Source organism: Sphaeramia orbicularis, chromosome 19 (assembly GCF_902148855.1).
Source record: "Sphaeramia orbicularis chromosome 19, fSphaOr1.1, whole genome shotgun sequence".
NCBI classification, from domain to species: domain Eukaryota; kingdom Metazoa; phylum Chordata; class Actinopteri; order Kurtiformes; family Apogonidae; genus Sphaeramia; species Sphaeramia orbicularis.
In genome coordinates, this window is record NC_043975.1 from 44,084,868 (window position 1) to 44,201,953 (window position 117,086).

The window sequence follows — 117,086 nt, forward strand, 5'->3', positions numbered from 1 at the left end:
TGATTAACCTTGCTGGAGATCTGCGCTCTCCGAGTGCTTTTCTGCTTGATTTATGTTTTGTTTTTGTTCATTTTATTGGCTAATCTGGCTGTTTTTTTTCTCATTTTGTTGCTTAATTTATTCCTTTTTAACATCATCTTAGTTACATGTTTTGCTTATTTTTACCACATTATTTATTATTACCTCCGCCAAGGAGGTTATGTTTTTGCCAGCGTTGGTTTGTCTGTCTGTCTGTGTCCAAGATAACTCAAAAAGTTCTGGATGAATTTGGATGAAAATTTCAGGAAATGTTGATACTGGCATGGGGGGGTGCACTGATCTACCTAGTCTTGTTTTTTTTTCCACATATATATATTTACTTCTAGGATATTTACTTTTTTGCCACTTATGGGCAAGGAACCAAATATGGTAACTTCACTGACCTTGATTTTCTACATGACAAATAAAAACTTTTGAAAACTTTCCCAAAGGTAATAAAATCTGATTATGTCCTCCAATAACACACTGAGGCTGAATTATTTAATTTCAGAGTGTTTCTATGAGTGAACTATAAAGGGTTAAAGATGTTGAACCAAATGCAAATAAAGAATACAGAGACAAAGTGAAAATGCCGTGTTTGTTTTATTCCATCTTATACTGAGAACCGCAGCACATGTCTGAGTTTCCTCAGTAAAATGAGTGGACGTGTAAACCTCTGAACTCAGACATGTCCCAGCTCTGCCTCTGTTCCGTCAGCAGGGGGCACTATCCCCCACCTTTAACCACATCTGACACTCTTCTCCCAGCACTAAAACCATGTGATGTTTCTGACCCCTCCCCCAAATAAGACTGAAGCTTTATTTCTTCATCTATGACTTCACAGTAAATCCAGCACTGGTTTAGATCAGGACTCTCAAACTCATGTTCTTTCAGGTTCCACATTCAGCCCAATTTGATCTACAGTGGGTCAGACCAGTAAAATAATAACAGAATAACCTAGAAATAATGACAACTCCAAATTTTTGTCTGTTTTAGTGCAAAAAAAAAAAAAAAAACCCGATTAAATTCTGAAAAAAACTTACTTTTATAAACTACCAAAAAAAAGTGAATAACCTGAAAAAACTGAAATTTAAATTAAAAAACTTAAGAAAATTTAGTGCAATTTTAACAATATTTTGCCTCAATTTATCATTTCTACATGTGCATTATGGATCAGATCTACAAAGACACTAAACACTGAGGAACAGGCAGAAAATAGTTCAAATTGTGCTGAATTTTCTTCAGACATTTCAGGTTGTTCATATTTGTTCAGGTTATTCACATTTTATTGTTAAAGGATAGTTTGTAAATGTAAATATTTTCATAATTTTGTTATTTTTTTGCACTAAAACAAAGACAAAAACTTGAAGTTTGTATTATTTATAGGCATAGTGTAATATCACATCAAAGCAAGAAGAAAATATGGAGTCATTTTCTGTAGGTTATGTTATTATTTTACTGTAGATCAGGGCTCCCAGACTCATTTTCTTTCAGGTTCCACATTCAGCCCAATTTGATCTCCAGTGGGCCGGACGAGTAAAATAATAGAATAACCTACAAATAATGACAACTGCAAATTCTTCGTCTTTGTTTTAGTGCAAAAAAGACCCATTAAATTATGAAAATAATTACTTTTATAAACTATCCAAATAAAAAAAAAGATGTGAATAACCTGAAAAAACTGAAATTTCTTAAGAAAAATAAGTGCAATTTTAACAATATTTTGCCTCAACTTATCATTTCTACATGTGCATTATGGATCAGATCTACAAAGACACTAAACACTGAGGAACAGGCAGAAAATAGTTCAAATTGTGTTGAATTTTCTTTAGACATTCAGGTCTGTAGAAGCCAATAATGTAATAACAACTGATAACGTAATAAATTTGCCATTTTTAAAATGTAATAGGCCAATAATGTAAAAAAAATCCTAACTGATAACGTAATAGCTTTTGGCCAATGACGTTATAACTTATTACGTTATTGGCTCAGTTATCACATTTGTGAAGAATCTGTTTTTACCAGGACAATAACATAATAACCAGCCAGTAAGTTATAATGTTATGGGTTCAGGACTTTTATTACGTTGTTGGCCAGATATTATGTTATTGGCCTATTACATTTTAAAAATGGCAAATTTTTTACGTTATCAGCTGTTATTACATTATTGGCTTCTACAAGGTTGTTCATATTTGTTCAGTTTATTCACATTTTATTGTTACAGGATAGTTTGTAAATGTAAATATTTTCATAATTTAATGTTAGTTTTTGCACTAAAACAGAGACAAAAATTTGAAGTTTGTATTATTTACAGGCATAATGTAATATTATTTTTCTCACATCAAACCCAGAAGAAAATCTGGAGTCATTCTTTTTTGTCGGTTCTTCTGCTGTTATTATTTGACTGTAGATCATATTGGTCTGTATGTGGAACCTGAACTAAAATGAGTTCCACAGCCTTGACTGTGGAATTTTCGCACTTTGTAAATTCATCCCAGGGGCCGGATTGGAACCTTTGGGGGAACGCATTTGGCCCCCGGGACACATGTTTGAGACCCCTGATTTAGAAAAAGGAAAACAAAAGCCCAGCAGCATCGACACCCCTGCAACTACGAAGAAGGCACAGATTTAAAGAAGAATGAAAGGAGGAAAAAAAAACGCCCACTAATATAAGATGATGAAAAACAGGCCCAGACATACGACGAGTAAACAACCAAAGTAATGCTCTGTTCCTGAGATGAGCTCATTTGGTTTGTCAACAGGAGCACCCAGTGCCTCTGGGATGTGTCATGTGTAGAGGGAAAAAAAAACAAAAAAAAAAACACGTTTTGGTCACCAGAGCTACAGACACATGATTAAACCATATAAAATAAGAGTAAAAGGATCGTCCAAGCCCTCGGACAGCTCTCATTAATCACCACGACGTAGGAACCCAGTGTTTCATTAGCTCTGCTGCAGAACCAGGCTGTTAAAAACACTCCTGTGTCGGCTCCTCAGAGGCCTTTGTTAAAGTACACATATTGGACGCTGTCTCCGCACTGGGACACGATGGAGTCTCTAAGCTCAGGCTCCAGTTTGGACACAGCGATGGAGCTGGAGAAGAAAAAAAAACAAAAAACAGAGAGGATTAAGAAGAGGAGGAGATGTGTGGACAACACCAGAGAGAATAACAGCAGTGAGTTCATTCATTCATTCAAGCTTTATTAACCCTTTCATGCATAGTGGTCACTCCTGTGGACAGCTATTCAAAGTTGTTCTCTTGTATATTCATGGGTTTTGTTGTTTTACTCGCATATCAACCAACACAGTGGACGCTTATGCATCATCCCATACAATGTAATTCATACCATTACTGTTCTTGATCAACCTGATCTGCAGTAACACATCTGAGTGTAAATCAATTGCTAATGGTTATTAGCCTGTAATTAACAGGGTTTTTTTTAACAACCTTTTTTTTGGCATATCTGAGTAATTAGAGACCCAGGAAAAGAAAAAAAATTGGCTTTTTTACATTTAATAATTGTCTTGACTGGAAACTGCATGATGTAACAGTTTTTTCAGATAAATTTTTTTTGTTAAAAATTATGGAATGTCATCTGCAGTGGGCAGCATTTTTTTTTAATAAAGCTGTAAAACTCTTGTCCCCTACAGAGGACAAAAATGCATTGCTGGGTCTTAGAGGTTATAGAATGTTAAAATGTGAGAACAGATTAACAGCATTAAAAAAATGTATTTCATAGTTTTCACACAGTATGTCAGTAAATGCATGTCCAGCATTTTGTAACCCCATGAAAAATAGGTTCATAAAAAAAACAAAAAAAAAATTCCATCACATTGCTTTTTTTATACCTAAAAAGGAATAAAAACACTCAGGAAAAAAATCTTGATTAATGTTCTCATAATTCATGCATGAAAGCGTTAAGGACAGAAACTAGGTCCACTGGATAAAAAAACAAAACAAAAACATACATAATAAAAAAGAAAAGAAATAGCACAAATCCATACGTTACTTACACATAAAGGCTCGTTCACCAGTGAGACCACATTTTAGACGTAACCCTTACAGAACTAATCTTGGGACAGACCAGGGCTTGTACAATTCAGTTTGGTGATTTTGTAACGGCACATGAATGAATAAATAAAATGGTATAGCTGCCACACAGCATCAAACACCACAATCCACAAACATCTGACTGGCACTAGAATGTCTTTTTGAACCCTCAGCAATCTCCTCATCGAGTCATTATAAGTGACAACCAGTTTATGCGTGGATCTGCTTTTGGAACTCCACCACAGGTGCGCAGTATACAGAGCAGAAGCTTCTGAACAGTGCAGTTTTTACACAAGCACAGTGTTTTTACACCTTGGGGTCGGGACTCCATGTGGGGTCGCCTGGAACTATATGGTGAGTTGAGAGAGACAATCACAATACATAAAAGACATGACAAACTCTGAAGCTGAAACTAGTCTCTTCTCCATTGGACATCTGTGCAAAACTTTACCGATATTTACTAAATGTCGAAAAAACAGAAGTGTGTAATGTTGGTTTTTCCATTAAATCACAAATGCAATTATTTGTTTATTTATTATCATGAGATGACACGAGAAGTCATTCCATAAACATGAACGTAAATATGATGTTGATTTATTCAGATATATTCATTATTATTCTATATTACCCCTCTATCTCCTACTGAATTAAAAAATGATTGGGTTTCCTGGTGTGTCCACACAACTTCTATTGTTGTAACGTACGTCAACATCCGTTTTTTTAATTCACCTGACTCTTTTTCAACCTTGGGGTCGGGTCGCCTGGAATTCAAATGGGATTGCCTGAAATTTCTATTAATTGTTAAAAAAAAACAAAAAACACTTACTGATAAACTAGAAAAGCACTCAGAGCGCAGACCTCCGCCAAGGCAGATCAGTGGCCCTCCCACCCCCGATCACCACCAAAATTTCATCATTTGTTCCATGTGCCAGTATCCACATTTTCATCCAATTTTCATCCAAATCCGGGGCACAGATCTGCCTTGGCAGAGGTCTGTGCTCTCCAAGTGCTTGTAGTTTATTTATTTTTTTGGCTTACTTTTATTTTTTTTCTCTCACTTTTTGTCTCTAACAGTGATATTCCTCTGTCCTACATCGTTCATTATAATTACATGAACATTTACAATTATACAAATTAGCTGATGACATCAGTTATCAACTTCTAGGACAGATAACAGATACTTTCACTACTGAGGAGTTGAAAACACTGATCCTGTTTTTACCATTTCAGTGATGAACGTACATTTGGTGAGACCAGCGTATCTAAACTCACGTACCTGGTCTACATTGGGTCTGGTTAGTTTTGGGTTCATATCCATCTGAGTTTTGCAAGAATTACTTGCTTGTATAAAACATGCTACACTTCAGTGTTCGGTACAAGAGTTTGTAAGTAATACAGAGAGTTTCGCAAAAATATACCTTACTATATCTTCAAATGCGATGCCTAAATAAACAGAAACACCTTTTTAATACATTATATTTCCCATTTTTCTCATTAGTTTTCCTAATATAAGGTGAGAGTAAAAACATGTATGTTACCATCTCTGAGGGAACAGTGAGCAGGCAGCAGGCACCATGAACACCAAGCTTAAAAAAAAAAAGAGGAAAAAACAAAAACAGATCAGTTAGTTCAGTCCACTGGGAGCATATCCAAATACCTGGGACCATACGTGTGTGTGTGTGTGTGTGTATACACACACATACACACATACATATACACACACATATATATAAAATTTAATTTAATCTAGTTCTAGTAGTATCTAGGCCTATGTACGTGTGTGTCTCTATCTATCTATCTATCTATCTATCTATCTATCTATCTATCTATCTATCTATCTATCTATCTATCTATCTATCTATCTATCTATCTATCCACACACCTCCCTTCTTTTTTCCTTCTCTCTGTGATATTTTGTACCTATGTTTAAGTGTAAGTTTGTGTCTCATAAACTCTCTTATGTTTGTCCAGGATGATCGATGTCTTGCTCTGTGATGTTTTTTTTTTTTTTTTTTCATGTTTTTGTTTTGTTGTATATGTTTTGTTCTGTATAAAAACAACATTTCCTATCTTTTTGCACTATTGCTGTACAAATTCCATAAAAACGACTGTGGAAAAAAAACTCCTTCCCGTGTTCCCTCTCAGATCAGAAGTCCTACTTACAACATTCCCACCATCATCACTTGGATCGGTGCATGAAGAAACGTGATCCTCTGCAAGAAGACAGAAGAGGCTGGTTGACATGCATCCATTCATGTTCAAACTTTAGTACAGAGGTGCTGGAGAGCGTCTGACCTGCATGAACTTGTATCTTTCCAGCCTCTGCATGATGATGGGCAGAATAACTGAGCAGAGAAAAAGGAGGACAGTTGGATGAGGAGCTCTGGGGCAGTAAAACGGCAGAACATACAGTCATATAGAAGGTTTTTCATACTCATTCCTGGTGCGGCCATGGTGATCCGAGACACGACCACCTGGGTGATGCCCTTCACAGCTGCTTTCTGAGGAGACGAGAACAAAAAACTACACTTACAGCAGCTTTGTACTAAGTGTTCTAAACAAAGGGGATTCCACACCTTTAATCTAATGCTACTGAAGGTCCAGATCCAGCAGTTCTACATGGACCCATGTCATGTTCAATAGTGTCTGTGTTTAAACTCAATAACTGATCTGCGTGTTTAACCCTTTAACCCCTGACGTGTCTGTGGTGACACCTTCTGAATGTATGATTCATTTTAAATATTCATATAAATTCAACCATTTGCTCAATAGTTAAATTTCCAATCGTGCTGATAGAATAGACCTTGTTCTTTCCATAGGCATCTGAGCATGCTCAGTTCAAGCCCTGCCCCCTGTGGAATGGGGGGAGGGGGGTCAAACACAGAGCTGTGGGTGAGACCGACTTTTTTTTTTTATACCATTTTCCTTGTGTTTTTTGTTTTTCCTGTTGTTTCAAGTGTTGTGGTGATTTTCCTTTATTTATTTTTTCGTCTGTGGAGCTGATGTATGAAGTTAAACAGGTGTCAAAAAGCAGCTGCACTGATTTAGAAAAAAAGAACCAAAACTAAAACTACTGGGACCAAATTCAAATACTAGTTGCATATTTTATTCTCTTTTTTTTATACTTAACTCTTTCGGTGCCAGACAGTTAAGGGGCTAATAAGCCTTAAAAGTGCCACAGAATTTGGCCGATTTTCAGTATTTCGCGTCGTTTTTATAATCGAAGTCTGAATCGTCATCAGAACTCATTTTCTAGCAGATGGGACTGTTTTGACAGATCGCTGTGTTTACGATATTACTACAAAATGGCCATCTAATTTGCATATGATTTCATTCATAAATTCATTCATAAAATTTCCCAAGCAGAAAACGAAACGCGAGCTCTTCCTTGGTCAAAAACCGCTTGGTAACATCCGACCGATTGCTACTTAGATTCAAAACGCACCGGACGCAGCCGATTCATTATTGATCGTAATTTGCAAGAAGATTTGAAAGAACGTCATTGAAATGTGAGAAAGAAATGGGGGTGGATGGTTTGTTTGTACACAAATATGGCGTGTTCTCCAAAGCCGATCTGATTGGCCCGTGGCACTTTAAAGGTTGTATTCGTAAAGCCGATTTAATTGGCCCATGGCATTGAAAGAGTTAATCTTAGTCAATTTTTTGCATTTTTTTCATGATATTTATTACAGACAGAGAAACAGGTGGGAACTGGGACACGGGGACAGGTGGGAATTGATGTCAGCTGACTTCAGTCCCAACCAAGCACCTCCCACTTTTGACGATGCACTTCTAAACGCTTTTTGTCTGTGACTATAATGTAATTTTTTCTGTTACAAATTGTTGATATATTTTATTGTTAATGTCTGACCAACACAGATCTTCCCTACTCTGACTGGATTTATGTGTTTGTTTGGAGTTCTACAGGAGGTGGAGGCACCAGCTTAGTTCTGATGGAACCCCATTTATGGACACCAAGCACAAACCACTCAAACCTGGGTTTCTATCACAGACAGGTGTCAGGTGGGGGTGGTTTAGAGCCATTACTCACCGTCGAGTGGCCTAATTTGTTGCCGTTTTCATCTGTGACTGCAATGCCGTTCAGGATTTCCCTAAAAAAAAAAAAAAAGAGGAAAAAAATGAACAGATCCAAACGTACAGCATTTCACCTTTTCAGGGTCAAATTCAAACACTTTTAACGGTCATTTTCAAATTTTTCCAACACAGCCCATTATCACTGGGGTCAAATCCACATCTACAGGAATACAGAGAATCAGGATTATTGTTTTCACTTTATATGTATTGTATCATCACTGTATTATGCTCTAAACACCTAAAATTAGGTGTCATAATAGCAAAATGTTGATCCAAAAAAAGGGGAGTCACTTGTTGTTCTTCAGACACACTGGCACCAAAGAGACAAAGACTCAGATCAAACTGGACCTGGAGTCGACCTGAGAACACCTTGTAGAAGCCAATAATGTAATAACAGCTGATAACGTAATAAGAGCCGATTACGTAATAATGGCCGACAACATAACAACGGCTGATAACGTAATAACAGCCGACAATGTAATAAATTTGCCATTTTAAAATGTAATAAGTCAATAACGTAATATCTGGCCAATAACGTAATAAAAATCCTGAACCGATAACGTAATAGCTTTTGGCCAATAACGTTATAACTTATTGGTTAGTTATTATGTTATTGGCCTGGTAAAAAAAAAAAATTCTTCACAAATGTAATGACTGAGCCAATAACGTAATAAGTTATAACGTTATTGGCCAAAAGCTATTACGTTATCGCTTCAGGACTATTATAATGTTATTGGCCTATTACATTTTAAAAATGGCAAATTTATTACGCCATCGGCTGTTATTATATTATCGGTTGCTATTACATTATTGGCTTCTACAGGGTGGGGAAGCAAAATTTACAATGAACATTTAGTTGTTTTTTCTCAGCAGGCACTACGTCAATTGTTTTGAAACCAAACATATATTGATGTCATAATCATACCTAACACTATTATCCATACCTTTTCAGAAACTTTTGCCCATATGAGTAATCAGGAAAGCAAACGTCAAAGAGTGTGTGATTTGCTGAATGCACTCGTCACACCAAAGGAGATTTCAAAAATAGTTGGAGTGTCCATAAAGACTGTTTATAATGGAAAGAAGAGAATGACTATGAGCAAAACTATTACGAGAAAGTCTGGAAGATACTATTAAAGAAGAATGGGAGAAGTTGTCACCCCAATATTGAGGAACACTTGCGCAAGTTTCAGGAAGCGTGTGAAGGCAGTTATTGAGAAAGAAGGAGGACACATAGAATAAAAACATTTTCTATTACGTAAATTTTCTTGTGGCAAATAAATTCTCATGACTTTCAATAAACTAATTGGTCATACACTGTCTTTCAATCCCTGCCTCAAAATATTGTAAATTTTGCTTCCCCACCCTGTACACACCTGGAATTGACTTTATGACATAAAGGTTTATTTCTCTACATGCATCACCTCTGTGTACGTAGCTTTGGTTATAAATGGAAACACTTTCAAACACTTCAACTCAAATCCAAGCATGTTCAAGGATTTCAAGCACCCGCACCAACCCTGATTCTTATCACAGGTCTGTATGGAAGTCACTGAGTGTAACATAAAAATCACATCCCATAACACAATCAACTAGAGCAGGTGTGTCAAACTCATTTTAGTTTAGGGGCCACATTCAGCCCTATTCAATCTCAAGCGGGCCAAATCATTAAAATAATAGCATAATAACCTATAAATAATGATAACTCCAAGTTTTTCTCTTTGTTTTAGTACAATAAAAACATTAAATTATGAAAATATTTACATTTACAAACTATTCCAACAAAAAACGTGAATAACCAGCAAAAATACCACAAAAATCAGAAAAATAAGTTTTTTTTTTATATTATGCCTCAACTTATCACTTGTACATGTGCATTACACACAATATTACACAAACATTTGGTAACAGTCATATTATTGTTGAAATTTGGAAGTTTGGAATTTAGAACTAAAATAAGAATAACTTCTACAATATTATATGTCATCTTATTATTAACTCAACTTACAGATTGGATCTACAAATGCACAAAACATTTAGGAACAGCCAGAATGATGTTGATATTTTATTGTTAAAGGGTTTTATACCATAATTTTACTTGTCTGTATGTGACCCCTGAACTAAAACGAGTTCAACACTCTTAGCTGTTAAAACCTTCAGTGTAATTTTTGCACTGTGTCATACTGCGGGCCGGACTGGAACCTTTGGAGGGCCAGTTTTGGCCCACGGGCCACATGTTTGACACCTGTGAACTAGAGCTTCAGTTACCCATTATTTTTGTAATCGATTAATCTATCAACTATTTTCTTCAATTTGATTAAACCGTTTATTTAATGGGAAGGAAAAAAATAGTAAAAATGTCAAAAAGACGTGTCTGAAAATAACAAACAACTAGTCCTTTATTCCAGAACCAACAACCACAAAAAGTATAAAAGTAAAAGGATATAGAACAGTATAAAAGTATATATAAAAATATCTGTAGATATAAACACCAAATCAGTCCAATAACATCTACAAACACATCTGTCAGTTCAGTCTACAACACATTTGGATCCAACTGATACCAACTGAACATGGAATTAACAAACAACTGTGTGTGGATCCTGGCGTCATGTGCATCACAATAAGCGTCCGTGTGAAACAACAGTGGAACCAATGTTTAACAGCAGAGAAATTAAGGAGACGAAGCTTCGATTTCAGAAAAATTGTAATTGAATATTTTTTTTCAATCAATTCAAGTTGTTTAATCGTTTCAGCTCTAAAATTAACTTGTCTAAAAAAGTCTGACCAGTGTTTGACGTGTGAATAAAAAGATGAATGTCCTGCTGTCATTGAGTGAATAATAGATTTAAGGTAAACAACCTGTACTATGGAAAGAACCAGGGCTTGACGTTAATGCCAACAAGTGCTCATAGGTTTAACACAGTGGTCTGTAACAGTCAGTTCCAGGTCACGGAGAAACACCAGGGATTATTCTGTTGAATGTGTTAAACCTGAGTCCAACAAGTGAGCGCTGACATGAACAGTATTTCAAAGGCACATGAAGTTCATCCATTACAGTTTTCACTCAGCCTGTACTTATATGTTTTTGTGTCTTTGACTGCATATTTTCATAAAATACAACTTTATCAGAGCTAAATATCTAAGGCAGTGTTTTTCAACCTTGGGGTTGGGACCCCACGTAGAGTCGCTTGGAATTTCCAGTAATTGATAAACACCAAAAAAACTTCCTAATAACAAATCTGTGTTGAATTGACAGAGCCAATCCCAATCCATATCAGACAAACTGTGGTTGTGAAACTGCAGCACTGTGGTTCTGTTTATCTGTCAAATGTTCATTGTGGTCGGTTTCAGATGCTGCAGCTCTTTCATAATTCATAGTTTGAGTTCTTGTTTGTTCAGTATTAATTGTCAGCCTTGTAAATCCAAGCTGGACTGACTGTACATATCCTGACCAAGGAAAATAAAATTCTCCCTTTGTGCAGAAATCTCCACCTGGATTTACTGCCTTCATCCACAATGATATACATTCTATAGACTAAATGTCCTCTAACATTAACCTGGATTTGAAACAGAGTATAGAAAACTATTACAGGATCAAAAAAATTAATTTGAGCAAAAAAAAAAAAAAAAAGTCTCTGTTTTGAATGTCTGGGCTCACCAGAAATGTATGATGTTAAAACGGGGTCAGGAGTAAAAAAGGTTGGAACCACTGATATAAGGGTTATTCAAAATGGCTGGAAATCAAATAAATCTTGGTATTTAAAAGATAATGTCATTTTGGGCGAACGTCCACTAAAACTATTTCAGCCCTTTAAATGCAGGTGTAACAGTTCTGAGTTCTGAACGTCTCCATGTGTGTGTCCTGCAGAGGGCGCTGGAGGTACTTACTGCTGTCTCATCATGGGGATGTTCACACAGTTGGCAGCTGCCACCGCTGCAAAGGGAACCCAGCGAGCCACAAGAGGAGGGGCTTTCTGAGCGAGAAAAAACAGTGAAGAGTTTAATACAATAATCATTTCTAGGTTATTATTCTATTATTTTACTATAGATCCCAGTTGGTCTGAATGTGGAACCTGAACTAAAACAACTATGACACCTTTGACTCTTAAAGGTGCGGGAGACTTTCGTGACCAATTTTTCATCAAATCTGTCCAACCTCAGTCATATCCTCAGTATCATGAATCTGTTAGTCTGTCTGTCATTACTCACCTGAATCTCTTCCTTATGGTGAACAGTTTCTTAGTGCCATCCACCAGAAACAAAACCATGTGTTTACAAACAGAGCTGGGATGGAACTCACACAGTTGGCAGCATCTGATGAATTTTGTCACAACGTGCATTGTGGGAAAGGGAGGTTTGCTCAGCCACCTGACAGCGGCAGCGCGACCATATGATATTATATGGATGAAACAAACACGACGCGAAAACGTCTGAAACGTGGAAACAGCTGGAGGAATATGCATAGAGGGAAGGGAGCTCCTGCTGTTTCCACGTCATGTCTGTAGCAGCTGCTGCTGTCAGGCGGCTGTGCGAACCTCCGCTTCCCACAATGCACGTCATGACAAAATTCCGAAGATGCCCGAGTTCCCTCCCGGCTCTGTTTGTAAACACATGGTTTGTTTCTGGTGGATGACACGAAGAAACTGTTCACCATGAGGATGAGATTCAGGTGAGTAATGACAGACAGACTTACAGATTCATGATACTGAGGATATGACGGAGGTTGGACAGATTTGATGAAAAATTGGTGACGAAAGTCTCCTGCACCTTTAATAACTTTAGTATCATTTTTGCACTTTCCATTTTTATGCTGTGGGTCAAATTAGAACCTTTGGTGGGCCGGTTTTGGTCCATGGCCCGTATGTTCACCACTGCTGTAGCTGGTCAATGGACAGGTCTGTCCAGGTATTATATGGGGGTGTGTTCTGTGCCGTATGTTATCAATGCTCACATCAGCGGGTTATTCATGGGTGAGGTTGGGTCGAGTCAAAAGAATGTCAGTTTATTTGTGGGGCGGATTGGGTCAGGTCAAATAATTCCACAAAAGCCCCACAGGTTGAAAAAAACTCAACTCGCACATCACTACCGTATGTTTTACTAACTCTTCTAAGTCTCCTGCTGATGAGCAGCTCATTTTACTTTTCCCTACCTTTGGAAACTTTAATTTGAGGGGGCAGGATGTTTGTTCACCCCATCCCCCATCCCACCCCCCAGAACTAGGCCCCGATTTTGTGACTAAATCCGATCTGATCTTCTAAAAAATGCCAGATCGGCAGCTGATACTGATCTTTAGATTGGATCGGGACATCCCTAGTACTCGTGTTCCTTGTCCTCATTCGTACCTTCGTGTACAGGTTGAGTCCAACCGCTGTTGCCAAGGCCGTGCTAGTTGCCGTGGCGTAGGCTATTCCAATCTGCCTAAGGGACAGAGGGACAGGACTTACAGGATGACCATTTCTTTAAAATCCTCCCTTTCCTATAAACAGCTGTAACAACAGTGAGGGCTTACTTTGGAGTGATGGGGGAGGCAGCGTTTCGGTTTGTGTAGTTGACCAGAGCGTTGAAAGACTGATTGACCCACTGCCAGAACACCACAGCAGGAACTGTCCTACAGAACACACATCAAACATCAAACCTCCAACACTTCATCTCCACCGCAGCAGGAAGTCTGAGCTGGTTCTATTTTCTCTTGCGTACTTGTAAAACTGCAGCATGGCGCCAGTGATGGCCATGCCTCCGGGAACTTGGAAGGACATGCGGCCGATGAGGTTCATGCGGTCTCCGGTGTCCGGGTGGAAGGCCGAGTCGTAGAGCTTCTTGGCGAAGTACAGCTGTTCCTCCGTGGTCCCGGGGGGGATGGATCCAGCCCTGCAGAACCCAGACCACACAGCAGACGCCTTAGACTTTACACAGAGGTACAACTATAGTATCGGCAAAACTAGGGATGTGAGTCCGATTCCATACACATGTGGATACGCTGCCAGTGATGATGATAATAATAATAATAATAATAATAATAATAATAATAATAATAATAATAATAATAAATTTTTATTTACAGGCGCCTTTCAGGACACTCAAGGTCACCCTTCAAAGTTGTTAAAAATAAATAAAACACAATTAAAATGACACATACTGTATACATATATAAAACACATAAGTACATACCATAAGGAATACCATAAAGGATCCAGTGAAGCCCCCTGTTCATACCATCCACCTTGTTCACCATGTGATGCATTAATGATTCGACAACAATTTGACTTTATACAATGGGACTCAGTTTGATGTGATTCAAGATGCCATTCAAAACAATACAAAAAGTTTCCAAGTTCACATCTGGTTTCTAAACATCACATTTATTTTGTCCTCTGCCTGTCCCTGTGAAGGATGGATTTGATACTGGACTGTTTTCTAAAAAACAAACCAATGAAACCAACTTAAACAGAAGATACAGTTCAATGTGGTCCAGACTTATGAAAGTGGTCTGGGTCAGATTTAGGACCACATATGAAAGTGGTCTGAGTCAGATTTAGGACCACATATGAAAGTGGTCCAGGTCAGATTAGTGCTGTTTAAACCGTCTTTAACAGATCAGATACAGGTCACATATGGGTGAAAAATCAGATTTGGGCCACATTTACCTGCAGTGTGAACAGAGCCTCAGTCTAATCTTAGTTTAATATGAAAATCCTCTGCACAGATATCATTGTGCTTGTTCTAAATGTTTCCAATAATGACATATTAAAGTGTTTTCTGTCAGTCCAAGTGTGTCCTGCAGCAGCTCCACTGGCTGTCGTGTCCTCGTCTTACCTGCAGCTCTCCACTAACGCTTTGGCCTCATCCAGGCGGGAGTCTGGCAGCAGCGCCGTTCGACAGTCAGTGACGCTGAAGAAGTATTTGAGTCGGCCCATAAACGTGGACTGATCCCATCGTGGCGCATCGATATCGAATGAGCTCAAAGCCATTGTGGTTGTTAAGAAGCAACTCCCTGATTTACTACATCAAACCGGGATTAGTGTGTGGAAAGTCTGCGTACGCTGGAAGAAGTTTACTGGAGAGACACAGTGGGAATCTGAGAAAAGAAAACAGAAAACATAAAAGAATAATTAATCTGTAAACATGATGGAAAAACAGGAAGATGCATCCCCTGACTTCTAAACTCAATCACCATCAACCGTCTGTTCAATGATGAGTAAGAGCTACATTGTAAAAAAAAAAAAAAAAAAAAAAAAACAGTACAAAAATGGTATTATTCCAGCAATAGGGGTGCTGAAAAAATACTGTAACATAACAGAAAATAACCATCTCATAAAAATATGGTAATTTTCCATAATTAAAATACAGTTTTTTGCCCTAACTTTACATGAGATTTTGCAAAGAATATTTTCATGTATTAAAACAATCAAATTGCCTATAATATATATATATATATATATATATATATATATATATATATATATATATATATATATATATATGTTATGTTTGTTATGTTTACGCATTTGGCAGACGCTTTTTTCCAAAGCGACTTACAGGGGAAAACCAATTAAATCACTCAATCAATCAAATTTTATTTATATAGCGCCAGATCACAAAAAAGTTATCTCTTGACATTTTATATATAGAGTTGGTCAAAACCAGACTCTAAGTCAATTTACAGAAACCCAACAGAATCCTCCAGGAGCAAACACTTGTGACTGGTGACAGTGGCGAGGAAAAACTTCCCTTTAACAGCAGAAACCTCGAGCAGACCCAGACTCCTGGAGGATGGACGTCTGCCTTGACCAGTTGGGGTTAAAGAGAGAGAGTAGAGAAGGGGAAAAAGAGAGAGCGATAGAGATAGAGACTGGGGGAGAGGGGGAGAAGGGGGAGACACATGGAGGCGGTTGAGGATAAGTGAGTGGTGATGATGAGGGCAGGGAAGAGGCCGGACCACCGCAGCAGGTCCAGAGATAATCGTGAAAGAATCTGTGGTTATCCTGGGAAAAACCTTATTAGAATATTTAAAATGGAATGTTTGAAAGTGCTAGGACAGGAGGTGCTCTCAGAAGAGCTGGGTCTTCAGGAGCTTCTTGAAGATAGGCAGGGATGACTCTGTTCTTGTAGCACTTGGTAGAGCGTTCCACCAACGTGGAACGACCCATGAAAAGAGCCTGGATTGTCTTGTACAAGGTCTGGGGACCACCAGACTACGTTCCCCAGACGAGTGGAGTGGTCGTGGGGCGACATAAGCTTTTATTAGTGCACCTAAGTAGACAGGAGCAGACCCACTGAGAATTTTGTAGGCTAGGATTAAAGATTTGAATTTGATGCGGGCAGCTATGGGTAGCCAGTGTAACTCAATGAGTAAGGGGGTGACATGTGCCCTTTTAGGCTGATTGAAGACCAGACGCACTGCTGCATTCTGGACCATTTGTAGTGGTTTGACAGCACAAGCTGGGAGGCCCGTTAGAAGAGCATTGCAGTAGTCAAGACGGGAGATAACCATAGTCTGCACCAGGAGCTGGGTGGCCTGTTCGGTTAGGTATGGCCTGATCTTTCTTAGGCTGAACAGAGTGAAACGGCATGATCGGGTGACAGAGGCAACGTGATCCGTGAAGGTCAACTGATTATCAGTCATGACTCCCAAGTTACGTACTACACTGGTAGGAGCCAGAGGTATGGAGTCAATAGTGATGGAGATGTCCTGCTGTATGGTTGGCTTAGCTGGGAAGACCAGCAGTTCAGTTTTGGACAGGTTCAGCTGAAGGTGATGGGCTTTCATCCATGCAGATATGTCAGAGAGACAATCTGAGATCCGCACTGAGACTGTGGAGTCATCAGGTGGGAATGACAGTTAGAGCTGGGTATCATCAGCATAGCAATGATATGAGAAGCCGTGTGAGTGGATGATCTGACCGAGTGAGGTGGTGTATATGGCAAAAAGGAGGGGGCCCAACACAGAGCCTTGGGGGACCCCCGTGGTGAGGCGGTGAACTGCAGATGTGTGCCCTAGCCAGGACACACTGAAGGACCGACCAGTGAGATAAGATTGAAACCAGGAGTGTGTGTGGCCTGTGATGCCCATGTTCCAGAGTATGGATAACAGGATATCATGATTGACAGTGTCAAATGCTGCTGATAAGTCCAGTAGAATGAGTACTGAAGACTTGGCTGCTGCTCTAGCCTCTTTCAAGGCTTCTGTCACAGACAACAGAGCCGTTTCAGTGGAGTGGCCGATTTTGAAGCCAGATTGGTTGATGTCAAGGAGGTTATTTTGGGAGAGGAATTCTGTGACCTGTTTGAAGACCGCCCTTTCGATGAGCTTAGAAAGGTATGGGAGGAGTGAGACTGGTCGATAATTCTCCACTTGAGTGGGGGTGAGGGAAGGTTTTTTGAGAAGTGGTGTTACCTGCGCTTGTTTAAATACTGTAGGAAATGTTCCTGAAGTCAGTGAAGCATTAATCACATGTGTGATTGGTGCTGTGATAGTAGGGGCAACAGACTGTAAGAGGTTGGATGGAATAGGGTCCAACAGGCATGTTGTAGGACGGCTAGAGGAAAGGAGTTTAGACACCTCGTTCTCTGTGAGGGGAGTAAATGAGGGGAATGACGCAGTTGGGCTTTTATCAGTTGAGTTAGTAGTAGCCATAGTCAGGGGAGAAGAAGCAGTGTGTGATGATGATGTTGAAGAAGGAGGCGTGCAGTCTATGGGTGGATCAGTGAACTGACTGCTGATAGTAGACACTTTATTTATGAAAAATGAAGCAAAATTGTCTGCTGTCAGATTAGTAGTGGGCGGTGGAGGTGGAGGGTTGAGTAGTGTTTTAAAGGTTGAGAATAGTTTCTTGGTGTCGGTGGCAGAATGAATTTTGTTATTATAGTAAGCCTTCTTCGCAGCAGTGACACTGGATGAGAAGGATACCAATAGTGACTGGAATGTGATCAGGTCAGAAGAGCTTTTTGTTTTGTGCCATTTTCTCTCTGCGGCTCTGAGGTTGGTACGCAGCGACCGGAGGTTATCACTGAGCCATGGGTGGGACTGGGAGGATCGAGCGGGTCTAGTAGATAGAGGGCACAGATTATCCAGACAGGAGCTAAGTGTGGAGCACAGAGACTCAGTGGCATCATTAACCTCTAAGGAGGGAAAAGTGCTGGGGGGAGGGAGAGCGGAGGCTACGACAGTGGAGAAGTGGGTGGGGGACAAATTGCGGAGGTTGCGGCGGAAAGAGACCATGGGGGAGGGAGCAGAGTGTTTTTCAGGGAGAGACACACTGAACTGAATGAAATAGTGGTCAGACAGGTGTAAAGGTGTGACTGTGAGAGCATCTGTGATGCAGTTTCGGGTGAAAATGAGATCGAGCTCTTTACCAGCTTTGTGGGTTGGAGGACTGCAAACCCGCTGTAGCTCAAAAGAGAGTATTAGTGACATGAAATCTGAGAAGCTGGGATTGTCTAAGTGGATGTTCATGTCACCGAGGACTAGCATGGGGCAGTCATGCTCTGGGATGGAGGAAAGCAGAGTGTCAAGCTCATCAGGAAAATCACCCAGTTGCCCTGGTGGACGATAAATGACAATTATGTAAAGTTGCTGTCACTAGGATGGCATGGTATTCAAAGGAGTTGTATTTGACTGAAGGTAGGAGTTGATTGTATTTCCATTTGTTGGAAATTAACAGACCCACACCACCTCCTCGTCCAGATGGACGAGAGGTATGAGAGAATGTGTGGCTGATAGAAAGTGCGGCTGGGGTTGCATTGTTTTCAGGCGTAATCCAGGTTTCAGTGAGAGCCAGGATGTCCAGTGTGTGATGGTTGGCATAGGCAGCAATAAAATCTGCTTTGTTCACTGCAGATTGGCAATTCCATAACCCTACAGAGAAGGACGCACCAAGGACTGCGGTGTATATTAATGGGCGGAGATTGGTGATATTACGATGCCTTTTAGCAGTGTGAAACCCCATACGTGAACCGAAAATAACAGGAATAGGATGGTGACCAGTAGAGAGATTGTTCCTCAAAGGTGAGCTGGTGTGAGTGAGGGGTGTAACTGTCATTAGTGAGGGGCTGGGAGAGGAGGAGAGATCAGCTGGGGTGGTATTCAGTCTGACTACAGACTGTACAGGAGACTCTGAACGTGGTGATGTTTGATGTGACCAGCAGGGGGAGCAGGTGACTGCAGCAGAAGACGGGGAGCGTAGTCACATAGGTGTGGGAGTGGTTTTAGTCTGGACAGCGTGTTGAATGTTTTGAGCCAGGACGCTGCTGCCTAGTGTAGAGGGGTGGACGCCATCGGACTTGTAAAAGGAGGAGCGGTTCCAGAACAGATTAAAGTTATCAATAAAACTGAAGCCGTTCAGAGCAGAGGCGGACTGGAGCCAGGTGTTCAGGCTGAGGAGGCGGCTGAAACGGCCCACACCACGGGCAAAGGAGGGGAGGGGCCCGGAAATGAAAACAGCCTTCCCGGATCCTTTCAGTTTATCAAAGAGGTTTTTAAAATGAACCTTTGTCACTTCGGACTGTTGAGGAGAAGTGTCATTGAAGCCCACGTGAACTATGATCCGGGTAACGGTGGACGGCAGTGAGAGCAGCAGCTGAGGGAGTTCATGGAGGATGGAGGTGACGGTGGAACCAGGAAAACACCTGGTTATGGCGTTAAAGAAACGGACGTGACGGATGATGGAGTCCCCGAGGATAGCGGTGGTCGGAGGGAAAAGTGGTCGAGGAGACAGTGTTGAAGGTGAAGGGTTCCTGGTCTCTCTAGGTGGACATTCCACGGGTGGACTGTCAGTGTGACGGCGGACGGCCTCTCGGAGAAGGCGGCGCCGGGCAGAGGAGCGGACCGAGGAGCGGGGACCCTTGTTCGACGGCTTTACAGGAGGACCGGCTTTAGGACCGTCGCCGGTAATCAGCTCGGTGGCAGCCACGGAGTCAGCAGGAGCCGGTTCCGGGACAGAACCAGGTGGGATGGGGGGCACACCAGCCGCGGGGGGAGCCGGAGCGTTCTCCACGGACAGGACGCCGAAGCGGTTTGATGTGCTGATGGTCGGCGGTGGTGAGTCTTTGCTCGTGTTCTTTTTGCGGCCACGAATCACCACTTCAGACCAGGGTGTAGAACACGGGGGGCAAGAACAGGCAGAGGAAGGATCCCATAACACCGTATCATCACAGGAGGCTTTGGGCTTCTCTGCGCTTTTCAGGAACAGACTGGACAGTGTGGGAAGGCGGCTGGAGAAACCACAGAGCTGGGCATTTTTCTCCTCGAGTTCTGCGGAGAGGCGCAGTATTTCCTCTTTGAGATCCGCGATAGTTTGGTAAGCCTTTACCAGGGTTTTGTTGGCTTTGACAAGAGGACTATCTCCGGCTGATGAGGATGACGCCATGGTGGAAACAGCGAGATACCGGGGCAGAGCGCGGGAAGCGGTGGGTGACAGCCAGAGGTAAGGATCCACTGACAATACTAACCTGTCCTGATGAAGGTTTGGATTGATGGCGTCAAGTTAAAAAGGCATGGTTAAGAGGTTAGGTTCAAGTGAGTAAGCGTTGAAAGGCAAGAAATAAGTAGTTAAAAAGCTGTATTTCTAGGAGTAGATCCACCGGCGGTGTGACATATATATATATATATATATATATATATATATATATATATATATATATATAAAATTTTCAATGAGACTAAGTTGTACAATCCACTGATAAAAACTGTATTTGGACAGTTTATCAGTGCTTATACATGTTATACATTTACAAAAATACATTTATTCAACATTTTTGTTGTGAAACCTCCTGTAATTACACAAGATATTTGTCAATTAACAAACAAGTCTTGTTAAACTTACAGAACAAATACTTCTTTTATGGTTAATTGTCAGTAATTTTATCTCGTTTTATTTTACTTTTTTTACAGTATTAAACTTTAAATTAACAGTTTAATCTCATAAATAGAAAATAAATATTTGTAAAATTACGATACATTTGCAAATGTATTTTAACTCTATTTTTCTGTGAAAAAAGCAAAACATTCTTTTAAAAAAAATTAAATTTTATGGTTCTTCACAGTTACAGTTTTTTCATGTTATTTTACATTTGACATGTAAAATCAGTCTATTTTTGTCATTTCATTGATATTTTCCTGTATCTTAAAAATACAGGAAAAATCTGTAAAATAAACAGTGAAAATTCTGTTAAATTACAGATTTTTCTTTTTACAGTGTAGTGTGTTTCCAGTTTACACAGCGGGTCCCAAATGGTCCATGTGAGTTGGACCTGTTGGACCAGCTGGACCTGGTCTGAACTGATGGACCATTAACACGGTCTTATCTCAGTGGGTCACCCAGGTCTGCTCCACTTTACCTTTGAACTCACTTCCCGCCGGTCAAACTGAAGCTGTGTAAGCATGTGTAACGTGCACCTTTAAAGTCCTCATGGGTCCAACACCCCCCAGACTACCTCCTGGTAAATGATTCCACAGGTCATCGTTTTAACTTTATGCAGACGGAGCATTTTGTGCACAGAAAACCCAAAACAAACCTGCTGACGGAGGCTGAGTTTCAACACACATCCCAGTTCAGTTAATTAAAAAAGAGAAACAACAAACAGGTCAGACAAAAGCAGCAGCATATGCTACATCACAGGTGTCAAACATTTGGCCCGTGGGCCAAAACCAGCCCTCCAAATGGTCCAGTCCAAACATGTGAAATGCAAAACTTACACTGAAGACATGAACAATCAGTGATGTTAAAATCATTTAAATTCAGGACGTACAAACCAATAGAGGGTGTGTACATACATCACTTCCCCCCAGGCCACGCCCCTCTAAATCAGACTGAGTGTCAAAAACCAACCTGCTCAACATGACGGAGTATAGCAGTAAACACAGCCAGAGCAGGAAAATGTGAAATATGAAATTAAATGAAGGACAATAGGACTGGACACGGATCTGTACGAGCTACCAAAGAACAAGTGGTCCATGAACACTGACATGTGGACACAAATGGAGGATCCTGACATTCAGGGTGGAGGGGATCAGCGCTATTTTTACCTGAAACAAATATACATGGCTTCATCATCACTGACAACCAGGGTCCAAAACTAGGGCCCAGAACCAGCTGATCCAAAGTGCATTTACAGTAGACCGTGGACTGACCCCAGTGAATATATGCATGATCTACTGGGACTGAGGAGATTTACTGAGTCTAGTTCAGATCAAGTACTTTATACAACACAGATACTACTGCTGTGGACCAGCAGGGCACCACTGGATTCTGGGAAATTAGGAGATTTATACCACCTGTTTTTAAATTAACACATTATTCTGGTAATATTATGGCTTTATTATCAGAATATGATGACTTTAATCTCATAAACAAATGACAATGCTGTTAAATTATATATTTTTTTATAACTATGACTTTATTCTCATAACATTGTTAATCTTTTTGTATTCGACTTTATTCTCATAAAATTATGGGTTTTATATCGATATTTTATGACTTTATTCTCGTAGGGACCAATGTTTTTATTTTCTTATGTGGTCCTAATACTCCGTCGTAGCTTTATTCTCCAGTTCCCTGTATTTGAAAAACTAGGTTAGCCTCAGTTTCAGTTAGTTTATTAATCATGTAGGAGCACAAGGTTCAGAATCACAAAATGAAGACAAAAACCATGAAAGATCTGATCATGAAACCAAGAACTTTACTAAGAAGTAACGTTAGCCCAAACAATACGTCATTTAAGGTCTGATTTGACCCAAAAATACAGCATAAGTTCATGTTAGCTGACACCAAACAGGATCCACAGATCTAGGTTTGGTTTCCTGGATTTGTGGATCCCTCTACTTCTCTTTTCTTTGTCTTTCGGTGTCTGTAAAACAATAGCTCCCACTGCTTTTCAAACCTGTTCATACAATCAGTCTCACAACAGCTCTTCCCCACTTTTATTAAATATTGTTCTTCAGTTTAGACACTATTGGTCCTGCTAGATCTCTCCTCGGCCTTTGACACAGTGGACCATACCATAATGATTGAGAGACTGAGGGACCTGGTAGGGATGTCAGGTCATGTGCTAGACTGGTTCTCCTCTTACCTGACCGGCAGAAGCTTCACTGTGTCAATAAACAACTTCCAATCTGACTCAGCGGATCTACTGTGTGGTGTGCCCCAAGGCTCTGTCCTGGGACCAGTCCTATTCTTACTCTATGTCCTCCCACTTGGCCACATTATCCAACAGTATAGTGATGTCTCCTATCATCTATTCGCGGATGACATCCAGATATACTGCTCCTTTAACTCCTCTGAGCCCCACAAACTGAGTTCCTTAATCAACTGCTTGTCAGAGCTGAAGCAGTGGCTAAATGATAACAGCCTCCAGCTGAACTCCAGCAAAACTGAGACCCTCATCGTTGCCCCGGATAGTGCAATCCCAGGGATCAAACATCACCTTGGAGACCTGAGTTCCTCGGTAAAGACAAAACTGAGGAATCTGGGTGTCATCTTTGACCAGGACATGTCTTTAGAATTCTACTCCAAACACCTAGTCAAAAACTGTTTCTTCCACCTACGCAACATCTCCAAACTCAGATCTATGGTGTCCACAAATGAGCTCAAGATGATCGTTCATGCTTTTGTATCTTCTCGCTTAGACTACTGCAACAGCCTGTTTACATGCTTAAACAAGAAGGAGCTGGCCCGTCTACAGTTTGTCCAGAACTTTGCTGCCAGGCTCCTGACCCGCACAAACAGGAGAACCCACATCACTCCCATCCTTAAATCTCTCCACTGGCTCCCTGTTCTATATCGTCTTCATTTCAAAATTCTTGTGCTAACTTTCCGGGCCCTACATGGCCAGGCCCCTGCATACATTGCTTCCCTGATCCAGCCCTACAGCTCGACTCGTAGCTTGAGGTCTTCAGGACAGCACCTGCTGATGGTTCCATGGACCTGTTTTAGCACACGCGGTGACAGGTCTTTTAAAGCTGTGGCACCACGTCTATGGAATGACCTGCCTCTACACCTACGGTCCATGGACTCTGTAGAGAGCTTTAAGAAACACCTCAAAACCCTCCTGTTCAAAAAGGCTTTTTAGTCTCCCACCTGACCCAGGACCACCACAGACTGATTACACTCTATGTATTCATCATAACGTACTCCATGTGTCATCCCCCCCCCCAGTCTCTCTATATCTCTATCGCTCTCTCTTTTCTCCTCCTTTACTCTCTCTCTCTCTCTTTAACCCCAACTGGTCAAGGCAGACAGCCATCCTTCAGGAGTCTGGGTCTGCTCGAGGTTTCTGCTGTTAAAGGGAAGTTTTTCCTCGCCACTGTCACCAATCACAAGTGTTTGCCCCTGAAGGATTCTGTTGGGTCTCTGTAAACTTAATTTGATTCTGATTTGAATTGATAAAGCACTTTGTGACTCTGTCTGTGAAAAGTGCTCTATAAATAAAATTTACTTTACTTACTTACTATTGAAGCCAACGCTGTCACTCGTCTCCCTCTTTCTGCCACTCAGTGGGCGGAACCACAGTGACTTCCGCTAGCGGTGACGTCACGTGCATACCCTCTATATGATTTCCAGTAAAATACTATTGATTGATTGATTGATTAATGTATTTATTTCAAATATGAATGTCAAAGCAGAAAAAAATACATAAACAAAACACTTAAACATAAGACATATAATACATATTGAAAAGGAGTGAGAAGAAGTACAACTTATAAACTCCACCCCTTCTCCTTATATAATTAATAACAATAATAACCTTCCTAGTCTAAACATATCTATACTATATACTGTAATATGACTGATACTTATTAAATAATTTGGTTTCAGGGTTTATATTATTATGGACAAATATAATATGATTTACATAAACACATAATACAATAACACATATATGTAAATACATATTCATATACACATACATACACATACTATCATAACTCTAAATATTTCTCTTTGTTTCAGTGTAGAAAAAAAGAACGTTTACTCCATGGACTTTTTTAAAAAGCAGCTCAAGACATTATTTAGGAAAGCTTTTGGTTGATGGATTTATGCTTTTTATCTATTTTATGAAATTATTCTTATGTTGTTTTATTATTTATCATTTTATGTGCAGCACTTTCTGATTTTTATCTGTGAAAAACGCTTTATAAATTAACTTTACTTACTTACATTTACAAACTATGTATATGTAAATATGAACATGAAATGTCTTAAGAGAATTGCAGTTTGAACATCCTTTTGTTAATGTTTATTAAGTTTTTGTTCATTTTTGTGCATGTTTTCTTCTAGCTATTGCTTAATTTGATCATATTTGTTGTTTTTTTCCCCCTTACTTTAACACTTAATTGCATTTATTTTTCAAATTTCTCAAAAAACAGTTGTAATGCACATATGTAAATAATTTGATTGGATTTAGTGATTTATTCTGAATATGCAAAGAAATTTAACATACATGCAAACTGGTAAAACATGCAGATTAATACAAATACCAACAATCATAACAATCTTAGACAGAAGAACAGCACAACAGTTCTATTTACATTTACCCGAAAAGGGGGTGGGAAGAAGTGCAACTGATTTAATCCCCTAAAATATTATTTTTTAAAAAAAATTATACATATCTTACTTTTACGTTACTCTTTTATATTTAATAATAAACTGAGACATAATGTTCTAATTGCACTTATTTTTCTTAAGAAATTTCAGGTTGTTTGTAGACGTAAATATTGTCATAATGTAATTTTACTCTTTTCCCTTTGGGGTTATGTTATTATTTTACTGGTCCAGTCCACTTGAGCTCATATTGAATTTGGCTCCTGAACTAAACTGAGTGTCCACGCCCCCACCCCCATCCTCCATGGTTCAGCCTTTGTTAGTACGTGGTACCTGAGGCTGATCCAGCTGGAACTGGATGTTTCTGGACCTGTTTGTTTATACAGTAGGTTAAAGGTCAGCATAAATATAGGAGGAGAAACAGAAGGAAACGTGGCCTTAAATTCTCCCTTTTTAAAAAGCAATAACATCTGATCTGCCCAAAAATGTAACAATAAACATTTTCATGTCAGTCAAATATGAGAATCATCACAATAAATGTCACGTTTTTATTTTTTTCCACTTTAAAGTGTAATTTTTACCCACAGGGAAAGAAACTACGTAGTTGTTAAGTGGATTTAATAAGGGTCTGCAGCTATCGATTAGTTTTGATCGATTAATCTATCAGTCTCTTTTCCATTGGACATCTACGCAAAACTTTATCCATATTTACTAAATGTCGAAAAAACAGAAGTGCGTAGTGTTGGTTTTTCCATTAAATCACAAATGCGATGATTTGTTTATTTATTATCGCGAGATGACACGAGAAGTCATTCCATAAACATGAACATAAATATAGTGTTGATTTACAGATATATTTATTATTATATATTCCCCCTCTATCTCCTATTAAATTCTAAAATGATGTGGTTTCCTGGTGTGTCCACACATACACACACATATTTCTTCTTTGCTTGTTGTAACATCCGTCAACATCCGTTTTTTTTAATTTACCTGACTCTAGTTGTGAAAAAAGGTCTTTCCATTGCAGTTTTGCGTGATATATCATTTGTGCTACGCCCGAAAAACCACCTCTTGCCAGTGCAAAAAATTTTAATCAAAAAATGAGACTTTTGGTGAAATTGTCATTTTTCCATTAAGTATATTTTATGTGCAAGTTATATTTGCACAATTTGAGGGTGAATGGAAAAGAGACTACTTACTTTCTTTGATTTGATTTAATTAAATGATTATTTGAATAACTCAAACTAACACACGACTGAAAAAATAAAGACAAATGTTTCTAATGTTTGTGTGAAAGATTCAAAGTATAAAGGAGTAAGTGATGGTTCCAGTGAATAAAAGTCCACATATAGACATGTTCTGCCTTTTTGTCCTCTTTTCTCTTCTGTTGTTTGTGTTGATTCTGGCATCATGTGCATCACAGTAAGCGTCCGTGTGAAACACAACAGTGGAACCAATGTTTAATGCAGCGAAATTAAGGAAACGAAGCTTCGATTCAGGGAAATTGTAACTGAATATTAATTTTTTTTTACCCGATTTGAGTAAATTAACCAATTGATCATTTCAGCTCTCGCTTAAATTATCTGTGCAAAAGAAAATAATGGAAAAGATGCAACTAGATGACTGTGATGTAAATATGCAACTAGACACAACAAGATGAAAATTATGCAAAAAAAAAAAAAAAAAAAAAAAAAAAAAAAAAAAAAAAAATATATATATATATATATATATATATATATATATATATATATATATATTATTTATGGTCCGAACATGACAAACTCTTGCAGAACAGCACATTTTGACCACAAATAGTTTATTTCAGAACCTGGGGGAAAAAAAGATTTGTCCTTAAAGTAAAGACTGATCTGTTGTGGACGTTCCATATACTCCTGGTTCAAAAGAGACGATGGAGATGAAAAAGAAAAATAACAGCTGTCTAAACCTAGTGTTCTGCTGAGTTTACCCCTTAAAGACCCAGAGCTGCTTTAGTGTCAGTTCCCAAATGAACTTTCATCTATATTTAACCTTCCTTAAGGAATTTATCACCATTTATTGTAAAACTATTTCCTTTATTTTGCACTTTTTCCAGTGAAAATCAGGTATTATGCTACATTTTATTTACTGATTATGTAGATGTTCATAACAGCTCAAATTAAAGTTGTGGGTTATTATATAAGAAACAATGTTGGAGAAGATAACAGTGTTTCCATGGTAACTATGGACACATTTGTTATTTTGCTTATTTTTATTCATTTTACATGTTATTTTATTTGTTTTTATTGCATATTTTATTTTTTGTGGTTTGTTTTCTTCATGTTGCTTATTATTATTATTCATTTTTGTTCATTTTATTGGCTAATCTGGCTGTTTTTGTTCATCTTGTTGCTTGAGAGATTTTTTTTTTAAACTTCATTTTAGTTAACTTTTTGCTTATTTTTTTTCATGTTACTTATTATTTTGTAATTTTTTTTAAAAATTCATTTTTGGTCATTTTACTTATTATTGATCATAAACCCAGTGTGTCCATCCATTGTCATTGATCCAACTCCATGGGTTTGACCAGTGAATCAATGTTGGAGAAGATGACGATGTTTCCACAGTAACTACAGAGCCTCTGAACGTCCAAATATGGTCATATCTGATGACCATGAAAAGAGGGAGACCTGTATTTTACACCAATTATTGGCAAGGACTGATAGGATTAGTGGATCAACAGGAATTAAACAGTTTAGATCAGATGGTTTAGGTTAAAGGTGGACGTTTGGGTCTTTAAGGGTTAAAGGGGGACATTTGGGTAAAGACCCAGCCCTCTTTACGGGTTAAAGGCGGACGTTTGGGTCTTTAAGGGTTAAAGGTGGACGTTTTGGTCTTTAAGGGTTAAAGGAGGACATTTGGGTCATTAAGGGTTAAAGTTGGACGTTTGGGTCTTTAAGGGTTAGAGGTGGACGTTTAGGTCTTTAAGGGTTAAAGATGGACATTTAGGTCTTTAAGGGTTAAAGGTGGACGTTTAGGTCTTTAAGGGTTAAAGGTGGACGTTTAGGTCTTTAAGGGTTAAAGGTGGACGTTTGGATCTTTAAGGGTTAAAGGAGGACGTCTGGGTCTTCATGGGTTAAAGGTGGACGTTCGGGTCTTTAAGGGTTAAAGGAGGACATTTGGGTCTTTAAGGGTTAAAGGTGGACATTTAGGTCTTTAAAGGTTAAAGGTGGACATTTAGGTCTTTAAGGGTTAAAGGTGGACTTTGGATCTTTAAGGGTTAAAGGTGGATGTTTGGGTCTTTAAGGGTTAAAGGTGGATGTTTGGGTCTTTAAGGGTTAAAGGTGGATGTTTGGGTCTTTATGGGTTAAAGGAGGACGTTTGGGTCTGTAAGGGTTAAAGGTGGATGTTTGGGTCTTTATGGGTTAAAGGAGGACGTTTGGGTCTGTAAGGGTTAAAGGTGGATGTTTGGGTCTTTATGGGTTAAAGGAGGACGTTTGGGTCTTTAAGGGTTAAAGGTGGATGTTTGGGTCTTTATGGGTTAAAGGAGGACGTTTGGGTCTGTAAGGGTTAAAGGTGGATGTTTGGGTCTTTATGGGTTAAAGGAGGACGTTTGGGTCTTTAAGGGTTAAAGGTGGATGTTTGGGTCTTTATGGGTTAAAGGAGGACGTTTGGGTCTGTAAGGGTTAAAGGTGGATGTTTGGGTCTTTATGGGTTAAAGGAGGACGTTTGGGTCTGTAAGGGTTAAAGGAGGACGTTTGGGTCTGTAAGGGTTAAAGGTGGATGTTTGGGTCTTTATGGGTTAAAGGAGGACGTTTGGGTCTTTAAGGGTTAAAGGTGGATGTTTGGGTCTTTATGGGTTAAAGGAGGACGTTTGGGTCTGTAAGGGTTAAAGGTGGATGTTTGGGTCTTTATGGGTTAAAGGAGGACGTTTGGGTCTTTAAGGGTTAAAGGTGGATGTTTGGGTCTTTATGGGTTAAAGGAGGACGTTTGGGTCTTTAAGGGTTACGAAAAAAAACACAAGAACCAATAATAAATTTAAGAAACAATGTAAGGATCTCAGACTGTGGAAAAATGTCCAAAAGTGGTTTCAGTAATAAGTGGCCCTATTGGTCTGTTAAATATTATGCACCACCCTCTCACTAATGACTCATCCTTTTGGTTGTTTTAATAAATCCGAACTAATCTGGTGGAAAAGGAGGCGTTCCTCTGTTCAGTTATCACCCATCTGTCCGTTTTAAAAAATGACCATTCAACTGATTCAACAAAGGTACAGGTCCACACAGCCTGTATTAGTTTAGCTTCATAAAGTCTATAGAACCTTGACTAAATCCTCTGGAGGTGAAACTGGGTCACCATCATAGCAAATGATTTACTGGACAAACAGAACAGTAAATCCTTGTCCTTACTTGGCCCGAGCGTCGAAGACAGAGGGAGGGGGGGGTCATGTACCTGTGAAGGCTTAGGAGGTGAATTTGTGATTTTTTTCATCACACTGAGGATATGAACAGTCAAGGGGGTCAAACTCCTATTATTTCAGGTTCTATGTTCAGCCCAATATGATCTGAACATGAATACTATCAGAATTACGCAGAAATAATGTCAACTTCAAACTTTTCTCATGTTTTAGAGCAGGGCTGTCAAACTCATTTTAGTTCAGCGGCCACACACAGACTAATATGATAATAAAGAGGTCCGGACCAGTAAAATAATATAAATCATAAGATAAGAATTGATAAATAATGTCACCACCAAAGTTTTTTTCTTATACTTTTGAGTGACAAAAGTAAAATTCCGTAATGAAAATGTTTTCATCTACAAACTGTACTCGAACATAACACAAACAAATATGAACCTGGAAATTCTTAAGCAAAATAAGTGTAATTTTAACAATATTACGCTGTAGTTTATCATTTACACATGTACATCACAGCTTACAGATCCCAGTGGATCTACAAATACACAAAACATTTAGTAAAAGGCAGAATGTTGGTAAAATTTCGCATACTTCTCTTAAGACATTTCAGCTTGTTCACATTTTTTTTGGAAAAGGCTAGTCTGTAAATGTAAATATTTGTGTAATTTTACTGTTTTTACACTAAAAAAGATAAATTTGTGGTTTTCTTTATTATAGGTTATTATGATTGTGTTTTACTGGTCTGATCCACTTTAGATTGAATTGACCTAAAATGATTTTAACACCACTGATTGTTAATAACTTTGGTGTAAATTTTGCATTTCACAAATTCATCCCATGGGCCGTATTGGACCCTTTGGCTTTGGCCCCTGGGCCGCATGTTTGACACCAGTGTTTTAGAGAATTACATTATGAAAATGTTTACTAGGATTGTAAGAAAATATCGGTTCTGCAATATATTGCGATTTTTCATTTCACAAAACTGTATCGATATTAAAAAGTACTGTATCCATATTTTTAGGTATTTATTCAAATGCAGATATGGTGGAGGTTCATTTATGTTTTTTGTTTATATTTTATTTATTATTACCTCCGCCAAGGAGGTTATGTTTTTGCCAGGGTTTGTTTGTTTGTCTGTTTGTTTGTTTGTTTGTTTGTCTGTCCGTTAGTGTGCAACATAACTCAAAATTATGGACAGATTTGGATGAAATTTTCAGGGTTTGTTGGAAATGGGAAAAAAAAGTGCTTCGCAGACCTCCGCCAAGGCTGATCAGTGGCCCCCCCCGTGGGCCCCCCCACCCCCGATCACCACCAAAATTTAATCATTTCTTCCTTATCCCATTTCCAACAAACCCTGAAAATTTCATCAAAATCTGTCAATAACTTTTTGAGTTATGTTGCACACTAACGGACAGACAAACAAATAGACAAACAGACAAACAAACCCTGGGTGGGGGGGCCCACGGGGGGGCGGGGGGGGCACTGATCAGCCTTGGCAGAAGTCTGCGCTCTCCGAGTGCTTCTAGTTCTTTAATCAATCAATCAAATTTTATTTATATAGCACCAAATCATAACAAAAGTTATCTCATGACACTTTACATATGGAGTTGGTCAAAACCAGACTCTAAGCCTTTGACATTCATTTATTCAATAATGTTGGTTCCTTTGTTGGGATTGAACTAAAATACTGTTCTGATGTTAGTTCTGAACTAATAGAATATGAACATTTGAACAGGATCTTAAACTGTAATGTCTGTAAAACAGAATTTCAGTTTGAACACAGGAACATTTTGTGATATAACATTAGATCCTGTTGGGATCAAATAAAAATGTGTTTAGTATTTGTGCAGATTTCTGGTGTAAGTCAATTCTTCAAGGAAATAATCATTTAAAAAAAGAAACAAACCAAAACTTGCCTTTTTAACAGTATCGTGATATATCGTGATATATCCTATCGTGATCCTAGTATTGGGATTTGTATTGTATCGCCAGATTCATGCTAATACACACCCTTAATGTTTACATATACAAATTATCCTTTAAAAGTGTTAATAAAATGAACAATGATGAATTAACTTTTTCTTAAACATTTCTTAAGAAAAATAAGTGCAATTTTAACTATGTTCTGTCTCAGTTTATCATTCCCATGTGTACATTCTAACATATGGATCACAGTGGATCTACAAATACATGAAGCATTTAGTAAGAGGCAGAATATTGGTACAATTACACTGAATATATTTCAGGTTGTTCATCTTTTTTGTGTAAGGATAGTTTGTCCATGTAAACATTTTCATGTTTTTACACTAAAACCAACAGAACCATTTGAGTTGCAATTTAACCCATACAGACCCAGTACTAGTTTTGTGGCAGTTCATGAATGAAACTTTTCTCTCTATTTGACCTTTCATAAATGATTTGTCATCATTTATTATAACATTATCTTCCGTAGTTTTGCCTTTTTCAGTGAAAAATTAGGTATTTTCTTATGTTTACTTCACTGATTATATAAGATACTCATCAATAAGGCTGGGTAAAAAAACAATCGATTCCATCAATTTTAGATCAATTTCATTTTCATTTTATGTAATTGAGAAATAGTGGATGAGATTGATTTTTCAGAGCAGGACCGCGACTACCTGACGCAGAGGTGGGGCCAGCTGCGTCTCACGGGCCCCTGGGGGAGGCGGGGCATCTCAATTTTGCTCACAACGGTTCTGACGCAGAGGAAGGGTGGGAAGAACCCCTCTGTGGGAGGTCCTCCTGGCCTCAAACTCGAACCTGCAGTGTGAAGGAACTGGAAGCCTTCTGGTTGGCGGAGGCTTTCGGAGGTGGGTCGTGGAGGCAGGTCGTTCTAGGACTATGAACTTGGATCCACACTGAGTCATAGATGATACTATCACCTATGGCTGAGTGTGGAGTTAGAGGAACTGTAAAGCGACAATCAAGGACCGCTACTACCCCCGTGACTTCCTTGTACCAACTGCCCAACATGATGTAATTGGTGTCGGTGCCCCAGGGTGACAGTAATGTTCTTTAACGGTAGAAGCACCAGCCATAAAACAGAATAAAGATGACGCAGAAGTCCGTTCTGAGCCACTGTAGAAACATGGTACTGTTTCTGTTCATTATTTCAGAGCAGATTCATCTATTTACTGATGAAATGTCAGATTTATTTTCTTTCTAATGTCAATATTGATGTGTTGCATGTAGGGATGGGAATCGAGAACCGGTTCTTTTTGAGAACCGGATCCCAGGAGCTTGATTCCTTGGAGTCGTTTGCCTGCCTGCTTAACGATTCTGCTTATCGATTCCGCCTTCGTGATGACGTCATGTGTAAGTTGCATTGTTTTGGTCAGAACATAGCCAACATGGCGTAGAGGCAGAAATGGTCTAAAAAGACGACACCAGGTCCAAACAGATGACATCAGGTCCACTTGTAACACTGGCGAAGGTTCCATTTCTTCAAAAGGGTGGACTCCCTCCAGTCTGCTCAAACATTTGTCCACAGCATGTGATTCATTTACAGGAATGTCATGTATTTGATACACTATTTAGCGGTGCTTGTGAATCTAGCGGCAGAGTGAACACCAGGCCGTCATCCAGGCCCAGTTCCGGTTCTGGTGCAGGCAACAAACGTCGTGCCCCCTTAAATACAAGTTTCCGAAGGTAGGGGAAAAGAAATGAGGTGCACAACAACGGGAGACAGGCCAAGTCGAACTGGTTCCACGCAGTGGAAATGCGGCAATAGAGGAATTAGTAAAGCGTCTATAGTTTCACTTTCACTGCACCCCCCCCCCCCCCAAACTGGGTGTCATCTGTTACTATTATTTGTTCATACTGTATATGTTATATTTTCTGTGTGATGGAAATATAAAGACAGTTAATGCAAACACACCCGTTTGTACTCTTTTATTCCTTCACCCAATGAAAATCGATACGAGAATCTATAAGGAATCGGATCGATAAGCAAAATCGATAATGGAATCGGAATCATTAAATTCTTATCGATTCCCATCCCTAGTTGCATGGCTGCGGTATTCAAATAATCAGATTACAGCTCAAAATTGTACTTTGGTATCACTAAATGAATCTCAATCAATCAGTTAACACTGAATTGAATCAATATTGGATCGAATCAAATCGTGATTATTCGTTTCAGAACCTTATGAATAGAAATCAAATCGATTAAGGAAATTGGCGATGATACCCAGCCCTACTAATGACACTTCAGAGTACATTCAAAGATTATTACATCAGAAAAACAGAAAACTGAAGGAAAGGGAACATGTATTAATAGGATTAGTGGATCAGCAGGTATTGAACAGTTTAGATCAGTAGACTCTTTTGATCACTGGTGGCTGTTTAAGGGTTATTTAAAGGTTAATTTGATAGTTTTTTATTGGTCGGACCTACTTCATATCATATTGGTTTGGATGTTTCCCCTTAAATGACTGTGACTCCCTTAACTGTTTGATGTTTTCAGTGTAATTTTTGAATTTCATAAATTCATTTCACAGCCGGATCGGACCATGTGGCGGGTCAGCTTTGGCCCATGGGCCGTATGTTTGACACCCCTACATAGTTGTAGCCTATGATACACAATGGCGGATTTACCTACTGGCAACCCCCCCCACCCCATTTCAACATGTAAAATGTTGAAAATAGTTTGATCAGTCCTGCCAATATTCACATTTTATTGTTACAGGGTAATTTGTAAGTGTAAATATTTTCATAATTTAATGTTATTTTTTGCACTAAAACAAAGACAACAATTTGAACTTGTCATTATTTATCGGCATGGTGCAATATTTTTTTCACATCAAACCGAGAAGAAAATATGGAGTCAATATTTTTTGTAGGTTATTCTGCTGTTATTATTTTACTGTAGATCATACTGGTCTGTATGTGGAACCTGAACTAAAATGCCTTGACTGTGGAATTTTTGCACTTTGTAAATTCATCCCAGGGGCCGGATTGGAACCTTTGGCGCCCGAGATGCATGTTTGACACCCCTGCTTTGGAGGCTTCTCTCAACAGTATGTGTCCTGACAAACAGGATCTGCAGGGGAACACCGACCCCCTGGATCACACCTGAACACACCTGTGACTGACACCCCCCCAAGTGAAACAGGTCAGACTGAGTAGAAACAGACTGAGTAGAAAACAGACTGAGCAGAAACAGACTGAGTAGAAACAGACTGAGTAGAAAACAGACTGAGCAGAAAACAGACTGAGCAGAAAACAGACTGAGCAGAAAACAGACTGAGTAGAAAACAGACTGAGTAGAAAACAGACTGAGTAGAAACAGACTGAGTAGAAAACAGACTGAGCAGAAAACAGACTGAGTAGAAAACAGACTGAGCAGAAACAGACTGAGTAGAAACAGACTGAGTAGAAAACAGACTGAGCAGAAAACAGATTGAGTAGAAACAGACTGAGTAGAAAACAGACTGAGTAGAAACAGACTGAGCAGAAAACAGATTGAGTAGAAACAGACTGAGTAGAAAACAGACTGAGTAGAAACAGACTGAGCAGAAAACAGACTGAGTAGAAACAGACTGAGTAGAAAACAGACTGAGTAGAAAACAGACTGAGCAGAAAACAGATTGAGTAGAAACAGACTGAGCAGAAAACAGATTGAGTAGAAACAGACTGAGCAGAAAACAGACTGAGTAGAAAACAGACTGAGCAGAAAACAGACTGAGTAGAAAACAGACTGAGCAGAAACAGACTGAGTAGAAACAGACTGAGTAGAAAACAGACTGAGCAGAAAACAGATTGAGTAGAAACAGACTGAGTAGAAAACAGACTGAGTAGAAACAGACTGAGCAGAAAACAGATTGAGTAGAAACAGACTGAGTAGAAAACAGACTGAGTAGAAACAGACTGAGCAGAAAACAGACTGAGTAGAAACAGACTGAGTAGAAAACAGACTGAGTAGAAAACAGACTGAGCAGAAAACAGATTGAGTAGAAACAGACTGAGCAGAAAACAGATTGAGTAGAAACAGACTGAGCAGAAAACAGACTGAGTAGAAACAGACTGAGTAGAAAACAGACTGAGTAGAAAACAGACTGAGTAGAAAACAGACTGAGCAGAAAACAGATTGAGTAGAAACAGACTGAGCAGAAAACAGACTGAGTAGAAACAGACTGAGCAGAAAACAGATTGAGTAGAAAACAGACTGAGTAGAAAACAGACTGTGCATAAACAGACTGAGTAGAAAACATGACCCCATTAACACAGTTAGGTCATGTGATCACATTTTACTCCCAAACAACTGGAACCTGACTTGGGACAGATGCACAGCCTGATGCAACCCACTGCTCAGGTTACTACCGGAGTCTGCAGCACCCCCAGACCCCAGATCCTAGACCCGAACCCCCCCCCCGACCCGAACCCGGACACACTAGCATCAAAGCATGCAAACTGCGATCAGAAAAACCAATGAATAAGTACCTTTAGCCAGCTTCCTCCGCCGCCCTACAGAACACTGACCTGACAGCCTTCAAATGTGCTCCTGTGGAATAGTAAAGAATGTGCACGTGGCATTCCGTGCTCCAATCACAGGCCGGGGCAGCGCCCTACGTCACCGAACCGGCGGAAAACACTCGGCTTTTCCGTAAACTGCCGAGATGAGACGACTACACTACAATCAGCTAATTACAACTTTAATTATTCATTAAAAGTTTATTTTTTGTTTTAGTATTAGACTGGCGTTGTATAAATGTGGGAACAGAAGGATAGTCCCCCTAGTGAGATGCCACCGAATATCTGGACTAAACTAACTACATTTTCAGGGCACGTTAGCTAAACTAGCAGCTAATACTCGGTACTCCTACGATGCGTTCAGGGCACCTCGGAGTTTTAACAATTCCAAGTTTTTCACTTTTAGGATAACGAAGACAATATACAAATGGTACTTCTGCCTTAAATAGGATCTCTTTGTGAGTCCTAAACCTTTTTCCTCCATAACTAATGCTATTCCTGACTCTATTCTTGGATTAATTAGTGGAATCTTATCTGGCTCCCCCCACATCACCCCTTGTCTCCCACATCTCCTAATTGGCAGCTATAAATTCTGTGAAGTTAAAATCCCAATAAAACAATCCGGAAAATCTATAACAATATTTCTTACCCTTACTATCTTACAGAAACTCAATTTCATAAAAAAAAATATCTAAGCATATTATACACTCAGAATGATCCAAATATCTAAAATACCCCATTAATCCAAAACCCAAAGAAATCCACTTTAAAATATTAAATGATGTGTATGCATCTGGGGAATTGTTGTGTCAGCGATTTGGTTTTGAAAATAACCAGTGTGTTTTGTGATGGTACTGAGACTTGTGATCATTTACGTTTTATTGTAAATTTTCTGAAGCTCTATGGTTTGATCTACATGACTGGCTTCATATGAAGCTTCACCTGGAACCCTTCTCTGGTGAAGGGATCATATTCAGACTGATCACGGACGGTAATGAAAAAAACTTTATGATAAACAACATTCTAATTCTTACAAAATTCCATATACACAAATTGCAAATATTTTAGAACAAAACCTGGATTTTACATTTTTCACACTGAGTTTCTTAATTTTGTAAAAGCCCTGAATCTCTTTAAAAAACGCCTGCAAACCTTTTAATATGATTGAAAAATATGACTCACAAAAAAGCCCTAGCCTTTGTTTAACTTTGTTTGTGTTATAAATTTGGGGGGGGGGGGGTAATCTCTTCTATGCCCTTTGTACCCCTTCTTGTTCTGATCATTAAAAGAATTTACACCATGAATGTTTTGTACATTAAATTTGATGATTAAAAAAAAAGCAAACATAGAAATCGTGGTAATATCAGGGACAGGACTTTGGTGTTCATATCTTATACTGTTACTCATTAAGTTCATTCCAAATATCCAATCCTAACATACAATTATTCAACTATGGTAATGTACCTGAAATAATGAGGATCTTCATCTCACGAAATAAAAACTCAGCATCATACCTTTTTTTTACCCTTTTATTTCAAAAAGAATTCACAGCTATGTATTGAACCCATTAAGTATGGCTTATAAAAAAGGCTAAATGCATCAGTTTTTGTACATTACATCAAAATCTAAAATAAGGACAAATATTCTCAAGTAAAATAATTCTCAAAGTTTTTGAGAATTTGTTTATGATCATACATATATATATATTAAATCCTTCTAATAATTTCAACTTCTATAATACTTGGAAGGGTATAGAAAATACAAAAAAAAAAAAAAAAAAGCCTGACTGGAAGGAGTAGATTTCTTCTTCTTCTTCTTCTTCTTCTTCTTCTTCTTCTTCTTCTTCTTCTTCTTCTTCCACTTCTCAGGTGGAATGGAAGCCCAGGTTGGTTTGATAGTGTCCTTCAGTTCATCTACATCGGTGGATCTGCTGTCTCTCGTCTTCCTCTGGACAATCCTCCATAGATTCTATGGAGTTCAGGTGAGGTCAGTTTTCTCCTCCATCAGTCACAGTAACACCATGGTCATTGAACCAGCTTTTGGTACCTTTGACAGTGTGGGCAGGTGCCAAGTCCTGCTGGAAAATGAAATCAGCATCTACATAAAGTTTAAAGTCAGCAGAAGGAAGCATGAAGTGTTCTAAAATGTCCTGGTAGATGGGTGTGTTGACTGTGGACTTCAGAAAACACAGTGGACCGACACCAGCAGATGCCATGGCACAACAAACCTGCACTGATACAAATGAACAGCCTGACATGTCTGTTTAAAATATCTTTTTCTAATTGATTTTATGCAATATTCTAATTTTCTGAGACACTGAATTTTGGGTTTTCATTATGTGTAAGCCATAAACATCAACATTTCAAGAAATAAAGCTTGAAATATTTCCCTCTATGTCTAATGAGTCTATATAATATATGGGTTTCGCTTTCTGAAATGAATGACAAAAAATATCAAACTTTTTCATGATAATCTAATTTTTTCTCTCTTTTTTTTCTTCAACTTTATTGAAAATATATTGGTATACAAAACATAGAAATTTTGAACAAACATCAAGATGTCAAAAAGGAAAAAGCATCCAAACAAATAAAGCAAAAATAATGCAAAGACTTAGAGACATAAAGAAGAATAGACAAATAATGATAATAAAAACTGAAAATAAATAAAAATATAAAGATCTAAGAAAAATAAATAAATAATACATCAGAGAGTAATTTCAGTCCATTTTAAAGAATTCTTTATAAATTGCCAGTGTTTGTGCTTTTTTTTTTTTTAATTTTTTTTTTGAATTAAAGATAAATTCCATTGATTTAATATATTTTTCAAATTCAGTCAGAAAGACTTCAAAATTTGGGCGCGTTTTGGCGTATTTATTTTTGTGTATGTGAAATTTTCCAAATAAAGTGATCAGATTAACAATAAATTCTAATTTCGAATGTCATGTTCAAAATATCTAAGGACATTTTGAGATGTTACAGCTATATTTTCATTAAGCGGAGGCGCGCGCTCCTCTACCTGGGCTGTACTCTAGTTTCGTACGTACGTGTGCGTCTGACGTCATTCCCCCTAGTAACCCTCGGCGGCGTCTCCAGGAGAGAAGGCAACAAGATGGTGAGTGTAATTTATCGGTGTAATTAGCCCCTAACAGAACACTTCGAGAGGCAAACCCGTTAATGCCCATAAGAAGTAGCACTCACTTGTATTTCCCGCTAATGTAACCGGTCCCGCCGTTGGGAACCGACTGTTAAAACATACTTATTGACAAAGCTGCCATGTTGCTTCGTTCAGATATCAGGGGAGATTAGCTTAGCATGTTAGCTAGGTTTAGCGTCCATTTGCGCACCGTTAACCGGCAGCGGGTTTAAACAATTAGCCCGGAGAGCTGTCACAATAAAACCCGTGTCAGATAGCGTGAGTGGGGACTAGCAGGGCTTATTTAATCAGGACTCTTTTGTCCTGGCTGGGGTCTGAAAATCCACTTGCACGGCCTGTGGGTGAACAGCCCCGGCTGGATGCAAGGAGCAGATGCAACAGTGCTCCCCCTGTCCTCCTCAGCAGACATCACAGGGTGGTTTGTTCTTCACAGGGATTGCTGTCCATCCTGCGTAAGCTAAAGAGCACACCAGACCAGGAGGTTCGGATACTACTGCTGGGTCTGGACAACGGGGGGAAGACCACCCTGCTGAAACAGTTAGCATCTGAGGATATCAGCCACATTACCCCCACACAGGTATGAGCACACACACACACACACACACACACACACACACACACACACACACACACACACACAGACAGCAGATTTTCTCAAATCCCACTCTGTCAGTGGGATGGTCACCAGGGCCACAGCTCAAGGAGACTGTGAGGGGCCACGCAGGCACGCTACTTTTGGACAAACCACACTTTCAGTCACTGGAAATGATTATTGGAACAGTTTACCACTCAACATAAGAGACTCACAGTCATACGCCTCCTTCAAATCACAGCTTAAACATTGGATGAAGGAAAACCAAACCTGTGACCATCAGTAGATCGTCCTCACTGTGTTGTTCTGTGTGTTTTTATGATATTTTGCCTTTTTGTCAACTGTCTTTCCTGTCACCTGCCTAGGGAGTACAGATGGAAATTAGCACTGCTGCTACGATGTGGCATATTTACAGCTGCGATTGTTGTAAATGTTCATTAATATGCACTGGCATAAATAAATAAATGAATGAATGAATGAATAAATAACTTCAGTCCACTTACTCTGTAGTCAGTACAAAGAGACTTACCAATAAAACAGTCACTCTTGGTCTGTTAGTAAAATAAGTGTTACCAGCTTTCTTTCTCAAACAGTGAAATTCCATATTACTGACTAAGGTCAAGTATAACTGTGCAATTATCCTTTTGCTAAATATGAAATAATTCATTTAAAATTATTTCAAACCTTCCAGACCCACACAGCGCCTAAGCCAGTGTTGTTCAACCTTGGGGTCACCTGGAATTCCAGTGGGGTCACCTGAAATTTCTAGTAATTGATTAAAAAAAAAAAAAGCCAAAACAACTTACTAGTAAAAAATATATAATGAGTTGACAGAGCCAATCACAATACATAAAGACAAGCTGTGAATGTGAAACTGCAGCACTGTGGTTCTGTTTATCTGTCAAATGTTCATTGTGGTCGGTTTCAGATGCTGCAGCTCTTTCGTAATTCATAGTTTGAGTTATTGTTTGTTCAGTATTAATTGTCAGCCTTGTAAATCCAAGCTGGACTGACAGTACATATCCTGACCAAGGAAAATAAAATTCTCCCTTTGTGCAGTAATCTACACCTGGATTTTTTGCCTCCGTCCACAATAATATACATTATATAGACTAAATGTCCTCTAACATTAACCTGTATTTGAAACATAGTATAGCAAACTATTACAGGATCAAAAACAAATACATTTTAGCAAAAAAAAAAAACATCAACAACTCTGTTTTGAATGTTTGGGGTCGCCAGAAATTTGTGACGTTAAAATGGGGTCAGGAGTAAAAAAAAAAAAAGGTTGGAACCACTGGACTAAACCATCAGAGAACAAGGACCAAGCCTGCATGTATCTCCAAATGTGTTGGTTGTGAATGTTTGTGATAAATGTAGAGGTTGAGTGTTCTTTCATGGGTTGAGTTTGAAATTCTCCGCTGCCATAAATATACTAAACTCTTTAAAAACCCTCTTGGTTTCTGTGGAGGATGCATCATCACAGAGCTGAATACAGGTCTGTTTCTGAGTTCCTGAACAGTTGACTTTTTACAGACATGTGGTTCTTAGAAGAAAGAGGTGCTGCAAACATATGATTGTCTGGAATATGATTTATAACCACAGTATTTTATTATTTTTTTTTTTTGCAGTGTATGGTATTAGTACTCTTCCTGATGGGTACATTTGTGTTTCATATTCTGTCCAGGGATTCAACATCAAGAGCGTCCAGTCTCAGGGATTTAAACTGAATGTTTGGGACATTGGAGGCCAGAGGAAGATTAGACCATACTGGAGAAACTACTTTGAAAACACTGATGTTTTGGTAAGTCAGTGCATGTGCTTTTATTTATTTTATTATTTTTTAAGACTAGATTAATTTGGGGGTGTTAAATCAGAAAAAAACTCACCAGAATTTGGAAATGCACCCCTTCCTCATCAAAAGGCTAAATGTAAAGGTAGACAAACCTGCTGCCGGTGTGGAAAAGGGAATCCACTTTTCCAGTACTTTGGGTGGAGCAGTAGAGTCACATCTGACAGAATTTTTTTAATATTTCCTATGCTGTTTTTATCAGATTTTAATTTGTCTTTGTTTTTATGATGGTTGTATTTTGTTGTTCTTAGCCCGCTTTGTACCCTGTGTTATCACAGTTTTTACTTATTTATTTACTTACTTATTTCATGAGTCATGTACGGCACTTTGGCTAGCTGTAAAGTTCTTAAAGTGCTTTATAAATAAAGTTGGTATGGTATGACATAAATCTGAACCGTTCTCAGTAATTACATCTGTTCAGTCACATGTAGACTTTTACAGCCCAGAACATTTGGTAGTTATTGTTTCCTCTCAAACCACCTGCACTCCAACATGATGAAAATTTGCCTAGCAACATTGAAAACTATCAAGAACTGAGGATTTCACACTCAGATGTCAGAATGACTTATTCACCAATGACCACATGCTTCTAAAAATGTCTACTTTGTTTCAGATTTACGTCATTGATAGTGCTGACAGAAAGAGGTTTGAGGAAACGGGTCAGGTATGTATCACATGCAGCGTCGTCTGTGAATATGTGGTTTAGACTCCACGTGTATGCCCTTCATACCACATTCCATATGCAGTATTTTTTTTTCTAACTCTGTCCACTTCCCCTTATCTGTATTTTGTTGACATGTATATTATTTGTTCTCTGTCCGCACCATTCATGCTGTACAGTAGAACATAGAGCTGCACAATATATCGTTTGAGTGTCATCATCATGATGTATGTGTGCGCAATAGTCACATCGCAGGTCCTGCAATGTAGGAGGTAAATGAACTCAATGTGTTCTCATCTAAGGTCAACCTGGGGACCTGACATACTGCACACAGCCATCCACCAATCACAAACATTCTTAATCAGTTTGAAGTGAGTCACTGGTAATGACATTGAAAAATGAGCAACGAACAAGAGAAAAATCACTGTAAACAAAGACTTGGTGCCAAAAAGAAAAGCAGTGTCAGTTATCTGGAATTATTTCAGCTACAGAAGGATGAAACTGAAACGTGTTCTGTGTCAACACAACCAGTGGAAACACAACTTATTAGTTTGAAATTTACGTCGGCACCACACTGCTATTATATCCTCCTGAGTAGTTTTTCATATCGCAATATACAGTATGTGGCAGGGTTAAAAAAAAAAATCCCAGTGTCAGTTTTTTCCAATATCGTGCAGCCCTAGTAGAACATCTTTCATGCCATGGGTATTTTGTTTCACATGCCTGCACTAAGGGCCTGATTTACTAAAGGTCTGAATGTGTAAAAACATGTGTAAACTTGACTGCGTACACAAAAACACGTCGAAGCTATTCTACTATTAACGCACCGATGTTATGTTTCTCAAATGGGTGAAATAACTAGTCCAACCCATTTAGCGTGTTTGTCTTGATGAATATGAAATATGGGCATTTCTGCTAGAACGCACAGAATTATTGGGAGTAGATGTACATATTTATTTAGTGTACGTAATGTGACTGACCAAATCTGAAACTGGTTTCAGTGGCTGACTCTGCATCTGTATTTATCTGGTCTTAAAGGCAGGTTTGAACTAGAACAGCTTCACCATAAATAATGTCCGTTCCTTTGTTGGGATTGAACTAAAATACTGTTCTGATTTTAGTTCTGAACTAATAGAATATGAACATGTGAACAGGATCTGAAACTGTAATGTCTGTAAAACAGAATTTCAGTTTGAACACAGGAACATTTGGTAATATAGCATTAGATCCTGTTGGGATCAAATAAAAATGTGTTTAGTATTTGTGTAGATGTCTGATGTAATTCAGTTCTTCTAGGAAATAATCATTTGAAAAAAAGAAACAAATAAAAAATTGCCTTTTTAACAGTATTATGATATATCATGATATATTGTATCGTGATCCTAGTATTGTGGTTTGTATCGTATCGCCAGACTCTTGCTGACACACAGCCCTAGTTGTCATTTATGCAGGAAATCTGAGTTGATCACCTGTGACAAGCAAATCAACAGCATGCACATTTTTTTTAGCAAATTTGTGCCTGTTATTTGCTATCTTCATAAATCAGACCCTTTAAGTCCAGTGTCCCTGTAAGGCTTCATGTTTCCGTGTTTGTCTGATCTGTAAATGGCCGTCTGTTTTTGCAGGAACTGGCTGAGCTGTTGGATGAGGAGAAGCTGAGCGGCGTTCCAGTGCTGATCTTTGCAAACAAACAGGATCTGCTGACCGCCGCCCCAGCCTCGGAGATCGCAGAGGGTCTAAACCTGCACACGATCCGAGACCGTATGTGGCAGATCCAGTCCTGTTCCGCTCTGACCGGAGAAGGCATTCAGGTCAGTTATACTCCACATATTTGTGTAGTTCTCATGTCTGAACGACTGCATTTACATATGCGGTAACTCACCTCCATTATTCAGACCAATATACTGTTATTAGAATATTCTGAATCAGATGGAAAAGGGTTAATCAGAGCGGAGCATTAGGAGCTTTAACTTTACCCAGGGTTTGAAAAAGCTCAGTGCATTTCCACCCATATTACCTGTGTGGAAAACCTTTCCCCGACCCCTAACTTTCTCTGATAAAAGTTCCTAGTAGGGGGGTGGGACTGGCTGCAAATCTGTTTATTCCATTTTACAAACTTTACTTCATTTGTGTTTTGAACATTTAGAGCAGGGGTGTCAAACTCATTTTAGTTAAGGGGCCACATTCAGCTAAATTTGATCTGCAGTGGGCCGAACCAGTAAAATAATAACAGAATAATATATAAATAATGTCAACTCCAAACTTTTCTCTATATTTTACAGTGAAAAAAGTAACATTAAACAATGAAAATGTTTACATCTACAAACTGTCCTTTCAAACAATGTGAATAACTTCAACAAACTAAAAGAATAAGTGTAATTTTAACAATATTCGGCCTCAGTTTATCATTTCCACATGTTCATTATAACTTACAGATCACAGTGGATCTACAAATACACAAAACATTTAGTATTGGGCAGAATATTGAAAAAATTGCACTTATTTTTAAGACATTTCAGGCTTTTCACATTTGTTTAGATTTTTTTTTTTACATTTTTTGTGAAATTATACTTTTGTTTTAGTGTAAATACATGAAAATATTTACATTTACAAAGACAAAAATCTGGAGTTGTGCGTATTTATAGATTATTATGATAGAATTTTACTGGTCTGACCCACAGGAGATTGAATTGGTCTGCATGTGAAACCAGAACTAAAATGATTGTTAATTTCTTAATATCTATTTTTGCACTCATAAATTCATCCCAAGGGCCGCACTGGACCCTTTGACGGGCCGGATTTGGCCCCTGGGCCGCATGTTTGACACCTGTGATTTAGAAAATGAAGAATAGAGTTGGACGAATGATAAGGTCGATTTACCTGTACGCATATGAATTATTTTTAGCCCTTTGCTGTACTGTGCTGTATTATTGGCATTATTATTATTATTATTATTATTATTATTATTATTATTGAAATGAACAGACAAAACCCCAGTTATTCGGATGCCAGTTGATCATCAGCCCTGTTTCTAATCAGAATATGTAATTTAATTAATAGACCTGTTAGATTTATTACATTTTTATTCCATTTCTTTGAGATAATTTAAATGGGCTCCGTTCACCTGTAGAGGAACAGATGGTGAAACTAAAGGAACGATGGAATACGAGTATCTATATGTAAGGAACTCCATCTGTCCGTCACTTTGTCTGACACTATTCACCCGATTCTTTTCAAATTTGACACATTCTTTATGTGTTCTTTACATGTGCCTTTCTCTCAGTTTTTGCTTTTTTTTTTACACATTTTTAAAGAGTTTTTCAAAAGATTGAAAGTTATGACTCCACATGAATCTGTGGGTATGCAGTAGGACTGGAGCGGTTCGGTTCATATCACGGTTTAGAGTCACGGCTCGGTTCGGTTCAGATCATTTTCTTTGTACTGCAAAAACAATAAAAAAAACAACTTTAACTTTGTTTTCCATTAATTATAACTTTAAAATGCTCATAGCAAGGAACTGTCTTTGAAAACTGTAACTGAAAGCAGTTTTCAATGATCAAAGATGAAGAAAAAGTTTAATTTAACAACTGAATATTTTATTAAGTATAATACACGTCATGAAGCTCCTTCTTATGACGTTGAACTAAAGGAAGCACAAACAAACTAAACAAAGTATGAGTTTGTCATGAGTTTACAGTTTTAGATTCTTTTTTTTTTATGAGGGTGTCTCCATTGTCTGTGGACTGTGCAGACCTCTGGGCAGTAACTCTGTCCCCAGCTGTAGAACTAGCTTAGCCTAGCCTAGCTTAGCTTAGCATAAGACCATCTAGTCCAACGAAGCCTTTTCCACCACTATCACTAGTTTAGCGTCGAACTGTCACATGACCACACCGCTTCGTCTAAGCCTATCATTTCCCAATAAGACTTTAAATGGACATGTGGTGAATTACATGGTGTTTCTGTTACATTTATGGTAAAGACAGCAGAGGAAATTATTTATTTAGCATGTTTCGAATGTTTGCAGCTGAACCGCGGTACATGTGTGTACTGAGCCCTGTGGTTCAACTGTAGACTGTTCCAGCCCTAGTGGGAGGGGGATCAGTGAACAGGAAGTGTGTGTGTGTGTGTGTGTGTGTGTGTGAGTGGGTGGGGTTGATGTTGTTGTTCTCCTCCTCCTTCTTCTCCTTCTCCTCCTCCTTCTTCTCCTTCTCCTCCTTCTCCTCCTCCTTCTTCTTCTCCTCCTCCTCCTCCTCCTCCTCCTCCTCCTCCTTCTTCTTCTTTTGTTATTACAGTAGTGGCATAAAGCTAATAGAACAGACACCAATACTGTAAATGACATTAATGTGTATAATCAGTTTCATATTACATTAAAATAACGAGGCTGTTCATTAGTCCTATAAGCTCAGTTGTGTACCTGCATGTAGGGGCGTGGTCATTGTGGGCGTGGTCTCATTGTGCTTCTGTCGCTTGTGCACTGTCTTCCAGGAGGGGATGAACTGGGTCTGCAAGAGCGTCAACTCGAAGAAAAAGTAGCACTGCTTCTAGTCTTCAGTCCACTCAGGAGGAGGGGGCGGAGCCTCAGCAGCAGCAGATCCAAGTCCACGCTGCCCCCCCCCCCCCCCACGCCCTCCTGAGCCTTAGTCCGATGGGAAATACCTGTGAATGTACAAGCACTGCTAACACAACACCGACTGGAGTCTCTAACCCTCTGCATTCCTGTTATCGCTCATGTTTACTAATCTCGGTTTGCTTCTACGAAAAAAGGAGAGGGGTGGGGGGGGGTTGCCTTTGAAGGGAACCAGTGCTGGGAAATCCGACCACCACCACCCGACCATGGCCTCGCCCACGGCGCCACCCGCCGCCCGTCACAACCTCCAACGTCCCAATTAAAGCGCCGTCTTTCATTGGGATTCCTGTGTGTTTGTTCAGCTCTGTTCTCACGTTGTCCTGGAAACCATCCTCCACTCCCCCCACCTCCACCTCGGTACACATACCTGATGTTTTTATTGTTTTTTTTAATCATTCCATGATCGCTGTACGCGCTTTTTGGCCACTATGGCTCTGTTTGAGGTGAGGTCTTATTTTTGTAAAGTTGTTTTATTTATGGTGAAGTAGAGTGTAGAGTGCTTTCAACGTTTCAAAAAAAAACGGCACGGTGTGTGATTTATAAGGAGAAACAGTCCGCTGTGTTCAAGTCCCGGCTTAACGACACTGTACATGTTAATATGTATAAAAAGAACACTATAGAAACTGAACGGATGAGAGGAACTGACGTGTAAATAGCTCGGCCCTGTTCATATGTTCCATTATGCACATGTTATAGTCTATACTGTCTATACTGTAGTCTATAATGTTTGCATGTTGAATGTACGTAGACAGATTTTGAAGTCTATTCTATGTCCCGATGCATTTCTCTGTGCTCTCTGGAGTAGTGAGGGTATTTTTACTCTATAAGCATTTATTTCCTTTTGATATTCCTGAATGTACTCTGTCCAGAACTGAAGGTACTGTATGTGAATAAAGAGATAAAGAGAAAAACCCTCCAGTCTATCCGTCGTCTTGTTTTTTTTCTTAACACACAAGGATCCACTGTTACTTTTGTGGCAGTTCCCAAATGAATTTTTCTCTATTTTACCTTTCCTTAGTGATTTATTGCTATTTATTATAATGTTATCCTCTGAATTTTGCTTTTTTTCCCAGTGAAAATCATCTATTTTCCTATATTTAATTCACTGATCATGTAGATGTTCATAAAAGCTCAGAGTAAAGTCAAAGGTTATTGTATCAAAACAGAAGAAACTGAATAAACGGTGTCTTTTTCGATCCAATCTGTCATTAACTGAACTTGAACCCAGTGTGTCCATCCACTGTCATTAATCCAACTCCATCAATGTTGTAGAAGATGACGGTGTATCCACGGTAACTATGGACACACCTATTACTTTGTTCATTTTTATTCATTTTACGTGTTATTTTATTTTATTGCATATTTTATTTTTTGTGGTGGTTTACTTGAGATCACATTGGTCTGTATGTGGAACCTGTACGAAAACAACTTTAACATCTTTGAAATATCTTCAGTGTCATTTTTTACACTTTGTACACTAAAAAAAATGCTCTTCTAAAAACAAGTTTAAAAAAAAAAATAATACAAGATATTTTTTGCTGGAATTAAGCAAAAAAAAAAAAAAAAAAAATCTGCAAATGGAACAAATGAAAATGATCTTGTTCAGATTTGTTGAAATCAGATTTTCCAGATCTATTGTCTATAAATCAGTTCTTATATCTCAGTGTAAAGTTCCTCTGTAGGTGACTGTCTGATTTTAAGTGTGATGTGATATTTGGACTAGAAATGAGAGAAATGCTCTTGATTTTTTTGCTTAAATCAAGATTTTTTTGCTTAATTCAAGATTTTTTTTGCTTAATTCAAGATTTTTTTATTTTTTTCTTTTAAGATTTTTTGCTTAATTCAAGAATTGTTTTTCTTTAATTTAAGATTTTGTGCTCAGTCAAGATTTTTTTTTTTGCTTGATGCAAGATTAAATTTTTTTTTTCTTAATTCAAGCAAAAGAAAAAATGTTTATGGGTTTATGTTCAGTTAATGACAGATTGGACTGAAGAAGACACTGTTTATTCAGTTTGATCTGTTTCTAGTAGAAGAACCTTTGAATTTACTCTGAGCTTTAATGAACATCTACATGATCAGTGAATTAAATATAGGAAAATACCTGATTTATACTTAAAAATGCAAAATACAGAGTCTAATATTGGAATAAATGGTGATAAATCAGTTAAAAACAGTGAAAAATAGAGATAAATTCCTGTGGGAACTGACTCAGAAGTATCTGTGGCTCTGAATGGGTTCAAATAATCAGAGGAATGTTGGCGCTCATTCATCCTGTGGGTTGGATTGGAACCTTTGGTGGGCCAGTTTTGGCCCGCGGACCGCATGTTTGACACCCCTGTCTTAAACTAATCTGCCTGCTGTCTGAGGGGGAGGGCTTTATCTCTTGGTTCCTCCCCCCCCCCCCCCCCCCCGCCCTTACAGCAGGTGGGGTCAGCTGTTGACGACAGCCGCTAAGCCTGTGGAGAGGCCTCTGTAGGCGACAGCAGTCGGGGTCGCAGCGCTCACCCCCCCCCCATCAGGTACTGACAGCTTGGATGAGCACCCACACCCACCAGAGGCAAAAGGATTTAGACCTGGGGGGGGGGGGTCAAACATACAGCCCGGGCCTGAAACCAGAAGACAAAAGGGTCCGATCCGACCCACAGGATGAATGAATGCAAACATTCCTTTGATTATTTGAATAGTCAAAGGTGTTCAGGGTCCACATCAGCCCAGTTTGTCCTCTGGGTCGGACCACTAAAGCATTAAAACCTATAAATAATGACAACTCCAAAATTTGATTTGTTTCAGTGTGAAAAATTGCAAAAGTAAATTTGTATTTAAAAAATGTTTACATTGACAAACTATCACAAAAACTGCAAATAACCTGCGAATAACATGAAATTTCTCCAAACTTTTACTGGTCCGACCTTCATGAGATCAAACTGGGCTGAATGAACCTGAAATAAAATGAGCTCACTTTTTGTCTCTAACACAGTGTTATTCCTCTGTCCTACATCGTTCATTACAATTACAGACACATTTACAATTATGCAAATTAGGTGATGACATCATTTAGCAACTTCTAGTGACTTTTCGGACAGAAAATAGATACTTTCACTACTGGGGAGTTGGAAACTGCCTCTACAACTATATGAACTGAATCCGAGAGTCTGAGAATCTGAATCTGAAAAAGAGTAATATTAGTCTTTTTTTCATGTAATTCTTCCTTTTCCCTCATTTCCCTGTGTTCTCCATAAACTGTAAATGCTCTGCTTGGCTCTGAATTCTTCATTCATTCAACTCCACAGGTCCATCTTCAACCCTATTTCTGACTAATGACACCAGAAAGGTGGTTTGGAGCGCTGGCCCTTTAAATGCACAGGAGACACTTCAGGCCCCGCCCCCTCCAGGTTGTCAGCTGTGCTGCTCGGTCCCGTTCAACTGACAATTGAACATTTGAGGAAATGGGCTCCAAGTTTGGACATATTTTCAGTCTGGACTACAACCGCTGATGACGACAAACAATTATGAAGAAATACTGGAGAAATGTTGGTCTGAAACAAGACTGTTTTTAGCCCATTTTTAGGGGTGCTGAAGCATCCCTAAATTCATTCCCAGCACCCCTAAAATATTTTAAGGTTGCTGAAATGTTTTTTTTTTTTTCTTGTTTACTTTATGTCCATTCTTAACATGCTAGAAAAATGTCCAAACCCTGTACGGTACATGATTGAAACAATATTTTAACAACAAAAATACAGCAACCCCCCCACCGTGTGTCGAAAATAGTTTGATCCACCCCATCCCTCCCTCATTTCCCTGATGTGGACTCTGAGTGTTCCACCTGTACAGAGCAGTGTGTGCAGGCACTGCCTTCCAGAGCTGGGATACAGTAGTGGTGGAAGGACCTGGTTTAAACCAGGATATGACAACACATCACTGTCATCACCAGTCCAGATTTTTACTGCATTGAAACATAGATCCTTGTTTCTTCTGTTAGTGGGAGTTAGCTGATGTTTTCTCTGTGCAGGAAATGTTCCATGTGGTTGAGTCCACCTCTGTCCTCTGTTTGAACTGGACTGACAGAAGCTGCTGTTGTGTCTGTGCATGAGTTCAGATTAAAGACAAGGAGAGACCGACTTTATCTGACTGGATGAACAGTAACTCCTACTGTGTCTGTGTGTGTGTCCGTGTGTCTATGTGTGTGTGTGTGTGTCTGCGTGTGTCCATGTGTGTCTATGTGTGTGTGTCTGTGTCCGTGTGTGTGTGTGTGTGTAGACAGCCACCCTCATCATGAACATACAATTGTGTGTGTGTGTGTGTGTGTGCAGACAGTCACCCTCATCATGAACATACAATTGTTTTTTTCTAAAAAAAAAAAAAAACAAAAAAAAACAGCCACATTCAGGTAAGAGTGTCAGATCAATTCGTGTAACTTCATTTTCCACAGCAACCAAATATTCTGACAGTGATGTTGTCAGTTGAATAAATGCACCAGTTTATATCTCTTATTAGATATAAAACACATTGTTTGGTTATTTGCCTTTTGGTTAAAGCACAAACAGAGAGAGTGGAGCAGAGACGCTGAACATATCCACTGGTCTACAGTTTATTAGAAATGATCTGCCTCAGCTTAAATGTGCTAAATGTTATGTGTTTTAATCAGATTAATTGGAAAACAAATGACCAAAGTGCTGGTTTGCTGATGTTTTGATGGTATATGATAAAGTGTTATTCCACATACATACATATATATATATATATATATATATATATATATATATATATATATATATATATATATATATATATATATATACACATACATACTGGTTAATGTCCATTTATCCAACAGATGTCTAAATGTTCCACTGATAGAACCTGTCCAGTCCATGTCTTGTCATGTACAGACAGTGTTTGAAGTAGATCTGGTAGCTCTGACACTAATGTTCCTCTGGAGTTAAACCCATTCTCTCGTAGATGTATACGGTGAGGAGCTGCTGTATCAAAATGGAGGATTGTCTTCCACCAGAAATTAGGGTTAGTGTATATTTCTTTTATGATTCCAATCCATTCCTCTTTTACTGTGGCTCAGCATTTAAACAACTTTTATCAGATTTGATGGTTTAATCACAGAGTTTGTCATACCCCAAAAATGTTACGCTTTTCTTTCACAAATGTGGGAACGATGGTCTGAAATTGCATTAAAATGTACTAAACAGTTAAATTTCTCTTGCCTGGCCAGCCAGCACTCTGGGTGCTCAGCACCGCTAAACTCTGATCCTAGAATCGCCCCTGATCTGAAGTCTGGACCTGATATGTGCAAATGTGGAGATGGAACTAGTTAGAGACGCAACTAATTAACCCTGTAAACTCTGAACCATTAAATCACTGACAGAAAACTCCAGTTCTTTGAAACTGGAGCCTTTATTGGTCCTTCTGAACAACCAAAAAACATTTTTTTTTTTTTCAGTTTCCATGTATGAGTTTCAATTTTGTATCATATTTGATCCATCAGGTCTCAATGCTCAAATATAATTATTTTTGAACAAACAAAATCATAATCTAACACAGACATGTCTAACACATAGTTAATTCCTTTTGTAAATGGTCCCAGTTCTTCCTCCTTCCTCATTAATGACAGTCTTGTAGTGTCACTGGAAAGGCCTCTGGTGAATGAACTCCTCCCCCTGGTGGATTATCTGTGTATTGCATGGATCTAATTGTATACATCAGGTTTTTCAAGAAATAAAATATCACACTGATCATGTAGAGGGCTTCAAAACTCATGGATCAAATATGATACGTTTAGGGTTAAAGGGTTAAGCAGGAATTCAAACAGGTTGTAGAAATCCACTGGATTTTTGTCCAAATGAATCGAAATATAGTTTAGCAGCAGCTGGAGGGTTCAAATTCAAACTGTCTGAACTATTAGGGTCCAAATCCACAAAGAAATGAACCACAGACTAAGAACAGTGGGTTTAGACAAATATGAACCATTTAAATGAAGTTGTCCAGTTTTATTAAATGATGAACCTGTTTCTGATCCATGTTGGTGTCATAAATAAACACCAGCTCAGTGGACGTGTGGAGGTGTCAGGTCTAACTGTAGAACACTGTTCTGTGTGTGTGTGTGTGTGTGTGTGTGTGTGTGTGTGTGTGTGTGTGGTTCTGGACCTTCTGTTGGATCAGACTGATTCCAAAGGACCTCAGAGATGCAAACAGCCTCTTCTTCTTTTTCTCTCACAAAGACGCTCATTGTCCTGTCTTCCTCTGTCCTCTCTCTCTCTCTCTCTCTCACACACACACACACACACACACACACACACACACACACACACACACACACACACACACACACACACACACACACAGACACACACATTCCTCATTTCAGCCTCTTTATTCCCTGTTACATTAAATTCTCAGATGCAATTATGGAAATATAATTCACCCAATGAGCAGCCATCCCAGAACCTCCAGTCCAGTTCCAGCCTTGAACTCATGACATGCATTCAAATGTGTCTTTGTCCAGAGTCAGACAGGTTTGTCCCTCTGATGTCCCGCCCAGACGCCCTTCTAACCAATCACAGCCTGTAATCTGTACAGTGCCGTAATAATGTCAACATTCTTTTCATACAGTTTTTTTTTTTTTAACCTCCGCCAAGGAACAGCAGAGGTTATGTTTTGTTCGGGGCCTGCCTTCCTGCCTGCCTTACTAAAATACTTTAATTACAATGTACTTAAATGATTTCAGTTTTATTCCATTACTATAAAATGTTCAGTATATTTTACTCATTTGTAGACATAGTTAAAAGTATGAAAAAGTTTCAGTTAAATGGATTTAAATCACTCAGTTTTAGTCATGACCACACCTTTTCATGTGTGCATTGCATTGTGGGTATTGGGCATATTGTTGTAAGTGTGTTCTTTTTCTGTGCAGGGGTTCAGCGGGGTTGTGCTGTTAGTGTTCATTTGGACTGAATGTGTGTATGGCAGTGTTTATTGGCCTTTTTCTGTTTGTTTTTGTATTTTTGTACAGCTGCACCATGAGTCACAGCCAAAGGAAGAACTATGGATTTACTGTTCAGCTGGAATTGTGTTTATTTTATGTAAATCATGTTTTACCAAATTTAAAGTATTTCCTGTACTGGCTAATTACACTGAGTCAACTTCCTGTTTAACTTCCATCCACGCTAGAATATAAGAAGGAATTTATTTTGTAAAAGATCTTATTTTTAATTAACTTGGAACTGAGTCCAATGAACTGATGATATTTAGTCTAATGATTATACAAAGAAATTGACATTGCAACAAACTTTAAGTTAAATTAACTTGACATTTAGTGTGTTGTACTTAAAATAGCAATTCCATTCAAATCAAACATTTAAGTTTAACCCTTTTATACATAGTGGTCACTGCAGTGGACAGTTATTTTACAGCTGTTCTCTCGCATATTCATGGATTTTATGGTTTTAGTTGCATATCAGCCAACACATTGGACACTCATGCTGATGCAAACACTGCAATTCATACCATTACTGTAACTTTGCTGTTCTTGATAAACCTGATCTGCAGTAACATGTTTGAGTGTAAATCAATTGCTAGTTTTTATTAGACCGTAATTAACAGCTTTCTTAAACAATTTTTTTTTTTTTTTTGCATATTATCTCCATGAAGGAGTAATAAGAGTCAGAGTATGCTCAAATGTGAGAAAACATCAGATTAGCTGCATTTAAAAAAAATTATACTGTAGTTTTCACAGTCTATCACTTTCTGATATTGCATTTTAAATACATGTTTCTTTGCTTCAAAAATTAAATGCATGGTGTCCAGCTGAGTGGACATTTTTTGTAACTCCATTAAAAATAGGTTCATTAAAAAATTTCAATCACATTGTATTTTTCATTTCTTTGCTAAGGGCAGTCCGGTCCTTGTATGACCGAAGCAGGAGCCTGGTTCGCATTGCCGGCAGTAAGTCAGACCTGTTCCAGGTGCATGTTGGACTCCGGCAGGTCTGCCCTTTGTCACCGGTTCTGTTCATAATTTTTATGGACAGAATTTCTAGGCGCAGCCAGGGGCCGGAGGGGGTCCGGTTTGGGGACCACAGGATTTCATCTCTGCTTTTTGCAGATGATGTTGTCCTGTTGGCCTCATCGAACCTGGACCTTCAGCGTGCACTGGGGCGGTTTGCAGCCGAGTGTGAAGCGAGCGGGATGAGGATCAGCACCTCCAAACCCGAGGCCATGGTTCTCGACCGGAAAAAGGTGGTTTGCCCTCTCCGGGTCGGTGGGGAGTCTTTGTCCCAAGTGGAGGAGTTTAAGTATCTCGGGGTCTTGTTCACGAGTGAGGGAAGGATGGAGCGTGAGATTGACAGACGGATCGGTGCAGCGTCTGCAGTGATGCAGTCGCTGTACTGGTCAGTTGTGGTAAAGAAGGAGCTGAGCCGAGAGGCGAAGCTCTCGATTTACCGGTCAATCTACGTTCCTACCCTCACCTATGGTCATGAGCTTTGGGTCATGACCGAAAGGACAAGATCTTGGATACAAGCGGTCGAAATGAGTTTCCTCCGCAGGGTGGCTGGGCGCACCCTTAGGGATAGGGTGAGGAGCTCAGTCACCAGGGAGGAGCTCGGAGTAGAGCCGCTGCTCCTCCGCGTCGAGAGGGGCCAGCTGAGGTGGCTCGGGCATCTGTTTCGGATGCCTCCTGGACGCCTCCCTGGGGAGGTGTTCCGGGCATGTCCCACCGGGAGGAGACCTCGGGGAAGACCCAGGACACGTTGGAGAGACTATGTCTCTCGGCTGGCCTGGGAACGCCTCGGGGTCCCCCCGGAAGAGCTGGAAGAGGTGTCTGGGGAGAGGGAAGTCTGGGCATCCCTGCTTAGACTGTTACCCCCGCGACCCGGCCCCGGATAAGCGGAAGATAATGGATGGATGGATGTATTTTTCATGCCTAAAGAGGAAGAAAAACACTCAGGAAAATAATCTTGACTAAGGTCCTCATAATTCATACATCAAAGGGTTAATACACTCAAGTTTCAATTACTCATTACTTACATTTTTTAAGGCAACCGGTTTACTCAAATTTTTGAAGTAAACTCAACTTCTCCGGTCTTACAGTGTGGTGGTGATTAGGTCACATCCATTCTTGGGCGCGTACCACTTTCATACTGCAGTGTACAGTACTGGAGTCCACACAGCCCGTACCCAGGTCTACCTTCAGCTGGACTCCAGCACGGAACGTTTACATTCACACTGATAAAATTAAGCATTCTTTGGGGTCAAATGTACTCGGATACAGACTCAGGTATGCTGTGTGAACACAGTCCGCCTGTTTACAGAACAAACCCAAACGGCACTCGGGCCTTTTCGGAAAGTTTGTCCCAAAGTGCATTGAGGGAATGTGAGTTTCCGTGCAGCAGCAGTCTGTCTGTCTGTTGGTGAAGCTGAACCCAAATGTGTCCTTTACCTCCGTCCACTGACTGGACTCATTCTATAAAACAGCCCTGGTGGACTGGAGGAGTTTACGGTGGAACCATCTGGATCATTTTCTACCTGAATCTGTAATTAACAGCTTTCATTTGGTCGCATTCCCACAAAGACGAAGACGAAGGTGGACACAGCACCGCCACAACGACCGTTGAGCTAAAAACAAAACAAGATATAAGATGATGAACAGAATGACTTCACACCTATAGCCTCTAGTTTTGTAATTTAGTGGATTCTGTTTTGAAATAAAGACTAAAGTCTTTCATTAAATCAAAATAAGAAAAATCAGACCAATCTTATGTTTTATTTAATGAAGCAGAAGAGAAAGCCAACGACAAGAAAAGATAAACAGGATGAGAAAAAATAAAATGACAGAAATCACATCAAAGGCATTTCAAAGTCTGAGCTTTTTATAGAAAAACGTTGTAGAGAAAAATCATATATAGAACAAATGTTTAACTATATTATATTATATGAAAATGTCATGTTATGAGAATAAATTCCGAATATTTCAAGGAAAAAACTGGAATACTGTGATGAGAGACATTGTTTGCTGGGACACTTCACGTATATTATCCAGAACCTACGGCCTCACGGGGCTTAAACAAAAAGGTTCTCGATTGAAGTCTAAGTCTAATGCCGCGTTTCTACTACGTAGTATCGGCTCCACTCCACTCCACTCCACTCGACTCAGCTCGGCCTTTTTGCATTTCCATTACGAAAAAGGACCTGGAATCTGGTAGCCAGTACTAGTTTTTTGGTATCACCTCCGCTGAGGTTCCAGGACTGGGGACCAGATACTAAAATGTGACACTGCAGACCACTGATTGGTCAGACAGTTGTCTCTGTGACCCGCTGTTTTACAATAAACAGATGTGGAAGTTTACAGTAAATCTGTCGGTAGGTTAATCCACATGATGACAGCCTGTAAAACTACACCATGGTTTGTCGAAGAGGTTCAGACGTAAAAATTCAGCATGAGCTTGACGAGACAAAACGCAAAAAGCGAGTTTATCAGCAACTCTGAGCAGACGACACGGAAGTAACGCGTCGCATCGCTATGACGACCAGGTACTGTAAAGTCTGTAGTATCCTGTAAAGGAAACGGTCTGGAATAGGACCTGGTACCAGAGTCCAGTTGAGCCGAGTTGGTTCCACGTAGTTGAAATGAGGCATTAGTCTAAGTCTAAGTCTGTGTGGGGGTAGGGGGGGGCCCTTAGCAGAGTTTTGCCCAGGGCCCCACAGAGGTGTAAACCGGCTCTGGTTGTGAATCTGCAGTTTGTGTGCCGACTCCACTATGGACGTATAATCATGATGTGTCACCGTCCATGGAAGCGGTGTTGGAGTGGACTGTGGGTTTTATGTCCCACCCATGTTTCCTCTGAAGTCCTCAGAACAGAAAGTCCTCTGGTCGTTTTATCAGTGAATACAAACACAGTGTGTGTGAGGGTCATATAAAGGAGGTTTGTACATTAGAGATTCAGATCTGAGACGGCAGCGACTGGATTACACCCCCCCCCCCCCCATACCCTCCCACCTCCCTCACTGTGGGTTGAACAGCTGTTCAGCAGCTGTGAGTGCAAGTGTGAGAAAGTCCATGTGAGTCCAAGGGAGGACGATAGAAGACACAGAGGACTGGAGTTCATTCATTCATGAGGCACCTTCAACCCCACGACTCTGGACTGGATCTGAAAAAGACCAGAAGGACAGAAAGACAGAGGAGGGACCAGAGGAGGGACCAGAGGAGGGACCAGAGGAGAAACCAGGGGAGGAACCAGAGGAGGAACCAGAGGAGGAACCAGGGGAGGGACCAGAGGAGGGACCAGAGGAGGGACCAGGGGAGGAACCAAGTGAGGAACCAGAGGACGAACCGGAGGAGGAACCAGGGAAGGAACCAGAGGGGGAACCGGAGGAGAAACCAGGGGAGGAACCAGAGGAGGAACCAAAGGAGGAACCAGGGGAGGGACCAGAGGACCAACGAGAGGACCAACGAGAGGACGAAACAGAGGACCAACCAGGAGAAGAACGAGAGGAGAAACCAGGGGATGAACCAGGGAACTAACCAGGGGACGAACCAGAGGAGAAAGCAGTGGAGGAACCAGAAGACAAAACAGAGGATGAAACAGAGGACCAACCAGAGGACAAACCAGGGGACAAAAATTAGGATGAACCAGAGAACGAAACAGAGGAGGAAGCAGTGGAGGAACAGAGGACAGAGAGGAGTGAGAAGAGGCCTTCGACTAGTGCTGCAGTTATCTACAGTACAACACTGGTCTACAGGTCAGGTGGTTCCACTGGTCTACAGGTCAGGTGGTTCCACTGGTCTACAAGTCAGGTGGTTCCACTGGTCTACAGGTCAGGTGGTTCCACTGGTCTACAGGTCACATGGTTCCACTGGTCTACAGGTCACATGGTTCCACTGGTCTACAGGTCAGGTGGTTCCACTGGTCTACAGGTCACATGGTTCCACTGGTCTACAGGTCAGGTGGCTCCACTGGTCTACAGGTCAGGTGGTTCCACTGGTCTACAGGTCAGGTGGTCCTACTGGTCTAATCCAGTCCTAAATGCTGGTTGGTTGGTTTCCCAGATCCAGTCTGGGCTCCAAATGTGAAACTGTAGAATTAATGATAGAATGGGTTTAAGTCCAAAGGAATATTAGTGTCAGATCGACCAGATCTACTGCAAACACTGTAAAAACAACAAAACAAACAAAACTTTCCAGTAAACACTGGAACATTTAGACATCTGTTGGATAAATGGACACAAACCAACATGTACGTGTTCGAACACACCATCATACACCTGGAAAACAGCAGCAAACAAGCACTTTGGTCATTAGTTTAACAATTAATCTGATTAAAATATGAGCATTTAACACTTTTAATCTGAGGTAGATCATTTATTAAAAACTGTAGACCAGTGTTATTTTTGTTATCCATTAGTCAGCTGATTATTTTCTGTGATTTGATCAAACAATTTTTTGAATAGGTGAAAAAAAAGTAAACATGTGAAACAGACATGTGTGAAAATGACAAATAACATGTCCTTTATTCCAGAACCAGAAACAACCACAAGAAGTATAAAAGTAAAAGGAAAAATAGAAAAAATATTGACTTGAATTGATTAAAAACAAGTGGTTCCAGGCACAAGCCCCGCCCCTCACACCTATTGTATCTTATTTTGTCATTGACCCAGCTGATGTCATCATGTCTGTGTGTGCTGATGTCATATCTATTACCTCTATATATGTGGCAAGTTTGAAGTAAATGGAAACATTTGAAATTTCTCCCAATATATGTAAATGGAAGAAAAAAAGATTTTAAAAAATTCATAAAAAATGTGAACTTTGACCTACTTTTCCCAAAATGTAATCACATCTGTTCTGGGTCACTGGTAAAATACAAACACAATTAGGTCTGAATTGAACCAATAGTTTTACTGCTAAAGTGTAAACAAACAAACAAACAAAACAAAGCAAAAGCAATAGGCCTCCCCTCCCCTTTTGGTGTGTGTGCGTGTGTGTGGGTAATAATAACAAAAATAGCTGCCGCTCTGATTTCATCAATAACACATAGTGTCTCCTACAGGACAGACTGTGTGTTACCTGTGTGGTCTGGGATTAGAAAGAGCTGCATCTGAGGAAAGAAGGAACAGGACAACTGAAACACACACTGATGGAAACACACACACACACACACACACTGATGTGAACACACACTGATGGAAACACACACACACACACACACACACACACACTGATGTAGCTGTGTTCATCCTCATCCCCATCTCTCTCCAGTTGCAGTAGTGGTGTCATTGTGGACAAATGTGTTTTTGCTCCATTTTGGTGTCTTTTTATAGGGAATGGTTGTGCACAAATGAGGAGAGGTCCAATTCATCTGTGAGTTTCACTCATGAGCAGACATGGGTGAGGAATACACAAATACAGTTCTTACTGCTAATCAAAATCAATCAACCGGAACCAGGAAAACAATCATTTCACTTGGACTCAGAACTGAACTGAACTCATTGGAGTTTGCAATTTTGCAATAACTGTCATATTTCTGAAAAAATCGAGAAAATGAAAGTGGTGCATTTCTTTTTTCCTTGAGTGTATTATGTTATTATTTTACTGGTTCGGCCCATTTCAGATCAAATTTAGCTGAATGTGGCCCCCGAACGAAAATGCGTTTGACAGCCCTGCTTTACTCGGTCCCAAAGCCCAGATAAAAGGACAGGTGGAATTAGGACATTTACAAAAATGAAGGATAAACAGAGTATAGTTCATTTGTAGTTTTAAACAAATTTAAGGTGCTTTTATTCTCACTTAGGCCCAATCCCAATTCACCCCTTGGCCCCTCCCCCTCCATTTTGCACATTCACTTGAAGGGGTAGGGGTGTCCCAGAGGGGGCTAAGGGGGAGGGCTGTTTGACCCTCCAAATGCAGTGATGAAAGTGAGGAAAGAAAAAAAAACTTAAACTTTTCTGAGCATTTCATTCTGCATGCTCTTAGGTGCATTCTGGTGCACTTTGGGAGCAAAAAACTGTAAAGCATTAAGGTTCAAAATTAATGAAAAAATACATTTCACACAGTAATGTGGTCAACATTTTATCAAATGTCCCTTTGACAAAGGGGGTCATATTCACATACAAGAAGATGATAATGAGAAAACAATGTTTCTAAGAAGGCTTCTGTGAAATATTGCCATTTATGCAAACTGTTTCCTTATTCTACATTATCTGTGGTGGACTCAGACATTTAATATATTAATTCACCATATTAATTACACAATACAGAAGACAAAGAAATAACGTACGGCTGTACACAGCACGGCAGGGTGGTGAAATACTACAATCTACTGAATGACTTCAATGAGTAACAAAACCTGGTTTGCTTGTCTTCCGGACGTACTCCGACAGAAAATCCCCATTTCTATCAGTTTCCTGGAGCCAGGACCACTTGAACTTATGTTTGATTCCTGCCTCACACTTCAGTTTGTCCCCACGCTGAAGGACAATGAATTCTGACATGATTTCACAGAATATTTAGATGAAATACATTGGCGGTAAAATACTCAAAGCGAATCCGCCATCTTGTCTCCAGAGATGCGAAACACACCACGTGTCATCAACGGACCAATCAGAGCCATCAATACAAGTTCTGTGTTGTAAACGAGCATCTCAGTGGTAGAGATGAATGGAGAAGAAAGCAATATGGCCGCGCCCATGAGACGGACCCAGATAAACATAATTTACACTTTTCGGAAATGATCCAGACATGTTTAATTTACCGGAACATATACTCAGTTTTCGGAAAAAAAAAAAAAGGATTTCTGGCAAAAACCGGAACACTTTCATCACTGTAAATGGAGATTTTCCAGGACCACACTACAAACACAGGGGTCAGAGAAATCTCCCATAATTCTGTTCAAATTATCGACAAGATGGAGGTAAACACAGCAGCCCCCCCCACTCTCTTTTTCTCCTCCTTTACTCTCTCTCTTTAACCCTTTAACTGTTCCTGTCACTTGTCCATCCTCCAGGAGGCGGGGTCTGCTCCAGGTTTCTGCTGTTAAAGGTACTGTTTCCTTCCACTGTCACTAGTGTTTACTCCTGTTGGACTCTGTTGGTTTCTGTAAATTGGCTTCAGAGTCTCCATATGTAAAGTGTCATGAGATAACTTTTATTATGATTTAGCACTATATAAATAAAACTGGATTGATTGAAAGAGCAGCAGTGACGACAGAAACACACAAATGTACGGATTTACTTTGTAAAAAACTGAATTTGATCATCCGTTTAATGTCGTTTCAATGTGTTATAGATCGCATTTCTGCGGTTTGTGGTTGATAGACACCCAAAGTCCATGGAACAGAGACGGTTCCAGCTGCTGACCACATGGAGAATTCTGTCCCAAACAAAGTTAGAACATCTGTTTATAGTGACATCAGTGACTGATGATGACGGAACAGGTCTGGAAGGGTTGGACCATTTCAGAGAGGAATGAGTACACCACTACCCCTTAGAACTGGGTTTAAAGGGGGAGGGGCAAGTGTAAGGGCCAAGGTGGAGGGGTAAAAGGGAGGGCCAAGGGGTGGGGTAAAGGGGAGGGGTAAGGGGGAGGGCCAAGAGGTGGGGTAAAGGGGAGGGCCAAGGGGTGGGGGTAAGGGAGAGGGCCAAGGGGTAGGGGTAAGGGGGAGGGCCAAGGGGTGGGGTAAGGGGGGGGGCCAAGGGGTACGGATAAGGGGTGGGGGAAGAGGGAGGTCCAAGAGGTAGGGGTAAGGGGGAGGGCCAAGGGATAGGGGTAAGGGGAAGGGCCAAGGGGTAGGAGTAAGGGGGAGGGCCAAGGGGTGGGGTAAAGGGGAGGGCCATGGGGTGGAGGTAAGGGGGAGGGCCAAGGGGTGGGGTAAAGGGGAGGGCCATGGGGTGGAGGTAAGGGGGAGGGCCAAGGGGTGGGGTAAAGGGGAGGGCCAAGGGGTAGGGATAAGGGGGAGGGCAAAGGGGTAGGGACAAGGGGTAGGGAAGAGGGAGGTCCAAGGGGTAGGGGTAAGGGGGAGGGCAAAGGGGAAGCAGTAAGGGGGAGGGCCAAGGGGTGAACTGGTACTGGGCCTTATTGTCTCTAACACAGCGTTACTCCTCTCCTACATCGTTCTTTACATTTATACTAATTAGAATCACAAAAACTGAGAAAATCTTCACAACCGTAAGTCAGTTTCAAAAGCAGCAGAAGTCAGACCCTGTTTCCAAGTATCAGCAGATCCAGTCCAGTGTACACAGGATTCACAGGTTTGTACAAGTTAAATTTAAGAGTTTTAAGACCCCGTGGGACCCCTGAAGCACAAGACTGTTCAGAAACGGATGCATAAAACAAAAAAAAAAACAAACAAAAAAAGAGGCTGAGATTATGCAGTGTGTGTGTGTGTGTGTGTGTGTGAGTGTGTGTGAGAAGAATTGAGCCAATGGAGCTTTTTAAATTTGTTTATTTGGACCCTCCTCCAAATCACGTCTGTAATTTTTCCATTTCACAAAATATTTACAAAAAAAGATACTTTTATGTTGTTTTTTTTTCCTCCTGTCAATTGTTGTAATAGCTTCTTTCGGATGATGACCGTTGCTCACAACTAGCAGTCCAGTCTTTTACAAAAAGTTCATGAAAAACAAAAACAAAAAAAACTCCTCCCACCCCATTCGTCGTCACACTGTTTTAAAACTGCATACAGTTTTGTTTTTTTTTTTTTAACTCCATTGTTCTGCTTTTGAGTGCTTAAAAAAACTCTTCCCTGCATGCTTACAGCTGCAAACAGGAAGCCAAGAAGAGCTTGTGTGCTTAGTGAGAGGAAGTGACATCTTTGCCCTGCAGGAAGTACAATTACAGCATCGTCAGATCCTCCAGATGCTTGATTGGTTTCTGTCCGTCCAGAGACGTGTGAATCCTACACATGGACCAAATAATAAGACAAAGTCCAATGGAAAACAGTGTCCTGCCAGAATGGGCCTTTCTGTTTCTGTCCGGTGGGAAGCCTCGGCAGCAGGAAGTGGGGGATTGGGATTCCTGCTCCTGGAAGGGGACAACAACAACAAAAAAAAAAGAAAAAAAAAAAAAAAAAAAGAAAAATCCCAGAAGCCGGGATCAGACGCTCAGCTCTGATGTTGTCCCTTGGGCAGAACAAGGCGGTCCGCGTTATGGGTGTTCCTCAAAAACCGGGAACATGGAAGAGCGTTTGTGTTCAAGCCATCCAGCGAAGAAAGGAAGGAAGCGTCATGACAAAAGAAATCGAAGGACAGATAGGGACCACCAGAGTCTGCTTTGAAGGACCTAGTAAAAGAACTTGAAAATATGAGGCTAATAACGTAAGGCATTCAACCTCAGTAAGACTAGAAGGGGCGTACGCCGAGGAAACATCCGACACCGACAGTTGGAAGATGGTTGCCGCTCGGCTCCCCTCCCCCAGATGTGACGTTTGAGTTCCTCCTGTCTGTACATAAACACCACATAGGTCCCGTCGGCTCCTCCTCAGCCCCAGTGTTTGTGTCCGACTCGTCTGAATGTGTTAAATGCTGAGTCGCTATATATGCATTTAAATACACTACATGAAACACTGAGCGCAAAGAAAATACAAACAAACGAGGAAGGAAAGGAAATTAAGAAAAGAAAAGACCAAGATTAACCCTGCCCCCGAAGATGTGTGTACGGTAGTTCTAATCCTTATACTTGGATGAGTGTGTGGTACTAACAGCAGAATCAGAGTGTACTGGTGTGTTTCTTCCACTTCTTGGAGTCGGTACATGTGTGCTATTTGGTGTCTCATCTCTATCGGCAAATCCAGCGATCCACGGCTAACAGACACCATTACTGCGCTGGAAAAGCTGAGGTCGTTAGTGGAAAATGTCAAATTTGTAGCAAAAGTGACCATAAAATAAAAAAGTTGAGAAAATGTGAATTACAAAAGTTTGTGTCCACGCTGTGTGATGTCATCAGAAGGTGGCGCTGTCGGTTACAACTCGCACGGCAGGTCCAGAACGGTCCAAACACAGTAATGCACTGTTCAACAGGGCGAACTTTGATTGATCACCATTCCAACATTTATTTCAATATAAAGTAGCTGCTTGTTTTGGATAATCTTTCACGGTCCAACTAAAGTAAAAAATAATTTAAAAGTAAAAACGTGGGTCATTTAGTAACACTAATCTGTCAAACTGTTTCTAAAATGTCCCGTCAGAGAGATTTGGAATATCGTCTTTTGACCCAGAAGTAGTTCCATTCATGATGGTTCTTTCACGAACAGGGAGAATTTGGTCTTGTTCTCTGTGTAGACAACCTGGTGTACCACGTTTCACTGATTTACGGGGATACGTTAGCTCAGGTCCTGTCCATACGAAGACGGTTTCGGTTGTACCTGTAAAAGTTTTGTATCGGATAAGTCTTTTGTCCACATGAAACCGGTGTTTCCAGTCACTGAAACCGCAACTTCCTGAAATCGGGTCCCAGAGTTGATACGTTTGAATATGCTGGTTTTGCATCTTAATCTGAACTACCAAACCGCAACTTTTCTAAAATGATGATGTCATAGCTCCGCCTCTCTAACCTTTCACTCCGGAAGCAAGACGCCACTTCACAACAACATAAAGTAGCTGCTTGTTTTGGATAATCTTTCATGGTCCAACTAAAGCAAAAATTAATTCAAAAGTAAAAACGTGGGTCATTTAGCAACACTAATCTGTCAAATTGTCTCTAAAATGTCCCGTCAAGAGAGATTTGGAATATCGTCTTTTGACCCAGAAGTAGTTCCATTCATGATGATTCTTTCACGAATAGGAAGAATTTGGTCTCATTTTCTGCGCAGACAACCTGGTGTACCACGTTTTACTGATTTACGGGGATACGTGGGCTAAGTTCCTGTCCACATGAAGATGGTTTCGGTCGTATCTGCAAAAGTTTTGTATCGGATAGGTCTTTTGTCCACACGAAAACAATGTTTTTAGTCACTGAAACTTTCTGAAACTGGCTCCCACAGTGGATACATTTGAATATGTTGGTTTCACATCTTAATCTGAACGAACAAACCACAACTTTTCTAAAACGATGATGTCATAGCCCCACCTCTCTAACCTTTCATCCCGGAAGAAGGACGCCACTTCACAACACCACCACAAAGGGTGGACAACAGTAGTGCTCCTGCTACAACAGTTTTTGAGCTGATTGGAAACATGGAATCAAAGTCTTCATCTAGACTTTAATTTCAATGAGCAACAAACGATAATGGCAACAATATTCACTACATGCTCTTGGATCTAGTGCAGAGATGTTGTTGTTGTTGGGTAATCTATGGTTTGTTTACAGTGCACAAGCTTTCTGCACATGCTCCACATGTTCTTCTTCTTTATTTTTTGTGAGAGCATTACAACGCCACCTACATTTGTACTCAATTGTTTTCAGTGGTTTCATGTGGACGCAGATATTTCCCGACATGACGAGCACTTTTGGGAAAAAAAAAAAAAAAAAAAAAAGATGGGATAGGAAAAGATGTGGTTTCGTGTGGACATGGCCTACATCACTTTCCATATCCTTTTAACTCTGTTTTGAAAGGGTTACTAACATTCGATAACACATTTTCCAGGCCAGAACCACTTCACTTTCATTTCATTAGCGTTGCTGAATGCGAAGTGTTCACCACCGTCCGCTCACAGATCATCTGTGTGTGGAGTTTGTATTTTGTCCGCGCACCTCAACAGGTGAATCTGTATCTGAGAACGTGAGATTTAACAGTTGTCTACGTCAACAATGACTCGGTAGAGGATTAAACGGTTCCACAGACTGAATGACATCACACACATCTGCACACTGTCCACCTCCAGTACATTTTGGATCGTCCAGGTGTTTTCTGGAAGCCCTGACCACCATCTTTGGTTTGACTGTTTCCTGCGACCTGCTCACCAGCCAGAGACAGTAACTACAATCCAACACTCCTCTTTTTAGTTTCTTCCATTTACACAATTACAGCCGTACCGCTCTAAACGCAGCCAATTTCAGTAGCTAAGGAGGGTCAGACCTGGGTGATCTTTGGGTGGGACCTTAACCCACAACTATTTTTGTCACAACTTCCAAATGATTTTTTGGTCTTTCCCAAGTAATTTATCATCATTTGTTGTAATATTATCCACAGCATTTAGCATTTTTCAGTGTAAATCATGTATTTTCCTGTATTTAATTCACTGATCATGTAGATGTTCGTAAGTAAAGTCACAGGTTATTAGATTAAATCAGACGAGGAGGAAAAAGTGACTTTTTCAACAAAATATATTAACTGAATATAAAACTAGTGTGTCCGTCCACTGTCATTGATCCAACTGTTGAATCAATGTTGCAGAAGATGATGGTGTTTCCACGGTAACTACGGACCCTCTGAAAGTCCAAAAAGTTCTCCGACAAATGTCAAAGATTCCTTCTTTGTAGAATCTACCAATGGAAACATAGATTGTAAAAATGTCTTGACACTAATGGAGCTTTCATAAAAAAAAATAATAACTGAGCTTTTTTGATGAATAAACTTATTACATTTGTCTGAGAACTTCTGGACCTTCCCTCCATTAACCTTGATCCAGTTTTTAATGGTTACAACATATCTGTACTAAATGCTGTTGGAGCGTCCTGTACATGTTGGTTTTGTGACATCAACTGAATGTTTTCCTACATTAGATTGTCCGCTAGAGGAACCTACACTGGAGTTCAGAAGAATGTCACACTGTTTTGGGGTCAGTTTATTCAGAGAACTACTGCAGCTTCGCAAGTCCATCCACTAATGTTATCGAGCCAACAGCTGTTTAGGGATTTACTATCTGCCGTTTACCTGTCTGATTGAATACAGCCTAATTCCAGTTCAATATGTTCCTCAGTCGTTGCTTAAGGGCAGTTTCATCCCTTAAAGGTACAGTGTGTAACTCCCCTACCATCGGTGGTAGCAAATACTTGAATCAATGCAAAGACAGTGCGATTTCTCTGTTAGGTGTTGCGCTTACTAGAGCTGCACAATATATCGTTTGAACATCGTCGTCGCAATGTATGTGTGCATAATAGTCCCATTGCAGGTCCTGCGATGTAGGAGGCAAATGAAGTCAACATGTTCTCTTCTAAGTTCATCCTGGGTACCTGACACACACTGCACACAGCCATCCACCAATCATAAACGTTCTTAATCAGTTTGGAGTGAGTTGCTGGTAACAATATTGAAAAATGAGCAACGAACAAGAGAAAATCACCGAAAACGAAGACTTATGCCGCGTTTCCACAATGTGGTATCGGCTCGACTCGGCCTTTTTGCGTTTCCATTACAAAAAAGGACCTGGAATCTGGTACCCGGTACTAGTTTTTTGGTATCACCTCCGCTGAGGTTCCAAGACTGGGGAACAGATACTAAAATGTGACAAGTAAACACTGCAGACCACTGATTGGTCAGAGCTGTCTCTGTGACCCGCCGTTTTACAAAAAACAGATGCAGAAGTTGACAGTAAATATAGCAGTAGGTTAATCCACATGATGACAGCCCAAAAAACTACACCATGGTTTGTTGAGGAAGTTCAGGCGTAAAAATTCAGCATGAGCTTGACGAGACAACATGCAATGAGCGAATGTATCAGCAACTCTCTGAGCAGATGACACGGAAGTAACGCGCCACATCGCTGTGACGTCCAGGTTCTTTAAAGTCGGTAGTATCCTCTAACGGAAACGGTCTCCAAGAATAGGACCTGGGACCCGAGTCGAGTCGAGCTGAGCCAAGTCGAGCCGGTTCCACGTAGTGGAAACGTGGCATAAGTGCAAAAAAGAAAAGCAGCGTCAGTTATCTGAAATTATTTCAGCTACACGAAGGATGAAACTGAAACTCGTGTTCTGTGTCAACACAACGAGAGGAAACTAGTTTGACCATTTACGTTGGTGCCACACAGATATGATATCCTCCTGAGTAGTTTTTCATATTGCAATATTTATTGCAGAGTTTTTAAAAAATCGCAGTCAGTTTTTTCCAATATTGTGCCGCTCTAGTGCTTACGTAACAGCTGGCACTTTGGGACAAAAAGTGTTGGCTGTATCTTTTGTGATTTTCGAATACTTCGTTTCCACAACCTGCTCAAATGTTGAGCACCTCAACTTCTCTGTTATCACATCCATGGATCAATGAGGTACGTGTAGAAAAACAAAAACAATCATGAATTGAACGTGAAAAGATTTAAGATATTTGTCACGTGGATATCTTAAAAGAACATGATTTTGGTTATTCTAGTTTGACCGTTTTTGCTGATGGTCGTTCAGTTTGCTGTCATTAAAGCGGTACAAATAAAATTTCTAAAGTTATGTCCTTTTAGGGATTCAGTGTTTGTTTGTATTTAGAGTTTTTTTTATTTTTTTTTAATTAGAGTGAGCGGATTCCTACGACCAGAGGAAGAGGCAGAAGCAGGGGTAGGGGTCGAGGGAGAAGCAGGACTCCAGAATCTTCCACAATACCGAATTTTACAGAATCTTTGACTTATGGGGAAAGGGTAGAGGTTTGTAGAATAACGTCTTACTATTTCTTTGTACTTGTTCCACATGCGTATTGGCTATAGGCTATGCAAGTAGGCTTATGGGCTACATCACTTACTGTTTTGTGCGACTAATTTATGTCGTCTGTGCCTAAATTTATGTTGTGTTGTGTATGCCTGAATAAAATAGTTACATATGATCGACTTTTGTCCTCTGTCGGCTCATGTAGGGAAAAAAAAAATGGCGTTGATAATAGCGGCAACCAGCAAGCAGTACCCACACTATGTATTTAAACGGGTTTTTCAAGATTAAATGTAATCAGATAGTTTTTCTTTGACTGATTGAGCACTATTTTTTATTCAATTATAATCAATAAGTAGATTGATTATTGGAAAGAACACTAAAAATCTTACACACTGTACCTTTAAATTCTGAACCAAGTTCCAAATGTAGGTTTTTTACCACACTGCTGCAACTTTAGTGGCAGACTAATACATTCTGTTGTTATTATCGGTATCAGATGTCAGTAAGTTGTTCAACTGCCACGTTGTTTGTTTTCATTATAGTAACTATAATTAACTTCCTGTGATTTCATGGTACAAATGAAGAAATCCAGGGTTCACTGTTATCTGGACCACCACCATGGGTTCAATCAAAGACCTTTTTTTTGGTCAGCACTGTGGCTGGGGAGGCAGACTGACAAGTCTGTAAGTCCAGAACAGAAATAGGTGTCAAAGCACCTTTATTTGTGGTCCATGTTGTGTGTCTCTGATAAGTAATTGTGAAAGTGAAATGATAGCTAAGTCAAGTTTATGCAAGTTTAGTCAACATGAAGACAATGTAAACAAGTAAAACAAAAAACAGTGGTATTGGCAGTGGGTGTCATCGGCCAAATTGAGGTTTTAATAGTAGATATTGACCCAGAATTTCAGGATTGGTGGTCCCCTGGTGAACTCTGGTGTCGGATGTGGTTCACCATGCTAAACTAAACAGCTATGAGATTATTAGAAAGAGAAATTGACTATTGACAAAACCCTACTGCAGTCCCAGGTCTCAAATGGGGCCGGTACTCCTCATTAAATAAGTGCTTATTTATTTTGCTTTGGGTTTAGGACAATGTTGGCTGTTGGAGCAGCTGGGAACAGGACATTCATGTTGGTTACCGAGACACGTCTGTGTAGAGAAACATTACATCGAAGGCAGAAGGAGAATGGTGGACAATAAGAACAGTTTGTATTCAAATGAGTGAATATTGTAGATGACAACGCAGTAATGGTGACTAGAATCCCTCTGGTACTTCTACATTTTCCTGTATATCCAAGTGTGTGTGTGTGTATGTGTGTGTGTGTGTGTGTGTGTGTGTTCTACACTATGTTAACTGGTGACGTAGTGCTTTGTTGACGGCTGTCCATACAGCCCATAGAAATCTGCATGTCTGTGTGTCTGTGAGGCGTCTATCCAGTCCCTCACTGCCAAACCCTGCATGGACGGACCCCCAGAGGTCAGGCCCGGGGGAGGGGGGTAGTCTTGGGCACTGACCCATGGGAAAGAGCCTGAGCGGGGGTACGGAGGATGGCTACGGTGCCCCGACACAGAGGGAACTCCAGAGCAATAGCAGTTATCCATCGTACACACTAGGATCTTGCGGCCGCCGTACTGCGGCAGCACGGCCTGCTGGGAGGAGTGGGAGGAGCTGCTGCCTCCAGGGGGAAAGTGCGAGGAGCCGAACACAGATCCCGAATGATGATTGGTCAAAGAGCCGCTCCCGCTTCCTGTACCACCGCTCTCGCTGATGTGGGGTGGGCCACAGGGGCCGAGAGGCTGCTGATTGGAGGATTGACCTTCTCCCGAGGCGGAGCTGGAGCCCAGGTAGGGCTGCTTTGCTAACGATGAGGAAGAAGATGATGAGGAGGAGGAGGAGGAGTCTTTGAAACCTGGCGCGGCATTTTTGCTGACGCTCCCGTTTCCTTCTGGGAAAGCAGTGGAATGTTTCCGTTTCTCTGCTCCAGTGCTGGAGCTCTGACCACTGGGATACGCAGGAACAGACTGCAGGAAGATCGAGGGAGGGGTGAGAGGAGCTGAGAGAAAGAAAAGAGAAGAGAAGAGGGGTGAACGAGGGGGGCATAACGCCACTTCAAACACTCATGGCGGTCATATACTGGACTCAATGCTGGTCGGTGTATCTGAGGTCTTACCCTCCAACGTTCTCCTCAAGCTCTTCTCTCTTTTGGAGATTTCAGAGAGGAACAACTTTGAGTTTAGATTCCCCACTTTGTGAGGAGGGAGACTGCTGCCCACACATGCCTGAGACCTGCAACACATGCCAAGAGATATGCACAAATATTTAGATATGCACAATTCAAGATAAGACATCTGCCTGGAAGGACCACCTGCATATGAAAAAAAACAAACAAACAAACTGCAAAACAAGTGGTTCCAGGCACAACAAGCCCCGCCCCTCGCACCTATTATAGCTTATTTTGGCATTGATCCAGCTGATATCATCATGTCTATGTTAATCTGTTCCTCAATGGCATTCATTTATTAAAACAAGTCAATTTTTTTTTCAGACTGAAATGATTAGAAATGACGAATTTACGGAGGCTTTTAATGGACTGGTTTCCCCGATCCTTTATAACAGTGGAGAACCACAATGTTAGGGAATTGGGGGGGGGGGGGGGGGTTTGAAAATTTTTTTTTACCCAAAATTTGAACAAAAAATACATGTACCTTAGCATTATGTCAGAGTGATGTAGAAGAACTGCCTCTATATATGTGCCAAGTTTGAAGTAAATTGAAACAAAATTGATGTTTTTATAGACATTTGAAATTTCACCCATTATAAGTAAATGGAGGAAAAAAAAGATTTAAAAATTCATGACAAATTTGAACTTTGACCTACTTTTCTCAAAATGTAATTACATCTATTCTGGGTCACTGGCATTCTATAAACCCAATTTGGTATGAATTCAACAGCTTTGCTGCTTAAGTGTAAACAAACAAATAAACAAACCAAAAACAATAGCCCTTGCCTCCCCCTTGGGGGAATGTAGCAATTTTTTTCATATTTGTTGAACTTTTTCATTTGTTGTATATGTGTGTTGTTTAGTAGTTATAGTGCAGGGCATTTTAATGTGACTGTGTCCACACTAATCCTTTTTTTTTTTTTTTTTTTTATAAATATGTGTAACTTAAAGTATATTCAGACCAACTAAAGCCAAGACTTTTGGAGATGCTGCTAAGGCTGTTATAGTTCAGAATTAAAACATCAGCCAAAACTACCATCAGCTGTTAATTCAACATGGGCACTGAATTACAGGCAATGCTGTCCTTGTCGTTTGTGCTGGCAGCCATTACACAGTTGAGTTCTATCCTGCTAATGAAGAACCTTAGAATGACAAGAACTGGACTAGGACTCCTCAAAAAACAAACAAAAAAAAAAACAAAACACATTTTAACCTTTTTCCTCTAATCATATCCCCCCATATCATGTCAATACCAACATCATGTGCAACTAATATGTAAATATGTACAGAACAACTAATATAAATAGCAGACTGTTTTTTTTTTTACATTTCATGTTTCATTCTTAAAGATATGAGTTTTACATTAGTACAACAAAAAACTAAGTGTAGACACACGGGCAGAAATGTTTAAGTAAATCCACCGTTTCCATTAAATGCTAACATCAGTGTGCATGAGCTATAATGTTATAAGTTTGAGTCTCAAAGCTGTTTCAGAAATATGTTTTTTTTTTTTTTTTTGCTTCATATGTTTGGTACTACTGACTACAGTCACAGCAGAAAACCTATTATTTGAGCCAGCTGCCTTATCCTGGGGTCTGATCATGTCAGGACTGTCTCAAACAAAGGGGACACTTTGGGGATTTTATTTTCAGATTTAAAAAGAGGTATAAAGAATAGTGCAGATTAGAACCACCTACGGCTAACGACTGGATACAAACTGTGATTGGAATATTTGAAATGGAGATTCTGACCCATAGACTGAGGACTGAAGAAGAACAGTGTCATGATAAATGGAAGAAATGGACAATTTTCATTTCAACGTCACACTACTAAAAACAATTGTTAGTCACAAGGTTTATTGTAGTCAATGTATCCCAAATGTCCCCTATGTTTGTCTTGTTTTGTAATGTACATAAAATAAACAATAAAAATAAAGTAAAAAAAAAAAAAAAAAGAGGTATAAAGAGATGGTTTATACACTGTCTAAAATGTAGAAGGTTTCTGAGTACTACCAGATATTTACTGTTTGTTTGTTTTGGTTGTTTAATTAATTCTGTTATCTTCAAAAATGTGTTTATTTTTTTTGTATGTCTGTACATGTGTGTATGTGTGTGTATGTTAGAGATGTAACAATATGAAAATTTCATATCACGATTATTGTGACCAAAATGATCACAGTTATGATTATTATCACAGTATTGTTGAAATGTGTTCAAAATGTTCCAAAAGTATTTATACACACACTGAAATAATTTAATCAAGTTGTATTTAGAAAAAAAACTAATAAAATAAAACACACAATGCACATTCTGTTGGTAGAAACATTAAAATATTAACATGTAATTATCAAATATACAAATGTGCATTAAAGATGGAACCTCATGGATATAACAGATATCTACACCAGGGGTCTGAATTGATACAATTTTATTAATATCTATGTGACTGTCGATTCTGCTTATCAATCCAATTCCTTATCAATTCTCCTATTGATTCCTGAGTTGTTTTTTGAGTGGGAAAAAAAATGGTTGGACAGGTGATAGTGGAGCTGGTTTGACCATTTTCCAGATCAAATCACTCTGAATGTCACAATGGGAGAATGAGAGAGAGAGAGAGTGAGAGAGAGAGAGAGATGTATGAGATGGAGGTGCGCTTGGACCGGGTCTGTGCATTCATATCGCCCAGTCGGATCCACCTCTATATCACTCATTCATATAATAGTGAAATAGTGCCTTTAATCCTTTTAACTCCAGCTCCACAGAATGACCAAACATGACCTCTGACCTGAACTCACTTAAATATCATGGTGGAAAATCCAGTCCAATCATTCGGTTGGACTTTTCAAATCTAAAAGAACATTCTGGTCCACCTTGGAGATTCTATTCGTGTAAATCTGTTCAACACACTATATTTATCCATCAACCATATCAGCTGTAGAATCTACAAGGAGGGACACATATTCAATTTGAAGGTTGAACACTGATCCATTCCATGGAGAAGTGAATGGACCATCCAACCGATCACCTAAACATGTCTGATTTACTCATGTTTGTTTTTCTTCTGATCAGAAGGATTTGTTGCTTTTAGTGATGTCTCCATCTGGATTTTTTTGATTCTGATCTGTTTTTTTGTTTTTGTTTTTTTCTTAGGATTAGTTTTGCCCATACGATCCAATACCGACTTTTTACAATGACATTTTGATTTAAAATTGGAGTCATTATTTATGGGTTATTATACTATTATTTTACTTCTCAGTTGGGCTGAATGTGGAACCTGAACTAAAACAACTATGACACCTTTGACTCTTAACAACTTTACTATCATTTTTTGCACTTTCCAAATTCACACTGTGCGAAAAATTAGACTCTTTGGTGGGCCGGTTTTGGCCCATGGGTCATATGTTTATCACTGCTGTAGCGCATCTATGGACAGGTCTGTCCAGGGATTATATGGGGGCGCATTCCGTGCTATACTTCAGTGACGTGCACATCAGCGGGTTATTCCTGGGTTGAGTTGGGGCGGGTCAAATACTTCCACAAAAGCTCCTCGGGTTGAAAAAAACCCGACTTGTGCATCACTAATGGACTTTAAAGTGAAAGTGAAAGTTATAGATGCTTTACCAATCTGCCTAAGCCTCCTGCTGTTGTGCAACTAATTTTCCTTTTCCCATTCTTCGGAAAATTTAATTTTAGGGGGCAGGGTGTTTGTTTACCCCTGCCCCAGAACCGGGCCCGGATCAGCTCGAACTCATGACTAAATCCAATCTTCTAAAAAATGCCAGATCGGCAGCAGATACTAATCTGCTTCAGTCAATAGGTGTGCAAAGGATCCTCACGATCTACTCCAGTCTGATTTGTAAGACAGAATGACAAATGCAGACATTAAAATGTCTTTTTCACATTTATTAAGTTTTAAACATTTATCTATGCTTGGCAGGGAGTTTGCATTGGTTTGCTGCTGGTGGCTGACTCGGCACCGTGTCCTTCAGCTCTGGGTGATTCCTGCTGACAGACTGAGCTCATGAAATCGTGTTGTATGTGATGCCAGTTTATTGCATTTTGTGCCCTATACGTACCTATTTTCATCCTTTCGCACGTTATTTAATGCCATTTGATGGCGTGTCAATGCGCTAGCCCCTAATCGCTAACCCTAACCGCTATTCGCGCAAGCCACTAATCGCTAATCACTAACCCTACCTCCTCCATTAGTTTCCTCTTTGTTTTGGTGCTTAACGCACATGCGTATGTTCCAGAACCAGCTGCGTGATGACATCAGGACATCCCGCATACAAAACGGAGGCAGACTGACGGCGGATTTGTTTTATTTTGTAAAATCGATTTTGGGACATTTACATTCTGAATCATAGTAAATGAGAATCGCAATTTTTATATGAATCAATGTTTTGGCACACCCCTAATAGATATGACTGCTTTACTGCGGTAATCGAGTCATGCATCACTGAACATGGACCAAAAGGATTTTAGAGGACACAATTATGCATTTGACTGAGACACACACACCTATTTATAAAATACATCCAAACAGATAGGAGACCAGGACATGTCCTTCCTGTGGAGGTCCTCTACAGGTACCTGTTTCAGTCATCGGTATAAACTCATGTCTGACCTGTCTGTGAGGATTTTGACGGGCTTGGTGTTCTTCATGAAGCTCAGTTCTTCAGCTTTACTGAATGCCGTGTGGATGGAGCTTAGCAGCTTCTGTGCTTCATGACGCTGCTCTCCCAGAGCCAAAACTTGGGTGGCGTTCTCCTGGCAGAACCGTGACTGGGCCCGATCCACGGCCTCCAGCGTCCGACCCAGATCCTCCTCCAGGAGCTGATGCATCCGCTGGTACTGCAGACGGACCTCCTCTTTCAGCTCACATACCCTGTCCTGCAGAAAAACAGCAAAAACACATACGTTGGAAGATTAACAAAGCGGCCTGTTTTTGCTGTTTTACAGCTGACGATATGAGGAAGGAGTAACATACTGTACCTCGACTACACACTTGTCTGAGTCCAGTTTACAGAGCTGCTCTTCTATCTCCTGCACTCGTTCCTCTATACGCTCCTGCTGTCGTAACAGGCTTTGCTGTGAAATGAAAAAAAAAAGACAGGAAGAGAGTGAAGTACAGCGTTTCAACTCCTCAGTAGTAAAAGTATCTATTATCTATCCTAAAAGTTACTGGAAGTTAATAAATGACATCATTACCTAATGTGCATAATTGTAAATGTTCATGTCATTGTAATGAATGATGTAGGACAGAGGAATAACACTGTGTTAGAGACAAAAAGTGAGAATAAAAACACCCTAAATATGTTTAAAACTACAAATTAACTGTACTCTGTCAGTTCTAGTTTTTTTTGTTTCAGTTCCTACCGTCCTCCTTTATCTGGGCTTGGGGACCGACTAAAGCACTGGTTCCAACCTTTTTTGTCTCCTGACCCCATTTTAACATCACATATTTCTGTCGACCCCAGACATTCAAAACAAAGACTTTTTTTTTTTTTACTAAAATTAATTAGTTTTTGATCCTTTAATGGATTTATTGGTTTGTTTTAGTTTTATCTTCTTGGTAAGTTCTTTTACAACTGGTTTCGCTCTTTTGAAAACATTTCGTCTCTCATCCAAGAGACTTCTTCAGAACTTAAAGACCTTTAAGTTTGTTTGTTTTTTAAAGGTTTTCCAAGATTGGGTTTTTAAAGGCTGGTATAATCGGAAAAGTTTGGAGCACGAAAAAGCTTATGGATCAGCTGATGATCCGCATCCAACAAAGTGTTTTTACACTTAAGATAGTATGCATGAGTGAACTTCCACTACATTAAAAAACAGATACCACGTGATAGGAACACTTAAGTCAAAGTAATAAATATCAAATTAAATATGAATCTGTGAACTTTAAATTCAGTTTTAAGTTAGCTGACCCAAATAATTAATCAGTCTATCTCAAACTTTGTAAAATGTACTGTAATATCTAACTAAAAAGTAATAGTTAAACTGTATCTAACTAAGAACAGCATGTTTGTAGTATCACTGTCCTGTGAGAATCACATACCTCTAAGAAGTCAAGTTTTCATGACCATAAAAACAGGCCTGTTTTCAGCTTCATGATAATGCACTTTTGAACTACTGCAAGAGTGTTTTAAAGAGGAGAGTTTCACTGATTATTTTCCTCTTATAACATCCATCAGTTTAGTCCATAAAATGTCAGAAAATGGAGGTAAATGCTAATCCGCATCTCCCAAAGTCTATGGCATCATGGTCAATGTCTTGTTTGGTTCATAACTCCAATTCTGTTCTGACGTGTTGTAGAGGAAGGAAACCAGAAAAAGTACATTTTAAGGAAGTGGGAAGTAAGTTTGACCAGACATCTGTATCAGTTGATATTTACTGATATCAATATCTGTAAATAATATGTCTTTCCACCAATGGCAGAGGCAGATATTCATCTGTCGTGTTATAGTAAAGGTTTTTCCATAAATAATGAGACAAAGGGCTGAGAGACTATATTTAGGTTTATAATGAAGAGGGAGGTATCATCAACATGGCATCAGCTATCGGCCAAAATGTCATTTTAAATATTGGTATCAAAGACTTTTACAGTCAGTGCATCCTTATTCTAAGATCATTAAGCCATTTACTGATTATCGCAATAATTTTCAAGTAATTTTGTAGTCAACTCAACAATTATTCCTTACAGCTCTGCTTTAGGACAATGACTAGTTGACAAATAGTCAACGGCAAAAATCAATCAACGACTGATTTACAGGTCGTTAGTGATGTCATGCACTTTTGTTTTAGGAAAAATATAAATTTTATGCAGAATGCAATTCAAGTATTTAATTGTTTAACATACTTTGTTCGGCACTGTAAATGTTGTGCACTACATGTTCTTGTTAAAAGGAAATAAAATGTATTTCAATGCTGCAATAAATATAAATAAGTGCCATTGTTTTTTTGCAGTTCATAATCTGACTATTCATTACATATTCATTCATAGACAGACGTCCATCCTCCAGGAGGTGGGGTCAGTTTTTCCTTCCACTGTCACCAAGTGTTTACTCCTGGAGGATTCTGTTGGTGTGTGTGAATTGGCTTAAGAGTCCGGTTTATACCAGCTCTATATGTAAAGTGTCATGAGATAACTTTTGTTAGGATTTGGTGCTACATAAATAAAATTTGATTGTTTGATTGATTACAGTAGGTGATGACTTGACTACTGAAATTGTAATTCGTTGCAGTCCTACTTTATTTCAGTTTACCACAAATATTCGAAATCAACACAATTGGAGATGCATGTTTCTCATTGGATGGACAGATGGGAAACTGAAAATATGAAAAGGAACTAAAGCTGTCTGACAAATGGAGTGGAGTAAAATTAACATCAGTTTCCTCTAAGATGTGATGGAGAAGGATAAAGACAGACAGAAAAATATCAAATGAAAATCCTCTAGTTCAGTATATGTGTAAGACTTGTGTCAAGGTATTTGGTCCCATTCCACCAGTGAAAATCATCCCAGTCCATGTATGTTTGGACTGAATGGCTCCTCTTAAGGTCAGCCTTTGGTTTGGTGAAGTTGTGACCTGAACTACCCACTCGCATCCCCTCCCCATGTCTGAGACATTAGAAGCCAGGAGCTGGCTAATTTAGTCTCCATCTAACACACAATCCCTGAGGGTGAAGGGGAGGGAGAGGGAGGAAGGGGTCGCTGTCATGGCAACCAACAGCTATTTTGTGTTTGCATTAGTGTGTGAGTGAGGACTAATGTTGAGGGAGCCGGGGGGGGGGGGGGGGCAGACTGAGATAGATAAAGGAGTGTAAGGAGACAGAAAAAGCTCCAGCAGTTCTTCCCTTCACTGAACCTCAACTGAAACATGCACGTGTTCACAAGGACACCACTGAGCTCTGGTCACTATACTTATCAGAATTATTATTATTAATCTTTCTATGTACTTACATATATTTATAGATGTATATGGACTTTGTGGTTTTTTTTTTTTTTACAGAACTATGTGTTTTTTTATATTATCCTTTATCTGACTCCCTGAACGACCGCACACAAGTTCCTATGTGTATATGTATGCACAAATGGCAAATACAATTTTTGAATCTTTGACTTATTATTATCATTATCATCATTAATATTATCAGAATCATTATTAGATTTTTTTTTTCTAGGATGATGGTGGCATGTGAACTAAAACAGGGTTTGTTCAGGTCAAAACAGACACGATCAACCCATTTAGAATAAAAAACACAACAGTACAATAGAGAAAAGGATCATTTAACCCATAAAGATCCAAACATGCACTGCAGATCAAAAGCATCTATTGATCTAGATATTCAACTATTGATCCATTAATACTATCAATTCATGTCAATAATTGCTGTAAAATACAGTTCATCTTTTCATGGTCATCAGAGGCTCCGTAGTTACCGTGGAAACACCGTCATCTTCTACAACATTGATTCACCAGTGAAACTCATGGAGTTGGATCAGTGACAGTGGATGGACACACTGGGTTTATGATCAGATAATGACAAATTTTGATAAAAAGTCACTTTTTCTAAAAATTTTTCTGATTTGATAAATGACCTTTGAATTTACTCTGAGCTTTCATGAACATCTCCATGATCAGCAGATTAAATATTTGAAAATTCAAAATACAGACAATAATATTATAATAAATGGTGATAAATCACTTGGCAAAGACAAAATATCATTTGGAAGTTGTGACAAAAATAGTTGTGGGTCTTTAAAGGTTAATACCTATGTGCATAACTAGGTTATCAGACTTTTTAAATGATGAATTTTACGCTAAATCAATCTAATAATAATAATAATATTTGGACACAACACAATGGCAGGCAGTCAACCATTATATTTCACTAATTTGTAGGCAGCGTTGACAGTTGTAAGAATAAATGCCAAATATTTATTTAAGTTTGATAGTCGAGAAAACCACATGGTTATTTGGGGTTATAAATTATCTATGAAACCAGTGCAAAAATACAAAACAAGGTGAAAACATTATGTCTTGAGTTTGGAATCAAAAGAATCTAAAGAAAACAAGAAAAGCACTCGGAGAGTGCAGACCTCCGCCAAGACAGATCTGCCCCACCCCCATCCCCCACCGATCACCACCACAATTTAATCATTTCTTCCTTGTGCCAGTATCAACATTTCCTGAAAATTTTGTAAAAATCCATCCATAACGTTTTGAGTTATCTTGCTAAGAAACAAACATGCAAAGAAACAAACAAACATGCACGCAAACACACAAAGCAAAGTAATCACAATACCTCCTGACTAGGGATGTAACATTAACCGGTATAATGATAAACCGCGGTAAAATTTCCAACGGTTAGTATTACCGTTTACATTCTAATTATTATGATAACCGTGTTCGATTACCGCACCTAGAAAACTCACAGTACTGTTTATTTCCTGAAGACGCAGCGGCACTCCAGGCGTGTGTGCGCAGTTTGTAATGTTTGGCCTCTGAAAACATGGTGGAATGCACCTGCATGGACACAGCTCTAGAGATTCAGGGATAGCGGCTCCCGCACGGACCCAGTCCGTCCAGCTGCGGGTCGGTCCGAACAAGCACGCGCACGGACTCGGTCCGTCCTAGCAAGCAAGCGCACAGACCCGGTCCACGCTAATGTTAACCCCTTCCCGGCCCCCACTGATTCAGATCCTCACCCAACACTGAAACCGTCTGAATATAGATACTCAGGACAAACTCATGTCAGTTCAAATGGGCCCAAATGAGTGAGCTTCAACTGTACAAAGACATGTGATATGTGTAAAAATAGGACCAATGGCCCTGTAGCTTACCAGCCAAATTAAAAGCTTTGGGAAATGTATCCAGATGCCATTTGTTATCAGCCAGTTAGGTGTATTTATTATATTACAGAAATAGCCCATGTTTTGGTCATATTCCAATCAGATCTGTAAAAAATTCAAATTCCAACTTGATATCCTTGATACTTACTGATTTATTGGACCAATCCACTTCCTGTCTCTTATAATGGGAAAATTTTTCAAAGTCACACTAAATCCAGAATCAGATCTGGATCGAAATAATTTCAATACCTTGTGTTGACATCATCATAAAGAACCTGTATACCAGGTTTGAAGTCAATCAGAACTGTAGTTTGGGAGAAAAAGACGATTGAAATTTTTTTCCCCATAACAGCCCATGTTAAATTTTCCGTAAGTTCCCGGATCCAGAAGATCCTGATCAGTATGTGGCCATTATGTTTTGGTCATCTCCCCATCAGGGCTGGACTGTAGAAATTTACACTGGATATCATTTATATTTACTGAGTTATTGCATCGATCCACTTCCCACCTCTTATAATGGGGAAATTTTTCAAAGTCGCACCAAATCCAGAATTAGATCTGGATCCAAATCATTTCACTAACTTTTGTTGACATCATCCTAAAGAAGCTGAATACCAAGTTTGAAGTCAATCAGAATTGTAGTTTCGGAGAAGAAGACGATTAAAATTTTTGTAAGGGACGACAGATGATGATGCTGGACGCTACATGACGACAATAGCTTACGGCCTGTCGGCCGGTAACCTAAGAACCAAAGGAGAGGAGGCTTTATGAACTGAAGGACATTCAACAGTAAATCCAGTGACTGACCTCCAGAGGAACTGGACCATATGACACTGTTGTGGTTGGTCTGTCTCTCACCAGGAGTGAACCACTGACCAGTCTGGATCAGATCAGCCTAACATGTTTTAAAATCCTCATTCTTTCAGAATATTTACATTTGTTCATTAAATAATTCAGGAAAATATGACTGTTTCACTTTCTGTTTGTGTGTGTACAATAGTGGATATGTGTGACACTGTGAATGATTTGATCTGGAAAATGTTCAAACAAACTCCACTATGACCTGTCCAACTACTTTTTTTCACACTCAAAAACACCTAAGGAATCAATAGGAGAATTGATAAGGAATTGGATTGATAAGCAGAACTGATAATGGTATTGATCAAATTCTGTCAGTTCCCACCCCTGGTGCAGATATCTCTTGTGTCCATAAGGTGCCAACTTCAATGCACATTTGTATGTTTGTTGTTTACATGTTATTACTTGAATGTTTCTGCAACAGAAAGTACATTGTGCATGTTACTTTATTAGTTTTTTCAAAATACAACTTGGTTATATTATTTCAGTGTGTGTATAAGTACTTTTTGAACATTTTGAGCACATTTCAACAACACCATGATAATAATGATAACCGTGATAATTTTGGTCACAATAACCGTGATATGAAATTTTCATATCGTTATATCCCTACTCCTGGTGGGGGTAATGAGTGTTATCTACTGACTGGTAGCTAATAAACCTCAGTGTGTGCAGTGTCTGACACTTGGTAGATTACATTTAAACTTTTATTGTACTGCTGCTAAATATGATTGTGTAATGTTAGCTGACTACAGTGAGGCTAAAAAGCAAAATGCACAACAAGCAAGCAAGTCGTCACCTGGATTTCACAAAAAAAACGTTAAATCCATCCATTGGATAATTACCTAACTGATACAGGGAGTTCAATCACATTTCTTAAACAGTCATTAATTTGCTAGGGGGTATAAACCACAAAGTCCAGACCTGAACCCCACTGAGAATATTTGGGATGTGATGAAGAAAACTTTATGCAACGGTCCGACCAAGGTGTTGGAGACCAAATAAACACATCACAGATTTGTGGCGCTGATAAGGCAGATGGGTAGCTGTTCTGTTAGAAGGGAGTCTTATGGGAGAACTGACCAGGTCGTTAATGTGAAATCTTTGTATCAATGGTAGGGAGTTAACATGTATTATGTTTGTCCTGATTTATGTATGCAAGTAAAAGACAAACAGAACTTGTTATCCATTGGTACTTCTTCCTACTCCTTTTTGAGCATGTTTAATTTTATTTATTTATTTTTTTTCTCTTTTGTTTACTTATCAAGCTTTTATGTATCGTTACTGATATTTTATTGGTTGGTTTTGTCTTGATTTCACTGTCTACATGTTCAAAATAAAGATGTCAATCAATCCATGGTGACAGATCTCATATTAACCCTTACACTTCCATGCGAAAAAGACTTACTTTGCACAGTTCAAATTAGCGTTGTTCAGTGAAGCATGAAAACTGACCCAGGACACTGGTGTCAATCAAGGGAGAATTACATGGACAATAAACACATATGAGCAGATTTACAAACTGTCTTTGCATTTTGGTTTTATGTTGTTTTTTCTGAGTCTACTTTTTTCTGATACACCCTGTATTGTAAAGACATTTTTTAAGACACCACCAGATAATATCTAACATTAAAGAAATGATCATTTCATGAGACAGTGACAGTTTGAGGTGCTGTGACAAGTGAGGTCCATTTCAGGCAGTTCTCCAGTCTACAGCCACTTTTACACGGAGATCCAGGAAAAAGGTCAGATGGTGTTCCCACCTTTTTTCCTCCACTGACTGATTTCCACAGTCAAGATGAAGGAGTAACAGAGATGAGACAGGCTGGACTTTTATGCAGCGGACCTGCGTTCACCAATCAAAGGGGCGGGGACCTGGGATGGGAATGTATAAGAATTTAATGATCCAATTCCATAATTGATTTTACTTACTGATCCAATTCCTTATCAATTCTCATTGGGTGAGGGAATAAAAGAGTACAAATGGGTTTGTTTGCATTAACTGTCTATTATTTACATCTCGGCACAGAAAATATACCATATACAGTATGCAGAAATAATAAGAGATGACGCTGGGCCCAGACTGGGGGGGGGGGGGGGGGCACACCATACGACTGTACAAAGTGAAAGTGAAACTTAAGATGCTTTACTAATTCCTCTATGTCTCCCACTGTTAAGCACCTCATTTTCCTTTTCTCTACCTTTGAAAGCTTTTATTTGAGGGGGCAGGATGTTTGTCCCCCCACCCAGAACCGAGTCCAGATGATGCCCTGGTGTTTGCTCTGCTGGTAGATTCACAAGCATCGCTAAGAAGCATATCAGACACGTGACATTCCTGTAAATGAATTACATGCTGTGGACAAATGTTTTCACATATTGGAGGGATCTCCCCCTTTGAACAAATGGAAGCTTTGACAGTGTTCCAGTGTTCCCAGTGGAACCGGTGTCATCTTTACACCTAAAATATACACATACTTTGGAGTGTTTCTGCCTCGATGCCATGTTGGCTACATTCTATACCAAAACAATGCAGCATACGTGTGACATCATCACGCATGCACAATGAAAGTGGAATCGATATGCAGAATCATTAAGCAGGCAAACGATTCCAAGGACTTGAGCTACTAGGAACTGGCTCTCAAAAAGAACTGGTTCTCGATTCCCATCCTTAGCAGTGATGCAGCGCAGCGTATAGTGGGATGTATAACTTGCCTGTCTGAAAAACCCTGAGCACAGCAGTGTTTCTAACCTCTCCAGAGTCTTTCACCATTCCACAAATGTTCTCATGGATACAGTCTTATGCCTGAAGTGCCAACAGCTGGTGGATGTGGGTGTGTTCCCAGTTCCACATCTGTCTGGTGGCATTGATATGTTTGCTTACTGTACACAGCCCACGCCCATTTTTGAATCGCCCTGGCGAAAGGGTCACACACGCATTCATCCAACCATCCCACCTTGGTTGCGGAACGAGATGTGTTCCTTTTCCATAGCGTTCCTGAATCGTGGTTCCACCATTATCAGGGCTCTGTTCCTACCTCCAGAAGAGTTACAGAAGTGGAACAGAGGTGGAACCACATGATTAACCATTTCATTTGCACAGACGACGGAACAGAAGGAAGGGGGAATATTTCCAGGATAGAAGGGGCTTATGTTTCTTTAAATCCTTCATCTACTGTTTATTTGACTGTTGTTTGTTTTCATATCCAACTAATTCTGTAAAGCCCTGTGAGGAAACCTTGTTGTGATATAGGGCTGTACAAATAAAATTTAATTGAATTAAATCACTGAAAATAAAGTTAAAAATAACCCAACATATCATTAATTTCTCCAATCACAGCTAAGAAATCAACTCTGCTGAACCACATGTGATGTCAGTCTAATAGGATTACCTTTTCATCATCAGTGAAATGGTTGAAATCGGAATCTTTAGACTAAGTTATAACATTCTTTTGCCACTGCCCATAGTTTTGACTTTATGGATTTGAACCATGTAATTTGTATTTGTCTTTACAGAGTTACCAGAACAGTGCTATCGCTAAGGTTTTGGCCATTTCACTAGCAGATGCTCAGAACCCACACCTGTTGTGTAGGACTTTTAACCCATAAAGACCCACAACTATTTTTTTCACAACTTCTAAATGATATTTTTTGTCTTTCTTGAGTGAATGATCACCATTTATTATAACATTATCCTCTGCATTTTTCAGTGAAAATCATCCATTTTCCTATATTTAATTCACTGATCATATAGATGTTCATAAAAGCTCAGAGTAAATTCAAATGTTATTAGATCAAATCAGAAAAAATTTTAGAAAAAGTGACTTTTTCAACAAAATCTGTCATTAATTGAACATAAACCCAGTGTGTCCATTCACTGTCATTGATCCAACTCCATGGGTTTACTGGTGAATCAATGTTGTAGAGGATGACGGTGTTTCCACAGTAACTTTGCCTTTGAACGTCCAAATATGGTCATATCTGATGACCATGAAAAAATGAAGAACTGTATTTTACATCAATTATTGACATGGATTGCTAAGATTAATGGATCAACAGATATTAAACAGTTTAGATCAGTAGATGCTTTGGTCGACGGTGGATGTTTGGATCTTTATGGGTTAATAAACACAAAGTATAGTATGTAATCCTGATGAGTGTATATGAAATGTCAAATATCAGGATGCATTAGGATTAAGGTCATATCATATTCCCATAATAATAAATACAGGATAATATGTGTGGGAATAGCATTGACATAGATATGCTAATCGTAGCATTGAATATTTAATAAGAAATATGGATAAAGATGTTAGCAATAGGGACTGTAGCTTATTAAATGGAACAAAGATCAAATAAAGTCACACCAACATAAAAAGGAACGTGTTATCCTGATCCTCCACAACAAACAGCAGCTGATTTGGACATTGGGTCCTAGAATAATCATCTGCTTTACTGCTCAATAGAAATGAAAACCTGCACAGTGTTGGGCGTGGGTTGTACAGGGTTGGGAACCATTGGCCTAGATATCCCAGCAACACACACAGACACAGTTGGCATGGTTAGGCCCAGGACTGTGACCTGGTTGTGCTGATTGATTGAGTTAGGACCGAGCAGAAGCCGGGAGAAAAACAGGGTCGAAGGAGCCAAAGCTTCCCAGAGGGGGGTTCTAGCTGAATGTATGGGGTACCTTTGGGGACAGAGGGGGAGGTGGGGGGTAAAAGAGGGGAGGGCTGTCCCTTTAGCTGTCATTTCACCACTGTGTCGTTTCCATCAGAACCATCAGAGCAGGAAAGCGGGGCAACGGGGAAGGTCGGCCCTCGCCCGGAGAGACTGGTGGATGGTGGGGGGGTTGGGAAGTGATGATGAGGGGGAGTGCTTACGGAAGTGTTAGCCGGCGTTTGTCCTCTTTGATGGCATTCATTAAAATGTATTACTATTATTTTGTCTTTACTGATATAGACCTGGAACGATTACTCAACTTGAATGTGCTGCAAATATTGGTTCTGCTGTTGTTTCACACGGACACTTCACTGTGACGCACGTCATTTGACTTGATTTTTGTTGTTTAAATCTATAGATATTTTTAAGTAAAAACCATCTCTAAGGCAAAATACCCCAGAGATGGTTTTTAATTTCTCTCAACATTGATTTTGTTTGTTTTGTTTTTGAATCCATGACTGATTTTAAATGTTCTGAATGAATAATTTTATATTATGGGATAAATATCATTGCATTGGTTAGTTTGGTTTAAATTGTTATCGTTGCTTCAAAAATGCCTCAGAGATGGTTTTGACTTCATTTCTCTCAACACTGATCTTTTTTTTTTTTAATCTATGACTATGATTTAAAGTGTCCTACATCTAAATTTCTAAAATAATTTTCCTGCTCTGATTCTAAATAATTTTCTTCCACATCGAACCATCTACTTTCATCACATCTGACTGAGGAAGAAAAATCTACCATTAAACCTGAAGGAAATATGGATCTTTATAAACTATATGGATATAAATATTAGTACACATCATGGCTACAGCTCATACGATGTCCTGTTCATGCTGATTTGAGACATAAACATCAATATTTTAGGTAATATTGATGTTTATGTCACAAATCAGCATGATTTCACCACCATGATATCACCATCTTTAGTCATTTTGGAAGCAAAGCAGGGATGCACCGATCCGACTTTTTCAGCTCCGATGCCGATACAGGGGCCTTGCATATTGGTTGATACCCAATAACAAGGTTCTCCCCCCTGGGACACTCACCCAGGGGGACGCAAGCACATTGTGTGTGTATGTGTGTGAGTTGGGGGGGCAAGTGAGTGACATCATTGTGCGTGCGCGATAGCGACTACTGTTGCACATCACAACAGTATAAATCAGTCAGAATATACAGCTGCCCCCCCTTGGTCGCAAATTCGTTTTCAGGGGGCAGCAGGTAGTCAGTGATAAGGTGAGGGAAGCTCACTTTCACTTTCTCACAGCTTTATCTACTGAGCTATAACCCACCACGTCCTCCACATACAGGTCCCTCACGTTACTTTTAGAGTTATGTTCAGCATGTATGATGTCGCCTGTGTCGCAAACATTTAAAGGGAAAGGATCAGTCTTACGGATTGGTTGCTTTTACAAATCCCTGAACCAGCTAAAATCCTGAAATCAAGGCCAATATCCCATCCTAATATTGGATTGTAGTAACCTTAAAGCAAAGAAAACAATTTAAATAAAATTCACCAATACAATGCGTTGATGTTTTTCACAATTTAAACTATATTATGACATTTAATAATCCTACTATAATGGACATTCTGTGTCCGGTGCATCTTTGTCCGACGCGTGTCCTGATGTTGCAGCATGGGAGGGCGTACGGGTGCAATGCCGCTGTTGCACCACGGGAGGGCACTATCGTACAATGGCACCACGGGTACAATGCCGCTAGTAATAATAATGGATTAGATTTATTTAGCGCTTTTCTATGAACACATACACAAAGCGTGTACATAGGATCCATTAGTCATTCGCTCTCACATTCACACTCTGGTGGTGGTAAACTACATTTGTAGCCACAGCTGCCCTGGGAAAGATTGACTGGTTTGTCATTATTGTTTTGTAGCCCAGACCCTTGTTAGAAAAAGAAACACCTGAATTCAACTTGTCCCAATACTTGTCCATACATTGGTAAACATGACTTTTTCAGGTACCTCTAGCTCCGTGATTACTTTGTAAAGGAAATACAATGTTCTGTGACAGAGACTCCCTCTCATCTAACTGAAATACTGGTGGACGCCTACAAAGGTTCCAGTCAGAAAAACATCACTGGCAAAATTTATATAGCTTTGAATTCGAAGGACAATGACATATTTTCACACACACACAAAAAAAAAAAAATCAATGGGAGAGACCTGCAAGAGGAAATACCAAATGAGATATGGTCAGAGGGATGGAGATCTCAAAGTTGTACAACAAACTCACTGTCCTGGAGGGATTTTTGTTTTTAAAAAAAAGTCTGGTCCACTTCTTTATAACACCTGTACGGAAATCACACTTTTTTGGAGTTCAATTTTCTTGCTGGAGGGAGTGCGGATCACTAGAGGTAGATCAAGCACATGTATTCTGGTTTTCTCCTGGTATTGTTGGCTTTAAGGGAGATATGATCAAATTGATGTATTCAGTTTTTGGTGTTCATTTTGATATATCATTGGCTACTTTTTTTTTTAGCATTCCCCCAGAGGAATTATGTAAAAGTGACGTATATCTATTTAGAATACTTTAAAGCCATCACCAAATATTGGCCAAAAAAGGATCCTCACTCAATCTCCGTGGTGAAAAAAATTGTCAATCATATCCATTTAATGGAAATGATGACCTGTAATCTCCGCCTAGAACAACACAAGGGTGTAAACTGTTGGGAAAAAAATAGGACTTTTTCATTCAATGTGTAGACAGTAAACAGTATGTAAATGTCTGAATGCACCTGTGACCATTTCTGTTTGTTTGTACCTTTTACTAAAACAATAAAAAAATTAAGTGAAAAAATAAATAAATAAATACTTGTCCATACACTGTATCTGCATAAAGCTATTACAATAAATCAATTTCACAACAGAGACAATTAATGCAATTTGGTTATGTTGCAAAAGGTGTAATGTGGAGAAGTTTGGTGCTGCTGTAGCCCTTCCTATGCCTCAGGGAGCCACGTAACTATACATAAGCTGAGTCATAGTATTACCAAAAGGAAATACACTCTAGTATGTCATGGTTGACACCTAAACAGAATGCAGATTGTGTCCAAAGACAGGCCTTCATGGTTCCCCCTCTGACTAAACTGCTCTGTCATACAATCCTTTAAAAAAGATGGTGGGAGGAAAAGCAATCCACCCCCTACTCGAACCCCAAGGAAGGAAAGAGCTTCATAAAATACCCTAATTGACCACAAAATAAAGTAACAAATCACTTTACTCTTCCATCCACTCCCAGACAACCCAACCACCACTGCCCCCCTCCCCCCACCCCTACCATCACCACCACCCCCGCCCCCACCATGCAACTGGCGATCCTTGAGCTAGGATGCACCTGTGCAGGGGAGATAAGACCCTCTGAGGGGCCCTCATTGTTCCACCCTCGACTGCATTGTTTGTCATTCCAACAGATGAGAACGAGGGTGGAATGGATCACAACTGAAACTGAAAAAATGCACCAACTGGGAGATTAAAAAGAAAAAAAAAAAAAAACATGCTCAAAAATGTTTGTCTCACAAAATGGACATTGGTGTTTTCAATGAGGAAACAGATGTGATAAATATATGAGATTTATACGAGACCCTTTGTACTTTATGCAGCAGAGTGATTTTAATCTGTGACCTTTGTCCTGCTGATGTTTGATTTCTGTCTCTAATGACTCCTGCGTGACAACAAACTCTGAAACTGCAAATACAGCTAAGTGACATATTACAAGAAGCGTTTTCACATTAGTCAAGACTGATACTCATCATGACTTAACGTGTCAAATCAGTATATCTTTCCGGTCTAAATGCTGATTTTTGATCCATAGTCAAAGTTGAGGAAATAAGACGATAGATGCAGATGATCTACAAGACAGAACAAGATGTAAAAGACTCTAAAATGACAAATTATAAAAACAAAGCATCAAAACCAAAACATATCTGTAGTCCCTGATTTTGTGATTTAGTTCCAATCGTGTCCATTTTGTTTACATTAAATCTAAAAGCAGAACATTCCAGAGAATTAGAATAATAACATGTTCAACACCATGATATACAGGAATACATTTAGGTAAAAACTAAATATTTCAGTGTTTGGATGTGTTTCTATTCACACTTGAAGTAAAACAAGTCAAACGGTACAGATGAAATTAAGATGAAGACTGCAAAGCCTTCAATAATATTCATTTAAGAGTTATTAGAGTTTATATTTTTCTATATTGTATCACTACCAAGTTAGTATTCTGTGCTGGGTAAATAAGTGTCCTCTTTAATATCTACTTTATTGTTACTAATCCAATTCTATTTTATCTCATATGTTGCAGGATTCAATTAAGAGTAATGTTTAGCCGCTTCCTCGACTGTGAAGATAGTTGAATGTCTTTAAAAGCAGCAATAATGGACGTTCAGTGGTTTATCCCAATTAAAAATATATGCGTTTAGATCTTTTTGCTTCATATCTGTGTGTTTGAAGCTGCTGAGGCATTTTAAGGTTTAAAATAGGCTCCTGTCATTTGATAAGACCAAAACAAATGAGCAAATAATGAAAATCCAGGATATTAATAATTATTTGACACCAGAAAAAATGGAACGGAGGCTGAGGGCTCAGGATGTCGTGGTTGTTTTTAAGGTCCTGCTGTGGTTTGGGATTCGTTAGTTACCCCCCCCCCCCCCACTCCCCAACAAGAAAATGTTACGTTCTTTGACTAAAAACAGTGTTGATTTTCACAACATTTCTTATTACTACAGCATTTCCCCATGCCTTACAGAGGTTTATGGAATTTAAGGTTCCTCCTGCAAAAAAAAAAAAAAAAAAAAAAAATTCACATAAAAATGAATATTGTCAAATAGGGATGGAAACATGGCCATAAACTGTCGTCCCATTTTTCCTGTCAACATAAAGTCAAGATAAAACATGATTTACAATAATTTTCTGTACTAAAACTGGGAATTGATTTATTGCTTTAGCCAACGGACCTTTTACAAACTACAGCTATGGGTAGAGGTCGGCTCCAATAGTGGACAGTAAATAATACTAGGCTTCCTTATAATGAAAATAATGGTTCACAAGATAAATACCACTAATGTTCTGTTCCACATGTAGGCTATTGAGTAATGACTTTGAGTCTAATATTCACTGGTAGTCTCTCAGATTTCTTTGATCAGGTATTTATTCCTTCATGACTTTGACTTGGATGTTCACTCTGGTTAGTACACATTAATTTCTAATCAAAATGTTCTGGAGGGGAGAGATAGATAATGTTGGTCAATTAATTGGTTATTGGCTTTTCCCTCCTCTAATCTATCCTAATGTCAGCCTTACAGTATCCATCATTGGTCAACTTGCACTAAAACTGGATATAAGTGATATCAATAAACAACGTGGATTAATGCTTGCTATTTTTTTTTTTTTTTTTATAAAATACTCATTATTTACATACAATAATAGCACCACTGATCTGCAATGACTGGAAAAACGTCATCCCAATGAAAATATTACAAAGCAAATAGTTTTGGGTTTTTTTTTCATCTTTAGGAAGACAGAAGAATTATTAATTTTGCACTACAGGTAAAAAGCTAAATCTGGCATAATCAAATAAATCTGATATATTACTCTGCCCTAGTGTCACATTATTTTGGACCATTACTCTGGAAATGGACAAGCTAAGAGTGATTAATAATAGGGGTGTTAGAAAACATTGGTTCTGCAATATAACGCAATATTTCATTTCACAATACTGTATCGATATTAAAAAGTACTGTATCAATATTTTTAGGTACTTATTCAAATGGCGATATGGCAGAGGTTCATTTTTGTTTTTTTGGTTTTCTTTATTGTTTATACCTTATTTATTATTATTTAACACTGTTTTATTAAATAATGGTTATTTGAAACATCCTAAAAACACTTTTTACTGTCTGAGAGGCAGATGGTAGTTCCTTTGGAAACTAAGACACTTAGAAAAATTTTGTGATAAAGCATTAGATCCTGTTCTGATCAAATAAAAATGTGTTTAGTATTTGTACATATTTCTGTTGTAATTCAATTCTGCCAGGAAATACCCTTTTAAAAAAAAGAAACAAAAAAATTGCCTTTTTAACAGTATCATGATATATCGTGATATATCGCATCATGATCCTCGTATTGTGATTTGTATCGTATCTCCAGATTTTTGCCAATACACACCCCTAATAAATTAGCAACACCCAAAAAGCATGACATTCTTTCCACATGGGCTGTACGTAAATTTGGCTTAGGTGGAGCCCCAAATGTCTTGGGTGTTGCGCCTCCATTTAGTAAAGTAGGGAAAACCCTGCACATGTGGACAGTTTTGTGCTTACTCTTATGTCGTTGCGTCGTAGCTCCACATCAGTGACTGCATGCCCGTGGCTGGGGTGGCAGCGGGCGAAGCAGCAGTACTGGCACACCGCTGTCTGCTCAGCCTCACAGTGGTACAGTCTGTACTCGTCATGCTGTGGGCAGGTCCAGGCCTTCACCGCCTCCGCCTCCACCAACAGGTGCCCCAGGGCCGAGCACGGCTGCTGCAGGTGCGTCTGAACGTGGGACTGGCAGCACGGGGCGTTGCAGCGCAGACACACTTTGACTGCAGGGAGCGGCGGGCCTCGGCGGCACAGGATACACTGCAGAGCAGGCGTGGAGGCCTTTTCCACACTGAGGGCGTTGTACTTCTCGACTATGTTAGACAGTTTGTGGTTCTTCTCCAGGCTGGGCTTCTGCGTGTAAGCGTGATTGCACTCAGGGCAGCGGGCCAGAGACGAGTCTTTGGCCCAAGCCTCGCTGATGCAGCCCCGGCAGAAGTTGTGCTTGCAGGGCAGCTGGATGGGGTCTGAGAACACGTGCAGGCAGATCGGGCAGATAAGCTCCTCCTCAAAACAGTTCCTCCATGTCTCAGCCATGTCAGAGGCCATCATGGTGCGAGCAGGAGCAGGCATACACTTAGTCTGCCTTCCACTTAGATCTGTCTCTGTTCACAACACAGTAAGCAGAAAGCTCAAAACCAGTCTCAAAAAAAAAAAAAAAAAAAAAAACAGAAGATAAAAACAGACCTCCCCTGAAAGACTTCAATCCTTGTAACCAAACTAGTCGAGACGAGTCTCCCTGACAGATAACATGTATTGCTTATTGCTGCAGCATGAAGGCAAATTCCAGAAATCGACCAGAAAAGGCTTTGGGAGAGAATGACAACACGTGGGTGATTTCAACACACACAGCAGAGGCTGACGTGATACAGATTACAGTAAACGGTGCTTTCCTTTCCTCTAAATCCCACACAGCGTCTGCCTTTACAGCTGCTGTGAATGTTTAGATATGTGTGTGCAGGCCTACAGGAAGCTAAAAGCCTGTCAGCTACAGGTAAACCATAAACGCAAACAAGGCACAGAGAACTAAATATGTATACAGTTCCTCTGAAGGTGAATCAATCTCTGTACAGCACATGAAAAGACACTTGATCCTCCTGTCCTGCTGTCTGTCTGCTCAGGCCTTCACCTCCAGCTTACTTCACTGTCGGATTATGATTGACTGTGGACCAATTCAGGCAAACAAACCAAGCATGAAAACCATGAAAAGGCTGCCTTGAGTCCACACCCTGAATACTATTCACACCAGAGAGAGCTCTTAGACCTGAATCTGTATTAACTGGACCTCGGTGACTGGACTGATTCCCTTAATAATCACATCTCAGCCACGATGCTTTTGTCCACAGAATCATAAATAAGTATCTGAGGAGCCTCGACCATCCACCATCCAATGCAATTATTATTATTATTGTACCCAACGATGTTTGGCAGTAACACGAGAAATACTGTTCACAGAGCAGACAAATGCCCCCCTGGTACCTGAAGCCCTTCACTAGTCCCACATAAAAGGCTCATTTTCTGTGGATGAATAATAAGAACGCCTGCTATGTGGCACAGCTCGCATATCTGTACACAAGGCCTCGGCTTTTTCTGCGAGTGTTCAGTCGACAACAAAGGCCTTATAATCTCATTAAAGAGCAAATCATAGCCGGGCCATCATTTCGAGGCTGTTTACTGCATAGTTAATCGTTTTAATAGTCCAGTCCAGCTCCTGCGCACAAAACAAAGGGTTTTAGGATCCGCAGGAATGTTGGCTGCTGTTGCGGAGCCTTTCGCCTCCTCTTCCCCCCCACCCCCTTCCCCGACACATCGATCAAATATCTCCTCCGAACCCACAGATTCGTATTCCCAATCTCCCTGGCCTCTTTTTTCCTTTGCTCTCCGCCTTATTTACCTATTGTCGTCTTTAGCCTTTAAGCTAACATCAGATTTGGTCGGCTAAATCGCCTCAGACGTCACCTCACCATTTTCTCCCATTGCACAGGTACAGACAAACACTACAGCGGACAGATGTTCTGGCACTTTCTAACACAAGCTACTGTCATTATTTATAAAAGCAGATATGATTTTTTATAGATAGAGCTAATAAAATATACCAAAAATCTAGCCTGCTGCTCTTAAGGGGACGCCGCTGCTCTGTCCTTGTTATGGCTAGCTGTCATCAGCCATCTTGCAAATCCTCATTTTAAAAACAGGACATATCCGCCGTGGAAAAGGCTCCGTGGAGGGGGGGGGGGGGCTCTTTCACCGAAGCTCTTTCTCTCTCTTGTCGGTACACATCACCGAGAACTCCCGTCACCGGAATACACCCATTTTTGTACGGTTCTTGTAGCTCCAAGAGGTGGTAGGTCTGGCCGCCGTTGGTGTAGCGAGGCCCGGTCTGTTGGCTGCGTCCGCCCGGTGCGATGGGACTCCTCTCCGGGAACACGTACAAGCAGAGCGGCTGTGAATGATAATTTGTGTTTTCTCTCTCTCTCTCTCTCTCTCTCTCTCTCCCTCCTCCTCCTCCTTCTCCTCCTCCTCCTTTCTTTCTTTCTCTGTCTCTAGCGGCCAGGCTTTAGAGAGAGAGAGAGGAGGAATGCAGCCGAACTGGACTAGACTCTAAACCCAGTAAAGACCCGACGCGTACCGACGCACGACCGGATACAGCCTTCACAATAAAATAGAGCCACCGCTATCGATTATTATTGTTATCGATTAATCCATCGATTTTTTTGATCCCCTGATTCGATTAAACGACTCTTTGAAGAGGGGGAAAATAGGCCTAGTGAAAATGTGAAATAGACATGCCTAAAAAAGTTTAAAATAATAATAATAATAATAATAATAATAATAATAATAATAATAATAATAATAAATAAAAAAATTAAAATAAAAAGTCTTTTATTCCAGAACCAGCTGAAACAAGAAACACAAAACATATAAAAGTAAAAGGACATATATATAAAAAAAAAAAAAAAAAAAAAAAAAAGAAATAACAAAAGTATAAAAGTATATATAAAAATACCTATATATCAGTGTTTTTCAACCTTGGGGTCGGGAACCCACATGGGGACGCCTGAAATTTCTATTGATTGATACAAAAATTGTTATAAAAATAAATAAGAAATGAAATTACTAATAATATAAATCTGTGTTGAGTTGACAGAGCCAATCCCAAACATATCAGGCAAACTGTGGTTGTGAAACTGCAGCACTGTGGTTCTGTTTATCTGTCAAATGTTTGTTGTGGTCAGTTTCAGATGCTGCAGCTCTTTCATAATTCATAGTTTGAGTTCTTGTTTGTTCAGTATTAATTGTCAACCTTGTAAATCCAAGATGGACTGACTGTACATATCCTGACCAAGGAAAATCCAATTCTCTGTTTGTGCAGTAATCTACACTTGGCTTTTCTGCCTCCGTCCACAATAATATACATTATATAGACTAAGTGTCCTCTAACATTAACCTGGATTTGAAACAGAGGATAGAAAACTATTACATGATCATAAACAAATTAATTGTAGCAAAAAATGTCTCAGTTTTGAATGTCATGGGTCGACAGAAATTTGTGATATTAAAATGGGGTCAGGAGTACAAAAAAGGTTGGAACCTACACTATATATATTATAGAGCTGAAATGATTAATCAGGTAATTGACTCAAATCAATTAAAGAAATTATTCAATCACAGTTTTTCTGAATTGAACCGTTGTGTCTTTAATTTTGCTGCAGCTAAACATGGGTTCCACTGTTGTTTTTCACACAGAATGTGTGTGGTTGTGTGTGTGTGTAAGTGTGTGTGTGTGTGTATACACACTTTTGTACTGTTGTATAAACTGATGAATGTAGAACACTGTCAAGCCTGTCTCCAGACGATAGTCTGGTTTTGTCTGTCTTTTATGTTGTCTGTCATTTCCTTTCCGTTTTATTTTGTAAAGTTTCCCTCATGTGTCATGTCTGGTGTCTTTGCTTCCTGTCCCTGATTGTGTCCACCTGTGTGATTACCTGACTCCGCCCTAATTTGTTCCACCTGTGTCTCATTGTCTTCCCTCCCTTTTGTGTATTTAAGCCCTGTGTTTTCCCCTGTTTGTTGCCAGTTTGTATTTTCTCGTGAGATACTTACCAGCGTTTTTGATCCTGTCTGTCTACCTGTGTTTGACCCGGTTTGCCATCTCTGTTTTTGCCTGTTGCCTTATCCCTGTCGGTTTTGTCTGCCCCATTCTGACCTCCTGGTTTTGACCTCCTCGCCTGATTTAAACGGTACGTGAGCTAGCCTGATCCCTATGTCCTGTTGCCTGTTTGACTGCCTTCCCGTGTATGACCTGGTTCTGCCACTGACCTCCCTCTGCTTCTTCCCAGTTGGGGAAACCGACGTGTACTACCAAACTGGACAGTGGGTTTTCGTCTCCGGTCCGGGGAACTTGCCCTGAGAAGATCCCCGCCACCATTATCCTCAAGATTTTGTACTGTATCATTTTTACTGAACTGTCAGTGAGCTTGGTGTTTAATAAACACTGTGAACTTTTCAGTCTGTCTCTGGGTCGTGCATCTGGGTTCAGTTTTCGTACTCTGAGCATTACAGAACACATCTTTTTTTGTGTATTTGGCATTTCACAAAAATAATAATGGATACAAATCAACGTTGCTGCTTCTATGACACATCCCTGGTCGTAACCCTACTTTGCATGTGGAATATTGAAAATACTTTATATTTAGTTTTCTCATGTGAAAACATGGTGGCATAATGACAAAAACCTGACATTTAAAAGGTTAAAGGTTATTTAAAAAATCATGAATCATTGTGATATCAATGATTAGGTCAGATGGCAGTGAAAAATCAGTTTAATGAAAATATAATGTGTAATTTTTTTTTTTATTGCTGCCCCTTGAATAGCTTATTTTCTGTGCTCATCGGTATGAGTGTTTGACACTGCACAAAAAATACATATTGATGTGTTTATGTATTTTTTAGAGCTTGCTTTTAAAAAGCACATTTTTGGAACTAAGGCTCCGTTCAGATGCAGGTAAATGTGGTACAAATCAGATATTTTCGTTCATATGTGACCTGTATCTGATCTGTTAAAGACAGTCTGAACAGCACTAATCTGACCCAGACCACTTTCAAATGGGGTCCTGTATCTGACCCAGACCGCTTTCATATGTGGTCCTAAATCTGACCCAGACCGCTTTCATATGTGGTCCTGAATCTGATACAGATCTGATATTTTCCAATGGGACTTCAGTCTGAACATCCAGGTTGCATTTATCCAACCTTTACATCATCAAAATGCGACAAACGTCACAGTTGTTTGTCCCAGGAGGAGGAGCGGAGGAAAACCATATTTCCTTCTGTAAACACAGTGTGTGTCTGCGTGGTCGCATATTCCATCAGGACCTCTTTAGTGCATGTGGGTCACTTCAGGGTCACACTCAGTTCAGACTCAAAACTGATAGAAGTTGCATTTAATGTGGAATATGAACCAACACTTAAAAAAAAAAAAAAAAAAAAAAAAATCGGGTTTCACCAAAAAGTCTGAATTTTGCATTAGACTTGCTGTGTGGGCGGAGCCTCAGATGTATGAATGTGACTAGTTTACCATCTTATTGAATTAATAAGCTAATGTTTAACATTAGTTCAGCCAGGAGCCCTCACAGATGGCTCTGACCCCTCATACTCTTGATTTGTCCAAATATGGTCACTTGTGAGTCCAAAAGACCATTATAGTGAAATCTCAAAGTACTGATTTCAAAATGGCAGTTCACCAGTCATGCTTCCTCTCAGCAGTAAACTACTGTATATTCCCCTCTTTAATGTTGTTTATGATGGTTTGGCTTGATCAGGTCCAGTGTATAGATTTGTGTGGAACTGGGAGGATATATGAAACTTTCCAGAACAGGGGTGGTCAACCTGCGGCTCCAGAGCCTCATGTGTCTCTTCATCCTCGTTGTAGTGGCTCCTCCCTTTACTGCGGTCAAACCAGCCGCCATTCTCCTCTGCATGGTCAAGCCAGCTGCTAGTGTTTTTCTTGTGCGCTACTCATTCGACAATTGCAGTAGATGAACTGCATGGAGCGAATGTGCCTTCCAGACAACAAAAGTAAGGGCTCATTTATGCTCTACGTTAAATACGCCGACAGATACAGACGGAGGGTTCTGTCCGTCCTTTGTATTTTACTCACGTAATTCTGTCCATTTTCCGGGAGCTTGCAGATGTGAACCCAGACGGAGAATATGGAGCAGTACAACTGGGAACTGTGGAGGCAGCGTTGAGTTTTGAAGAGAATCATTTCCATAAATAGCGATACTTTTCATAGAGCGACTGTATGAGTATGAGTACTGTGTACTTTTGGAGTAATCCTACAACAGATTCCCTTCCAAGCTACAAAAGTGTGTTTTTTCATCTGAAATAGGCTTAAGATTAAATTCAATGATGAATAAAATTAACTTTTCCATAAGTACCTCATGAATTTGATATATTTGGTATTAGTACTTCATATACTATTAACACAAATACTATGAACTACTTTTACTGTGTACTTTTAGAGTAATCATACTCCAGAATCCATTCCACACTGCACTTCTGTTTGTTGTATTCAGTGGTTGTAACAGATAAAATGTAAAAAAAAAAGATTAAAACTTTTAAAAGTTTATAAGCTCTGCTATTTTTTGCGGCTCCAGACAATTTTTTTTGGTGGAAGAGGGGGCAAAATGGCTCTGACTGATAATAAAGATTGCAGACCCCTGTTCTAGAACACAGAAAAAAGCTTCACAGCATCACAGACTGTGTAAAAACTGGACAGAAGTTTGATCATGTCACACATTTAACACTGTTGTTTCAAGGCCAGGAGTTTGTGTTTTATTGGAGCCAAAACTGACCATATTTGGGAAAAAATGGTGGGAGCTGTGGAACGCTAAGGTCAAAGAGTGATCAAATGCCAAACGATACCAAGTTTCATCTTAAGTTAATACTTAACTTCAGTTAGTCAGTTGGATCCAAATGTGTTGAAGACAGTGCACATGTTGTTTGTAGATGGCATTGGACTGGTTTGGTGTTTACATCCTGGGGTGTGATGTTAAAATGGGGTCATGGGACGAAAAAGGCTGGGAACCACTGGAATAACCCACACACAAACAAACACACACACACACACACACCCCACACTTCAAAACTAGAGGAGCCTCCAGACCATGGAATTGGTCCACTGTCACTGTGTACTTTATGTTGAATGTTTTGAAAAGCAGCTGAAGATGTTGTTTAAACTGACTTTTATTTCAGTGTGGGTTTTATGACATTGTTTTTATCTGTTGTTACCTCCGCCAAGGAGGTTATGTTTTTGCCGGTGTTGGTTTGTCTGTCTGTCTGTCTGTCTGTGTGCAAGATAACTCAAAAAGTTATGGATGGATTTGATGAAAATTTCAGGAAATGTGGATACTGGCACAAGGAACAAATGAAAAGCTGTTGTGGAAAGAACACTCGTCATCTTGTGTCAGTGTTTTTCTGAGTTTTACTTTGAAACCACAGTCACTGAACTTCCACTTTAATGCAGCTGTTCTACTACTGACTTAACGGAGCTCTCCTCTCCTCCCCTCCACTCCTCCCTCTCCTCCTCCCTCTCCTCTGTTTCCAGTGATTGTGGTGGTGGTGTGAGTGGCGCAGAGTTTTGAACTGGTTTTCGGGTCTGTTTTTCAGCTGTTTTCTGCACTGATTCAACTGCATTATCAGGTAAGGTGTTGTCTTTATTAATTTATTAGATTAGTTGTGTTGCTGCCGGAGGTATGGCGTATGCAGAGATGCCACCTCCGTCTTATACGGCATGGTGTACGGATAGTCCCTCCAAACGGTGCCGTCACCGTGGAAGAGGTTCTACCAGCAGCAGGAGAACAGGTGGACATGAAACATTTTGTATGCTTCTCGCATGAATAAGGTGGTCGATGTTTTCCTGAAAAGTGGACCTCATGTCACCTGTTCATTGAAGGTGGTGTGTTTCATCGGGGAACTGTGTTAGAACCGGTAGTACGAGGTCTGGACCCAAATGCACAACCCACAGACAAAAATACAGTTAAGTGGTGTTTATTAAACACGGACAGGATAAACAGTCCACACAAAGGGGTCTTGAGTGAATCCTCGAAGGATTGTTTGCGTGGATTCGTCACGGCGTCCGAATCCAAAAGAGGAAGCTCACTGCTCGGGTCGGGAGCACACGAGGGGAACCCGACTAGGAGAAAGCAGAGGAGCGTCAGGGGACATACTAGGTCATACACAGGGAGTCTAGCAATCAGGCAACAGTACAAAAGGGGAAACGCAAAAACACAAACCATGAATCCGGGCAAAAAGGGTCGAACACCAGAGTGGCAGATCAGGCTGAAGTACTAGTAGGGAGTCAGGCAAATCTCAGAAGTCGAGGAACAATCCAGGTCAGGAACAAACAGGCAGGCAGACAAACAGGATCAGAAGAACGCTGGTAGGTAAACACACCACGAGGGAGGAATACGAACTGGCAATGAACAGGGGAAAACACAGGGCTTATATACACAGAAGGGAGGGAAGACAATGAGACACAGGTGGAACAAATCAGGGTGGGGACAGGCTATCAACACAGGTGAAACAATCAGGGAAGGGAAGGGAAGTAAAGACACCAGACCTGACACAAGATGAGGACTTAACAAAATAAAACAGGAAATGACACACAAGACAGACAAAACATACAAGAGTCCAGGGACTGATATGACAACCTGTTCGTGCAGGTTTCTCCGCTGTTGGCTCTGTCAATGCGGATAACCAAATCCGGTGTTCTGCTGTTCATTCCAAATGAGCTGTTAGAGAAAGAGCTTCGCCGTTTTGCTAAATTTGCGAGCGGAATGAGAACTGTTGGTCTGGGGTGTAAAGACCCCAAACTGAAGCATGTCCAGTCTCTGAGGAGACAGGTGTTCATGTTCCTGGACTCGCAGACACAGACTTTGGAGGTGTCTTTCTGTGTCAAACATGGAGACGCTTCCTACATGGTGTATGCCAGTTCAGGACAGATGAAATGCTTTGAGTGTGGTGATGTGGGACAGAAGCGGTTTGTGTGTCCTCATAAGCAGCAGGGTGATAATGCCAGCGGCCCCACCCGCACCGAAGTGGCGGTCGGGACCACTATGGCAGCAGGTGAGTCCGGGACCGATGAGTCCGGGACCGGTGTGCCTGAAGCCGATGCCTCCAGGAGGTCGCGCCAGTCCTCCAGGTTAGGAGACATGAGTCAGATGTCAGAGTAGTGGAGGCGGCTCCTGATCACAGAGAAAGCGGTAAGATTATGATGGAGGGAGTTAGTGAGACAGCAGGACAGGAGTGTGCAGCTGAGGACTGTCAGAGCCTTTCTCATTCTGCAGATGACCTTCTGTGTAACAGCCAGGCGTCATGTACAGCAGATGATATGGATGATGATTATGAGTCAGATAATATTTCTATTTCTGGAAGCTCAAACAGGAGTGTGGACCTGTACCCATTGGAAGATATCAATCAATTTTTGGACAAAACTTTCAAAAAATCTGTGAAACTGGAAGATTGCTTTAAAAGATACTGAGAAATTTATTAGATCGGTTAATGTACTGAAAAGAAAGGTTGGTTTCGACCTCCTGGATGAAAAAAAGCGGTTTCGTCTTAAAAAACACATCACCTCTTTGAGGAAAAGTAGTGGTAAAACCAGAAGATCTAATAATTTGAAATGATAATGCATCACTGGGTGTCTGTCTATCTGCTCTGGTTTCTGATTGGTTATATCTGTCTACCTACCTTCTCTGTTTTATCTATGAGGAGCCTTAAAATAGGGTCTCTGAATATTAATGGTGGTAGGGACAGACAGAAGAGGGCACTGATTTCTGAGGTTTCAGACCAAAAAGACTGATGTGTTGGTTGTTTTTGCAAGAGACACACACGATCACACAAGATGAGACAGAGTGGGGTCTTTGGTGGAAGGGTTCCTATAGACTCAGCCATGGGACAAATTTCAGTGCAGGAGTAGCTGTTCTATTTAAAGATTCTGCTACATCTATTTTATCCTGCAAAGAAGTTATAAAGGGTTGTCTGTTAATTGACAGAGCAACTATAGAGGACTCAGTTTACTGTTTTGTTAACATCTATGCCCCAAACAGTAGAATGGGGAGAGTTAATTTTTACACTCATTTAAAAGATGAACTGTCAGTGCATCAGCAAGATTATATTATTGTTGGTGGTGACTTCAACTGTACCCTAAATTTCACTGTTGATAGGATTGGAGAGGAACCCCACCCTCAGTCATCTCAGACACTTAACACTGCCATATTACATATGAACTTGCTGGACTCTTTTAGAGTAAAACACCCACAATCCCAACAGTACACGTGGGTCAGGGTCTGTAATAACCAGATGTGTGCAGCTAGACTAGACAGTCTTACTCTATGTCCTCCCACTTGGCCACATTATTCAACACTATAGTGATGTCTCCTATCATCTATTTGCGGATGACATCCAGATATACTGCTCCTTTAACTCCTCTGAGCCCCACAAACTGCGTTCCTTAATCAACTGCTTGTCAGAGCTGAAGCAGTGGCTAAATGATAACAGCCTCCAGCTGAACTCCAGCAAAACTGAGACCCTCATCATTGCCCCGGATAGTGCAATCCCAGGGATCAAACATCACCTTGGAGACCTGAGTTCCTCGGTAAAGACCAAACTGAGGAATCTGGGTGTCATCTTTGACCAGGACATGTCTTTAGAATTCTACTCCAAACACCTAGTCAAAAACTGTTTCTTCCAACTACGCAACATCTCTAAACTCAGGTCTACGGTGTCCATAAATGAGCTCGAGATGATCGTTCACGCTTTTGTGTGTTCTCGCTTAGACTACTGCAACAGCCTGTTTACATGCTTAAACAAGAAGGAGCTGGCCCGTCTACAGTTTGTCCAGAACTCTGCTGCAAGGCTTCTGACCCGCACAAACAGGAGAGCCCACATCACTCCCATCCTTAAATCTCTCCACTGGCTCCCTGTTCTATATCGTCTTCATTTAAAGTTCTTGTGCTAACTTTCCGGGCCCTACATGGCCAGGCCCCTGCATACATTGCTTCCCTGATCCAGCCCTACAGCTCGACTCGTAGCTTGAGGTCTTCAGGACAGCACCTGCTGATGGTTCCACGCACCTGTTTTAGCACACGCGGTGACAGGTCTTTTAAAGCTGTGGCACCACGTCTATGGAATGACCTGCCTCTACACCTACGGTCCATGGACTCTGTAGAGAGCTTTAAGAAACACCTCAAAACCCTCCTGTTCAAAAAGGCTTTTCAGTCTTCCACCTGACCCAGGGCCACCACAAACTGATTACACTCTATGTATTCATCATAACGTATTCCATGTGTCACCCCCCCCCCCCCCCACCGGTCTCTCTATATCTCTATCGCTCTCTCTTTTCTCCTCCTTTACTCTCTCTCTCTCTCTTTAAGCCCAACTGGTCAAGGCAGACAGCCATCCTTCAGGAGTCTGGGTCTGCTCGAGGTTTCTGCTGTTAAAGGGAAGTTTTTCCTCGCCACTGTCACCAATCACAAGTGTTTGCTCCTGAAGGATTCTGTTGGGTCTCTGTAAACTTAATTTGATTCTGATTTGAATTGATAAAGCACTTTGTGACTCTGTCTGTGAAAAGTGCTCTATAAATAAATTTACTTACTTACTTACTTACAGAATCTACATTTCAAAAACTCTCAGCCCCAGATTACTTCACTGCAGTATAAGTCCAGTTGGTTTTACGGATCATCATTTAGTAACAGTTGAAATCATAACCTTGCCAGGCGAACGGGCTAAGTCCTGTTGGCACTTTAATAATAAACTGTTACATGACAAAATTTTCTGTCAACTTTTTGAACGCTTCTGGATTAATTGGAAATCTAAGAAAGAAAATTTTAGTTCCCTGAAGCTTTGGCGGGAGGTTGGTAAGGCACAAATGCACAAATACGTGTATTTTGTCAGCAGTGCACCGCCTATTCCTCTGCTAGAATAAAAAGTGAAATTAAGGATCTTGAAAAAGATATTATGAGTATTGAAGAGGGTTTAAGTAGGTGTGTAAATAATATCACTGGCCCCCTACTGGAAGGGAAAAGGTTGGAGCTGAGCTCACTCCTGCAGGAGAGAGTTAAGGGAGCCCTGGTCCGGTCTCGTTTCCTCCAGCTTAAGGACATGGATGCTCCAACGTCTCTCTTCTTCAACCTGGAGAGATCAGTGGCTGAAAGAGAATCAATGGCTGTTTTAAAGCTACCTGGGGGAAGCATTACAACTGACCCAGTTGTGATGAGGAAGCATGCCATGGATTTTTACACTGACCTGTTTAGTGCAGAACCTTGCCACCTGAAGTGTCGTGAAGAGCTTCTGAAGGACCTTCCTCAGCTCAGTGAGGGGGAAAGAGCAGATCTTGATAAAGACTTGACCCTGGAGGAGTTAACATCTGCTGTTAACCAGATGGCATCTGGACGAGCACCAAGGATCGATGGTTTGTCCATGGACTTTCTTAAAAACTTCTGGAACATTATTGGTCATGATCTGCACGGTGTTTTCCTGGAGTGCTACAAAACTGGATCTCTCCCGGTGTCCTGTCAGAGGGCAATACTCTCCCTGCTGCCTAAAAAGGGAGACCTGGCACTATTAAAGAACTGGAGGCCAGTTGCCTTGCTCTGCTCAGACTATAAGATACTGTCTAGAGCTTTATCTAACAGACTAAAAGAAGTACTCCGAAATATTATTGATGCTGATCAGAGCTACTATGTGATGGACCGGAATATCATGGACAATATTTTTCTTATTAGAGATCTCATTGATGTGTGTAATTGTCAAAATGTAAATATTGGCGTTCTCTCTTTGGATCAGGAAAAAGTGTTTGACAGGGTGAATCACTCTTACTTGTTCTCCACACTACGGGCTTTGGTTTTAGTGATGGCTTTGTGTCTTGGTTGGGTTTACTTTACTACAATGCACAGTGTTTGGTGAAAATGGGGGCAGGGCTAAGCCTGCCAATCCCTGTGCAGCGGGGCATAAGGCAGGGCTGTCCCATCTCAGGCCAGTTGTATAGTTTGGCAATTGAACCTCTGCTGTGCAGGTTCAGGGACCGGCTCAGTGGGTTTTCCATGCCTGGGCCCAGTGGTTTTGAGCATTGTCTAACGCTTTCTGCTTACGCAGATGATGTAAACATTTTTGTGTCTAGTCAGGAGGATGTTCAATGTTTGCAAGACACCCTGTCTGTATATGAGAAAGCAACATCTGCACGGGTGAATTGGACAAAGAGTGAAGCGCTGATGTTGGTCAATGGAGGGATCAGGTTGTGCCCACTCTCCCTGGAGGTCTTAGATTGGGGAGGGAGGGGCTGAAGGTATTGGGAGTTTTCCTGGGTACCGATGGGTATCAACAAAGGAATTGGGAGGGAATTAAGGAGAAAGTGTGTACCCGGTTGTCTAAATGGAAATGGTTGCTACCCCAGCTGTCTTTTAGGGGAAGAGTTCTGGTTGCTAATAACTTGGTTGCCTTGACTCTTTGACACAAACTTATCCCTTTGACACCACCGAGTGGTCTTATAGAGGATATTCAGAGGACAGTCCTGGACTTTTTCTGGTCTGGTAAACACTGGATCCGAGCAGCAGCTTTGTACCTTCCTGTAGCTGAGGGTGGGCAAGGACTTATAGACATTACATCAAGAATTGCCTCATTCCGACTGCAAACGGCACAAAGATTTCTGTATGACAGTGGACCAAGATGGTTGGAGACAGCGCGACTGCTGATGTGGAGAGCTGGGCATTTGTGCTATGATAAGCAACTGTTCCTGGTAAAGAGTGCAGAGCTTGACCTGACTGGACTTACACCTTTTTACAGTTCTGTTCTACAGGCTTGGCAGTTTTTAAGGTTTGAACGAGCTTGTAATCAGACTCCGGGAATGTGGGTTTTTGAGGAGCCATTGTTTTGTAATGACTTCCTGAAGACTTGAGCCCTGCAATCTGCCAGCCTGCAGGCCAGTCTTAGAGGAGCTGGTTGCAACAAACTAGGACATCTAATGAAGATGGCCGTCCTTCTTGTCAATGTCCTGAGAGAGGGGAGTAAAATCGTATCCATTTGGTTGTTTAATAGGGTGGTGAAAGAAGTTTGTGAGACTCTGCCACCCCAGTTAAGACTCTTTGTGAGAGATCAATCCCAATGTGATCAGTGGAGTGAGGGCAGTGAATACAGCTTCCCCACCTTGTCGATTTCTCCTGCAGTGGGGTAATGGCAGGAGGGGGAGGGTCAGCTGCTGTCTTTTACAACACCACACTTGGACAAGTTCAAGGACGTTGGAAAAAAGGAGTTGTATCAGATCTGTGTTAAAGTTCTCCATCTCCAGTCACTCTCTGAAGTTAGGGAGTCATGGTGGACTGAGTTTTTTGGCCCAGATGTTTCCCCGAAGGGCAGCTGGCGGTTCCTGTACAAGCTGCCCATTGAAAAGCGGACAGCAGACCTCCAGTGGAGGGTTGTACATGGTGCAATAGCCACAAACAGATATGGGCGCACATTGATCCTGGGGTGGGAGAGGAGTGCCTCTTTTGTTCTCAGTCTGAAACCCTTGGACATTTGTTTGTAGAGTGTCCTAGACTAGGATCACTATTTGAACTGTTAAAAAGGTTGTTTCAGGGATTTGGATGTTCTTTTTCATTGGATGTGTTTATTTTTGGCCCAAAATATCAGATGAAGGAAAAAAACTGTTGGTGCATTGTTGAACTTCCTATCTGGATCTGCAAAGTTGGCCATCTGGCTGACACATAAGACCAAGGCCCAGGACACTGGGTGTGTGGACCTTGTGCCGGTTTTTGAGGGACTGTTGAAGTCTCGCCTCAGACTGGAATACGTATATTACAGACTAATGGACAAGATACAAGACTTTACACGTGTGTGGTCTTTGGGGGGGGGGGGGGGGGGGGGGTTCTGTGTGTGGTGGAAGAGGATGGGGAACTAACTATCAAGTTCTGAATCGTGAGAATTGATTGCATGTCCTGGTTGGTTTTTTTGTTTCTGTTGGTTTGGACTCCGACGGTGGGTTTGATTTTTGCTCTTTATTTCTTGTCCTGGAGTTGTGGATGTTCTTTTTAAAAATCTGTATGAAGTGACTAAATAAAGGGACTTTGAAAACCAAAACCTCTCCTCTCCTCTCCTCTCCTCTCCTCTCCTCTCCTCTCCTCTCCTCTCCTCTCCTCTCCTCTCCTCTCCTCTCCTCTCCTCTCCTCTCCTCTCCTGTCCTGTCCTGTCCTCTCCTCCCCTCCCCTCCCCTCCCCCCCCCCCCCCTCCCCTCCCCTTCTCTCATCACATGACCTGTCACACAGCTGATATGTGGAGCTGATGGACCAAGGGCAGCCCATCCAGACACACTGTATCTGGTAATGACCTGGACACTCATGATGATGATGATGATGATGTGTGCTTTACAGGAAAAGACAACTAACATTGCTGTAATATTCCCGTCCAGATTAAAGGTACAGTCCATCGTGTACTGGCTGAGTCTGGTTTATTTTACAGTCACAGTGTTGATTAAAGAGGAACAGAGCCGCAGCTATTGATTATTTCTGTAACCAATTAATCCATCAATTATTTTCTTCGATTCATTTGGATTAAACAATTATTTGAGTTGGTGAAAAGAACAGTAAACATGTGAAACAGACATGTCTGAAAATGACAAACAACTGGTCCTTTATTCCAGAACCAGAAACAACAACCACAAAAAGTATAAAAGTGAAAATAAATAAATAAATAAATAAATATTCTGTGCAAATAAAACAATAAAGTAGGAAAAAAATTATATAACAACGCAATTAAAAATCAATAAATTATGGGACTGAAAAATTTTAATATCAAATATAAAGGCACACCTCAGGTTGAATACTCAAATCAAATAAGTAACTGAATTAAATTGGGGACAGTAACGAGTAAGTACATACTGTATATGAATCAGGGAAGTACTCCGCTGTATAAAGTCTATTTCAGGGGGTACTTTGCTGTAAAAAGTCTATTTCAGGGGGTATTCCACTGTAAAAAAGTTTATTTTAGGAGGGTCTCCATTGTAAAAAAAATAAATTTCAGGGGGTACTCCGCTGTAAAAAATTTATTTCAGGAGGTACTCCTCTGTAAAAAGTGTGTTTCAGGAGGTATTCTGCTGTAAAAAGTCTATTTCAGGGGTATTCCACTGTAAAAAGTCTATTTCAGGGGGTACTTCACTGTAAAAAGTCTATTTCAGGGGGTACTCTGCTGTAAGAAGTCTATTTCAGGAGGTACTCTGCTGTAAAAACTTTATTTCAGGAGGTACTCCTCTGTAAAAAGTGTGTTTCAGGAGGTATTCTGCTGTAAAAGTCTATTTCAGGGGTATTCCACTGTAAAAAGTCTATTTCAGGGGGTACTTCACTGTAAAAAGTCTATTTCAGGGGGTACTCTGCTGTAAGAAGTCTATTTCAGGAGGTACTCTGCTGTAAAAACTTTATTTCAGGAGGTACTCCACTGTAAAAAGTCTATTTCAGAGGGTACTCCGCTGTAAAAAGTCTATTTCAGGAGGTACTCCACTGTAAAAAGTCTATTTCAGGGGGTACTCCACTGTAAAAAGTCTATTTCAGGAGGTACTCCACTATAAAAAGTCTATTTCAGAGAGTACTCCACTGTAAAAAGTCTATTTCAGGGGGTACTCCACTATAAAAGTCTATTTCAGAGAGTACTCCACTGTAAAAAGTCTATATCAGGGGGTACTCCACTGTAAAAAGTCTATTTCAGGGGGTACTCTGCTGTAAAAAATGTATTTCAGGGGGTACTCCGCTATGAAAAGTCTATTTCACACATGCAGACAACTCGGTAACCCCCATAACTGTGACTTCTTTTGGCTTCTGATCATATCATCTGTCATGCACCTCTAACTCTTTGTTTTGCTCATCTTTGTGTGGACGCTCATTAACATAACACATTCCCTTTCTTTCCTCACTGTAACTATGGCAACTGAAGGCCCCACCCCCAACTGTGACCTAAACTCTGACCTGAACCCTGAAAACCAGCCTCAACACACATTCCAGAATCTGAGGTGTAGGCAGACATAACAGGACCCAAATCTGGACATACGTAGGAAAGGGACATTAAATAACTGAATCTTTCCATGAAACTGGGTTTATTTTAGTATCTGATACTTTTTCATGTGTTTAGATCCAATAATAAAAGGTAAATGTAGACATATTTACCCCCAGGATGGACCTAATGATGACCTCAGAGAAATGCAAAAACAATTATCCTTTTGCTCTGATCCATCCCATAATTAATGAATTTATAATCAAATATCGGGTTCAAAAATAGGACCCAAATATGGACATTAAATCTCCCTAGGTGTCAGTACATCAGATGTGTAAACGTGTGTAAATGCTCTTCTATAGACTCTAAATACAGACACTGTGTTCAGTGTGTGGATCCTAGTGGTTTTTCTAATCCACACATGTGGGTTTGGCATCAGTCTCAGTCTCATTCCAGGTTTGGTGTGGAACCCATCGTGTCCACTGGTGTTACATGCAGAACCTGAACATTTAAACACTAATAAATCAACAGTGATTTTACAACAGCGGTCATTTTTGTCAAACACTCTGCCTTGAATATTTACTTCGATTCCCAAAATGCACCTGTGAGAGAATAAAAAGGTATAAAGAAAAGATTAGCGTGCAATTTTTGTGTCCTTTTGACCATGTTATATGTGGATTTATGTACGAGCGTCAGATAAAAATCTGTTTTCTCTGAAAAATAGTTTCTCTTTTATGTCAGTAAAGTTCTTCCAAACCTGCTTCAGAACATTCGTCTACATCTGGGTTGAATGTTTAATCCTCTGTCCAGTTTTAGGACCAGTTTCAGAAAAACACCCACATATAAAGTGCAGGTAAAACCGATTTAAAAGGTTCATATTTGTCTAAACCCACTGTTCTTAGTCTGTGGTTCATTTCTTTGTGTTTTTGGACCTTAATAGTTCAGACAGTTTGAATTTGAACCCTCCAGCTGCTGCTAAACTATATTTAGATTCATTTGGACAAAAATCCAGTGGATTTCTACAACCTGTTTGAATTCCTGCTTAATTTGTTCCGTTTATAAGTAGTTACAACATTTGCACAGATGGGTTTTGTTCATTTTTGTCATTATTTTGCTTGATTTTCGTTCTTTTTTTTTTTTTTTTCATTATTTTGCTCAATTTTCATTCAATTTTGTTGATTTTTTTCATTATTTTGCTCGATTTTCATTCATTTTTGTCATTATTTTTGCTCAGTTTTTGTTCGGTTTTGTTCAATTTTGTCATTATTTTGCTCAATTTTTGTTCTTTTTCTTTATTTGAATTCCTTCTCAATTCGTTCAGTCTATAACTAGTTACAACATTTGCACATACCGGTTTTGTTCATTTTTTTTTTTCAGTATTTGGCTCAATTTTCGTTCGGTTTTGTTCATTTTTGTCATTGTTTTTGCTTGATTTTTGTTCGGTTTTGTTCTTTTTTTTTTTTTTCAATATCTTAATCAATTTTCATTAGGTTTTGTCCAGTTTTTTCATTATTTTGCTAAATTTTTGTTCTTTTTCTTTCATTTGAATTCCTTCTTAATTCATTCAGTCTGTAACTAGTTACAACGTTTGCACATATCGGTTTTGTTCATTTTTTTTTTCAGTATTTTGCTCAATTTTTGTTCAGTTTTGTTCATTTTTTTTCAATATCTTTATCAATTTTCATTAGGTTTTGTTGATTTTTGTCATTATTTTGCTCAATTTTTGTTTGGTTTTGTTAATTTTTTTCAATATCTTAATCAACTTTTGTTTGGTTTTGGGTTTTTTTTCATTGTTTTGCTTGATTTTCATTCGGTTTTGTTCATTTTTTTTTTCCAATATCTTAATTTTCGTTAGGTTTTGTTCATTTTTTTCATTATTTTGTTGATTTCTGTTCAGTTTTGTTTCTTTTTTTCATTATTTTGCTCGATTTTCATTTGTTTTCTTTCATTTGAATTCCTTCTTAATTAGTTGTGTCTCTAACTCGTTCTGCCTCTACATTTGCACATATCAGGTCCAGACCTCAGACCAACATCTCTCCAGTATTTCTTCATAATTGTTTGTCGTCATCAGCGGTTGTAGTCCAGACTGAAAATATGTCCAAACTTGGAGCCCATTTCCTCAAATGTTCAGTTGTTGGTTGAACGGGACAGAGCGGCACAGCTGACAACCTGGAGGGGGCGGGGCCTGAAGTGTCTCCTGTGCATTTAAAGGCATGCATGCATCTCCTGTGCATCCAAACCACCTTTCTGGTGTCATTCCTCAGAAATAGGGTTGAAGATGGACCTGTGGAGTTGAATGAATGAAGAATTCAGAGCCAAGCAGAGCATTTACAGCTGGCATGCCCAAAGTCCGGCCCCCGGGCCAAATCCGGCCCGTTTCTAAATTTCCACCGGCCCAAAGCGTCTGTCATGAAATCAATCATATGTGGCCCGCCAGCACAGTTGCCCACAGTAAAGAATACACACATACAAAAAAGCAATTTTACTGCCATCCTTCACCAGAAGATGGCAGTAGACCTGTGGCTGCACTCTTGCCGCGTGACCCCTATGTGAACTATTACCACTGTGGTACGTTTTAGCCCATTTCTAAAATGGCAACTGGAACTAAAAAAAGGAAAGTTGACAACGAGGGCCGCCGTTTCCAGGACAAGTGGAAATCGGAGTATTTTTTCACGGACATACGAAACAACTGCGTGTGCTTAATTTGTCAAGAGACTGTGGCTGTTTTCAAAGAATTCAACATTAAGCGGCACTATCAAACGAAACATGCTAACTATGATAAGCTAACAGCAAACGAACGCACCGAAAAACTGAAGCAACTTGAAGCTGTTTTAATAGCACATTTATTTACAGCACATGAATTTATTAAAGACTGCATGATGAAAATGGTGGAGAAAATTTGTCCTAAAAAAAAGCAAGAGTTTGCCAGTGTTTGCCTGGCTCGTAGCACTGTGGCACGGAGGATTGAAGAAATTTCATCTGATATTAAGAGACAGTTAGAGGCAAAAGGAGTGGAGTTTGACTTTTTTTCGTTAGCCTGCGACGAAAGCACGGATGCGTCTGACACCGCTCAGTTACTGATTTTTTTGAGAGGAGTGGACAATGAAATGAACGTGAGTGAAGAGCTACTTGACCTCCAGAGCCTTAAGGACCAAACGAGAGGAATAGATTTGTTTGCTTCTGTTTGTTCCGCCGTAGATGACATGAAGCTACAGTGGAATAAAATCACTGGGATTATTACAGACGGCGCACCTGCTATGGTTGGTGAGCAAAGTGGGCTATCAACCCTAGTCTGTAAAAAAGTCAGCGAAGAAGGAGGCAAAGCTGTAAAACTCCATTGTATTATTCACCAACAAGTTCTATGTGCCAAACATCTGAAATATGATCACGTTATGAAACCGGTGATAAAGGCTATTAATTATATTCGCTCCAGAGCCCTGTGTCACCGTCAGTTTCAACAGTTTCTGATCGACATCCACGCTGAATATGGAGATGTTGTGTATCATAATGACATAAGATGGCTCAGTCGGGGGTCTGCACTGCAGCGATTCTACTCTCTCAGAAAAGAAATCGGACAGTTCATGGAACAAAAGGGACAACCGGTCCCAGAACTCTCCGATCCTGTTTGGTTGGCTGATTTTGGATTTTTAGTTGACATAACACGAAATCTGAACGCGCTGAACACGAGCCTTCAGGGGCAAAATGCAGTGGTAAGCCAGTTGTATTCACACATCAAAGCTTTTGGAACAAAGCTGCTACTTTTCCAAAGTCACCTGTCACAAACGCAGCACAATACCACACATTTCCCATCGCTGCAGGAAATGATGACCAGTTTTCCAGCAAACAATATCAGTGCGCAAATGAGGAGGTACGTAGCAAACATCTCATCTCTGGCTGAGGAGTTTCAACAGCGTTTCAGGGATTTTGCAGCTATTGAAAGGGAGATCACACTTTTTTCTTCTCCTTTTTCCGTGGATCCTAATGACGCTCCAGCCCACCTGCAGCTGGAGCTCATTGAGCTGCAGTGTGACGCGGAGTGTCAAAGTCGGCACCAGCAACTCCCTCTTATAAACTTTTACCGCCAGCTGGACAAAGACAGGTTCCAAGAGATTCGAACATTTGCTAAAAAAATGCTGAGTTTGTTTGGCTCGACATACTTGTGCGAGAAGACGTTCTCAGTAATGAACATTAACAAGAACCGCATGAGGACAAGACTAAGTGACTCACACCTGCGTGACATCCTGTGCATCAAAACCACTGTTTTTGAGCCAGACCTGCCCTGTTTACTGCAGTCGAGATCTCAGTATCACCCTTCACATTAATACAGGTCAATTATTTTGTTTATGCTTCTGAGGAGAATAAATACTAAAGTCTCAGTGGGTTGTTTTTTGTAATGAGCAAAACCACAGTTTTGTCAAATTTCAGTCAATTGACTATACTGTCCTTTGTCAACATCCACTTTGATGTGATTTGTTTAAACAAAATCAATAAATACATGTTTCTGAAAAAGATTTCAGAGTCAGATTTCATAAAATAGTTCATTGGCATGTAATTTTTAAAAAAATTATTTTAAGCTTTATCTATCCTGATGAGGAAATTGACAACAAATTCTCATTTGCAATGTCAACCTAGCTGCAGACAGCAGAGTAAAACAAAGCAAAATAAAAGCAAATGCAAATAAATATATACAACAAACTATACAAAGTGATATAGTTACATATTTACGTGTTAATTTACATTTGTAATAGTTCAAAGAATGTCAGACTGAGTGGTCGGCCCCCATACATTTTCACCTCACCAAATCTGGCCCTCTGTGCAAAAAGTTTGGACACCCCTGATTTACAGTTTATGGAGACCACAGGGAAATGTAGGAAAAGGAAGAATTCCATTTAAAAAAGACTAATATCACTGCTTTAAGAAGGGAAAAATCTTAACTAGTGTGGCACTACAGCACTAGAACCTACAATGGCACTGTCAAAATAAAGTCCCATTTTGTTCCTGTTTAGACTATTTCAAGCCCATACTTCTTAGCTGGGTTCAATCCGAATCAGAGCTGAAACGATTCATCGACTCGATTTCAAAAATAATTCAATTCCAATTTTCCTGAATTGAGGTTTTGTTTCCTTCATTTCTCTGCTGTTAAACATTGGTTCCGCTGTTGTGTTTCACGCAGACGCTTATTCTGACACACATGATGCCAGGAGCAACACAAACAACAGAAGAAATGAGGACAAAACTGTAGAAAATGTCTATATGTGGACTTTTTATTCACTGGAACCATCATCCAGGGCTGTCCAACTCATTCTAGTTCTGGTTCCACATTCAGCCCACTTTGACGTCCAGTGGGCCGGACCAGTGAAATAATGACATAATCACCATGGAAACACTGTCATCTTCTCCAACACTGATTTACCAGTAAAACCTGTGGAGTTGGATCAGTGACAGTGGATGGAAACACTGAGGTTATGTTCAATAATAAGTAAAATGAAAAAAAAAAAAGAATTTAAAAAATGATGAAATAATGTGGAAAAAATAAGCAAAAAGTTAACTAAAATGAAACAAAAAATAGTAAACAACAAAATGAAAAAACAAAACAAAAACAAAAAACAGCCAGATTCGCCAATAAAATGAATAAAAATGAAACGTAAATCAACAAAATAATAAGGAACATAAAAAAAAACCAAACCACACAAAAAAAAAAAGCAATAAAGACAAATAACACGTAAAATGAATAAAAATGAACAAAACAGTGTGTCTGTGGTTACTGTGGAAACACCGTCATCTTCTCCAACATTGATTCCCCAGTAAAACTCATAGAGTTGGATCAATGACAGTGGATGGACACACTGGGTTTATGTTCAGATAATGAATGTATTTCCTGAAAAAGTCACTGTTTATTCAGTTTGATCTGTTTCTGATAGAAGAACCCTCAACTTTAATCTGAGCTTTCATGAACATCTACTTGATCAGTTCATTAAATATTAGAAAATACTTAATTTTAACAGAAAATTCGCAAAATACAGAGGAAAATATTACAAT

The 117,086-nt window shown here is 39.9% G+C and overlaps 3 protein-coding genes across 5 annotated transcripts; 1 reads left to right on the forward strand and 2 right to left on the reverse strand.

Moving 5' to 3' along the window:
• Positions 1-2,489: 2,489 nt before the first annotated feature.
• sfxn2 (sideroflexin 2) lies at positions 2,490-36,626 on the reverse strand. 2 transcript variants are annotated; one of them, XM_030121974.1, is made up of 12 exons: positions 36,563-36,626; positions 14,981-15,242; positions 13,865-14,035; positions 13,677-13,775; positions 13,510-13,585; positions 12,056-12,141; positions 8,121-8,181; positions 6,504-6,570; positions 6,365-6,414; positions 6,233-6,282; positions 5,608-5,655; positions 3,012-3,111 (listed from the first exon to the last, which is right to left on the reverse strand). In XM_030121974.1, exons 2-12 carry the CDS (start codon positions 15,133-15,135, stop codon positions 3,012-3,014), a joined length of 963 nt encoding a protein of 320 aa, XP_029977834.1. In that variant the 5' UTR covers positions 15,136-15,242; positions 36,563-36,626. The 2 variants fall into 2 exon arrangements, with proteins under 2 accessions (XP_029977833.1, XP_029977834.1); XM_030121973.1 differs by lacking the exon at positions 36,563-36,626 and having other exon boundaries at positions 2,490-3,111; positions 14,981-15,135.
• On the forward strand, positions 33,425-48,392 carry arl3b (ADP ribosylation factor like GTPase 3b). Its single transcript, XM_030163280.1, has 7 exons — positions 33,425-33,436; positions 39,587-39,703; positions 40,179-40,322; positions 42,025-42,141; positions 42,803-42,853; positions 44,476-44,661; positions 47,336-48,392. The coding sequence occupies exons 1-7, from the start codon at positions 33,425-33,427 to the stop codon at positions 47,381-47,383; spliced, it is 675 nt and encodes a 224-aa protein (XP_030019140.1). The 3' UTR covers positions 47,384-48,392.
• A 15,618-nt stretch (positions 48,393-64,010) lies between these two features.
• Positions 64,011-96,650, reverse strand: trim8b (tripartite motif containing 8b). 2 transcript variants are annotated; one of them, XM_030121953.1, is made up of 7 exons: positions 96,122-96,650; positions 93,975-94,617; positions 77,197-77,292; positions 76,829-77,094; positions 72,152-72,267; positions 69,492-72,034; positions 64,011-68,453 (listed from the first exon to the last, which is right to left on the reverse strand). In XM_030121953.1, the coding sequence occupies exons 2-6, from the start codon at positions 94,584-94,586 to the stop codon at positions 71,331-71,333; spliced, it is 1,794 nt and encodes a 597-aa protein (XP_029977813.1). In that variant the 5' UTR covers positions 94,587-94,617; positions 96,122-96,650; the 3' UTR covers positions 64,011-68,453; positions 69,492-71,330. The 2 variants fall into 2 exon arrangements, with proteins under 2 accessions (XP_029977813.1, XP_029977812.1); XM_030121952.1 differs by having other exon boundaries at positions 69,492-71,273; positions 71,312-72,034; positions 93,975-96,650.
• Between the last annotated feature and the right edge of the window lie 20,436 nt (positions 96,651-117,086).

Coding starts and splice junctions, on each gene's coding strand:
- trim8b (XM_030121953.1), bottom strand. CDS start 94,586: ATGCCTGCTCCTGCTCGCACCATGATGGCCTCTGACATGGCTGAGACA. Junction 77,293..93,974: donor TACGACGCAACGACATAAGA/GTAAGCACAAAA, acceptor TTCATTTCACAG/CAAAGCCTGTTACGACAGCA. Junction 72,268..76,828: donor GTCAAAATCCTCACAGACAG/GTCAGACATGAG, acceptor CATGTGTTGCAG/GTCTCAGGCATGTGTGGGCA.
- sfxn2 (XM_030121973.1), bottom strand. CDS start 15,135: ATGGCTTTGAGCTCATTCGATATCGATGCGCCACGATGGGATCAGTCC. Junction 12,142..13,509: donor GACTCAACCTGTACACGAAG/GTACGAATGAGG, acceptor TTTCTCGCTCAG/AAAGCCCCTCCTCTTGTGGC. Junction 6,571..8,120: donor ACAAATTAGGCCACTCGACG/GTGAGTAATGGC, acceptor TCGTCTCCTCAG/AAAGCAGCTGTGAAGGGCAT.
- arl3b (XM_030163280.1), top strand. Junction 42,142..42,802: donor TTGAAAACACTGATGTTTTG/GTAAGTCAGTGC, acceptor ACTTTGTTTCAG/ATTTACGTCATTGATAGTGC. Junction 44,662..47,335: donor TGACCGGAGAAGGCATTCAG/GTCAGTTATACT, acceptor ACTGTCTTCCAG/GAGGGGATGAACTGGGTCTG.